Source organism: Myotis nattereri (genome assembly GCF_964212035.1).
Source record: "Myotis nattereri genome assembly, chromosome: 19".
NCBI classification, from domain to species: domain Eukaryota; kingdom Metazoa; phylum Chordata; class Mammalia; order Chiroptera; family Vespertilionidae; genus Myotis; species Myotis nattereri.
The window spans coordinates 15,518,565-15,622,755 of NC_138095.1; the positions used below are offsets into that span (position 1 = coordinate 15,518,565).

The following is a 104,191-nucleotide window of genomic DNA, read 5'->3' on the forward strand; positions in this document are numbered from 1 at the left end:
AAAGCATCCTGCCCACCCTGATGTCAAAGCAAGAGGCCAGGTGGAAGGCTGCTATTACAGCCCACACCCCAGGAGCAGCTGTGGTCCATCCACGAAGCTACAGTAGCAACAAGAAAGTGGGTCAAGTAAGGCTCCCTTCTCTGCACTGGACAGCTGGGTGGGTGTCATGCCTTTCATGGAGATGAGGAAGGCCAGGGAGGAGTTGCAAGGGGCAAAAATTTAGGGGCCCATAGGGCACCCGTAGAGATGTCCGTCAGGGTTGAATGTATTGTGGCCTCAGATGGTCTGGGCTGAGGTAGAGATGTGGACCCCATGGGAGAGGATGGTATCAGCACAGGATGTGAGAAAAGTAGGGGACCAAGGGTTGAGCCACAGAAGAGGCCGCTGAGGAGGTGGCCAGAGGCAGAAGAAAAGCCAGGAGGGTGAGGGGTCCAGCAGAGGAGGGATGGTCAACGGTGTAAATGCAGGTGGGGGCTGGATGCAGCCCAAGTAGTAGGTCAGGGGACCTTGGAGAGCCGTTGAGGAGGAGGTGCACCTCGGGGTCTGAGGTGTGGGCCGCTGTTCAGAAGGGAGAAGTGAGTGGGAGTAGTGACAGCTAGTACAGTGCCCTCACCCCCAGTGTCCTTTGGAGAGAAGAATGAAGCAAATGATGGCGGTGGGTCTCACGGATCACCTGGGTGAGGGAGGGAGGAGAGGACAGATGTGCTGCCAGTGAGGAACATGAGAAGCGCCTGTGGGTGAGGGGTCAAGAGCCAGGAAGAGGAAGGGCCACCCAAGTTAGGACAAGAAGGAAATTGCCGGGGGCGTGGGGCCAAGGAGGAACTTGCCAGGGGCATGGGGACAAGGAGGAACTTGCCAGGGGTGTGGGGATAGGGGCCATCAGGTCAAATCCGACACCCCTGTTAACCCCGGGAGGTAGGGTCCCTAGGTGTCCAGTGGGCACTCGCCCTTCAGGACAGACCCCCATCTATGGGTCAGAGGAAAAAGGCTCCGCACCAGCAGCTACTTCCTTGGAGAGGACAAATGAGCTTATTAAGGTTAGAGAACCCTCCGTCCTCCCGCCAGGCTGTGTTCAGGTGGCTGGGGGAGGACTGAGCTCATCACTGCGTCGGTCGGTCGGTCGGTGTCACTAGTAAACTGTGCGTGGGGTAGGGACTAAACCTTCCCCTCCGCGGGGCACCGAGCTATGGAGATGCCGGCGCAGTACTTGGCTCGGTGTTCACCTGGGTGCCTCTGGGCTCCCTTTGGAGCCCGAAGACGGTCCCCGGCCTCGGGGAATCCTCAGTCTGACGCGAGGGCTGCGCCGTGGGCGCACAAGCTCCGAATGGCACCGGTGCAGCGGGAATTGGGGGAGGGAGGGGGCGGGGAGGGGGAAGAAGGGCTTCCCTGCAAAAGCTACCCAGGTGCCTCTGCCCAGCAGCCGGGGCGCCGCCGGGCAGAGCTGGGGGGAGGAGGGCGGGCGCCGAGCGGCCCTCCTCCCCGAGGCCGCGGGGTCTCCCTGGTGGGCCCAGGGCTCATCGGCCAGCTGCTGCCCAAGTGGTGACCCCGTGGGCGCCCGCGAGCCCACCTGCCTCGGACCGCGGGGGCCCAGGGCGGGGCGCAGCCTGGCACTTCCGGGGGCGGGGCAGTGCCCTGGCCGCGCCTCACTTCCCCTCGGCCCAGCGGGCGGGCGCCGGGGCTCACACTGCACCGTCCATCGCGCGCACCGCCTGCACCGCAGCCCGCCCCGCGCAGGTGAGCGCCCGGAGCAGGTGCGGGGGACGGTGGGGAGGCCGCGGAGCAGGGCGGGGTCCAGGGAGGGAGGCGGCGTGGGTGGGCAGGACCCGCGTCCCGCCCTCTGCCCCGCGCGACCCAGCCCCGGGCAGGGCACACCTGCCGATCCAGCGCCTCCCTCCTTCCAGCCCCTCTACCCGCTGCCTCCGCACCCCGAGCGGGAGCGGCCGCGGCATGAAAAGGGCCTCCGGGCGGCTGTCACTCACCATCCGGTCGCCCAGAGGCTGGTCCAGGGAGCCCGCCCTGCTGGAGCCGGGGAGGCTGGCCTGGCCGGGCGGTGGCTTCTCCCTCTGGCCCCGCAGCCTCCCCCTCTGCTCTCCCCACGGCCTGTATGGCCGCGCTCCCGCAGGAACGTGGCTTAGGGCAGCGACCTGTCGGGCATTCCCTCCAGAGTCATTCAACCAAGGTCTGCCGTGGGCGGGGCACCGTGGAAAGTGCTAGCGACACCATTGCCCCTGACAGATTCCGCCCTCCTCCTGGAAATTAGAAACCAAAGCCCACCCTTAGGGAGGGGGAGCTCTGCAGCTCATCCAGGGGGCACCCAGGGTCCGGAATCACCCCCCCGTCCCAGGAAGTCGCGTCTAGTTGTTTTCCAAGCTTTTGAAAAATTGCCCAAGTCGTTAGCGTCCGTCTTACCCAGTTTCCACACTGAACTTTTCCTGTGCAACCTGCATCCAGAACAAATAAATAGTGCTCGCTCTCCAGAGGCCTCCCACACCCGCTTCCAGTCTCTGCTTCCGCCTGGCACCACCACTGACCTGCCTGCCAACCCCAGAAAGTAGTTTCACTTGCTTTTGAACTTTCGGTAACTGGAATCCCATGTCATGTCCTTTTTGTGCATGGCATGTGAGAGTCACCCACGCTTCCTGTGGCAGGGATCCGTGGCTTCTCACTGATGTGTAATGCTGCACCGTGCAGACAGACCGCAGTTTATTTCTACATGCCACCCGACGCTTGGATTGATGGACATGGGTTTTGGTTTTGGGGTCCCCCCCCCCGTTTGGGGTTATTGTAAATAGCGCTGCGAAGAATTCTTGTGTTTGTCTTTCGGTGTAAGCACTTACGCTGGGCTTGTTCCTAGAAGGAAGGTGCTGGGTGTGTGGTGTCAGCTTTCTCTATGGTGCCAAACAGTTTTTCAGTCTGCTCCCTCCAATTTACATGTCTCCCTGCATCGTGTGAGTTCCTCTTCCTCCACATCCCTGCCAGTACTTGCTATTGTCTCTCTTCCATAGAAGCCATTTTGCTCAGTGTGTGGGCAGTGGGGTTGCTTTGAGAGTGTTTTCGTTTTCTTAATATATTTTTATTGATTTCAAAGAGGAAGGGAGACTGGGAGAGAGAGCTAGAAACATCAATGAGGAGAGAGAATCATGGGTCGGCTGCCTCCTGCACGCCCCACACTGGGAATCGTGCCCCCCAACCCTGGCATGCGCTCTGACTGGGAATCGAACCGTGACCTGGTTCCTAGGTTGAGGCTCAACCACTGAGCTGCACCTGCCGGGCTGCACTGAGGTTTGAATTTGCATTTTACTGATGACTAATGCCTTCTGCATATTTTCATATGTCTGTTGGCCATTTGGAGGTCCATTTTGTGAAGTGTCTGTTCAATTCTTCCACCCATTTTTCTAATAGATTTTCTCTCTTTTTCTTACTAGTTTGTAAGAGTTCTTAAGTATTCTGAATGTGAGATATTTATTGGCTATGTAATTTTAAAATATCTTTTTTCTCTCAAAAGATTGCCTTTTCACTCTCGTAATAATGTCTTTTGATGAACAGAAGTTTTTCATTTTAATGCTGTCCAATTTATTGTTTTTCCCTATGGTATTATTTAAGTACAATTTGAAAAGATATTTTGCTTCTGGGGTAGGGGTGGAGCATGAAATGGGTGAAGGGGGTCAAAAGGTACAAACTTCTAATTATAAACTAAATAAATCATGAGGCTATAATGTATAGCTTGAGGATATAATGTACAATATAGTTAACAATACTGTATTATATATTTGAAAGTTGCTAAGAGAATAGACCTTAAAAGTTCTAATCACAAGAAAGCAAAATTGTAACTATGGTGATATAAGTAGACTTACTGTGACAGTCATTTCACAATATATGGATACATAAAGGGTATGTCAGAAAAAATATTGTTAAGAAAAACATCATAGATTTTACTGCCTATGTTTTCTTCTGGGAGTTTTATGTTTTCAAATCTTACAGATAAGTCTTTAATTCATTTTGAGTTTATTCTTGTGTATGGTGTAAGAATGTGGTTTAGTTTTATTTATTTTTTAAAATATATTTTATTGATTTTTACAGAGAGGAAGAGAGAGGAATAGAGAGTTAGAAACATCTATGAGAGAGAAACATCGATCAGCTGCCTCCTGCACACCTCCCACTGGGGATGTGCCCACAACCAAGGTACATGCCCTTGACTGGAATCGAACTTGGGACCTTTCAGTCCGCAGGCCGATGCTCTATCCACTGAGCCAAACTGGTTAAGGCTTAGTTTTATTTTTTATTTTTTTTAAAATATATTTTATTGATTTTTTTTTTTTTTTTTTTTACAGGGAGGAATGGAGAGAGATAGAGAGCTAGAAACATCGATGAGAGAGAAACATCGATCAGTTGCCTCCTGCACATCTCCTACTGGGCATATGCCCGCAACCCAGGTACATGCCCTTGACCGGAATCGAACCTGGGACCTTTCATTCCGCAGGCTGATGCTCTATCCACTGAGCCAAACCGGTTTTGGCTAGTTTTATTTTTTAAATGTATCTGTCCAATTTTCCCAGCACCATTTATTGAATAGACTGTCTTTACCCCATTGTATGTTCTTGCCTCTGTTGTCATATATTAATTGACCATATATGACATATTGACCATATATGACCATATAGGCATGGGGCTCTCTGTTCTGTTCCACTGATCTATGTGTCTGTTTGTATGCCAGTACCATGCTGTTTTCATTATTATACCTTGAAGTATAGTTTGGTATTAGACAGCATAATGCCTCCAACTTTGTTCTTCTTTCTCAAGATTGCTATTTGGAGTCTTTTGTGGTTCAATATAAGTTTTTTAGATTATTTATTATAGTTCTGTGAAAAATGCTATTGGTATTCTCATTGGAGTTGCATTGAATCTATTGATTGCTTTGGGTAGTATGGACATTTTGATGATGTTAATTCTCCCTATTCATGAACATGGTATATGCTTCTATTTATTTGTATCATCTTCAGTTTCTTTCTTTAGTGTCTTATAAGTTTTTGAGTAAAAGATTTTTACTGCCTTGATTAGACTTATTCCTAGGTATTGTATTTTATTTTATTTTTGATGGGAATGTTTTCTTAGTTTCTCTTTCTGTTAGTTCATTGTTGGTGTATAAAAATGCAACCAAATTCTGAGTATTTTGTATCCTGCTACTTTACTGAATCAGTTTATCAATACTAGTAGTTGTGGCATCTTAGGAGTTCTCTCTATCTAGTATCCTGTCACCTGCAAATAAAGGCCGTTTCATTTCTTCTTTTCCAATTTGGATACGTTTTATTTCTTTTTCTTATCTCATTGCTATGGCTAGGATGTCCAGTACTATGTTGAGTAAGAGTGGTAAAGGTGGACATCCCTGTGTACTTCCTAACCTTAAGTGAAACGCTTTTAGTTTTCCCCCATTGAGTATGCTGTTAGCTGTGGGTGTGTCATAGATGGCCTTTATTATGTTCAGGTATGTTCCGTTCCCACTTGGTTGAGAGTTTTTATCATACGTAGGTGCTGGATCTTGTGAAATTCTTCTTCTTCATCTATTGACATGATCATATGAATTTTATCCTTCATTTTGTTAATGTAGTGTAATATATTAATTGATATGCATCCCAAGAATGAATCCACTTGATCATGGTGTATGATATAAAAAATTGGGTTTATTGATTTTAGAGAGAAAGAGGAATGAGGAGGGAGAGAGAAACATCAACTTGTGGTATGATCTTTTTAATATATCGCTGAATTCAGTTTGCTAATATTTTGTTGAGGATTTCTGCGTCTGGAATATTGGCCTATAATTTTCTTTCTTGGCAGTGTCTTTATCTGGTTTTAGAATCAGGATAATGCTGGCCTCATAAAATGAAATTGGGAATCTTCCCTCCTCTTGAATTTTTTGGGATAGTTTAAAGAGGATAGGTGTTAATTCTTCTTTGAATGTTTGGTAAAATTCACCTGTGAAGCCATCCAGTCCAGGATTTTTTTTTTTGTGGGGGGGGGGAGGCGGGAGTTTACGACAACTGTTTAAATTTCATTGGTTGAAATCAGTCTGTTCAGATTTCCTGTTTCTTCTTGATTCAGTCTTTGAAGATTGTATGTTTCTGAGAATTTGTCCATTTCTCCCATATTATCCAGTTGTTGACATATAATATAATCCTTTGTATTTCTGGGGTGTCATTTCTGATTTTATTTGAGCGCTCGCTCTCTCTCTCTCTCTCTCTCTCTCTCTCTCCCCCCGTTAAAGATTTATTAATCTTGTTATCATGTTTATCTCTCCAACGAACCAACACTTGGTTTCATTTATCTTTTTTTGTTGTTGTTTCATTGAGCTTTTGTAATTTTTAATTTAGACTCGATTTCATTTGTTTCCACTCTGATCTTTATTATTTTCTTCCTTCTACTCACTTTGAAATTTGTTTTTGTTGTTTTTTTAAGTTCCTGTAGGTGTAAGGTTAGATTGTTTATTTGAAAATTTTCTTGTTTCTTGAGGTAGGCCTGTATTGCTATGAATTTCCCTCTTAGGACTGCTTTTGCAGTGTCCCATAGATTTTGGGTTGTTGTGTTATTTTCATTTGTCTCAAGGTGTCTTTTGATTTCTTTCTTGATCTCGTTGTTAACCAGTTCATTGTTTAGTAGCATGTTATTTAGCCTCAATGTTTCTGTGTTTCAGGTTTTTTCTTGTAATTAACTTGTGGTTTCATACTATTCTTGTTGGAGAAGATGCCTGATATGATTTCAGTCTTTTTAGATTTATTGAGACTTGTTTTGTCTCCTAACATCTGGTCTGTCCTGGAAAATGTTCCATGTGCACTTGGAAAGAGTGTATATTCTGCTTCTTCGTGGTGAAATGTTCTGAAAATATCAATTAAACTCATCTGGTGTAATGTGTCATTTAAGGTCTCAGTGTCCTTGTTGATTTTCTGTCTGGAAGATCTACCCATTGATGTCGATGTGGTGTTGAAATCCCCTACTGTGACTCTATTACTGTCAATCTCTCCCTTTAAGTCTATCAAGATTTGCTTTGTATATTTAGATGCTCCTATGTTGGGTACATAAAATATCTTCTTCTCTGCTTAGAAACTATATCTCCCAAATCTCAATATGTGACTATTACTAAATCTTGTAAAGATTAAAGCATATTTGAGAGTAATAAATAGCTCCACAGCCTCAGCTGTGCAAGAACTGAAAAGTAACAAGGAAGATGTGGGGTTTTAGGCTCCAGGAAGTAGCCAGTGTGTATGGCTAATGGGACTTAACCTGCTGTCTTGCCCAATTATCCTCTGTCAACGATGGTATTGTTTCCTGTGTTTAAACTTTTCCATAATGTTAGTCACCAGGGCTTCTACCAACCCACTTCCAGTGGCCTGTGCTGTTGGGCAACTGGATTTTCCTTTTTCTTTTTTTAAAAATATATTTTATTCATTTTTTTTACAGAGAGGAAGGGAGAGGGAGAGAGATAGAGAGAAACATTGGTGAGAGAGAAACATCAATCTGCTGCCTCCTGCACACCTCCTACTGGGGATGTGCCCACAATCAAGGTACATGCCCTTGATCAGAATCGAACCTGGGACCCTTCGGTCCACAGGCTGACGCTCTATCCACTGAGCCAAACCAGCTAGGGCTGGACTTTTTCTTAACCAAGCAATAAAAAAAGGCAATTACTCCAAATCAGCACGTATAGCTGGAAGGGCAAGTCATTTTATAAAACGGAAAACTGAAACTTTTAACTCTACATCTATAGAGTAGATTAGAGTATTCAATTAATTTTTAATCTTTAGGCTATCATTAAAATATCAAACGATTCTCCAGTTTAAGTATTTGACGGCCAAATAACACATTTAAAAATCAAACAACATTGAAAAATACTCGAATACTATAAAAACCAAGTGACAACCGTTTACTACTAGGGGAAAAGGGATATACTGGATGGTTGAACTGAAGATGTCGACACACAGTAATCCCTAAGCAGGAAAAGGATTTCAAAACCTGACTGTGGCTATCAGGCGTCAGCCCAGCACAAGGCTGTCTGAAACCCAGAGAATGTTAGCAGGGGAAGGAACACAGAAAGATGTTCACCTGCCCGTGTCGTTTTTGCCAGGCTTAGCAGCTAACTGCTTTTCTCTTTCAAGTATATCTCTGACTCCTGCACCCATGCCACCTTCTCCTCCTGCCCCCTTGTTCCTGCAGTTTAAGTTCTTTTTTTTTTTTAATATATTTTATTGATTTTTTTACGGAGAGGAAGGGAGAGGGATAGAGAGTCAGAAACATCGATGAGAGAGAAACATCGATCAGCTGCCTCCTGCACACCTCCCAGGGTTGGGGATATGCCTGCAACCAAGGTACATGCCCTTGACCGGAATCGAACCTGGGACCCTTCAGTCCGCAGGCCGATGCTCTATCCACTGAGCCAAACCGGTTAGGGCAAGCCCTTTTTTTTTTTTTTTTTTTTTTTAACGTTGGTATATTTTCATGAATCAACAATCCACTCTCTTATCTTACAGTCATCAGCTTCACGTAGGGGTGTTTAGCATTTAACAGTGGAAAAGCATTATTGTCCAATGTGGGATGCCGCCCTTTGCATTTTGAAACCCCTTCTTTCAGTGTGTCTAATCCAAGTTTCTTCTATGAAAGTTCCCAGAGTTTGTTTTGACTTTGCAGATTCAGCAAAGAGTGAGGTGAGGAAGCAGCCTCTTCCTGTTGCTCCATAGCTGGAGAGCCAAGCGCTCCACCAGCCCTCCATCTCTGGCTCTGGCTCGGACCCGGGCAGGCTCTGCCCCACAGGGAATCACCGCCAGAAACCTAGGCTGACAAAACCTCTGCCATCAGGGACATCCTGGGCATTGCGGTGGGAAGAGAACATGGGAAATCCTTTGCATTTCCATGTACATTTAGAAGCAGTTTGACAATCCAGCCGCCACCCCACCCCCCAAACCACAACCCTTCTGGAATGAGGGACAGCATCGATCTAAATATTAGTTTGGCAAAAACTCGCCCTAGCTGGTTTGGCTCAGTGGATAGAGCGTCGGCCTGAGGACTGAAGGGTCCAGGTTCGATTCCAGTCAAGGGCATGTACCTTGGCTGCGGGCACATCCCCAGTGGGAGTGTGCAGGAGGCAGCTGATTGATGTTTCTCTCTCATCGATGTTTCTAACTCTCTATCCCTCTCCCTTCCTCTCTGTAAAAAATCAATAAAATATATTAAAAAAAAAACAAAAACAAAAAACTGATGGCACTATTGAGTCTTCTAAACCATGAACATAGTATATCCCTCCAGTATCTAGATGCTTTTAAATACGTACTGTCCCACTGTTTCCTGAGCACCGTGTGCCATATACCATTAGTCCTTTACATAAATTATCCCATAATCTTCACAACAAGGCTGAGAAGCAGGTTCTGGTATAATTGCCAAAGGCCACAGGTAATGAGAGGGGAGAACCCAGGCACAGAGACAAGCTGCAGTCTCTTCTCCACTGCGGCCTTGCTTCCCTGAGCTGACAGCTGAGGGCGGGAGGAGGGGCTGGTGAGAAGGAGGGAGAGAGGGAGTGGTGGTGGGCGGAGGGAAGAAGTTATCCAAGGGAAGGCCGACGTAGAGGGAAAGTTTCTCGAGGCTTCTTACGTGTGTTCCCTTTCTTCTGCTCAGCATCTGCCTACCTGGATACAAAATGATTTGTCCACATAGCAATCGTGCTTCTCCCATTTCAGCATTTACACCGGACGTCCCTGTAAAGAGCTGCCTGCCGGCTGCCCTTCCCCAGCTGCCGGATGCCCTCCAGGCCAGGTGGAGCGGAGAGCCGACCCTGCTGGTCATGCCGAACCCATCTGTGAGTCTCACCACACCACATAGACTTGGGTTTATCTCCTCAGTCCCAATCACAGTGGCATCTCTCCCATGTGGGTTGAGGGGCCGACACTGAAACTCTGTCAGGCATCAGGAGAGAGAGAGACCATCAGAGCCCACCCCCTGGGGCCGAGAGTAAGGTAAGTGACTCTCTCTCTCTGTCTCTTGCAGGATGGCTGTCCTATGAGGTCAAGACTGGGTCTCCTCCCTTCTCCCACGTTACCAATGCCTGGTCTCATGGGGTTAGTTTTGAACCTAACACGATGGCCTCATCCACCCCCTTCCCGGCTTCTGGCTCCAGGTCTAAGAAGCCTTTGGCCAAGATGGCTGGTGAGTGAAAGCAGACTCCTAATGCTGTTCTCGCTCCTGTGAGTGGTCCTCAGTATCCCTAGTGGTGAGGCAGGGGCCTGCCTGGCCCAACCCAGGGGAGAGGTGCAGGGAGGCTGACGATGGGGGCTCCTGCCTTGGTTTTGGTGCCTGAGCAGAGGAGGCGTGCATCCCTGGGACCTTCAGTCCTTCTGGCTCAGCTAACTCTCCTAGCTCGAAAACCATGGTGCTGAGTGCCTCACCTTGTGTGTCGCTTGTCATCTAAATCTTCCAGAATCATTCAGAGGAAGGGGCCAAGCAGAGAGAGAAAACACATCCATCTCCGGAACACCAGACTTTCTGTCCCTACCAGAAGCTGGGGAGCTGAGCTGAAATCATTATGGAGTACTGACAATATACCAGACACTGCATGGTCCCAGTTAATCTTCAGCAACTAAAACGAACCCATTTTACAGATGAGGAAGTGGAGACGTAGTCTGACTTGCTTAAGACCATGCAGAAAGCCAGGAGGTCCATTCAGATCTCTGTTTGACTCTAGAGTGTAGGTCTCCAATCACCAAGCTCTGTGCTCCCTGGGGCTCTGAGCAGTGGCATTCTTCCATACTTTCCTTTTCCTTTTAGCAACTACCTAGGGTTGCTCAGGGCCAAACAGATGCTAGTCCCTCCCCCTCTTTCTCTTCCATAATGGCTGGCCCACCTTCCTCCAGATCTGATCCCCCTTCAGTGCTAAAAATGAGTTTGGGGGCTTGCTGATCCTTCTAACTTCACGTAGCTCTACTCACAGACTCGCAGATGGTCCACTGGTCAAGTCTAGAAGTTCTGGGTAGGGTAGGCCCACCCAAGGGCCTGGAGCAGGGCACGGCCATCTTTCACAGTCAGGCTGGTAACACTGCCAGGGTTCTTTCCCCCCACCCCCCTCATATTGTTATACCAAGGATTTTTTTAAAATTTAGGTATAATTGATATACAACATTATATTTGTTTCAGATGTATAAATGATATAGTATTTATATATTGCCAAATGGTCAGCACAGATTTAGTTAAGATCTGTTACCATACAGACAGAATTTTTTTTTCTATTGTAGACACTTTTAAAATCTATTCTCTCAGCAACTTTCAAATATGCAATGCAATATAATTAACTACAGTCACTTGCTGTAGGACTTATAAAACAGTCAGAGTTCTTATGTCTTCCCAAAAACTTTTTTTAAAAAGTATCTTTTTATTGATCTCAGAGAGGAAGGGAGAGATAGGGAGGGATAGAAACATCAATGATGAGAAAGCATCATTAATCAGGTGCCTCCTGCACACCCCCTATTAGGGATTGAGCTTGCAATCTGGGCATGAGCCCTGACCGGGAATCAAGGTGGGACCTCCTGGTTCATTAGGTCCAGGCGCAACCACTGAGCCACACCAGCTGGGTGGAAAACTTGTAGGATCGTGGGAACTTCGGGCAGGTCCTGAGGATGTGCAGAATAGCCAGGCAGTAGGTCTGAGAGTTGGGCGGTACTGGCCAGTGCAGGAAGGTGGGCAGGTGCAGGAAGGCCGGGGGGATTCCTGGCCTCATCTCCCCTCTATGGGTGGGAGGAGGCGGCCTGGTGAGAATTAGGCCTGAGCAGAGTTTCTCCCGCAGGCTGGCTCAGGCAGGCGCTGTCCAAGAAGCCCAAGGAGATGCCTGTGTCCCAGGAAACGGCCTCCAGTCATGCTCCACCCCGGCGCTCGGATGATCCCCCATCCCCCGGCCTCAGCTCCACTGCATCGGCCGAGTCTCCCGCTGCCCTGCCACCTGCACTGGAGAGCGCCTCCTGCAGCAGCAGTGGTGGGGGCGCAACCAGCAGCAGCAGTGATGGGGGTGCCTCCTGCAGCAGCAGTGGCCGCTGGAGCAGGGACTACGACGTGTGCGTGTGCCACAGTGAGGAGGACCTGGCGGCTGTGCAGGAGTTGGTGGCCTACCTGGAGGACAGCCCTGCCAGCCTGCGCTGCTTCCTGCAGCTGCGGGACTCCGCCCCGGGCGGCGCCATCGTGTCCGAGCTGTGCCGGGCGCTGGACAGCAGCCACTGCCGCGTGCTGTTCATCACTCCCGGCTTCCTGAGTGACCCGTGGTGCAGGTACCAGATGCTGCAGGCCCTGAGCCAGGCCCCGGGGGCCGAGGGCCGCACCATCCCCCTGCTCGTCGCCGGCCTGGCCAGGGCCGCCTACCCGGCCGAGCTCCGCTTCATGTACTTCGTGGACGGCCGGGGGCCCGACCAAGGCTTCCGCCAAGTCAAGGAGGCCATCCTGCGCTGTAAGCTCTGTGAGGAGGGGATGGGGAGGGGAAGGGTCAGCGTCGATCTGCTAGGGTCAGCGTCGATCTGCTTGGGCCTTCAGGAGACGGCCCTGAAGCCCAGGAGTTCAACACGTAGGCTCTGAAAGCAGTGTGCTTCTTGGGCAGTTACCTAACCCCTCGGTCCCTGGGTGTCCTCTTTGGGACATGAGAATGATACCGTGTACCGCAATCAGTATATACACTAAGTATGTGTTCAGAGCAGGGCCTGGCACATGGAAAGTGCTCATAACAGGCACCTATCACGGCCTCAGTAAGTCTTAGCCATTGTTAGCATTCCTTCTGTGAGTTTCTCTCACGCAGGCCAGGTTGGAGGAACATCTATTTATGTATATAAAAGCCTAAGTGACCATTATGACCAGTCGACCGCTTGACCGGTTGCTATGACCCATACTGACCACCAGGGGGCAGAGGCTCAAGGCAGGAGCTGCCCCCTGGTGTTCAGAGCACTCCCACAGCCAACCTCCCACAGCTGAACAACTTCTGGCGGTCCCTCCCCCTGGCCAGCCGGCCCTGATCGGCCCGATTGCAGGCCAGGCCCAGGGACTCCACCTGTGCACAAATTCGTGCACCGGGCCTCTAGTGGTTTAATAAGGCAAGAAGAAGTGTAAAATAATGGGAAAGAATTGCCTCTGATAGGGGGAGGACATTATATTACAGGGGGAAGTAAAACAGTAAAAAGTTAGAAGAGCCCTTGCCGGTGTGGCTCAGTTGGGTGAGCGTCCTCCCGGGCACCAGAAGGTTGTGGGTGTGATTCCCTGTCAAGGCAGGCACACACCTAGGTTGCAGGTTCAGTCCTGGTCAGGGTGCATACAGGAGACAACCAATCCGTTTCTCTCTCACATCGACATTCCTCTCTCTTTTAAAAAATAAAGCCAATAAAGACAGATTTTTTTTAAAAAAAGAAGAGGTGGAGACATGTTGGGGGGAGGGTGACAAGCCCTGTGATTCTGTTTGGTCTCTTTCAGATCTGCAGCACATCAGCTGACACTCTGCCATCACCGAGGGACCCAGGAAGCTGGCACAAGCTGGAAATGAAGTGAGAGAGCACAGGGCCTGGACCCCACAGTGTGACAGGGTCCAAGGAGCCAGAGTTGGTAGTGTTTTGTATGTGATGCCGGGATCAGATTGCCCAGCGGGCTTCCATTATTGTGGGCTCCTCAAGAAGGCCCTGGAGAAGCTGGGGACTCCCCTGGAAGGCGCTGGGGAAGCTGGGGACTCCCCCAGGAAGGCCACGAGGAAGCTGGGGACTCCCCCAGGAAGGCCATGGGGAAGCCAGAAAGAGTTGGTAGAAGATGCTGATACCAAGATGACCACCCGTGTTTTGCCTCCTCCTTATGGGACGTGAGTCTGACACATCCCTATGTCTTCCTCCCCTGGGATCGGGCTCTGGTGTAGAGACGCCTTCCTCCTGAACAGGTGGCTCACCTGGTGAATCAGCTAGAAGCCTAGGGGGCATGTTTGTTTATTCCTGTTGCCGGGGAAACCCTGGGACAGCTGTCAGGAGGAAGGCACAGGTGTCGGGTCTCTCACCCTCACACTGCTGCCTTCTCTTCCCCTTCACTCACTTTAGAAAGCTACATGGACCTGCAGCAGCACCGTGCTGTATTTATTTTACTGCGTGCAGGTCATGAAAGACTCAACTCTAGAAACCATTCTGAATTAGACTAGAGAGGATGGGGGCGGGCGGGGGGTAAAGAGAAGGAAAGCTCGGACCTTTGAAGTGGGATCAAAAGCCCGCCCACGCTTTGACATGTGGGGCCGCATTAGGGGTCTGGCTGGAGCCCATGCTTTGCAGTAACTTCGTCAACTCTGCACCGAGAGAAACCAGCATTTTTCTCCTGCCAGAGGACTGTGTGCCTTGTAGGCCAGGCAAGGTTCCTTCATCAGTTCTCAGTAAAAGTTGACTGTTGAACCGAAATCAATCTCATTCCCCCAATGTGTACTATTGTGCCTCTTCTCTCACTTCCCCCTCCTTTTACTGAAAAATATTTATACATATATTATATATATTTGTAATTGAGATACGATTGGCATATAACATTATGTTTCAGGTATATGAGTCGATATTTGTATATATTGTGAAAATTTTTTATATTGTTAACTATGAATTATTTTATTATACACAAAAGGGCTAAAGCATACTGTCATGTACACTCACGTACCTTCCACCCAGCTGAAGAAGTAAAACGTTACCACCCCTAGGGTATTCCCTCTGTGCCCAAATTTTCTTCCAAATTAGTTGTGTTAATTTATGTCCTTACCACTTGTGTATGAGTTCCCACTGTTTGATGTTCATGCTAACACTTAGAATGATCAGATTTGAAAATGTTTGCTAATCTGATGGGTGAAACCTGGTATCCTATTATCATAATATTCTTATTTTCCTTCTTATCTTTTTTATGAAGATTTGGTGAATCCCCATATGTCCAATGCCCAGCTTCAACAATTACCAACCCAGAGCTAAGCTTATATCAACACTAGAGGCCCGGTGCACAAAATTCGTGCACTGGGGCGGGGGGGTCCCCTCAGCCCAGCCTGCCCCCTCTCACAGACTGGGAGCCCTCAGGGGATGTCCTACTGATGGCTTAGGCCCGCTCCTTACTATGGTTTTTAATAACCTTGATAACTTATAGGTCAGTCCTTTCTACTCTGCTTTTTCATCAAAACCACTTTGACATTCCTTTCTTCTTTTATAGAAATTATTTAATTTGTCAAGTTTTAGGAAAATGCCTGGTTTTTGTTTGTTTTGTTTCTCTACTGGGCTGACATAGAGTTGAGAGATTCATTTTGGAAGAATAGATTTTTTTATGATATGTGTCCCTTTTTTGATGCTTTAAATGTATTTCAATAAAGCTTTATAATCATTCTCCATGTCAGTCAGTCGCATCTTTTATTCAGTTTATTCCTTAGTACTTCATATTTTCTGTTGCTAGTGTAAATATTTTTAAATTATATGTTTTTTATCTATTACTGGTAGAAAGTATTGCAATTCATTTTGCACACTGATCTGATCTTAAGCAGACCACTGAATTGTTTATTCTCTAAGACCACAGACTTTATTGTTTCTATAAAGATGACCATAAAGTTTGAAAACAGAAACTTCCTTGTTTTCTGGGCTGCTGCGGACCTCCAGTAAAATGCTGAAAGTGGCCATAGCAGCCATCTTTGTCTCCATGATTTTAAAGGGAATACTTCAAACATTTCTTCATGAAATGTGATATTCGATGTAGGTTTTTGGTTCAGTACTTATTTTTTAACAAGTTGTAACTATCCTGCTGTTTCTAGTTACTTACCTTGAATAGGCTTTACATTTAATCTAAAATGTCCACATTTGATTTCAGAGAGGAAGGAAGAGGGAAAGAGAGAGAAACATCAGTGATGAGAGAGAATCATTAATTGGCTGCCTCCTGCACGCCCCCTACTGGGGAGCAATCCTGTAACCCAGGCATGTGCCCTTGACTGGAATCGAACCCAGGACCCTTCAGTCCATAGGCTGACTGACGCTCTATCCTCTGAGACAAACTGGCTAGGCGCCCCCCCCCCACCTGCCCCCGCACTGATTTTTAGAGGGTAGGTGGAGAGACAGCAAGAGAGAAACATTGATGTGAGAAAGACTTATTGATTGGCTGCCTCCTACACAGGCCCTGACCAGGGCCTGGGGTCAAGCCTGAAACCCAGATATGTGTCCTTGACTGCAGTCAAACCTGTGACCCTTCAGTCCATGGGGCCATGCTCTAACCACTGAGAAAACTGGCTAGGGTGGATATTTTATATATTTTTTTAATTGATTTTTTACAGAGAGGAAGGGAGAGGGATAGAGTTAGAAACATCGATGAGAGAGAGACATCGATCAGCTGCTTCCTGCACACCCCCTACTGAGGATGTGCCCACAACCAAGGTACATGCCCTTGACCAGAATCGAACCTGGGACCTTTCAGTCTGCAGGCCGACGCTCTATCCACTGAGCCAAACCAGGTAAGGCTATGGATATTTTAATCAGAACTATAACTGCGCTGATGAATTTGCCACTAATGAATAAATTTCTCCACACTATCTCGCCTGTGCTCACCCTAAGGGCCACTCCTGTTTCTAAATACTGTCAAGCTCATTACTGCTTTAGGGTCTTTAGCATCTGATACCTTCTCCCCCTGAAATACATTTTCCTGGCTGTTTCCTTCTTATCATTCAAGTCTTAGCTCAATGTCACCTCCTGAGAGGGCAGCCACCTGTGACTGACCACCTTATCTAAAGTCCTCCCTGTACCCAGAGTCTATCGCATTGCTCTGTTTATTCTATAAATAACACATTAATCGTTACCTAAAAACGATCGTATTTGTTTACCTCATCTCTATTCGAATATGAACTCTATGAAAGTAGAGGTCTTTCCTGTCTTATTCAGGATGGACAGTGTCTGGCAAACAGAAATGGAGGCCCAGAGAGAGTAAGTGACTTCCCCAAAGTTGCACAGCTAGTCAGTGTTGGAGCCAGACTTCGTGGCTCCGAATTCAGAGCTTTTTGTTAAAACATAGCTACTCTTTCCAGGTTCAAGAAAAGAAACAAACAAACAAAAAAACCTGGGTGGAGGGAGGAGACAGAAAGACAAAAAAGAGAAAGGAAGCAAGAAAGGGGGAGGAAGGAAAAGAATGAGCGTGCACACCTAGACATTTTCAGATCTGGGCCTTATCGTTATTTTAAGCAGGTTTTGCTATTGTCACTTACTCTCGGGGCATTTTATTCTAGTGTTGCATACAGTTTATAACCTCCTACTGAATGGCCCCAGACGGTGAGGGATGAACCCAGGAGACTGAACAAGCAGCAAATGTTTCTGGTTGAAGATAACTCCTCCGGAGCCTAAGCTTCCCCTACTAACTGCTCTGCTTCAGGAAACAATTAGCCTTTTATCCAACTCGATATAGGGTGTCCTAAAAAATGCATACACACTGCCCCGCGGGCATGGCTCTGAGGTGGAGTGTCCGCTATGAACCAGGAGGTCACGGTTGGATTCCCAGTCAGGGCACGGGTTTCAGGCCCCAGTTGTGGGGTGTACAGGAGGCAGCCCATCAGTGATTCTCTCTCATCATTGACATTTCTCTCTCTCTCCCCCTCTCTGAAATCAATAAAAACATATTTTTTTAAAATGTGGACCAATTAATAAGATCGGCTCAACTGATTGGTTTTGTTTATTTTTTTAATATATATTTTTATTGATTTCAGAGAGGAAGGGGGAGAGAGAGAGAGAGAGAGAGAGAGAGAGAAACATCAATGATGAGGAAGAATCACCCATGGGCCGCCTCCTGCACTCCCCCCAGTGGGGACCGAGCCCACAACCCGGGCATGTGCCCTTGACCTGAATCGAACCTGGGACCCTTCAGTCCCTAGGCCGATGTTCTATCCGCTGAGCCGAAACAGCCAGGGCTCAACTGATTGGTTTTAGAAGGACTTGCTTCCATGTTAACTACTCAGAGTTGGTATAATTTTTGTTAAAGCGCCGGTATTCTAAGATCAAGGTGTCAAAGCCTTCAGAGTCCGGCCCGGATGGCCCGGGTGCCCTCCCCAGCGCAGCACTGCTATGGCGCCCATCTAAGGGCTCGCTGCCTCCGCTCCTCTTCCCTCTGCGCCCCGTCATCTCAGTCCCTTGGCTGAAATCGGTCCAGCGGAAGGTCGCCGGGGTCAGCGCCCGGAGCATGCCGGGAGTTGTAGTAGCGGCCACTCGCGCAGGGGGGCGGGGCGGGGCGCGTCGGGGTCTGCGCAGGCGCGCTCTCCCGTGGGCAGGATGGCGGACGCGGCCCCTCCGCCGAGCAAGAGGAAGCGCGAAGTGACCGCCGCAGGGGAAGCCGCGCCCGGCACAGAGGACAAGGAAGCCAGAATAGCCGGCGTTGGGAATGGCACCGCTGCCCCTGCCCACCTCCCCTTCTCCGGCTTCAGAGTGCAGAAAGTGCTGCGGGAGTCCGCGCGGGACAAGATCCTCTTCCTGCACGGCAAGGTAGCGGCGGCGGCCCTGGGCGGGGGACCGGGTCCCGCCGCCGGGGGTGGGGCGGATCTCGTGGGCCTCTCGGCCGGGAAGCACCAATCGCATGACTCGGGGGTGAGGGAGGAAGCGCAGGTCTGCAGTGCTTTGGGGAGGGGTGGGGTGGGGGATGGAGAAGACGCGGTCACCCGTGGAGGTGGGGTCTTGAACACGTGCGGCTCATTTTCCTAGCCCCTCCCTTTGCAAAAGGAACCGCTGGCACTGGTAGGGTGTCTGGCAGGTGAATCATCCCGTGTTAAATGCTCCAAGTCACTCATCCTGTGTCCATCCGCTCTGTAAAGGTGCTGGGAACCCAGCCGATGTGGCCGGGCCGCCTTGCTCCCTCCGGGCCCCCGGGGCCGGCAGGAGACGGACGGTAGGACACCCGAGCCCTGCCGTGCAGGACTCCAGCCCCCACAGAGGAGCGGGTTATGAAATGGGTAATTCAGGGCCACCTGCCATGCGCCGGCAGGCCAGCCCTGAGCTGGGTCCTGGGGGTGTAGAGATGGAGGTTCCCAGCCCTGATCTTCAGGGGTGCAGAGGAGCTTGGGGGAGACACCTTCCCACCGCCGCCGGCCGGAATACACGTGCTCAGCTCCCCAGGAGGGACTGGGGAGAGACCGGAGGCCAGCCTGTGACTCGGGAGGAGGCCCAGCCAAGGGCAGGTCCTGGGGTTCCCCAGAACTCCTAGCGGGAGCTCTCACTTTGGGAGGATCAGGGGGGACCTGGTCCTCGGCATCCATGCTTCTCTCTGTGCGTCTCTGGTGTTTTCACCAGGTTCTGTCTGGGTCTCTCAGCCTGCAGCACCGCTTCAGACAGCGATGGCGAACCTTTGGAGCTCGGCGTGTCAGCATTTTGAAAAACCCTTACTTAACTCTGGTGCCGTGTCACAGGTAGACATTTTTTGATATTTGCAACCATCGTAAAACAAAGACTTATATTTTTGATATTTATTTTATATATTTAAATGCCATTTAACAGAAAAATCAACCAAAAAAATGAGTTCGAGTGTCAGCTCTGACACGCGTGTCCTAGGTTCGCCATCGCTGGCTTAAGAGTTCAGCCCTGAACCGAAACCGGTTTGGCTCAGTGGATAGAGCGTCGGCCTGTGGACTGAAAGGTCCCAGGTTCGATTCCGGTCAAGGGCATGTACCTTGGTTGCGGGCATATCCCCAGTGGGAGATGTGCAGGAGGCAGCTGATCGATGTTTCTCTCTCATCGATGTTTCTAACTCTCTATCTCTCTCCCTTCCTCTCTGTAAAAAATCAATAAAATATATTTAAAAAAAAAAAAAAAGAGTTCAGCCCTGAGAACGTTTGCGTGTCAAGGGGTTTGTTGGGATGCCCAGATTCCAGTTTCCTTTTCAGTCCTGACTGTTCAGGGACCTGGGGCGATCGCAGACCTCTCTAGACCTCCGTGTCTTCGTCTGTAAAATGGGGAGAATTTAACAGAGGCCCCTTGTGAGCTTAAAATTGAAAGCCCAGAAGCTTCCCATCTTGGAGAGCAGGGGTGGGGAACCTTTTTCTCTGCCCAGGGCCATTTGGATATTTATCAACATCATTCGCCGGCCGTACAATATTACCAACCTAAAAAGTCGCCTGTTTTAAAAAAACAACAACAACTAGCCTGCTATATTTGGTCAGGCATTTAATGAACTCACCCGTAAGCCGTGGCAGAGCCAGACCAAATGATTTAGTGGGCCTCCTGGGTGGGACGTTCCCCACCCCTGTTTTAGAAGGAAGGATTGCCGAAACCGGTTTGGCTCAGTGGATAGAGCGTCGGCCTGCGGACTGAAAGGTCCCAGGTTCGATTCCGGTCAAGGGCATGTACCTGGGTTGCGGGCACATCCCCAGTAGGAGATGTGCGGGAGGCGGCTGATCGATGGTTCTCTTTCATCGATGTTTCTGACTATCTCTCTCCTTTCCTCTCTGTAAAAAAATCAATAAAATATATTAAAAAAAAAAAAAAGAAGGAAGGATTTAGGTCAGTGATGGCGAACCTATGACACGTGTGTCAGAGGTGACACGCGAACTCATTTTTTTGGTTGATTTTTCTTGGTTAAATGGCATTTAAATATATAAAATAAATACCAAAATATAAGTCTTTGTTTTACTGTGGTTGCAAATATCAAAAAATTTCTATATGTGACACGGCGCCAGAGTTAAGTTAGGGTTTTTCAAAATGCTGACACGCCGAGCTCAAAAGGTTCGCCATCACTGATTTAGGTTAATGATTTCTCCCCTGGGAGGAGAAACAGTGCCATTGGCTAGACTTGCGGGGAGAGAAACTGCAGGGAAAGGAAATCCCAAATGTTGGGAATTCAGAGGCCCTGGGAGGGGGGGAGGGGGGAAGGGGGGTAGGGGGGTTTCTGCTTCTGTTCTCCAGGCCTCATGGGTGTCCCCCCCCACAGGTGAATGAGGCCTCTGGGGATGGAGAGGATGCCATTGTGATCCTGGAGAAGACACCATTCCAGGTGGAACAGGTGGCCCAGCTCCTGACGGGCAGCCCCGAGCTCCAGTTGCAGTTCTCCAATGATATTTACAGCACGTATCACCTGTTTCCTCCGAGGCAGCTGAGTGGTGAGCCAGTGGCGGCCGAGGTGGCTGCCTGTGGGGAGAGCAGGGTGGTGGGACCTTAGGGAGGAGTGGCTACTCCCCATGACTGATTTGCATATTCTAGTGCAATAGTTCTCAATGGAAGGAAGAGGGCATTTTGGCCCCCCCCCCGGGAGACATTTGACAATCTCAGAATGACAATTTTTGGTTGTCAGAATTGGGGAGGTGGGGGTTGCTGCTGGCACCTGGAGGGTAGAGGCCAGGGATGCTGCTAAATGTCCTAGAAAACACAGGATGGGCCCCCACAACCAGAAATGGCAGTAGTGTCGAGGTTGAGAAACTGTGCTCTGGTGTAGTCTGTTTTGAGGAGGAAGTGTGATTCATGGGAGAGAACAGGTTCATCTGCTAACTGAATAATAATGAATGTCGGCACTTACTAAATCCTTACCTTGAGCTAGCCACCATTCTCAGTGCTCTTCATCTGTCATCATATTTCATCCTCAGAATAGCCTTGTGGTGACAGGGGAGGGAACTGAGGTTTTGGAAGGTTGAGCAACTCGGCCAACATCGCACAGCCAACAGGCACCCGAAACACTGAGATCTCCCAGTAGCTGAGGACTTGCTCGCCACACTTGGTGAAATGAGCAGTGTGCTGGGTCACTTCCCTAAAGGAACTCGCTTTCTAGTAGCGGAGACATGAGTGTGATCGAGGGGGATGGACTTGAGAAGGACAGGAATTCAAGGGTTAAAAGACAGAGATTTGTGGGGGAGTTTTGTTTGTTTGTTTGTGTTTACTTTTTTTTAGAGAGAGAAACATTGATGTGCAGTTGCCTTTCATAGGAGCCCTGACCCAGGATTGAACCTGCGACCTGGGTATGTGTCCTGACTGGGAATCGAACCCGCCGCCTTTGGGTGTAGGGGACAGTGCTTCAACCAACTGAGCCACACCGGCCAGGGCCAGAGATTTGTTTTTGATGCAAGTATTTTTATTTTTATTTTCTTTCATCTTCACTCAAGGATATGCTTTTCATTGATTCTAGAGAGAGGAAGGGAGAGCGGGGTAGAGAGAGAACTATCGATTGGTTGCCTCCGACATGCATCCTGACTGGGCATTGGACCCGCAAGCTGGGTACATGCCCTGATGGGAATTGAACCTGAGACCCTTTGGTGCACAGGACGATGCTCCAACCACTGAGCACACCAGCCAGGACACAAGTATAATTTATTGAAAAGAGGGAAAAAGAAGAATATTCCATGCCAAAAGCCAGGCATGAGGTGAACTTCTTCTTTCAGTGGTTAGATTGAGTAGGCCGCTTTGTCGGAAGCGTGGGGGAGACTGGTTGACCTTGAAGTACCTCTTGACCAGGAAATGCTGGGATCTGCTTTGCAGCACATACCCATCTGCCTTTTTATTTGCCTTCTGGCATTTAAGAACAGTTTGGCTTTACGGATATCCTGCCACAGCCTCTCTGATAGATTTAGTCTTTTCCGCACCCCACGAAAGGGTGCTGTTGTTGGCCTTTGGAGATATATGTGAATACTTGATGTGAGACAAGCAAAGCTTCACAACTGCCAGCAAAACAGCCTGGTCCTCCATTGAGGGGAAGCCAGATTGATTGGCTCAACTCGACAGAAAGGGACAGCTGTATTTACTTTCTCGGGCATGGACCTTTAAGCAAATAGATCCTTCAACTCGGAGAGGCAGAAGCATGACAGAAGGCACTGTCGCCAGACAGCACCTGGGGTTCTGGGTGTTTATTCTGCTGTCACCCCTTCCCCTGGCCTCCCTGCGGCCCTGCATCTACCCTCCCCAACCCTCAGCCAAAATGAAGGTCTCCACAGAGCAGCTCTGTAGAATTCACAGCTTTTTCTTATTTTATTTTTCCAGTGCTTCTCTGGTATTGCACAAAGTGATGATGGCCCCTCCTTATCTTTGTCGTTTTTTCCCTTAAATTAAGTAGGGAAAGGGACAGTCAGTTATCCGTTCACCACAGGCCCTCTTCCCCATTCGGAGCCCCAGGGTCTCTGCCTTTTCCCCAGCACAGCCCGCTCCCACCGGGCGCCTCAGATGTTAGCTCATTGCCAGCGCTGCCTTCTGAGCATAAGTGCTCGCATGCATGCGGTGTGGTCCACTTTGTTCTCCCTGCCCAGATGAAGTCATAACAGTTTGTTCCGAGCTGTCCTCTCTCTCTTCTTGTTTAGCTATGCATCCTGTCCCTGGATGCGCTTCTTGGCAAACTGTGGACGGGCCAGAGAATAAGTGTTTTAAGCATTATGAGCCACAAATAGCCTCTGTCACATACTCCCTTTCTTAATTGATTTTTAGAGAGAGAAAGAGAAACATCAACTTATTGTTCCATTTATTCATGCGTTCGTTAGTTGTTTCCTGTACGTGCCCTGACTGGTCATTGACCCCAAAACCTTGGCATATCAGGACAACGCTCAACCCAGCTGAGCTACCACCCAGGGCTCTCCTTTTTCTTTTTCTCAACGCCTTTAAAAATGAAAATACTGCTCTCAGCTGGGCCAGGTTCGACCTTCTGGCCAGTTTGTCAACCCCTGGTTCAGATTTTTCCCGCTCAGAGTGTGATCTGTGGACCACAGTGTCGGTATCCCCTGGGAGCTGTCAGGCACACGGAATCTCGGTCCCCACTGCAGACCTCAGAACCTGCATATGAGCAAACCCCAGGGGACTCATGCACGTTAAAATGTGAGGGCACTGGCCTCTACTCATCACCTGTGTGCGGGCGATGCCCATGTTACTTCTCTACCCCTGACCTTTCCAAGAACCCCAGGCTCACACCGGAATGAACGCCTCCTGGGCGTCTCCAGTGGGAAGTCTCAGGCACCAGACGGGCAGGAGGTGAGGCTCCGGTGCGCTCTGCATGTCAGAGACTTCGCACGTGCTGAGTAGTAGCTGCCGTCCTTACTCTGACGCGCTGGGCCCTCTGCTGGGCACTGGAGCTTCAGAGATGAGTGAGACACGGCTTAGTCCTCACAGTCTTGCTATGAAAAGAGGGAAGTAAGCTCAACAGGGCTTGGTCATTGCCTGGCCGTAGGGAACCACGGTTGTTGAGAGTTGGGGCTTGTCAGACCGGTTTCCGGTCCTCGGCAGCCAGACCCGCGTTAGGTGCTCAGTACATGGCTGCTGAAGAGTAAAGCCACAAGCTGACCGCTATTCTTTCCTGAGGACCAAGCACTCCATAGCCACGAGGGGGCAGCATTGCCAAAGCATTCCGTAGCCGGCTCCTGGGCTCCTTGGGCCTCCGTGCCAGAGCCTTTCGTCCTGCCTCTCCCATCTCATTCTGAGTCACCAGCTCTTCCCGCTGCCAGGGGGGCCTTAAAGTGCCCTCCACAGCCTCAGCCCTCTGAACCCCTGCACAGTTGCCCCTTGAATTTCCCGGCTTTCCCAGAACAGGTGTCTGGGGGAGCTCCCCCACCCCCATTTCTGAGCTGGTCGCTCTCCTTGTTTCTTCTGGTATTTCTCTGGTCACTGGCACATTTCTCCTCTAGCTTGGAGGTTTTGCAGTCTTCTCCTTTATCCCCTCCGATCTCAGCTGGCCACGAGCGGCTACTCCCCCCTCCATTGACATAGGAGAGCACGGGCATCCGAGCAGACATGCGGGGTCCTGTCCCAGCGCTAACACGGACCAGCAGTGGGAGCCGAGGCAGCGCGCTGTTCGGGTTTCAGCGTCCGGCAGGGGCTCCGCAAGCCTCGGGGCAGACATGGCTGGGCTGGGGTTCTGCTCTGCCCTTTACTAGCGGTGAGGAGTTGGGAAGTTTCTGTGCTCGTGTAGCGGACGAGCGCCTGGTGCTGCGCTGGATGCCACGTGCGTTGGGAGTCCATCAGGTAGCATCGCTGACTGGAGCCTGTGGAGAGGCAGACGGCCAACCAGGAAACAGGTCACCGTGGCCCTGAACGGGAGAGGGCTGCGTGGGCTGGACGTCCAGGAGCCTCCCTGGAGCTGACTCCCAGGCTGAGACCTGGAGGATGGGGAGGGGCCAGCTGTGCAGAGAGCTGGTGAGGGGGCGCGGAGAATGTCCTGGGCCGAGGGAATGGCCCGTGTTCTGGGGGAGGAAAGAGAAGTAGAAAGGAGGCCGTTGTGTTGGCAGCCTGGAGGGGCAGCTGGTGTCCATGGTGTGGGGTGCAGATGAGTTTGGGGAAGTACTTGTTAAACTTGTTTAGCAACTGAGCATACCTCAGGATGATTACGGCAAAAATAAGAAAGAACAGTTTTTTTGGTGTAGCCTCTGCCCACAGTGAGAAATACATTTTACATCGTCACCCAGTACCTGTGAGTGAATACACAGGTTTGCAAAAACAACCCTACCCTTACTTTGTGGGATGCCCTCTAGTTTTCTAACTTAACTCCAGCCTTGTGTGTTTCCCTTTTTAAAAAATTCTAGTCGTAGCCTTCTAAACGAGTTTCATCGCCGCTGTCATGAGTTATGACCGTTGGGAGAAGACGTAGAAGGCACTTAGCACAGCGGCTGGCATGCGGGGTATTGGACGTGTTAGTCATTTTCTGTTACTGTTACGCCTTTAAAATTCTATGAGCCTTAAGTGGAGCAACATGTGCAGCATATGGAAATGCCAGCCCTGACCATGGGCAGGTGTCCTTTCTTCCCCCTGTGGCCATATGGCAAATGTGAGGACCGGGTGGGCCGGACGGCTGGCATCTTAGTGCTGCTTCTGGCCAGCAGGCAGGGCAGAGCCTGGCTCACCTCCTGCGGCTTCCGCTCTCACGCTGTCAGGCCCATGCCTATCAATGGAGCCCTTTCACTGAGACCTCTGTTCCCTCTTACCGGGGAAGAAGGGGGAGACGCTAGGGAGAGCGGTGTGACTCAGAAACCCAGGCTGCGTCTAAAAAGGCCAATTGTTTTCCCGATGGAGAGCAGGGTGTGGGATCTCAGGTTCAGAGGAGCAGAAGGCATCTGTGTGAGCGAGGCCAGACGGGCAGGGCAAGCCTGGGAACCGCTCCTCTCGGTCGCAGGGCACTCCCAGGACCTGAGCGACAGGCAGGGCTTTCCTCCTCTGCTCTTGGCAGAGGTGAAACCCGGACCTGAGTTTAGAGCCCGGACTTGTTTGGGAGGCGATTTTAAAGACTAACTATTCCCATAGGAGTTTTCCTGGCAGCCTTGGTCATGATTAAAAACAAAACTAGAAACAACCTGGATATCAACTCACAGTAGAATAGATAACGAAATTGAGTTGTTTTCCTACACTGGGCTGCTGCTCTGTTGCAGTGAAAATGAATGAACTACAAGAAAAGGAAGACCCAGAACACACACAGTGTGATTCCTGATAAAGCTGAAAAGCAAGCAGATCTAAACAATATACCGCTTACGGTGCATGCGCACATAAGAAAACTAGGAAGACAAAAAAGGATAAGATTTCTTGTCCTAACTGGTTTGGCTCAATGGATAGAGTGTCGGCCTGCAGACCGAAAGGTCCCGGGTTCGATTCCAGTCAAGGGCATGTACCTTGGTTGCGGGCACATCCCCAGTGGGAGATGTGCAAGAGGCAGCTGATCGATGTTTCTCTCTCATCGATGTTTCTAACTCTCTATCTCTCTCCCTTCCTCTCTGTAAAAAATCAATAAAATATATTTTTTTAAAAAAAGATTTCTTAACACCTGATTCAGCAACATGATCATCTCTGGTGGGGGTGGGGCAGAAAGGACATGGAAGTCCTGGTAATGTTCTGTTTCTTGGACAGTGTGCACCATGCGTGTGTAGTTTAAATTTTTATTTTAGGTCTTTAAACTGGCATATTTTATATTTAAATACACAGGCACTATACATATATACAAGTGTGTATCTATGTGAATACACACATGTTTTATATGTACAACATAATTCCCAGGGAGAATGGGCACGTCCTTAGAGAACTAAGATTATTTCCCCACTAAATTGTAGGTTCTGCTCACTCTCAAGTTTGGCTTCTAGTCACTGTTGTTGAGAGTAAGAGTGTTGATGCAGGCCTTGCTCTTGGTTTTGGGCATTAGGCGACCTGCTTCTGCACACCGCCTTTTCTCTGGGGCCCGGAGGCGGGGCCTGGCCCTTTTCCCTCCGGGGCCACGGGAGCGGTGCTGTGCCGAGTGTCCTCCAGGACAGTGCCAGCCCTGGCACGATGTGCAGTGTGGGAGGCCCTCCAGCAACTGCGGGAGGCCCGGTACCAGGCTCTGCGGGCCCCACTCCAGCACAGACTGGCACAGGCCTCGCCCCACCCCTGAGGGTGTCCTCGGCAGGCCTCCCATGGCAGCTGAGCCGAAGAACAAGAGTCCTCTGAGCTGTGACCAGCAAGGAAAGCCTTGCCAAGCAGGTCAACGGCCGAGCGAGTGAGGAAGAGCACCATTGTCGTCTAGCGTGAGAAACTCCCCAGATGTGGCCGGTTCGTGACACCAGGGCAAGTCATGGACTTGCTCAGAGAGTCCATTGCTCTGAGCGGAAAGCGAGGAATCCAATGGCTGGCTAGCCTGCCTCGGGGCATCCGGGTCCTGTGAGATGAGAGTAGCTCAGGTTTGAGTGGAGCCTAGAGGCTCTGCTTACCTAGAACCACTCATCAGAATTGCTAAGGAGCTTTCTCGAACACAGAATCTGTACCCACTGAATTATGTGCCCAGGAGCATTTATCAAAGTGACACCAATCTGTGCACTGAAAGGCTGCGAGTTCGATTCCCGGTCAGGGCACATACCTGGATTTCAGGTTCCTGGATTTCAGTCGGTTGTCTATCGGTCTGTCTTTCCCCTGTCCCCTCTCTCCCTCTACTCTTCCTCTCTCTAATCATGTCCTCGGATGCGGATTAAAAAACAAGAGGCCACACCATCACATGGTCAAATCATCAAGTAGCACCGGAAGCCTATATGGACGAGACAGGCTCGGGAGCCCTCTGCCTCACCCGGTCGGCTCTCCAGGAGCAGGTGCTGTTAAAATCCCCGGGCTAATGCTCTGGTCGTTTCCTCCAGACGCTGAATCATATGCCTCTGCAGCTCTTTCTTGATTTATCAGACTTGGACATCAAGTCCCCACTGTGGAAGTGGAAAGGTTCAGCTCCTTTATTCCTCATTTTATTGTGCTTTGCAGATAACTGCCTGTTTTACACACTGAAGGTAAGACCCTCCACCAGCAAAAAGATTACAGTTTGCTGAGGGGTCAGGTGGTTAGCGTTCTTTAGCAATAAAGTATTTTTTAATTATAGTATGTACACTGTTTTTAAGACAGTGCTGTTGCACGCGTAGTACACTACAGTTAGTGTAAACAGATTACATGCACTGGGACACCAGAAAGTTCTTGTGACTCGCTTCATTGTGATACTCGCTTTATTGCGGTGGCTGGAACCGAACCTGCAGTATCTCCCAGGTGTGCCCGTGCCTTTCTCACCCTCCCTCCCTGCTCCTCCCAGGTTTTGATGTTTATGTTACTATTTTTAGAATTGCCTCTGGAGTCCTAAATCTACTGCGACCTACTGTCGTTTCGTTTTATCACTTGTCAGGTGAGAATCCCAGAGCCTCCAGCCTTTTCTTCCCACCACCTCCTCTTCCTTTGCTGTTTCCCAACTTACCTGTGGGCGGCACTTGGACTTCACACTGTCAGGGCCTGTTCTGTTGCATAACTGAAGTGTTGTGTGCTGTGCCTGCCGGTTGACCCTGAGTTGACACCAGTAAGCAGTGCTCTTGTTGTTGTGACCACGGTGGGTGTGCTGCTGCCTCGGGCCGAGGCGAGGATCTCAGTGCCACGTACCTGCCCAGCGTGTAATCAGTCCTGGGCCACGTGGAGGAGAAGGCTGATGTCCTTTCCTTACATTCCAATGGTTCCTCCTGGTCATGCTGCTTTTCAGTTTTTCATATGTGAACCAGGACTTTACCCACTTTTTCAGTTTCTAGTTGTTGTGGTTAAAAGAATAACTGCTTTTACTGTGTGAAGCTGTCCAGACACTTGGTTGGGTAATTCATTACACGGTGGCTGCTTCCTTCCTGAGACGTGTGCAGACGCTGCCTCCCGCGCCCCAGCCTGGGCAGCTGGTCCAGGCATCTCTCTACCCGGGCTCCCTTCACCGCTCCCCAGGTGCCATCCACTGCGTTCTGGAGTCCGTGCCTTCCTTTCCTGCTCTCTTCTCCTGTTTAGCTGAAGTGCACCTGTAAGCACTTCTTCAGAAGGAAAAGGGGGGGGTGAACTTTAAAATCCTTTTCTTTACCCTCACTTTTGATTGATGGTTTGACTGAATACAAAATTTACTTTTTATTTTCCTTTTCAACATTGAAGGAATTGATCTAACTCCAGGCATTCGTTATTGCTAATAAGATATCTAATGCCAATGTGATTCTCGCTCTCTCTTTTTTTTTTTCCAAATGTTTTTATTGAGTTTTACACAGAGACAGAAACATCGATGAGAGAGGAACATCATCAGTCGGCTGCCTCCTGCGCAAACTGGGGATCGAGCCGTTGACCCAGGCATGTGCCCTGACTGGGAATCCAACCCGTGACCTCTTGGTTCCTGAGTCAATGCTCGACCGCCGAGACCTGCCAGCCAGGTTGATTTTCATTTATTTATAGCTAACTTGGTTTTGGTTTTGTTTTTTTTTTGTTTTTTTTTAAATATTTTATTGATTTCTTACAGAGAGGAAGGGAGAGGGACAGAGAGTTAGAAACATCGATGAGAGAGAAACATCGATCAGCTGCCTCCTGCACACCCCCTACTGGGGATGTGCCTGCAACCGAGGTACATGCCCCTGACCGGAATCGAACCTGGGACCCTTCAGTCCGCAAGCCGATGCTCCATCCACTGAGCCAAACCGGCTAGGGCTTTGGTTTTTTTTTTTTTTTTTTTTTTTATTGCTTTATTAGTTTCCTTTTCTAGAAGCTGATAGTATCTTCTCTTCATCCTTCGTGTGCTGAAATCTTATAAGGTGCCCGGTTGGATTTTTTTCGTTGTGCTGAGTACTTTTGGACCCTTTTGATTTAAAGTCTTACGTTGCTTTTCTGCTCTGTACATTTTTTCTATTATTTCTTTGATGCTTCGCTTTATTTTCTCCGACTGGAAATCCTATTAGTTGTCAGATGTCCTAGGTTGATCCTGTGTGTGCCTGCTGTTCTCACTGTTTCCATCTCTGCCTTTTCTGTCTGTGGTGGGTAGAGCGCCTTAACTTTGTCTTGCAGACCTTGTCGTGAAGGCTGTAATTTGGCAGTTGTATTTTTAATTTTCTTCCCTCTGGGTCTCTGATGATAGGATTTTCATAGCCTCTTGCTCTTGCTTTGCAGAGGCCAGATTGGGTTTCCTTGCTCTGACACACTAATTAGAATGGTTTTAAAAGTTATCTCCTGACCCTCCGTGATCTCATTTCCTCTGGGCTCTGGTTTTCGTGTTTATTCTGGTCATTCTTTTTCTGGCTGCTGGTTTTCCCCGAATGTCTGGTGGATGCTCTCTCATTTGTACTTAGTGCTTCGTTCCTTCAGCGTTGTCTTCGATCACGTACTGCCTTCCGCTTCCTCACTTTGGGAAGTTAATCGCACCCTCGTTCTCTGCAGCCTCCCACTCATTCCCGTCATTCTTGGGCGTTTGTTCCCTTTTGTGTTTCCTTACTGCTTTTGCAATGGGTTTTTTAAATGGTCTGAGGGCCACCATTAAGTTGGAGTTGGTGGCCTTCCATTTATGTCTAGATGTGCTGGGTGGGGTCTCTGTAGGTGTAGGCAGCTTAGACCATAGAGAAGTGACCCCCTTGAGGCCACCCCCAGACAGAGCTGGTGCTGGTGCTGAGACAGACAGACCCTGTTTCTCCCAGGTGCTCATGCACAGCGGGTGGGGTGTGCATTGGATATGGCCAGGTCCGTGAGATTGTAAACCTTGTCTCCCTTTGACCTAGCATGTCTGCTCTCAGGTATCTGACCGAGACAATCACTCACACATGTGCAAAGAGGTGCAAGAGTATTCATTGCAGCATCATTTGTGACAGAAAAAATTCAAACCTCAGCAACCCCTGTTGACAGCAGGGGTTGGGGGGGCCAGTTAAGGCACAGTGAGTGCATAGTGTGGGCTACTATGCAGATAACCCATAAAGGATTATCCCACTTGTGCCTAAAAAGAAAAAAAGACTTTTATAAAGCTACTAGAGGCCCGGTGCACAAAATTCACGCAGGGGGTGGGGCAGGGTGTGTGTTCCTCAGCCCGGCCTGCACCCTCTCCAATCTTGGACCCCTTGAGGGATGTCCGACTGCCCGTTTAGGCCCAATCCCACTGGGATTGGGCCCTCTCACAGTCCAGGACTGCTGGCACCCAACCCGTCACCTGCCTGCCTGATTGCCCCTGACCGCTTCTGCCTGCCAGCCTGATCACCCCCTAACCGCTCTCCTGCCAGCCTGATCGATGCTCCCCTGCCGGTCCGATTGCCCCTAACTGCCCTCCCCTGCTGGCCTGGTCTCCCCCAACTGCCCTCTCCTGCTGGCCTGGTCACCCCTAACTGCCCTCTCCTGCAGGCCTGGTTGCCCCCAACTGCCCTCCCCTGCCGACCATCTTGTGTCCACATGGGGATGGCCATCTTATGTGTTGGAGTGATGGTCAATTTGCATATTACCCCTTTATTAGATAGGGTGGTTATATTTATGGAAACTCATTAAAGAAAAGACTAGAATAACGAACACCCAACTATTATCTGTCTTTATGTCAATGATTAGAATTATTTGAGAATATATTCATGTGACACGTGGATAGATAGATATTTTTTAGAATGTTAACCTCAGAAAACAAACAGAGAAGCAGATCAAACGATTAGCCTGGATTAGGGCCCCTGGCTGCTTCCTTCCTTCACAGCCTGAATGATCCTCATTGCTCAGGGCCTGTCAGTTTATCGTCAAGTACTACATACTCCCAAGACACTTGGACCCCAGAGCCTGGTGATTTCCGCCCTCCTCCCTGCGGAGACACGCCTGCAATATGCTAATGAAGAGCACTTGGCCCTCCTGGGGTGCACACAGGCTGGCGGGTTGGCGTGTGTGCAGGTGACTGCCCCACACCTGGAGACCTGGTGGCCTCCTGTGATGGGCGGGACTTGGTGACGGCGGGGTGGGAGGTGGAAGGGTGGTGCCTGGGAGGGCCACCGTGTAGACAAAGCCGTTGAGCAGGCATTGAGCATGAGCTGAGCTTTGGCAATGGGCCGGGAAAGGGGAGAGCCCACAGGAGTCTTTCCTTACCGCTCCGGTTTCATTAGTGGATGGCCCATAAGTGACAGGGTTCTGTCGGCTTTTCTCCCTGGTGCTTCAGAGCTCCTGATGCCCGTGCCAGGGCTCCCTCTGGACGTGGAAGGGCAGTGGGACAAGGACACGCAGAAGTCCCACAGTGGAGCGGGTCCTACCCCCTTAGTAGAGCTCTTCACTCAGCTGGGCTCTGCCTCTGGCTGGCTGACTGACTGGCCCCCCCCCCTCTTTTCCCTGCCGCCTCGGCTCAGAGCCCTGAGTGCCGCCTCCTCTGTGCCCCGAGAGCAGAGGCCTCTGTTCACCTCTCCGTTTGGACTCCATGAGGCCCGGAGAAGCCTTTGCATTCAGAGCCTATTTAGAAGTGAATGAATCCCGAGTTGCTGCGTTGTGCCTCCACTACAAACCTTGCGTTCTCCCTCCCTCTCTGCCCCCACCCCCCTCGCCCTTCTCTCTCTCCGACGGGGCAAGGTCCCAAGACTCTGTGGCAGTCTTAAGGCTCGAGTCAGCGGAAAAGCCGGCCTGCCTGGGACCGGTGGGCAGAGGCGGACTACCCGCAGGATAGCTGGATCCGTTTCTCTGCTGGCTGGGCTGTGGCAGCTGGTCTTGCTGTCACTCCTGGCCCGTGCTTCCTGGTGAGCGCCAACCAGGATTCCCGTCGTCCTGGGCTCCTCGGTGGGGTGTGTCCTGCCCCTTGGCCTTCTCCCTTCCCACCATACGCAGTGTGGCGGTTCCGTTGAAGAGCACAGGACCGGGTGCTGTGCTCCTCGGGGCGGATTAAAGGCAGCCCCTGTAGACGGGAAGGTGAGAGAGACCACATTTTGGAATTCCTGAGTGTTCAGCCTGATAGCTCTGCAGCCTGGTCAGCTGAGCTCGGAACCATTTCTTCCGGTAGCTCTAAGGCCAGGATTGTCGGCCGGCAGCTCCCTTATCTCCTTAGAGAGCCTGGATCCTTCTGTCGAAATGAACTTGGGGAGCCCTAAGCCCACAGCCTGCCCCCGACAGCATTTCCTCTTCCTAAAGGACCACCCCCACCCCAGCCAGCTCTGGGGCTGCGTGCAGTTATCACATACGCTGGCGGGCCGTCAGGCCCTGTCCTCCCCTCCTCCCTCTGCTGGGCCTCAGTGCTGGGGAGGGGAAGGAGCCTTCAGACCCAGGTCTTGCTGAAATCAGCATCTGCCTCCTGCCTCTGAGAGCATCTCTGCTTTCCTGGAGACAGGTAATTAGCGGTTTGAGGTTTGCTGTGGAGTGGTGGAAGCTTCCAGTAGAATCCGACCACACCCTGCTCTCAGGCCTTGAGTTCTCCCAGCGTCCCTGCAGTGGGGGACCAGGAATACTCTGCCCTGGCCTTCTACTGGAGCACGGTCTCCTCTCCAGCCTCTGGCTTGTCCTCTCTGGTCACAGAGGTCAGGGCGAGGAGCGGGTGGCCTAGCGAGGGGGGAGCCCCAGGAGGAGGAGGGTTAGGCAGCTCCGAGACCCTCCAGCGGCCTCCCCGCCAGCCTTGCTGCAGTTCTGGGGTGGCGTGCCTTGCGGGTCTGAGTCACCCAGCCTGTCACCTGGCGGCTCTGCTCGGCTCGGTGGAGGGGGTGCGGGTGGGCTCCACACTCGGATCGTGCTTTGCTGTTGCCTCTGCCCTGCTTTCCTGGGCCTGCACATCTGGGTCAAATAAGTTGAAACTGGCTCACGATGGTGAAGGGAGAGCAAAGCCACAGGCAGAGCCATGGAAATGACCTCATCGTGTGGAAGCCATCAGCGAGCGCTGGAAAGCAGTCGTGTTTGAACATGTGTATGGGAAGGAGAGCAGACTGTCTGTGGTTTGCATGTTCATGTTTCATGTGCAGCAGCGTTTTCCTGGGGATTTGGCTAAGCCAGCTTTGGCAGCGAGCGCGGGAGGCAGCTGCTCTTTTCTCTCCATAGCCCTGCCTCCCTCCTCGGGAAGCAGTTGTGCTTTGGTGTTCGGGTGCTGGGGAGGGGCTGGTTTTCCACTGGAGAAGGCCTTTTGGGAGACCCTCGATGGGCAGGCCAGAGTTGTCTTAGCTGGGGCACACCAGTCTGCTCAGCTGAGCTGCAGAGAAAGGAGCCTGTGTGTGCAGGCCCCTTGTTATCGGAGATGCATTATGTGGCCATTCCCACTGCCCAGACATCCTGTGGATGAAGAGCTGCACCCCAAGCCCCGCAGGGGCTGCCACACCACCACCAGGCCCCTCTTCTGGAGACGGCGCCCCCTCCCCAGGCCTTCTTTCTCACCATCCAGCACTGTCATATGGGGGAGGGGGTACCACACACAAGTTGCAACAGCATTGTTCCCTGTTGTGAGCAGGGCTGTCTTTAGTCCCTCTGTGTGCCCACCAGAGCCTGTTCCAGCCCATTGTCTGGCAGCCGTGCCCCCGTGACACCGCTCCTCAGACAGCCCTCCAGAGATGAGGGAGCGGCCTCTGCTTCGCTGCACTTCCCAGGAGGCTGGCAGCGAGCACTGGGCATCGCTGCTGCTGCCGGCCTCTGGCTCTCGTGCTCCCAGACCTCCCAGAGTGCAGCCTCAGTCCCTCTGGCACCTCATTACGCCTTTGGTTTTGCCGACTGGTGTACGTGTCTCGAAGGGGTTGGGACTCATTGTGTCTCCTGTCTGAGAGGCTGCTGCTTGGAGAACATGGCTGCGGGGTGGTGTCTTAGGAAAGGGCCTGAAGGAGGGTGGCCCTGTGGCATCGGGAAGGCGATGTTGCATAGAGGAGCCAGTCTGCTTGGGTTCAAATCTCAGCTCTACCACTGTGACCTTGGGCTTATTTTTCTATTTTTAGTATATTTGTTTTAGAAAATATAACAAATGCTGCTCAAGGCCCTGGCCGGGAAGCCCAGTTAGTTAGAGCATCATCCTGATACACCAGGGTTACAGGTTCGATCTCTGGTCAGGGCACATAGAAGTATCAACCAATGAATGCATAAATAAGTGAGACAACAACTTGATGCCCCCCCCCCCTTTCATACACCCTCTCACCTCTCTCTACCTCTCCTCCCGTTCCTCTCTCTTTCTAAAATCAGTCTTAAAAATTAGATATTGAAGGTTGAGATGACCCCATACCCTCCTCCTCCACGTACAGAGCTGTCAGCCAATCCTTTATGCCTCTGTCTGTGGAACTGGAAGAGTGGCCTGTGCTGAACCTGACCAGCCCAAGAGGAAGGATTCAAATTACTGGAGGTTCTGTCACCTAAGCAACCAAATGACTGCTCGACTGGTTGCTATGATGCGCACTGACCACTAGGGGGCAGATGCTCAATGCAGGAGCTGGGGTCCCTCCCACGGGTGGCCGGCGGCCAACCTCCCGCGCCCTCCCCACCCCACCATCAGCCCCAATTGCCAGCCAGGCCGAGGGACCCCACCCGTGCACGAATTTGTGCACTGGGGCTCTAGTCCTAAAATAAGCTCCAGGTGAACTCATCTATGTCCATCAGCTCATCAGCCTTTTTTTTCTTTTTAATTTCAGAGAGAGGGGGAGAGAGACACTTCAGTGATGAGAATCATTGATTGGCCACACACTGGGGATTGAGCCTGCAACCCAGGCATGGGCCCAGACCACGAATGGAACTGTGACCTCCTGGTTCGTAGGTCAACGCTCAACCACTGAGCCACACCAGCCAGGCTGCCTTTCCTAACTGGCACTTAGGAAGAGTTGTAAAGCTGCTCGTCTGTGGAATGTCCCTGGATCTGGGTTTGCTGATATTTCCTCACGATTGGATTCCGACTGTTCTTGGCAGAACAGCACGGCACATCCCTCATGAGGCACGAGGTGTCAGTTTTCCCCTAGGAGCGCTGTTAACTTTGATCACTTGGTATTTTCCCTTTGTAATTAGTAGGTAATCCGTGGGGAGATATTTTGAGGCTGTGCATGGGTATCTTGCTCTCAGTGTATTTATTCCCACCCAGTGGTTTGACATTTATTGATCCAGCACATGAGGGCCCGGGCTTCCGGTGGGGGTCTTGCCAAACTCCTTGGGAAGTTCAGTTGCAGTCAACACCTTGATTGGCATTTAGGTAAACAGCAGAGTTCGCCATTGGAAAACTTACATTGATTCTTAGGTTTTATTCCATTTGGGACAAAAATGCTCTTCCTGGGTTTAAAGTCTGAAAAGGCCAGTTTCATTTATTCATTTGGTCAGTAAGTATTTGTTGAGTGCTTACTGTGGGCCAGTGCTATCCCAGGTGCTGGGGATAAAATGATAAAAAATGGAAAGTTAGACAAAATGAAATTTTTGTCTCCTGGAAGGTGCATTATAATGGGCAATCAGACAGTCTGCCTCTCTTATCAGGTGGTGATGAGTGAGGGAGACAGTGATGAGCTAAGGGTGCTGCTCTAGCCAGGGCTGTGCAAGCTCTCTGACCCCTGGGCAGAGACCCCGGTGATGAGGCCTAGAAATGCGCACACGCTTGATGTGATTTAGTGGAAGTGGAAGGAGATCGGTTTGGCTGGAGCAGAGATCAGGGACGGGGGTACGTGAGTTTGGGAGAGGTCCTGGCACGGTGATGGAGGGCTGTGTTGACCATGATAGGGAGCCAGTAGACAGTCCAGGTCTGAGGGAGTCAGGCCCTCAGGAGGATACGCACTCAGCTAGCCCCCGCCCACCATGTGCTTGGCATAGCACTGTGGACGCTTCCCTGAGCTGTTGGCCAGCATGTGAGGGCCAGGCTTCTGGTGGTCTGTGTGAGGCCGGCCCCCCGTGACTGGCTCTGAGGTCCTTGATACACGGTGGGTTTCTGCATCCCGGCAGGAGTTCCTGCATCCAGGGAAGGAAGGACAGCAGGAGGCTAGCGGGGGCTGGCCCCGTGAGGTGCCCGTTTCCCCAGCACCCTGGGTGGCGGGGCGGTCTTTGACAAGCCTTGGCAGACAGGGGCATGCTTGGGGGCCCAGCACTTTCTGATCTGGAGCAGCCAGGGAGCCCCAGACTGTGAGCACAGGCTGCGTGTCCATTGCCAAGAGGCTAGGCTGTTCTCCAACATCAGTCTTTGTCTCCGTCCACCTCCCCCACGCAGAGGGAGCACCATGCCTCGTGGTTTTCCTCCCCAGGCTCAGCCCAGGAAACTGGAATAACTACGAACCCAAGAGAGAGGGCTGGCACTGGGGCCCTTTCCTGTTGGGGGAGGGGCTCTCTCTGAATGCTCCCATCTCCTGCTCATTGAGTCTCACAACAGCCCAAGGTTACTCAGCTACCAAGTGCAGTCAGGATTTGAACCCAGGCCAATTGCTGCCGGAATCTGTTTTCTCCCAGAGCCCACTGCCGGGGGCCCCGTGGTGCCATCCCACCTATTTCAGGCAGTCCCTGCCTCTTTAGCTCCGGGCGTGTTGACCTCTGGCTATGACCCTGGGCTGGTAGAGCGGTGGGAGTGAGAAGCACTGAACAGCCTTTGCTGCCGCCTCCCTCCAGGGTCCAGTGCAAATTCCCAGGACGCAGGCTGGTCTTCACTGAGCATCCCAGCGGTCCAGACGGCACATGCTCTTTAGTGTGAGCAACGCTGTGGGGCAGGTTTTATGAGCACCTTTAACAGGTGAGGAAACGGAGCCTGGGAGGTTAAGCAACACACCCAGCCAGTGGCATGGCCAGTAAGCGGAGCGCCACGAGCCAGCTCGGGTCCCGTGTGTCTGTGCCTGCCTTCTCCAGCGTCAAGCTGGCGCAGTAGGGCCTTTGGTCCTCACCAGAGGCCATGTGCTTGGTGGAGCGCTGCGGACACCCCCTGGGCGGTTGGAAGACAGTAGTAGGCTTTCAGCAGGTTTCAGACAGTACAGGCTACAGCACTGACTGTAGGGAGGGAAGGCCAGGCTCCAGCCTGCTCTGCCACACCTCCCCGTGTGACGGGGGGTTCGTCTGGGATCCCATCAGCGCTTCCACTCCCCTGTGAGATGGGGGTCAAAATCACCACCCTCCTCGGACCAAGTGCGAGTGGAAGCTGGGTGCTAGGTGTGCAGGCGAGTGAGTTTGCTGGAGTGTTCCGTGCGCCTGCACGGCTCCGCCCTGCGTCCTTGGACGGGCACCTCTGGACCTAGAGTAAGGGTCAGGGAGGCCGCAGGCCTTTTGAGAAACAGCCACGGAAGTTAAGCCCCGTTTCCTTTCCTGCCCCTAGCATCTTTGTTGAAGCGCCATATACAGGGGCGGGCGAAGGTAGGTTTACAGCTGTCTGTATGGAAAAAGACAAATAATACAAATAAGTAACAATAATTCATAAATAATATAAGAATCCACTATACACCTACGTTTGCCCACCCCTGTGTATATGTTAGAGTAGTGACAACAGTTGTAGCAGACGTTATTAGAGATAAAGGGATTTCACCCAAACCAGGTGATCCTGGACCAGGACCCTAGGCTAGAGTCTGCTCAGGAAAACGACACCCTTCCTTCCGGGGGAAACCGTGGTTCTCAACTGGGGCAGTTCTATCTGGGGACATTTGGCAACGCCTGGAGACGTGTTTGGTTGTCACAAGTGGAGAGAGTTTTCGTTTGACTAGCTAACCACCCTGCAGTGCACAGAGAGCCACAGCAGAGAATCAGAGAGGCCAGAGTGGTGGTGGCATCCAGGTCGAGAAACCAGGATTAAAGACAGCCAGCATGCCCTGGCCGGCGGGGCTCCGCTGTGGGAGCGTCTCCCTGTGCGCTGGAAGGTCGAGGGTTTTATTCCCAGTCAGGGCACATATGGGAGGTAGCCATTCACTGTAACTCTCATCTCTCTCTCTCTCTCTCTCTCTCTCTCTCTCTCTCTCTTCCTCCCTCTGTCCCTCTGTCCCTCTCCCTCCCCTCTCTAAAAAAAGAAAATAAATAAAGTAGCCAGAGTAAATATTGACTGTGTGTCAGACATTGTTCTAAGTGCTTCACTGGTATTAACTTGCTTAATCATCCCAATCCTAGGACATAGGAGCTATTGTTCTCAGGTGGCAGATGGGGACGTAGGGGCATGGGAGAGGTTAAGTAACCGGACTGGCATCCGGGTCCCAAGGAAGGAGCAGGACAGCGAGGACTTGACTTCAGTCAGCTTCTGGGCCGTGCCTTTGACCACTGTGCTGGCCCACACTGCTGGGCGTTAAGAGGACTGCTTGGCTTTAAATCCGATTTTCAGCTCCGGGTCCAGAAACCCACATACCTAGGAATTGGTATGTGAGCAGAGGGGAAGGCTGAGGAGTGGGTGATGAGTTTCCCAGATTCTGAGTGTGGCCCAGCTTATGAATTCAGTGGCACAAGGCCCTGTGGGAGTGGATCACAGGTGACGAGAGCCTCAGAGGCGGCAGAAGTCGTCTCCTTGCTGTGGTGGGGACCAGAGTGGCCACAGCTGTGCAATCCGGGCTGTGTTGTGTCATTGCAGATGTAAAGACAACCGTGGTTTACCCCGCCACAGAGAAGCACCTGCAGAAGTACCTGCGCCAGGACCTCCACCTGGTTCGAGAGACAGGAGGTGATTACAAGAACGTCACCTTACCCCACCTGGAGTCCCAGAGCCTCAGCATCCAGGTGACTTGGACTGGCCCAGGGGGTCAGACATGGAGTGCTGTCCCAGGGGCTAGTGCATCTTTCTCAGGCATTTGCCGAGGTCTTACCAGGAGCCGGCACTGGTCCACAACACAGGCTGTGGGCTCCCTGCCTCCCTGAGCTTATGTCCTCGCGCAGGAGACAGCACGCAGGGATGGAAATGACCACAGGAGGTGCACAGTCACCAGTGCTGTGGAGACGAGTCAGCAGGAAAGTGGCATAGGCCCGGCCAGTGTGGCTCAGTGATTGAGCGTTGACCTATGAACCAGGAGGTCAGGGTTCGATTCCGGGTCGGGGCACATGCCCGGGTTTCTGGCTCGATCCCCAGTAGGGGGCGTTGAGGCAGGTGGTCAGTGATTCTCTCTCATTATTGATGTTTCTCTCTCTCCCTTTCCCTTCCTCTCTAAAATCAATAAAAATATATTTGCCCAAAAATAAATAAAGTCTTGAAAAAAAAAAAAAAGAAATGGCATAAAAAGTCCTACCGTGAGGTGGCCACTGTTTTCCGGATGATAGTCATTGATAGGGGAATTGAGCCTGGTCCCGGCATGCCCCTCAGGCTCCCTGGGGGTCCCAGCCTGGTCCATTGGAGAATCTGTGCCTCCTCGGCAGCAGCCCTGATGCAGTCTGAGTGGCTGCGCCCTCCCCAGGTATCCGTGAATGGGCAAAGACCGATGCCTCCTTGGGCCCACCCCAGTCCAGACTTTTATTCCTGGTTTTGAGCAAACCAGCCTCCAAAAGCCGAATCTCAGAGTAAAGAACTTCCCCGTGGCCAGTTCTTCCTCGTGTTCATTCCGCAGAGGGCAAGACCCGCTCTCCCTGGGCGCTTCGTGCAGGCCTTTCGCCCTGGGGCTGGCGGCGTTTTCTGAGTGTCTTAGGCGACTGGACCAGATGCAAGGCCATTTAGCTGAGAGATCCCGATTTCTCCTTGGCGTGGACCCAACGCCAACCGGCACGTCTGCCTGGAATTGGCCCCGAGTGAATGCTCTGCGTTGAGTATGACGGATGAGTTGTTTTCCTGCTCACTCACTGCCTGTCTCCATGTCTTCATCACTCACCCTTGTTCTCTCCCACTCTCCAAGGTTCAGGTTACAGAGCTGGAGGGTGTTCCAATATGGGAAACTCACAGCCATTTCTCCCAGGGCCAGCGACGTGGTGTCCTGGCTGTAGGGGCCGTGCAGGGGGATGGACGGCCGGCAGGCGGGGCGGGAGGCCCTGTGCCCTGTGTGCCCACAGCCCTCTCCCAGCCTGGCTGTCAGCCGCGGTTCCCTGAGCTGTGTTCGCACCAGGTTCCTCGGGCTCACGCTGGCTTGACGTTTTAATTTTAAGTCCCAGCACTTGCTCTGCCTTCTGAGTGGAAAAGAGATGCTCCAGCTTCCTGGGTAGCTTCTGCTGTCAGGATCCTAGAGGGATCTCCTGGGATATATGTTCTATGTGCTGGTTGCACACCCCTGGGATTCAAGAGAGGAAACCCTTAATATAGTCGTGTGAGTCATATGTACCTTATGCACCATTATTCACATCCTTTTGGAGAATAATACAACAGAATTCCACTGCTCTACCGACTTCGTTTGACACGAGCACTTGTGTATCGTTTCTTGGCTGTTTCTAGCGAGTTCACCAGCACTAAGCTCAGCTGGCGACAGTCATCGTGTTTCTTGAGCATCTGCCTGTGCCAGGCCCTGTGCTTGGCTCGGGAGGGTCACCAAGGTGGACACTACAAGGCCCCTGTGTCTGATGGGAAGAGGGACATGTGGTCTGACAATATGATGACCAGCACTTTGGTGGTTTATATGTGAGGTGCAGCGGTGACACGGGGAGTGATCAGCTCAGACAGTGGGGGCTTCACAAAGGGACCCTCCAGCTGGGTCCTAGGGGATAACACAAGAAGGCCAGCAGGGGCCGGGGGGAGGCACTCTTTCCAGGAGTTCCCACACCTTGCTCATCATCAGGGCGGCCTGGTGAGATTTTTAAAAATACAGAACCTAGACCATATCTGCTGAACCAGAACGTTCAGGGCACAGAGCTGGGAAATCTGTGTTTTAAAAGATCTGTTTCTGCTGCTCATCAGATTTGAGAACGCTTGCCATAGCCAGGGAGGGTCCCCTGAGCAGTTTAATCACGGGTGAGGTGAGTGTGGTGAGAGGGGGAGCAGGAGGACCAGAGGCCAGCATGGGTCAGACGAGGCCGAGGCCGCGGGGAAGGCTGCGGTAGCGACTGGAGAGGGAAGGCGTAGCAACTGGGTGATGTGGAGACCTGGGCAGAGCCTGGGGTGGCTCCAGGTCCCACCTGAGCGATGAGGGGACAGATAGTAGGACTGTTAACCAGGATGGGGGACGTGGACAGCAGAGAGGGTTAATGTGGACGACAGTGTGTTCAGTCCTCACATGCTGCCCGAACTGTTCTGAGCACCTTACGTGCATCACCGCAAAAAATCTCCACAACAGCCCTTCGGAGACGGGCGCCCTAAGCCAGGTGGCCTGGCCCCAGCCTCGGTGCTCTTAGCCGACTACCCTGTTAGGCTCCTCACATTTGGTGCCTGGAACTTCTAGTGAAAATGCCCGGGAAAAAGGCAGTGGGGGTGTGACTCAGCGCAGGAGAGATGCTCAGGCTGAAGCCGATAATGAGTCCCTGAGCGAGGCTTCATCAGCATCGGCTGGGTCTTCGGAAGCCCTGTTTCCTGTCGGAACATGACCCAGTCCCGGTGGAAATGGAGAGAGGTGCCACCTATCACGGGCCTGCTGCTGTTCCCAGCACAGAAAGGGCGCCAGAGTGGCAGCTGCCATTATGCACGCACGGGACAGTTCTGGGGAACAGGACGGAACAGTGCAGAGCTGAGATGCCTGCAGGTGCGGGCAGGTGAAGCGGGGCCAGAGGAGGGGGCCAGCAGGCGCTGAGCAGAGGAGCAGGAGCTTGAAGAGGAAGCAGGATGCCCCAAGGGAGGAGAGGGTCCGGGCAGGGTGGCCAGTGTCACTGCTGGGCCATGCCAGGTGCATTCCGTGCTGCTCATAGGTCCTCATCGTCGGGTGGCCGTCTCCCTGCCTTGCTTTCAGAGGGTGGCTACTCCCCATACATAGCCCCTCGGGATGTGGGAATCCTGTTCCCTGGCTCACCCTTTCTCATCTCGGGTCCTGGCTGAGACGCGTGGATTGAGGTCCCTCCTGCTCCCCCAGAGGCCTTTCCCATGCAGCCTGGAGCGCGGGCTCTGAGACCAGGCTCTGGCTTAGAATTGTGTGAACTTCCGTTCCCTGCCTTTCCCTTTCCTGCAAAGTGGGGTGCTCACAGCCCCACATTTCCAGGATTGCTGCAAGGACAGCCCCGGGAGGCACTGGAGCAGGGCCCGGCTCGGCGTAAGACTGCGCTCCTCACCGCCCGCCTGGTGTCGCCGCTCCATCCTCGCACCCACGACAGTCTTGCCCGGAGGTCAGCGCCATCTCTGTTCTCATCCTCCTTCCCTTTCCCCCCCATTAGGCTGGTCGCCTCCACCTACCAAACCCAGTTCAAATCAGGCTGCTAAGGTGAACATCCCGAGACTCCAGCCCTGGACTAGGTGCCACTCTGCATCTCTTAGGCAGGAAAGGCGGGAGGGTCAAAGTTTCTTTCTGAGACTTGTTTCTTAATTCACAGGTTAAAAGTCAGTTCCCCAAAGGCAGAAGTTCGGTCCTCGTCACCCTCCAGACCTCTCCCAGGGAGTGGGCGGCCAGGCTCTTCTCGGGGAGTGCGGCCTTTTTTCTCTGTAGTGGGTGGCCTACCTGTGACCTGGTGTGGGTCCTACCAGGAGCCTGGGAGGCCCAGCTAGTCCCTGCAGGCCCCTCTGCTCCTAGCTCTCCAGCCCAGAAAGCTGCACTTGACCTTGGCCGTGCTGGCCAGGAGCTGACAGCCAAGGATGCAGACTCCTGGGATGAGGTGTGCAGACCCTAAACTGCTGTGTCCGCACTTCCGGAAGTGGGCAGAGGAGCCCTCCACGGGTGTTGGTGTCAGTGCCCTGGCGCCCCGTTTCACCCCTGTGTGAGCGTGGAGGCCATGGTGACAGGCGCAGGGGCAGCAGTGTGAGCCCAGCGCTGCCTCTGTCTGGCTTTCCAGCAGGGTTCTCTAGGCTTTCTGGCATGGAGTTCACAGTCCTGGGAGGAAGTCTCTTTTGCAAAGAGTGCTCAGAGCTGGGGGAAGTGGAGAAATGCTGAGGTCTGTGGTCTGGGGGTGAGCCCTGGAGAACAGGGGCCTTATCTTAACCTCCTTGCAGGAGGCTTCTTCAGAGAGGCCATCAGGACCTTGATTATAAACTGATGTCCTTGGGATCCACACTACCCAAGGAAGGGCTCCCTAAGACTCGGCAGCAGCAGATCTAAGGGGTGTGGGAGGCCAGAACCCTGGGTAGACAAGAGAATCATTGATCAGCTGCCTCCTGCACGCCCCCCACTGGGGATTGAGCTCGAAACCCGGGCATGTGCCCCCACCGGGAATCGTACCGTGACCTCCTAGTTCATAGGTCAGTACTCAACCACGGAGCCACACTGGCTGGGGCAGGTCTGCTTTGTTACACAGGCGCCATGTCAGCGGAGACTGCTGTGGCGCCAGGTAGGCAGCCACTGTGCGAATCCCAGTGGGGCAGCCTCTCCGAGGATCCCACACTTTATCTAGAATCTGCCCTGGCATGGAGCCAGCTTCCTGTGCAGAGGGAACCCCAACCTGATCATTTGCTGTGTCCCGAGTAATGTGGGAGGGGCCCGTGGAGACGCTCTCCCCTGGATCTGTGGGCAGTGGAGGGTGGATGAGGACTGGGCCTGTGTGGCCGCAGCAGAGTGTATGCACACTGCTGACCAGCAGGAGCCTAAAGAGCCAGTGACCTCTGCACGGCCGGGGCCTTGTGGGGATGGCTGGTGACGGAGTGTCAGCAGTGGGACAGGGCAGCCTGAGGTGGATGCCCTGAGCTCAGTGGCTGTTCTTCCTGGAGGGGCCAGAGAGCTTCCCTAGCCCAGCCTGGGGTGGTGACGGGATAGGAACCCTCTCTCTTTCTGCCACCAGTGGGTGTACAACATTCTCGACAAGAAGGCGGAAGCCGACCGGATTGTTTTTGAGAACCCAGATCCCACTGACGGCTTTGTCCTCATCCCCGACCTCAAGTGGAACCAACAGCAGGTAAGAGATTTCCTGCTGGGTTCTCTGCTCTCCATGTCCTGCTCCGGGTCGGGTCAATGACCCACCATAATCCTACCTTAAGCCACCGTCTTTCCCCCGTTGGTCTCGCACTCTCTAAGCAGATTGTCCTTAACCAGCGGGGAGAGGTCTGAGCTCTGCACGCGAATGCATACCTGTCATACGGAGTGTTTATGCTTCAGCGGGCACTTTAACGCCCTTTCTGTCTCCTCCAGCCCCCACCCCCACTGGGTCTGTGTGCGGTTGGGGAAAGGGGAGGCGGGGATGAGGCGATGTTTGTATAACCACCCGGGCTGCTCCTTAGCCAGCCACGTGGCTTGGGTGGCCACTCTCACTCTCTGGAGCCTGTGCTGGGCTGTTTGCTTTCCTTCCTCTCCCTAGACACCAGCAGACCCGGGCCAGCCCATGGTCTGAACTAGTGACAGGCAGCAGTCACGGCGAACAGCCTGTGGCTTCCCCTGCACTGCCCCAGTTACAGAGGAGGCCCGGCAGCTCCTCCTCCCTGAGCCTCTCCACCGTGTTTCCTGGTCTCCATGTGCCTGCTGCCGCTCCACCCACTAAGGAGCGGGCTTCCGGGGGAGCCACCTTCTCTCTGTCCCTCCCAGTTCTCTGTAGCCTCTCTGTCTCTCCACCTTCTCTCCTCCCACCCTCATTCCCCTGCACCTGCCCGCTGCAGTCACAGTGTACCATCCCCCCTGGGTGGGCCTGCATGCCCTGCTGAAGAACAGCAGACAGCGGCCTGCAGGGGGTACGCTTCCCGCCACCGCCTGCATGGGGCCGGATGCAGCCTGCAGCAGGTCGGGCCAGGAGAAGGCCATGGAGGCCAGAGGCGGAATCACCGAGTAGGAAGTGGGGAGTAGATAGATGCCCCCCTCCTCTAACTGGACTCTGAGATTCCAGCTTGGGTTTCCGTTCTGCTTTTGGGTGGGCCCTTCTGGTTTCTGCGCTGCTCTGGCAGTCATGGGACCTGCAGAGGCATCCTCCGGAGGGTGGGCCCTTCTGGTTTCTGCGCTGCTCTGGCAGTCATGGGACCTGCAGAGGCATCCTCCGGAGGGTGGGCCCTTCTGGTTTCTGCGCTGCTCTGGCAGTCATGGGACCTGCAGAGGCATCCTCCGGGTGGGTGGGCCCTGCCCGCCTCGCCCGGGACGCCTCCCCCTTCTTTCTCAGCCCCGGCCTGCTCAGCCGGCTCTTGGGGCCTTTAGGTCCTTACTGGGCTCACCGGCAGTCTGCTTGGCTTTGATTGGGTGATTTCCGTACCTGCCGTGCCCCCTTCAATGCCAGATATGGGGGCTGGGAGCCCATGGCTGGGCACCGGGCCAGCCTCTCGGCTCAGGCGCATAGGCTCGTGAGCACCAGCTGTCTTTCCAGCGCTGTGGGGCTTCCTGAACGTGGCTCGGGGTGGTAGGAAATGAAGGGAGTTTCCAGGAGTTGGAGAGCTAGGCGAGATGTGGGGTGCAGCCAAACCGGTTTGGCTCAGTGGATAGAGCGTCGGCCTGCGGACTCAAGGGTCCCAGGTTCGATTACGGTCAAGGGCATGTACCTTGATTGTGGGCACATCCCCAGTGGGGGGTGTGCAGGAGGCAGCTGATCGATCTCTCTCATCGATGTTTCTAACTCTCTATCCCTCTCCCTTCCTCTCTGTAAAAAATCAATAAAATATGTTTTTTAAAAAAAGATGTGGGGTGCAGTAGTGAGAGAGGCGGCCCCCAACCTCCCCTCCCCTGCAGCTGAGCCCCACTTCAAGCCTCCACAGAGGAAGCCAGGACTGGCCCTGGAGATGTTGGGGGAGCTGGGACAGGCCCTGGGGATGCTGGTGGCAGCAGTGGGCCATGCCTTGTGCAAACCCTGTCTGCCCCCAGCAGCCCTGTGCCTGGAGGTCCTGGATTGCAGCCTGGTCACGGGAGGTGGGGGTGGGGTGGGAGGGACTCCAGACTCACAAGATCCGAGCTTGTGATTGCAGTGGGGGTGGCCTGAGGGACAGCAGGAGACCGACTTGTGCGTCTCCATTCTAGAAGCCCACGGCACTGAGAAGGCATATCGGGGTCCTCTGACCTGGTGCCGGCAGGCGTCCTGCCTCTGTTCCTTTAAGACAGAGAGGCTTCAGGAGCGGCACTGGCATCCAGCGCAGGTCTGGACTGGTCCTCAGCGATCGAGGATGGGCAGGCTGAATGTCAGGCTTTTGCCCTGACCCGTGGGGCTCAGTTGGGTGAGCGTCATCCCGTGCACCAAAAGGTCACTGGTTCAAGGTCATGGCAAATACCCAGATTTTGGTCTCTGGTTGGGGTGCATGTGGGAGGCAACTGAGCTTTCTCTCTCTCTTTCTCCCTTCCTCCCCCTTCCCCTCCCTCCCTCTGCCTTCCTCTCTTTAAATTTTTTTTTAAGTCAGACTTTCCTTGATGGTTATATAGGTGCCATTGTTCTTAACCTTTGCTTAATTAGCACGGTCTCTTGGTAATGCCATATGTCACTGTCTCAGATCCTTGCCCTGCGACAGAACCTGACAATTAGGCAGTGTCTCCAGCAGGGAGACGGCAGGCTGGACGTCACCTCCTCCTCCCCAGGCAGGGGTGGAGGAGAGCAGTACACCTGCGTTTTCTTCGGGGAGGCTCTCTGCTCACCTGGCACCTCCTGCTGCTCTTTCTCCCAGGAGGATGTCTTTACATACAGGGTGTCCCCAAAAATGTGTACGCACTTCAAATAATTATGAAGCCTGTGTTTATTACATTGCACTAAGTGTATTAAAATACATTTCATTCTCAAAATGTAATAGGACTCAGCAGTGTGTACATTTTGGGGGGGATACCCTGTATTTATGTAGCCCCCAGCTGATGACTCGGGATTAATTAGCAAGACTCTTCGTCCGTATGTCCATTGTCCATCCATCCGTCCGTGCCACGAATACCTGCCATGCCCCTAATGTGTGCCAGACCTCTGCCTTTCTGGAGGTTACATATCCCTTCCTCAGTTCTCTTAAGGCAGCGGTTCTCAACCTTCTGGCCCTTTAAATACAGTTCCTCATGTTGTGACCCAACCATCAAATTATTTTCGTTGCTACTTCATCACTGTCATGTTGCTACTGTTATGCATCGTCATGTAAATATCTGACATGCAGGATGGTCTTAGGCGACCCCTGTGAAAGGGTCGTTCGACCGCCAAAGTGGTCGCGACCCACAGGTTGAGAACCGCTGTCTTAAGGGCTCGCCTGCGTATTTTGTTTGTTTGTTTTTCTGTAGGTCTGGTTCATACATGCACAGGGTGAAGGTGCACATACCAGGGTGTGCAGGGAGAGTAAGGTCGTCACCCTACACGCCTCCACTTCCCTTCCCCAGAAGAGAGCATTTCTTTGTCCTTCCAGAGAGCCTTTCCCTGTTGTATGTATGAGCATGTGTGTGTGCTTATGGAGGCACACGTGCCCTTTCAGGTCATGGGACTCGGATTCTCAGCACCGACATGGGTCTAAGGATCTCAGCAGCGGACACTGCCCTTCTGGGTCACCCAGGGGCGGAGGGAGGACTCTCCCTCCGAAGCTCCGGCCAATCGCCTTCTCCCCCTCAGCCCGAGCCAGGAAGCTGCTGCTCCGAGTCCGCTGTCCTCCCTTGTAAAACGAGATTGATGGTGTGAAGACTGACTTCTGGGCCACCTTCTGGGGTGCCAATCTGAGACCCTTGCCGGCCCCTTGTCTAGCTTTTTCAGAGAATTTCTCTGAGCCAGAGGCCCTTTGGCTGCAGAAAATCTGAAGTAATGTCTGATATCAGAGAATGGCTTTTTTCCCCTTCCACACCCAGCCGTGAGCTGACACCCAGCACCAGGCTGCATGCCTCAGTCCACCTCAGGGAGCAGCGGGTGCGACTGAAGGTCGTGTTTGGACGGCCAGCAGACGGCATCTAAAACAAAGGCTACTGCTATTTGGAAGTCCTGTGATAGTGACACATGGAACAACTGAAGACACCCACAGACACACACCCACGCCCCGAGTCCAAGCAGTTTTTCCCCTGGCTTCTCCTGGGCCTCTACCTCGTGAGAGAGTAAATGTCCTGGGCGCATGTCGTGAAAAGGGGGAGCACCGAAGGGACTTGTGGGCCAGGGAGGCCTGTTGGCACAGCTCTGTCATCTGCCAGAGGCTCCCACGGCCCGTGTGTAGCAGGCCTGGGGCAGGGAGCCCAGCTCTGGGAGCCCTGGCAGAGGAGAGCGACTGGGGCAGGAAGGGACTGCTGGCAGGAAGAGGCACCGCTGGCCATCAGGTGCCGTCTGGAAAGTCTCATTCTCACTTTTGAACTCGGGGCCCTTCAGGGTTTGGTCGGGTCCCCAGACTGTCTCATCTCGTTGAGGAATCTGGCATCTTAGAGGCAGGGCTGAGTGCTGCTGGAGCTGCCCCAGGCCTCCCCCCACGCCCTGGAGTCTGGGCCTGCCTCACACACACGCACGGGACGCGACCGCCAGCCAAGGCCAGGGTTTGGGCGAGCGGGGTGTGGTGGGGACGGATTCTGGGCCAGAGGAGTTCATTTCTGTCCTGGGCACCATCTTGTCAACGTTGGGTCTTTGCAGTGTTGTGACCTCCAGGTTGTGGCCAGGTGCTGTTTTCAGGAAGGACAGTGGGAAGGGCTGCCGGGCCGGGAGGCAGGGGAAGGGAGGAGAAGGTTAGTGCGGCTCTGGTGGTGCCCGTGCCGAGCTGGTCCTGGCTCCCTTTCCACCCTCACATGCCTTCACCCGCCTTTGAGTCCCGACAGATTGGGCTGCTTACTCTGCCCATAGCACTGTGCTCTCCTGCCTCCGAGCCTTTGCTCTCACTGTCCCCTCTCCCTGACTGCCCCTCCTGTAAACCTACCTCTTCAAGACCCAGATCCCCGCCGCCTCCTCCAGGAAGCCTCTCCGGATGGCCCTCGCCGGTCTTCCTTCTTCCTGCACTTCTCTCACCTCATGTCTGAGCAGTTACTTGTGCCCATGCGATTAGACCCTGACCTCCTGCAGCGAAGCGTTGTCCTTGGCACTTGAGCCCCGTCAGCTCTGAGTTTAGGGTATTCCTTTGAGGAGGAATGGGCAGTTCCGTTCCTTAGACCATCCACTCACGGGGCACCTGGACTCCCACATTGCTGGGGGTCAGTCCTGCTTTGGGGTCCCTGGGGCGGGCTGTGGCTGGCACTGCAGGCGTGGGGGTGGGCGCTGCTGGCCTCGCTGGGGGCTTCCAGGATTGGCGCCTCCCCAGCTCTGTCGCCCGCTGAGCCTGCTGTACCCCTGCTCTCTGCAGCTGGATGACCTGTACCTGATCGCCATCTGCCACCGCCGGGGCATCAGGTCGCTTCGGGACCTCACTGCGGAGCACCTGCCGCTGCTCAGGAACATCCTCCGGGAGGGGCAGGTGAGTTGCCCTGGCAACACATCGAAGCCCAGAGGAATTACCCTCTGCTTCCAGTGTGTTCCCTGTATCTCCTCGCCCTTCCCAGAAGGGTGTCTGCGACGGGGGCTGCTTTCTCAGAGTCAGTGTGGGCTACACACAGGCTCTTTCCAGGCCCTGCCCCTGTCCTGCCCCACCCTCCTCTTAAGTTCCCACTGCAGCGCCCTGCCTTCCCCAGCAGGTCCCGTCTGGGCGCCCGCCCCGCCCGGGATTGCCAGTCTGGCTGTGACAGCCACACCATGCAGCCATGTTTCTTGTAGCTGGATCGATGGCTCTGACGTGTGAATGCAGGAACCGCCTCTACTCTAGCCTGTGGGCCGAGTCTGTGTTCTCTCACTCCTGAGATTTGGGATGCCGTCTATGTGGGGGACTATTGAGGGTGCTGAAAGGAGCCCCGAGGGGAGGGAAGATGGGGGAAGAGAGACTAGAATCCAGGGATGTGGCCCTGGTTCTGACCCAAGCCAGCTGCCTGACCCTGGGCCTCACCTCCCTGGGTCTCACTATCTGGGTAGGATCCTTCTGAAGCCTCTATTCTGGGGGCTTGTTCTCGGCCTTTTTTCCACTTGGAACATTTGAAGGTCCCCTACACACACACACACACACACACACACATATACACACACACATACACACACACACTCACACATACACACACATACACACACACACATACACACACTCTCACACATACACACACACTCACACACACAGTCTCTCACACACACACACACTCACACACACATACACACACTCTCTCACACACACACACATACACACATTCATACACACGCACTCACACACACACACACACTCACACACACATACACACTCACATTCATACACACGCACACACACACACTCACAATGCACACACACACACTCTCACACGCACTCACACACACATACACACTCACATTCACACACACACACACTCACATTCACACTCACGCACACACGCACTCACACTCACACACTCACATTCACACACACACTCACATTCACACTCACGCACACACGCACTCACACTCACACACACATACACACACACACACATATACACTTACACACACCCCCCCCAGTGCCCAGGCCTGCAGTCCTGGTGCTCCTTCCACAGCGTTGCTGCCAGGCTTGGATCACTTGGAGGAAGGGCTCTGCTGGGTCCGCTCTCTGTTGACCTCTGACCCCAGCTCCCTGTCACACCTCTCTGGCTGCCTGTCTGGCTGGAGTGGCTCGTTTCTCCTGTAACAGCCTCTGGGTGGCAGAGAGTGCGTCTTCCTTCTGGGGAGATGCTAGGCCAGCACTTCAGCTGCGCTGGCAGCTCTGGCCGTCCCCGCTTAGCCCGCAAAGCCTTTGGGGGTCGGCCTGGCCCGAGCGCCATATACAGACGCCGCTCTGGGGTGCATCCCGAGCCCTCGGGGGCCTAGTTCTTTCCTCTTCACCTCTGACCTCCTGAAGGGTTTGCCCACAGTGGAAACCAGAATCTCCTCTTAACTCTAAGCCTTGGGGACTCCGGGAAAGGGGTTTGATACAAAAGGTCCTACCTCTGCCCTGGCCAGTGTGGCTCAGTTGGTTGGAGCATCGTCCCTTACACTGAAAGGTTGTGGGTTCAGTTCCTGGTCAGGGCACATACCTAGGTTGCAGGTTCGATCCCCAGCCGGAGTTGGGATGCATGTGGGAGGCAACCTATAGAGGTTTCTCACGTCAATGTTTCTCTCTCTCCCTGCCCCCTCTTCCTCCTTCCCTCCCCCCTCCTTCCCCTCCCACTGAAAATCAGTGAACATGTCCTCAGGTAACGATCTTTTTTTAAAGACCTATTATGAAAATAAAATAATTTTTTAAAAAAGGAAAGAAGCCCTACCCATGCACAAGGTGGGGGCCGAGGGAGCAGGGGCCAAAGTCAGGCTCCCCTCCTGCCAGGCGTCCGGCCCATCCTTGTTCTCTCACTAAGGCCCTCTCTCAGCCATGCCCATTGCCCGAGCCTCACTCTGCTGCAGGCTGAGGGGGCGAGGCTTCCTCCACCCACCTGGTGCTTTTTGTGTTGACGGACCGTCCCAGCCTGGGTCTGTGGGGCCGTTCTTAGGCCCTGGACTGTCTAGATTTCCAGCAGGAGCCGCGTGAGGAAACAAATGTTTATCCAAGTGGGGTGGGGAGCCCTGATCCTGCCACTGTCCCTTCATGTGGGGGCCCTTGCTAGTTTGCTCAGTGGATAGAGCGTCGGCCTGCGGACTGAAGGGTCCCTGGTTCGATTCCGGTCAAGGGCACTGCCCAGGTTGTGGGCTCGATCCCCAGTAGGGAGTATGCAAGAGGCAGCCAATCAATGATTCTCTCTTATCGTTGATGTTTCTATATCCCTCTCCTCCCTTCCTCTCTGAAATCAATAAAAATATTGTTTTTTAATATTTTTTTATTGTTTTTTTACAGAGAAGACGGGAGAGGGATAGAGAGTTAGAAACATCAATGAGAGAGAAACATAGATCAGCTGCCCCCTGCACACCCCCTACTAGGGATGTGCCCGCAACAAAGGTACATGCCCTTGCCTGGAATCGAACCCGGGACCCTTTAGTCTGCAGGCTGACGCTCTATCCACTGAGCCAAACCGGTTAGGGCCTCTTCTTTTTTTAAAAAAAGAAAGAGCCTCAGCTTGGCTGTCACCTGCCTGCTCTGAATCCACGGCGGGAAGGCAGGGACCTGCAGCGCGCAGTGGGCAGAGGGCCGTGTGTGGGTTTTGTTAGGTGCCCGGAGGCGAGTCTGGGGTTAGGGCAGGAGGAGGGGCTGGTGCTGCTTCGTGGGCAGCGCAGTGACCCCTTCCCGCCACTCCCTTCTCCCCAGGAAGCCATCCTACAGCGGTACCAGGTGAAGGGGGACCGCCTCCGCGTGTACCTGCACTACCTGCCCTCCTACTACCACCTGCACGTGCACTTCACCGCCCTGGGCTTCGAGGCCCCCGGCTCGGGGGTGGAGCGGGCCCACCTGCTGGCAGAGGTGATCGAGAACCTGGAGCGCGACCCGGAGCACTACCAGCGGCGCACCCTCACCTTTGCCCTCAGGGCGGATGACCCCCTGCTCAGGCTCCTGCAGGAGGCCCAGAAAAGCTGAGGCTCCTGGATGGTCCAGAGAACAGATATGTGGGACTGGGGTGGGGTTTTTTTAGCACCAAATTAATTTTTTTAACTGTGGTTTGTACTGGCTTATTTCTAGCGTGCGAATAAAGTATTGGTCGCATTTGGTGTGGACTGGTGGTGCCGCCCAGGAGGCAGGAGCTCAGGAAGGTGGGGTGGGCAGAACCCCAGAAGGAGGTCTTGAGACGAGAGGCCATGAAGAGGGGGGACCGGGTTGGGGGGGTGGCTTCAGCTGACCTGGATGGCTGCCAGGCCCGTCTCCAAATCCTGCACACCCCCCTCGCCCGTCTCCAAATCCTGCACACCCCCCCTCGCCCGTCTCCAAATCCTGCACACCCCTCCTTGCCGGTTTCCGAGTCCTGAATCTGCCTGCCTCTCCCTGTCCTCACTCCCCATTCTGCTGCCACGTCCTCTCCTTCCTGCCTGATGGTGTTCCAGGTCCACATGTCTGGGAGTGCCCCCAAAGAGGCAAATATGCAAACTTTCTGGAAATAATCTATAGCAATTTTTGATGGCGCTTCCTCTGTTCATTCCCAGCATTGAGGTCACCCTCTAGGGGTGAGTCACGCCTGCTGATAAGCTTGTTGACAAGGATGAAGGATCTCGGCCTGGAAGTGGGAGGGTTTTAAAAAGAATCGGGTGATGCAAGCCCAGAACGCCTGCCTTTGTCTCTGTTATTTGGTCAGCGAGTCCTGGCCTTGAGTTTATTATCTAGGCAGGAAGACAAAACAAACTCGCAGAAGCAGCCAGAAGATCAAGTACGAAACAGTACAGCAGGGTAAAGCGATACGGGTGCGGTGGCCCCAGGGGCCCCCATGGGCTCGGGTCCAAGGAGTGGCCAGCACCAGAGTCCTGGTCATGGAATCTTGAGGCCAGGAAGGGACTTCAGAAGGGACTCCAGGCTGATGGCCTGTAAGGAGCCAGCAGAGACTGCCCAATGCAGGGTGGCCCCTGCCACTGCCCCAGCCGAGCAGGGACCGGCATGCACGACGGAGGTGCATGATTAAACGCACGTGGCACTCTTCACAGAAGACAGGTGCATCAGGGCCAGAGGGGCCGTACGTGTTAGTTTCGAGGTGTGGCTGACAGATCCTGGGTCTTGCTCGGAAAGCATTTGGGAGACGGAATGCTGGGCTTTGCTGAGTGATAAGAGGGAAGCATAAGGCAGAGGAGTGGGTGGCTCTTACTCTGCATCCCCTGGACTGAGGACCAGGAGACCTGGATGCAGAGCCGAGCTCCATTCATTCATTCATCATTCATTCATTCATCTGAGGTTTATTGAACACGTGCTATGGTTGCACTGCCTAGATGCTGGCAATGGTGAGCAAATGGTCAGAAGTCTCTCTGGAGCCAACATTGACCCCTGACATAGGGCAAGACCCACGGCCTTCTGAGCCTGCGTTGTGTGGAGGGGAGGAGGAAGGAGGATCCGCGATGTAATCAGCTGTGTCAGGTGTGATAATGAAGCTTTATCATAAACCGCAGCTTGCTGATTGGCTCTTTAGCCAGACAGTGTCCTAGGGTTGGGAACACAAAAGTGACTAAGGCACAGCTCCTCCCCTCCGGCTAGTGGGGCAGACAGGTGAACACAAGGGTAGACACAGACACCTCATGGAAACTGAAGGCAGGTATGTGGGCGAGTCAGGTGTGGATCCTCACAGTACCCCGGGCACCTCCAGCAGGACAGTCAATGGGATAAGGCATTGAGGGTGGGGAGGCCGTGGGGGCTGCGTTAGAGGGGAGGTGTGATGGGGTGGGCACCTGCGTTCCCCACCAGGTGGAGATGACAGCAGTGGGACCAGCCGGCTTGGAAGGGAACCTGGCTTGTCTTTTCTCACGTGTAAGAAAAAGACACGTGGGGAGGTCTGGAGAGGAGGAGTGGAGGGGACGCCAGCCCTGAGGCCCCTCCTTGCAGAGTGCAAGCAGTGTTTTCTTGAAAGAACAAGTCCTCTCAGCGAGGGTCTCATCTGGCTTCACACGGAGGTTGTCTGCTTGGAAAAGGCTGCTGGGCAACTCATCCTGAATCGGAGGAAGACAGCCAGGGCTTCCCAGGGGTCGGGCCTTCCTCTCCCTGGATGGGCGCCCTGCGAAGGCATCCCGCCCCTCCAGGCTCGACTCCCTGCCCGATCTGTCCATCTCTCCTTCACAGGTTTACTCCGCCACCCGTCACACCTGCACCAAGTCTTACCCGGGCTAAAGCTTCAAATGTATCCGCGTTAAATCTCAGGGCGACAATGGGAACAGGGAGATCCCCCAGAAGGATGGCTCAGGAGGTGGGACAGCCCAGGACAAGACTGGGTAAGGGCTGTTCCAGAGGGAGGCCTGGCTCTGCCCCCGTCATGCTGGGAGACAGGGCTTGTCTTACGTGTCAGGACCATGCCTGCTGTCACCGAGGGCCAGGCTCACCCCCCACTCCCTCCAACTCCCCCCCCCCCAACCCCCCGCTCCCGCAATGGGAGTAACCTGGAGCCAAGGGCAGAGCAGCCTGCAAGCTGGACACTGTACCAAACAAGACAGGAGTCCAGCCTCCTGCCTCAGGACCCCACCTGTGGCCAGGGCCACTGCCCACAAGAAGACTCGCTTTTACTCCATTGAACGCGGCTCAGGTGTGTGGCGGGCCGTGGAATGGATCCTACAGACTCTCTGTCTGAGATTACAGCTACTTGCCCAGGTCACCACCCGAAACCGCTCCTTTGCTGCAATGCCACTCAGCAAAACCCAGCATCCTGCCCCCACTGAGAGCTTCCCGAGCAAGACCCCGGATTCCTGAGCCCCACCCCGGCTCACCAGCCTACCAGCCCCTCCGGCCGCGTGCTGTGTCTGTCCTCCGTGCTGGAAAGAGGGCCCTGCGTGTTAGATTGCGTGATTCCGACGTGCGTGCCTGCGTCCCTGCCCTCTGGAGCAGTGGCAGATGCCACGCTCCCCGGATGAGGCCCGAGGCCTCCGCGCTGGCCGTCAGCCCCCGGTCCTGGGCGCACTTGCCGCTGGCTCGGTTGGAGAAGGAAGGGAGCCATTGTTCCTCGGCTCCTCTCAGTTTGCCCAAAAGTTTCCTCACAGAGGAAAATTGCTGAGCGTTCTGTATTCGTCAGCATTCCTTCATGGAACAGGAAAATAACATTTTGAAATGAGCTGGACACTTCAGCTCCACTTGGCCTGTCTCTGTGGAATACAGATCCCCACGCGGAGAAATCAAGAAACAATGACACACAGAAAAATGTTTGAAAATGTTGCTCTTGTAATACTTCCATGTCCAAACATTGCAATATATCTGTTTTGTGTCTGAAGAGGTTGATGTAGGTCTGCTAACCCTTCCTTCTCAGGAAGGACTAAGTCTTTTCTTCAAGTGTACTTTTAAACAATTATTATTGATTTCAGAGAGGGGAAGGGAGAGGGAGAGAACGGGAGAGAAACATCGGTCAGTTGCCTCCCGCATGTGCCCCCACTGGGGTTCACACCCGCAACCTGGGTATTGAATCCAACCAGCACCTTCTGGTATATGGGACGACGTGTCAACCAACTGAGCCACACCTGCCAAGGCAGGAAGGACTAAATGTTGATTCCAAACATGTATATATAAGGTTAAAATGTCTGTTTCAAAATAAGAACATGGTGATAATTAAGGGCTGTTGTGTTTTAAATATCCTCACCCAACCCTGTGTTTGTTCTATTATTTTTTAACTTAAATTTTCAAATTTATTGGCATAAAATCTTGGTAATATCTTCTTTACTTTTTTAAAAATATATTTTATTGATTTTTTACAGAGAGGAAGGGAGAGAGATAGAGAGTTAGAAACATAGATTAGAGAGAAACATTGATCAGCTGCCTCCTGCACACCCCCCACTGGGGATGTGCCCGCAACCAAGGTACATGCCCTTGACCGGAATCGAACCGGGGACCCTTCAGTCCGCAGGCCGATGCTCTATCCACTGAGCCAAACCAGTTAGGGTTCTTTTTACTTTTTTTTTTTTTTAAATCTTTATTGTTGAAAGTATTACAGATGTCTCCTATTTTCCCCCACTGACCCCTTCATCCCACTCCAGTCCACTCCTTAGGCCTTCACCACATTATTGTCTGTGTCCAAGGGTTATGCATACGCGCATATAAGTTTTTTGGTTACATTAGATTTTGAAATCTATGTAAACTTGAAGCTACCAAGTTTAGTTTTTAAAATTTTTATTTATTGATTCTAGGGGGCGGGGGAAGGAAATGTAATTTGTTGTTCCACTTATTTATACATTCATTGGTTGATTCTTGTATGTGCCCTGACTGGCGATTGTGCCTACAACCTTGGTGTATCAGGACAATGCTCTAGTCTAACCAATTGAACTACCAGGCCAGGGCTAAAGCTATTGACTTTTAACCACTGTTCAAAACTAAACATGGCCCAGCTGGCATGGCTCAGTGGTTGAGCGTTGACCTATGAACCTAGAGGTCATGGTTTGATTCCTGGTCAGGGTACATGCCCCACTTTCGGGCTCGATCCCCAGTGTGGGGTGTGCAGGAGGCAGCCAATCAATGATTCTCTCTCATCATTGATGTTTCTATCTCTCCCTCTCCCTTCCTCTCTGAAATCAATAAAAATAAATTTTAAAAAACAAAAAACGAAAAAGCTATGCACGGGCTGAATCTGTTTAAAGTGTTTTAATTCAATAAATAGGTTTGAACATCCACCCATTTTTAAAAAATATATATTTTATTGACTTTCTACAGAGGAAGGGAGAGGGACAGAGAACCAGAAACATCGATGAGAGAGAAACATCGATCAGCTGCCTCCTGCACACTCCCCACTGGGGATGTGCCCGCAACCAAGGCACATGCCCTTGACCGGAATCGAACCCGGGACCCTTAAGTCCGCAGGCTGACGCTCTATCCATTGAGCAAAACTGGCTAGGGCCACCCATTTTTTTTTTTTTTTTCAAAGCAAGAATCTGGAGATAGAATTCACATGGAGCTTACAGTTTAGTGAGACATTCATTACAAAGTAATTACAAGAGTGGTGGGTGCCTTGAAGAAAGCAGAGGGGGCTGTGGGAGCTTCTGAGAGAAACCGAACTTCTAGGCTGAAACTTGACAGCCAAATGGCCAGCAGGTAGAGGCCTTGGGCTCAGCATGGCTGGGACCAGAATTTAGCCTCTAGCCTCTAGAGTGTGGCACACAAGGACAGTTAAAACACTGGCCAGTTTTTCCTTCCAGATCACGATGAAGCAATGAAAGTCAAGGCTAATGGGGTATATATGTACTTTCCTTCCCACCTGCTAAATTCTTCTAGCTGGGCGAATAATCAAATTAGACAGATTAACAGGAGAAAATCACATTTCAATACATGCACCTCGGGAACTCCCGTAAGCATGAAAATTCCAAAGATAGTGAGGCGTCACTGGGTTATGACTACTTTGGACAAAGGAGAAAAGCCCCCTTTTGAGGTCTTAGATATCAGAAGTGAGAATGGGTGATTGACAGGCTGACAGGTTGTTGAGGAAGAGCTGAATGCACGCAGGCACAAGGGCACTGGGCTGGCAAACTCTCCTAGCAAGTCAGAAACAATGGGACACAGCCCCCCCCCCCCCCCCCCCAGCCCCCAAGCCTTCCCATTTATCACACTTAGATCAAATGAGTCTCAGAGGAACATCCTAAGACTTCCTTCCCGACTGCAGGATTTTCTGATCTGAATCTCTTGGGCAGGAAAGCCGGGAGGATCAAAGAGGTTCTTTCTGAGTCTTTTGTTCCTTAATTACCAGCTTAAAGTCAATATCCCAAAAGGCAAAACTTTCTCTGTCCCCCTTCACTAACCAATTCCTTAACGTCCCCTTCCCGCTCTGCTTGAGAGCCTGTGTGGGCTGATGGTCCCGGCCTAGGATCTGCACCGCACCCAAGTATGAACCTGGTCGCGTTACGTAACGGCTCCTAACCAGGAGTGGTGGCCGTGCTGCTCCCCAAGGCTCTGTGGGGTTTAGATGTGAGGGCCTTGTGGACATAGTCATGGCACGGTAGGTGTCGGTTGCTGTTTTCCTGCCGTGACAAAAGGCCAGAAGGGCTGCCACCATTTGATATCTGGGCTAGACATTAAAAAGCACTTCCTGGCTAGAAGGCTGTGTGATCCTAGATGATGCTGTGGAGTCATGGCAACCAAGAGACGTTAAGGCGAAAAGCAAGCCACGAGCTCACTCGCTGTGGTGAATGGATCGCGGCCCTGAACAGAGACGCGGGCTGGGTGCCGTGACTTCTGGGATCGCTCCCAGCCTAAAGCTTCCTGGAATGCATTGTGGCCCCGGCCAGCGGGCAGGTTTCTAAGACGACAACAGCGATGTCCCTGCCATTGAGAACCCTGGGAACCGCGCGGCTCCACGGTCCGGCCATACAAATCTGATAAAAATAGGAGCTGAAATACCACCCCGAGTTGCTATTTTTAAAAGCGTCTGAGATGCTGGATTGGGTTTATTTTTTCCTCCAACAGCATCTTGCCGTTCCCTCCTGCTGGTGGGCAGGATGCTAACGTGGCACATGGGAGGGACGGGAGCCAACAGCCTGCCAGGCACCCTTGTCAAAGGGCTCCAGGCCTCCTACCCAAACCCACTGCCTGCCCCGGGCAGGGCCAGGGTTTCCTGGGGCTAGAGGCACCCGCCCTCCCCATGCACCTTGCAACTTTGTCTCCTCCTCCGCTCCCACCCCCAGCAGGGAGGTGTCCGCCACTTCCTCCACAGCAGAGACAGACTGGGAGGGAGGTAAACAGGGGCAGAGGAAATGGCAATGGAGGCAGCGTGGCTCATGGAGGACCATGGCAGCTGCTGCTCAGGTTGTCTTGACCCGGCCCTGGCACAGCTGGCACGGAGAGCAACAGCCCTCAGGAGCCAAAGCCCTGCTGGCCCATCACAGTGCTTCTTGCTGAGGAGCTGACGGTGTCGTGCAAATGGGCCACAGGGATGCAACGGGGCTGGGTGGGGCTCCAGAACCCGGTGCCTGCGATGGAGCAGCCCCAGAATTCCTGCCTCCTGCACCGCAGATGATACGGACTCTAGGCAGCTCGCTCAGTGTCTGGCTGTGCCATGAAGAAACTGGAGGGGAAGATCATGAGTAAGCACGCTGTGGCTAAGGGGAGGAGTCGGCATTACAGTTAGCTTCTGGGCACCCACTAACCAGGCTTGGGATAACCTCTGTGTGGGGGGAGGGGGTGGAGAGCAGGGAGAGACCTACATACAGCGCATTGGCTAGGGGAGGGGCCCACCTTCGTAATAACAGCTCCCACTTCTGCAACGCGTTATACTTTCCTGGCAAATTCATAACTATTGCCTAATTTAATACCAACAGTATCCCTGCGAATAGCAGTTCTTTCCCTTTGTTTCCTCTAGTAAAACTAAAGCCATTTCGTGACAGAGGCAGAGTTGTGCGTCAGGTCTCCAGGAGCGAAAGTTGGCCCTTCAGCCCTACTTCCTGGCCGCGTGTGTGGCTCATGGCAAGAACGGCAAACTGTTCAGATCTAGTTCATCCCCGCGTTGGCAGCCTTGAGAAGCGGGCCGTCCCTCCGTTCAGCTCGGGCCAGTTTTCCCACCTGTGAAGCAGGGAGGACCTTCCTCTTCCTCTGGACCTGCCAAGGGCAAGAGCTGTCATCACTGTGTTCCTTCTACTTCGCTTCCTGCCAGGCCCCCTGGAGCTGACAGGCAATAAATGCTTGTTGAACGAACGCTTGACTGACAATGCCAAAGGCACCACTCAAACATAATGAAGACATGGTGAAATGAAAAAACAACAACACACCATGTAACCTATGACTTGGGACGGAACAGTCATAGGCACCATCTATATATATAAAAGTCTAAGCGACTGTTACGACCGAACAACTGGAATGACCTGTCGCTATGACACACACTGACCACCAGGGGGCAGACACTCAACACAGGAGCTGCCCCCCTGGTGGTCAGTTGGCTCTCACAGCCAACCTCCCGTGACTGGCCAACCTCCCCCCAGTCCCTCCCCGCGGCCAGCCAGCCCCAATTGGCCCAGATGAGGTGGGGCCGGTGGCCAACCTCCCATGTTCCCTCCCCACAGCCGGCCAGCCCCCGCAGTTGGATCGGCCGATCGGGGAGCCGGTCGGCTGGCCAACCTCCCATGGCCCATCCCCCCTCTCTCCACCAGCCTGGCCCAAATGGGCCCCAATCACAGGTCAGGCCAAGGGACCCCCCCACACACCTGTGCACAAATTCGTGCACCGGGCCTCTAGTTTAAACATAACTAAGACATTGGTGAACAGGAGAAAAAAAAACCCTGTAAGCTATGACTTGGGACAGAACAGTCCCGTGGAAGAGCCGGAGGCCCACTCTTCACGCACCTTCTGCTCTTTGCTCCTGAGCAGTTAGTTCTAAGAGCTTCCTGAGTTACGTTCTCAACAGACAAGCCCTCCAGTATCAGCTGCAGCGAGTCTTGAGCTGGTACGTCTCTGAACCCCTTCACTGTCACCACTCTTTACACTTAGTCACATCCTGCCCTGCCTGCAGGGGGGGCCTGCTCTGCGGCTGGATGACAAGCTTCCGGGGGGCAGGGGCTGGGTCTTACACCTGCCTCTGAGGCTGCAGCACCCACAGGGCTGTTCACACTGTTCACCTATGCAAGCGTCTTGGGGGCTGGGGGATGGGAGGATTGTCCTGGAGGTGATTCCAGGCTTTCAGCCTGGGGAGTTCCCAGGCTTGATTGGGGGGTGTCTGGGCCCAGTGAACTAGGGTCAGGGGCCTGATGTGGTTTTCCCTGGAGACAGGATGCCTGACGCCTTCCCCTTCCCCAAGGAACAGAAACTGAGAAGCCGTCTCCAGGCCAAGACAGGGTGTGCAAAAGAGGGGTACGGAGGGAACCGTCTGGGGGCGGCCGGTGCAGGCTAGGGCCAGGGCGCTCGGCCCCTGCGCACTGGGCGTGGGCCTCCCTCTCCCTGCCTCACTTTCCCGAGTGAGCAGCGAGGAGGGCAGGCTCACGGCGTGGAGAGGGCCGAGAACCCTTTGTTGGGGCTCATTGTTCCCGGGAGGGTGTGCGGAGGCCGCGCGCGCGGCACATCCATCCAGGCGCCTTTCTCAGGCCGCTCCGTGGCTCTCCCACCGCCCCTCCTCGGCCTGAGTGGCCCGACCACATCCCCACCCCACCCGCGCCATCGCCCAGCCCTTCCTCCTCCTCCTCCTCCTCCGCCCGCCCGCCCTTCCTCCCGGGCCCGCCCGCCCTCGGTCCGCGCCCGGCGCTGTGCGCACGCGTGTCCGGCCCGTCCCCGCCCCGCGGGGCTCGGCCCGGCCCCCGCCTCCCGCCGGCTGGCCCCCTCGCTGCCCGGCCCCGCGCCCGGGACTGGGACCCGCCGAGCGCAGCGCCAGCCCGTGCGCCCGCCGCGCGCCTAGCGGATCGGAGTCGCGGAGCCGCCCGCCCGCCCCGCCCCACCCGCCCGGGTGAGTACGCGCCACCGGGCCCGCGCGAACGGGAAGCGCCGGGCCCGCTGCTGCCCCCAGCCCCGCGCGCCCGGGAGGGAGTCGGGCCGGCACGTGGGCGCCGCAGGATCGGGACCCGGGGGGCGGCCGAAGCCTGGAATCCCTTCCCTCGTTTTCGCGGGAAGCCGTTTCTCCGGCTCTTGGAGGGCGCAAACGGGACGGTCCTCTGCCCCGGAAAGTTTCCAGCCCTCACCCTGCGCCCAGGCAGGGGCGCCCCGCCCTCAGCATCCTTGAGCCGCGATTCCTCTCACCACCGCCCCACCTACCCAGGAGACCCGGGGTCTGGCTTTGCCGGAGGTGACAGGCTTTGCTGGGTCCGGCCCCCGCGCACCATAGCAAGGTCGCCAAGCAGAATCAGTCCAGAGGTGGAGGGTGCTCGCTGCAGGCTGGCTGTGCCCAGGACCCTGAGTCCACGTTGTGGGGGTCTTTGGGCCAAGGTCGCTGTGCTCAGAGCTCCCTGGGTGGTGGGCAGTGGGGAGGGTTGGCGCTGGGGAAAGGTGGGGGACTGCTGGCAGACCCCCGGGGCCCAGCTGTCTGCTCTGAGTGCCCCCCTGGGGGCCCCTGCCCTTAGGGACCTCCAGCCTGGAGCTGCCAACATGTCTGCCAGGACGAGTGCTGCTCCTCCATCCCCAGTCTTGGGGGAGGCTCCTCTGGGCCATTAAGGCCTCATCGGCTGCTTCCTCTGTTTCACAGACCGGGTCCCGAAGGCCTGGCTTTGGGGGCTCCTTCCTGAAGGCTGAGGTGTTAGGCAGTGTTGGGGTGCTCACTGTGCATGTCTGACCTCCCGGCCACCCGCAGGCTGGCACCCCCACAGCCTCTCTGGGAAGCCTGAGCTCTCCACCGCCCGCCAGAGGGAGGCACAGTGTGTGAGCCAAGTTCAGGCGGACTTATTCTTTCAGAGCCTTGGGAACGGGTCTGGCATGGGCTGGGCTGTCACAAGAGGCACAGACCAGTGCTGCCCTCCTTGGAGCTGTGCTCGGCCACCTGCCTCCTCCAGACCCGGCCCTGGCATATGCCAGGGTGGGAGGGTGGGGGGGTCTTCAATGGGTCGCTCTGCGTTAAGTGCTTTGAAAGGTGCCTGCACCGAGGAAGAGGTCTGTGTGTGCGATTAGATGTGTTTCTCCCACACCTTCCCTCAGGGTTGCCCCCTGATTCTAGAGAGGTGCTGGGGGAGGGGGGGCGGGTGCCAGCCGTTCGGTGCCTAGAAATGAACTTCTGGGGCTTTTTCTCTTTGCTGGGAGCTGGTCTGGACCCTCCCCCACCCCCCAAACCGAGGTGGCCCAGGTCGCTCTGACCTGCTCCCGCTCTGCGCCTGTTCCTGCGCCCAGTGCTCCCTCCGCATTGGTGCGCTGTGTGGGAGAGCTTAGGTGCGGTGGGCCCTGCGTCCACTGAGGAGAGCCACAGCTGGGCCGGACCCCCAGAGTCCAAATGGACAGGAGCTGGGAGGGGAGTTTAGATGGAAGGAGAACTCAGGAGAGGGAGGGGAGAGTTGCCTGCTTGGGCTGTGGGCTGAGAGGCGGCTGTGGCTGGGGAGTGGGCTGCTGCTCCGGACAGCAGGGCGTCTCCCCGAGCGTGGAGGCCCAGGCCCAGGAGCCGGTGATGCCTTCAGGGCTGCCTCCCCGCCTCCCCACTCCTCAGAAACAGTCCTGGCCCCTCCACCTTCCCACCCTGTTTAGACTCGTAGGATCCAGTGTTCTGGGTGGAACCGAACCTCTGCTCCTTTCTGGAGTTGTAACACTTCCTGAAAGTGACACCCCGTCACCGGCAGGGACGGAGAGGCCAGACCATTGTGTGCTCCAGCTAAACCTGGCCATTCCGCAGCGAGCCACACGGCCAGCAGCCGCCCTGCGGTGGGTGCCCCCCGGGCCCTATCCAGGCTCCGTCTCGGGGTCGCCTCTCAGAGTGGCTCCGCGGTTCGCACCCTCCGTCCAGGGGAGGGGGCCCTCGACCTCAGAATGATCCCGAAGCTGGGTTCCAGCCCACAAGTGTCCTGAAAGGGACCCTGGAGGTCATCAGTACCGGAGTGTCCCAGGGCCAGGTCACAGATTGTGACCGAGGCCGCCGCCGGAGCCTGGCCAAACTCCCAGACTCTGAGACGGAGGGAGGGCACTGGAGAGCAGGGCTGTGCAGCGAGGGGTGGGACCCCCAGAAACCTTACAGGGCCTGTTCTGTCTCTCCTGACCCCGCAGTGACCTTCTGGTGAGATTTCTCTGCAGTGCTTGCTGGCCACAGGGTCCTCCTTCCTTCTCAGGACTCAGGGCCTTGACCTAAAGCTTCCCGTGGCCCGAGGAACTGGCCAGTGGAGGCAGGTGTTGGTGACTGTAGCCGTTAGTCCCCCTCTCCTGCAGGAGTTTTTCCCAGTGCCCCCGAAGGAAGCCACCCCTGGCCTCGGAATCATGCCCTACCTCTACCCCCTTCCCAGTGTGTGTGTGTGTGTGTGTGTGTGAGAGAGAGAGAGAGAGAGAGAGAGAGAGAGAGAGAGAGAGAGAGAGGCTCTTGATCCTACAGATGGAGGAAGTGGTCAAGTGCAGCAGCAAGTGAAAGCGGCTGGGCCACAGGCAGCTGTGGGGCCTCCAGCTCGGTGCCCTGAGCCCAGCAGGGGCACAACTCTGCCACGGGGAGTTGGCTGGGTTGGTTGCCTTTCGGGTTGAGGAGGGACACAGGTGTCCAGAGCTGCAGGTTGCCTTCTCGTCCCGGCCCCTCGCCTGGGACCAGGAGATCTGCAGCCCTGTCTCTGCCCACGCCACCCTCCGCGCTGCCCTGCGGAGAGGTGATGTGCTTGCTCCACCTCTGAAGCGCTGGCTGCACCCCCAGCCCAGCGGGGTGGAGGGTGCTGCTGCCCCGGCTGAGGCAGGCTCAGGCTGGCGAGGCCCTCAGTGGCCGCCGGGGCCTCCAGTGGCCGCAGCTTCACGCCAAAGCCCAGGTGGGGCAGGGCTCCGGGCTCTGCTTCCCCGGAGTGGGGAGTGGGGGGATGGACGGCGGTGGCCAGGAAGAGGACAGGAGCCAGTGTGCATGGCGCTGGGCCAGTACACCGTCGTTTCTGCTGCGCCTGTGCCCGCGGTCTGTCCTGTGTCCCCTGCCCTTGCATCCTCCCTCGACACCTGTCCTTGTCGTAAAAAGGGGCTTAGCAAATGCCAAAGGCCTTAATCATGCATCAGCCCAGCGCTAATGAAAAGCCTGGCCCAATCAACCAAGTCACACCGACACTTCCTTGCGTCACTCCGTGTCGGCCTCACACGGCCCCTGCATGAAGCCCGTTTATAAATGAACAGATGAGGCTCGGGGAGATGAGGCTGCATGGCCAGGCCTGCTTCCAAACCCCGCACGCTCAGCCCGGGTCTCCGTCGCTCCCCGAGCTTGTCTCGCCCTGTCCTGTGACCCACGAGGAGCCGGGGCTCGGAGGTGTGAAGGGGTTTGCTCGAGGTCACTGGGTCTTAGTGACCCAGGGGGCCCCCATGCCCTCCTGATTCCCAGCCTGGAGCTCTGTGTGGTGCCCTGCACCCTGCACCTCTGCCTGGGCATCCGGGAACCCCATCCCTGGAGGCCAGCCCTCTCAGCTGGGCTCCCCTCCCGCATCCCCCCTCCCAGCCGCCGGCCCCGCCCAGCCCCCACTCTCCACTGTCCCAATGGTAATTGCTTCCATCTGGTCTGCCCTCCTGCTCCCCTGCCTGTGGAAAGGCAGCTAGGCTGCCACCCACAGGGCTGCAGGGCCTCATCCGGCCACCAGGGCAACACGTTGGGCCAGGGGGTGCCCTGTGGGGTCTGAGCACCCACTGGCCAGGCGGCTCCTGGGGCCCGGCGTTCCCAGGTCCCTGCCAGGCCCGAGCACCTTTGCTCCCACGGCTCAAGGCCCCAGAGGCTCCTGGGAGGCTGTTCAGGTCAGGGAGGCCCCGCTGGAAGGGCCAGCAGGAGAGAAGTGGAGCCCAAGGCTTGTGCTGGGGACCCTCTGCTTCGGGGGCCACGGGAGGGAAGTGAAGCGGGGTGCTCCTGGCGGCAGAGGCTGCTGGACCGAGAGCTGGGACGGGTGAGGATGGAGCCCGCTTGGGATCGTTGGTCCCCAGCAGCTGACAGCACGAGCAGAAACGTCCCACTGAGTCTGATGTAACTGCATCACGTGCGCCCTGCCTCCCTGGCCTCCGGATCCGTCCGGGTGAGGTGAGCTGGGCAGGGGCACCTGGACGGTCAGGAGCCTGCTTCTGCCCGAGGAAGGGCAGGCTCCCGATCGCTGCAGAAGGTCAAGCGCAGGCCGGTGACCTTGACGGGGACGCTCCGGAGGCGTGTGTGGTGTGGACCGGCTTGGGGATGTCTGCGTTTTCCTCCCCGCGAGCTTGGCGTGTTAGCCTGCGCTCTGGGAACCTGTCGTGTTCACTGCCATCCTCTCCACGCCTGGAAGGGTGTCTGGCCAGTAATCGCTCAATCAGTATTTGTTGATGAATAGATGGAAGACGGAGCTCCGGTTCCTGACTTGTTTTCCCTGTGTCCCTGCTTTGCCTCCCCTTTCCCTGGGGCAAAGGAACAGAGTGTCCCTCTGGACAGGTGAGCTGTTTGTCAGAGAAGGCCCCGCCCACTCCCCTAAACACACTGGACGGCCGAACCGGTTTGGCTCAGTGGATAGAGCGTCGGCCTGCGGACCGAAGGGTCCCAGGTTCGATTCCGGTCAAGGGCATGTGCCTTGGTTGCGGGCACATCCCTACTGGGGGGCGTGCAGGAGGCAGCTGATCGATCTCTCTCATCGATGTTTCTCTCTATCCCTCTCCCTTCTTCTCTGTAAAAATTCAATAAAAAAAAAAGACACTGGAGGGGCTGGCAGGAGGCCCAGGTGGGGCTGGGCGGGAGTCTACCCCCAGGGGGGCACGCCCCTCCCACCCACGTTGTGGTCAGCTGGTCACATCTGTGCGCCGTCACCCTCCTCAGCCCACCCTTCAGGCCCTATCTCGGATATCAGTCCTCTCCTCCTCATTTTGGGCCAAGAAAGGCGCCCTGGGGGTAGAGCCCTCTCCCAGGAGCCCTCTCAGGAGTGAGGGCTGGGGAAGGGGGTTCACTCTGTTCTTGCTTCAACCCAGACAGCCCCACTGGTATTCCTTACACGCTGGATTTCCACCTGAATTCCGGACGAAGCTGGGACAGAGGATTTCTTGGCTTTATTATTATTATTGTAAATATATTTTTATTGATTTCAGAGAGGAAGGGAGAGGGAGAGAGAGAGAAACATCAATGATGAGAGAGAATCATGGATCGGCTGCCTCCTGCACGCCCCACACTGGGGATGGAGCCCACAACCCCGGGCCTGTGCCCTGACCGGGAATCTAACCATGACCTCCTGGTTCATAGGTCGATGCTCAACCGGCCAGGCCGTTTCCTGGCTTTAAGGCTTGTGTGTGAAAGCCTGCATCTGTCCCAGCAGTACATTGCGCCTCCTCACCTCTGCACCCACTGTCCCCCCAGGGGTGCCCTCAGCATCCGGCCCCTGTTGTTTGAACGCTCCCTGACGACCCAGCACACTGTCCCTTCCTCCTGCACACCCCACTCCTGTGACATGAGCCCCCAGCTGAGCCCAGAGGAGCCATGGAGGCCGGGGCAGAACCATTGGCCAACCACAGACGGGGGGGGGGGGGGCAGTGCTGGGGGCAGCGACCGCCTTCCCAGAGACAGGGTGCGTCCCCTCCCTGGTGGCAGCCTCTACCTCTGAACGAGAGCGTGACCCCTCCGTGCCCTGACCCCGTGCTCCACAAAGGCTGGCCGTGTGTGTGATGGGGCCCGGGATGGAGTGTCCACCCGCTGGCCCTGGAGGAGAGGGCAGGTGTGTGAGCCCAGGCAGGTCTCCCAGGTCACTGGTTTCTGTAAGCACATCTGCGCGTTGGGTTCTTACAGCCGCCCCCGCCTCACGAGACCACGGTGCACAAATGAAATAGACGTTCAGAGCTGGCGGAGGCCTCAGACCCGCAGGGCAGGACCCGAACGCTCCCCGTGCGGCCTGGCACCTGGCGCCCTGCTGGCACTCGGCACCCGCTCAGTCGCTTTCTGTGGAACTCACTGTTCAAGGTCACAGGGTAGCTCTTCCACCAGGCAGGGCCCTGCCTCAGGAGTGGCCAGGCCTCTGCCGCTGCATCCCACCGCCTGTCCCCATCTCCGTGCTTTCTCTGAGGTCCTGGTGTCATTTACCTGTCCCTTCTCCAGCCCCCGGGGGCGTGGCTGACTGGGGACAGTGCCCAGCTGTCCTGCTGCTCCTGGGCTGGCTTTGTGGGGCTGAGAGTGAGCTCGGGGCTGGTCGGGGGGGCGGGTGTTTGTAAGGTGGCGGCCGACCCCACAGAGATGGGCTGGGCTGTCGAGTCCCTTCTCCTCTTGTCCCGTCTGTGTTGCTTTTCCACCCCCCCCCCCCCCCCCCCCGCACCCCCCGGCCTCCCAATCTTTTCCTGTCTCCCTTCCCTTTTCCTCCTTTGATTCAGTCGTCTCTCTTCCTCGGTGTCTGCCTCCTTCATTCCCTTGTCCTCCCCCCTCCCACCCCCCCAGCCCCCCCAGCCCTTCGCATCCAAGTTGTCCTGACAGTGGCAGCTGGACTTGGTGGGCTCCATGCAGGGCTCGGGGCTCAGGGCACTCCTATTGTGAGCAGCCCCAGAAGTTTCTAGTGAGATGGCTCTTCCAGCAGCTGGGTGTTGGGAAGGGGCACTGCCCACAGCCTAGGAAGCCGTGTTGCCTGCAGCGTGGCGCCTGGGCCTACCCCCCCCCCCCTCGGACACCTTCCTGGGCAGGAATTGGGGAGCTTGTCCTGCAGCCTGAGGGTCGCCAGGAGAGCTGGCCGGTGGGGCTTTGCTGGCCTCTGCCCTCTGCCCTCCCCCTCCTCTCTCCAGAGCTCAGCTCTTGCCCAGAGGTTCCTGCTGGGATGGAGGAGGTGTCTGCTCAGACGCCTCCCAGGTGAGCACACACAGCGTGTCGTGCTTGGGCCGATGGGTCCATGTGTATGCGTGTGCGCGCGTTGCGAGTGTGCGCGTGGGTCGCGTGTGAGCGGACACAGCATGCGTCTCTGTGTGGACAAGAGCACGGTGCGCTGGTGGGTCTGCGCCCCCTTAGGCCTGTCCCCGGGGCAGCCCTGCTCCAGCCCAGAGCTCTCTGGTGTCTGTGACGCTGGCTTTGCTCTGTCCCGGACCGGCTGGCCTCCTGCTGGGATCCCACCCAAAGGCTGACTGATCCCTGGCCACCCATTAGGCTGCCTGGGGGCTCTGGGGCCAGCATTTGCCCCCCCCCCCACCCCACTTGGAGGCGTGTGGGGCTTCCTGCCTGGCGTCTCAGCCCTGCCAAGGCAGAGGGAATGGGGAACAGCTGCGCTGGCTCGACCCGGCGCTGTATGGATGTGGTTTGACAACAAAGCTCCCTCTGTGTGTTCTCAGGCCCCTTACGTAACGGGCGGGAGACCAGACCGGCGGGAGGAGGTGGAGATGGGGACGGAGACACCCGGACGGGTGGCTGGAGGGGACAGGGGCTGGGAGGAGGGGGAGGGGAATGAGAGAGAGAGAGAGAGAGAGAGAGAGAGAGAGAGAGAGAGACCAGGAGAGGAAGAGCGGGAAGAGGAGAAAAAGTTTCTCTTGACCCTCCAATTCGACTTCCAGCCTCCAGGTCTGGATCCAGTCCAGACCGTCCAACCTTATCTATCGATGCCTTCTTTCCCCTCCCTGTGCTACTCCTACCAGCCTGCTCACGTGGCGCAGGGTCCAAGGACCGGACCCCGGGACCTGGCGGGGAGTGAGGCCAGATGGGGCTGGGACCGGGCCTGAGAGCCCATCCTTAGCCCCACCCTGTAACCAACACATTCTATCAAGATGGGAATTGTTCCTGAAAAATCAGACAGAGGGCGAAAGGAGGACTACAGGCTTTCTTAGAGGAGAAGGACCTGCCGGGCTGTCTCGCAAGGGGAGGACAGCAGCACGTGCAGGGGTGAGCACGCCTTTTGAGGGGCGGAATGGGAAGGGGTGGGGGGCTTAGTGTACTCGGCGCACACTCATTGGTGGTTTACTGCATTGTCCATATAGGACAAGGGCTTAGGGTGTTTGGCAGGGGTGGATGGGTGGTCCAATGTATAGTCCATATAAGGTACCTGGTTAGTCACTCAGGTATTTCTGGGCTGCAGGTTACGTCATACTCCGCCCACCAGTTGGGGGAAGGGAGGATCTATCAGTTCTTCTCCTTTACTGTTTATTCTTTAATTTATTGATTTTAATTTATTTAGAGAAAGAGAGAAAGGGACAGACAGACATGGATTTGTCGTTCCATTTGCTTATGTGTTCATTGGTGGATTCTTGTATGCACCTTGCCGGGGGATCGAACCTGCAACCTTGGCGTACGGGCACGATGCTCTCGTCAGCTGAGCAGGGTCCTCCTTTCTTCTTGGTTGTCTGTTCCCTCTTCCCAGGCCCCGGGCCTGGCTCCAGAAGCCCCTCTGGCTACCCCTTCGTAGTGCTGCTGAGAGACCCGCTGCCCCCTCCCCGCACCCTGTTGGGCGGCCGAGGGCCCCTCCTGCTCGCTCACTCATTCTCCGGCTCCAGACCCTCGCCCACCCCCTTCAGAGGCCCCTGGGTCCTGGGTCCTGTACCCTCTCCTCCCTCAGCAATCGGACTTTCTCACCATGACTCTCTCTCCCGAACAGCTGGACTGGCAGGCCCGGAGGGCCAGGTGAGCCGGCAGGGCTGCGGCGTGTTCGTGGGGGTGGGCGGTGCCCTGGGCTGGGTCCCGGCCCCCTCAGCTCCTGGGTGGGAGAACACACACCCGGAGGAGGCCAGGAGGATGGAGGGGCCTCCAGGTGGGGCCAGGGCCCGGTGGTGGCTGGGTCTCCTGCGCTTTCTCAGGGACTGCTCTTCTCTCTGCCTCAGTTTCTCTGCGCCTCTTCCTTGGAAAGGATTTGATTCGACGCTCAGGGTGGTCCTTGTCCTCAGGCTGCCGTGGATGGACAGGGCGTATCCCTGGGAACTAGGATGGTCCTGAAAGGGCAGTGGGGGGGGGGCTGCTGGCGACCCCAGGTTCTGGCATGTGGCTTGCCCCCTGGCATGTCCTCGGTTAGATTTATGGTGTCTTCCCAGGGGGTATGCTGTCCACCCAGGCACTGCTCTCTGGAGAGGTCGGGTGGGCGAACCCGGATCTGCCGAACAAGCCCGGGCTGGACTGCTCGGCTCCCAGGCCCCGCCCCACCCCGCCCCATCTTGCCCTTCCAACCACCTCCCTGGGTCTGGGTCCTGGGAGGATCTGAAATTGCTAAGGCCTCAAGGCTTGAGACCGGAAGGTCTGGGCTGAGGCAGGTGGCTGGGGGAGGGCCTAGGGGTTTCCTGGATTTGTGTGAGGTGGGCCAGGGAGACAGACCCTGTTACCTGGCTCAGGATCAGGTGCCGGACAGGCTATTCGGATGGTGAGTGAGCCTGCGAGGGTGCTGGGCAGGGGTGCCCTGCACTGGGGCAGCCCCCTCTGCCTGCCCACAGCTACAGGCTGCCCCAGAACACTCCCCTGCCCCCCTGGGGACACCCCTGAGAGGTGGTGTCTCCACGCCTCTGCTTCCTCTCCCCCACAGCCCACCACCCCAGGTGCTCTTCCTGGAAGCTGGGCGGGGCGGGGCTGGGCAGAGGGCTTCCCGTTACCCACCTTGGCGAGGAGATCCCCGCTGGGCTGGTTTAGCCACTCCCAGCGCCTCTGGACGCTCCGGGCTCCTGGCTGGTAGCTCCAGGGACCTGCAGCTTCATAAACAAAGTCTGCTGGAGCCCGAGCTGATGGTTGAGGAGCCCGGTGGGCAGTGCCCTGCGCCGAGGGATGGGGGAAGAGAGCGCCCCGGCCGAGGGGGTCCAGCAGCCCCCAGAAGCCGTATGTTGGAGGCAGGGGTGGGAGGCATGTGTGTGCAGCGGTTACCACGTTCCTGGGTTTTCCGTGTTTGTTTTGGGGTGCACGCCTGTGCTGGAGCGAGGGTCGGTGTGTTTGTGCAGAGCTGGTAGGTTCTGGACGCTGGGAGGGTCTGAGGGGCCCTCAGCCGGGGCTGCCTGAGAAGGGGCTGTGGGTGGGTGGGGCTCCTCATGGCGACGTAGGGGCTGGGTGCGCCCTGGACAGACGGGGCCTGCATCAGTTCTCATAACCTGAGCCTCAGCCAGCTCCGGCCAGCCTTCCCCCTGCCCTGCCCCGGGCCCTGGGCGCAGCCCAGAGGGTGTGCAGGTCCCTGGCAGGACGCAGCCACCCTCCCTCCCCTGGTCCTAAGCTTTACTTGGAAGAGAGTTCAGATGCCGCCGGCTCGCTGGAAAGCCTCCCTGATGTGACACCAGCTCAGAAGGGCCTCTTTCAGCGGCTCCTCTGTTCCCAGGGACCGGCTGCTGCAGGAAACGGAGGTCTTGATTCCCCTTTCTGATGGTTTCGTTTCTCTTCTGGGTACCCCACCCACCCCGCGCCCCCACCCACATGCACAGCACCCCCTTTTCCTGTTCTCGCCCTCAGCAGTCCTCACCCATTGGGCCCCTCCCAGGCATTCGGGAGTGGACCCTCCGCTGCTGCTGCCCGAGGCCTCTGTTCCAGAATCACCACTGCAGGCAGTGGTCCCGCGGGGCTGGGCCCAGGTCCGGGTGGAAGCGGGAGGTTTCTGTCTGCAGAAGTGAGGGTCCCTGTGGGAGCGAGGGGCCAGGGGAGGGGTTTCTGTGTGGTAGCCAGCTCTGCTCTGGAGGGAGAACCTCGCTAGCAGAGGGGACCTCGCTCTGGGAAGGAGGCACTGCTCAGACGAAGAGGGGCTGCCCCTGGAGCCCAGGGGGGCAGTGCCCTGCGCCCCCGGAGCTGGGAGAGGGGTGCTGCTCAGCGGAGGGGCACAGCTCTGCCCTGGCTGAGGATCTGTGCCAAGCCCTGTGGGTTGTCTCCAGTGTGGCTTCCCCTGGCCCTCCCCCCGCATGCTCCTCCCTCTCCAGCGTGTTCCCCGAGCCTGGCTGGGCAGTGGGACCTGGGCTTCATGCAGGGGCTGGGAGTGCCCCTCCTCTCCCTGGGCAGCTGCGTGTGTCCCGTGTGGTATGTGGCGTGTGGATGGCCCCAGGGTGCCAGGAGGAGAGGTGAGTGTGGTTGCGGTTGTGGGAGCCAGTGGGAGCGGTGGTGGCAGACCCCTCCTTGGCTGGGACGGGCAGAACGTGAGGGGACAGGGGCTGCCACGCATGGGGGAGGCCTTGGCCAGCACCCCTCTCCTTCAGGGCCCGGGCCGAGTGCGGGCTCTGGACTGAGGCTGTGCCCTGTCAATCCGGGGATGTGTTTCGAGGCTCACATACCTCCCAGAAGTCCCTCCTTCCCCCTGCGTTTCTCAGACCAGGGATCTGTGTGGCCAAGAGGCCGACAAGCTTGCCAGGTCACCCAGCCCGGCACCAGCGCCCTGATGGAGCCCAGACCGTGCACCCTGGACCCCTGGGTGGCAGAGTGCAGAGGTGCCGAGCCGAGCGGGCCGCTGGGCTCCTTCACCCCCGGCCCCACCACTCCCCTGCTGTCCGACCTGGGGGCCCTTAGTTTCATCTCTCCGTCCTCCTCTTTCCTCTTCTGTAAATCAGAATAAAACGGGCGGCCCCACCGTGTTTTACAAATGGATGAGCTCATGCACGGTGGCTGCAGACCAGCCCTGGGGTCTTAAACGTGAGCGCACAGAGCCGCTCCTCTTTGGAGCCCCCCCCCCCCCGATTTCTCCTGGGACCTTGGTGACGTCCAGCCTCCATCCAGGGCTGCCTGTGATGCCCTCCATCACCTGGCCCTAGTGGCCTCCCTGGCGCCACTGAGCAACCCAGCCAGGGCAGGTGTGGTTTCCGTGGAATTGACTCTGACCCTTTGGCGTTCAGTCTGATCGGCCTTCTTTTTTTTTAAAATTGTTTTATTGCTTAAAGTATTACAAAGAGTATTACATATGTTTCCCCTTTTTTTTCCCGCCCTTGACAATCCCCTGGCCTCCCCTACCCCCCAGTGTCTTATGTCCATTGGTCATGCTTCTCTGCACCGATCGGCCTTCTTTCTGTTCCTCACACCCAGCAAAGCCTCAGGGTCTTCGCTCTCCTCTGTGTGGGGAACCTTCTTCCCCACCCGCCCGCCCCCCAGCCCCCCAGCATCTTTGCTTCGCCTCCTTTCCCCCAGGCCTGACAGAACCGGCGGAGCCCGCTGCCCAGCAAACCCTGCTCCACTGTGTATCGACCTCATCACAAAGACCATTGTCACATGAAATTACTTATTTGCTTGCCGCTGCTCCCTCCCCGCCCCGGTACACATGGCAGGAAGGCGGCCTGCTTCTGTGTTTACCCCTGTGGCGCAGGGCCTGGGAGAGCGCCCTGCGTGCAGCAGGCCCACAGTCCCCGCCTGCTCCGCTCTCTGCTCACTGCCCCATGAGGCCCGGGAGCCCCGGCCCACCACCCTGGGGCAGGGCTGCTCTTCAAAATGAGGAGCAGGTGGAGGAGGAGGGGGCTGCCCCTGTGGCTGTCCTGGACCCACACAGGTTAGTGCCTGGGGTGACTTCACGTAGTTGACTCGCTGCCCTAGATTTGGTACGTAGATAAGGATGAGCCAAGGGGTCAGAGTCAATTCCTCAGAAGCCACACCTGCCCTTGCTGGTTTGCCTAGTGATTAGATCGTTGGCCCACACAGACTGAAGGGTCACGGGTTCAATTTCCAGTCAGGGCACGTACCTTGGTTGCAGGTTCCATCTCCGGCCCGAGTTGGGGTTTGTGCAGGAGGCAACCAGTCCATGTGATGTGTCTCTTTTACATCAATTCCTCTTCTCTCTCTCTCTCTCTCTCTTTCCTCCTCCACCTCCTCCTCCTCCTCCTCCTTCTCCTCCTCCTCTCTCCCTCCCTCCCTCCCTTCCACTGTCGGGGGCAGGGGGCGGGGGGAGGTATCTTTGTGAGTTTCCCCAGGCTGCTTCTAGAATGCCCTATCCCCACCCCTCCTTCTCCCCTCCCCTTGGCCTCCCCCTCCCCCCCATCTGCGTACACCTAGATTTTTGCACTGGGCTGTTTTTGTTTCTTTAAGCTTTTAAAAAATGTATTTGTATCAATTTCAGAGAAGAAGGGAGAGGAAAAGAGAGAGAGAAACATCGATGAGAGAGAATTATTGATCAGCTGCCTCCTGCACGTCCCTACTGGGGATGGAGCCTGAAACCCAGGCATGTGCCCTGACTGGTAATGGAACTGTGACCTCCTGGTTCATAGATCGATGCTCAACCACTGAGCCGCACAGGCCGGGCCGGGCCAGGCTGCACTGGGCTGTTTTTAACTTGGCGAGAGGAGGGTGGATTAGACTGCTCTGCTCCAAGATGTGTTGCCAGTAGCTCCGACAGAGCTTTCCTATAAAGCAGAATTGGTGACCCTGTGGTGGGGCAGGCAAAATCGGTGTGCTCAACTGTGTGCAACTGTGCCAGGCGGCTCCCCTGCCCCCGTCCTCTGCCTGTGGATCGCGACACGAAGCGACCAGCCCGTGCCACCTGGATCTGAGGGGCAGTTGATCCTTCCACTTCCCCCTGATCACCATCCTCGGAGCTCCTCTTACCCGCATGCCCAACAGTTGTATCCCCATTGGACCCCACAGAAAACCCCAGACCTGACAGGTGAGGGTCTGACACTGGCACAGCGAGCGAGGGCTTGCTCAGAACTGAAGTCCCCGGTGTATTCCTCTTCCTTCTTCTTCTTCTCTTTTTAGCGCGTTTTTAGTTGAAAGTGTGCCACACCCCCCAGTTTAAAAAGTTAAACACACAAAAGGGCGTATGATAACAAGAGATGGTCTCTTCCATTCCAGACCCCTGTCCCCAGGGCTTCCTTTGGGAGAGGTAACCCCCTTGGCTTTTTTCTGCATCCTCCCAGATAACCTACTGATGGACAGACTATCCACGTATGCATGTCAGTCTCTCCTTAAGGGCACACGGGGAGCCCAGCTGCTGGGGCTTGAGCCCCAGCGTGGGGCGTGCAGGAGGCAGCTGATCAATGATTCTCTCTCATCCCTGATGTCTCTCTCTCTCTCCCTTCCTCTCTGAAATCAGTAAAAATGTATTTTTAAAAATCTTAAAAAAGAGCACATGTGGAGGTACACAGAGCATTGCTCTCCACCTGCCTTTTAGAAATGAAGAGTGTGCTTTGGAGACCATGTGAGCGCAGCCTGCCTGCGTTTGCATCCCCTTCGTCACATTTGCATCAGGGCCCGTGCCTGGGCCTTGATGGCCTAAGCAGGTCTCTGCACGTATTTCCAAGTTGTGTCCGCCTTTCGCTGTTACACATAGGGCTGCTGTCAAGATCTTGATAGAGAGATCTGTGCACGTGTAAGGAAACGCTTCTGTGGGATCCACTTCCAGCCACGGAATTCCCAGGCCAGAGGGGGTTTGGGGGAGATAATGTCAAATAGCCCCCCGAAAGGTTGCCGGGTTTCACTTCCGCCAGGCCTGGCGCCCCAGCTCCAGGGGCAGCGTGGGGTCTGGCCTCTGGGACATGGCGGTTAAGGGTGAACAATGGTATCTCTACCCCTCGGGATAGAGACATCCAGTGTAGATGAATATCTTCTATGTCCTGTGACATTTACCATAAGTTGTATATTCGTGTCCTTGGCCAGTTTTTAAGTCTCTTTTTTTTTTTCCCCTTATTGATTTGTACATTATAAGTGAAGGGAATGAACTAGTCTGTTACATACACATTGGGGATATTTCCCCCCTTTTCCATTTGTCTTTGAACCGTTCCCTCTCCCTTTCCCTGGTGTGTATTTTTATGTGGCCGAAGATGTCAATTTTTTCTTTTCTAGCCTCTGAATTTTTGTCTGAAAAGTAATCTAACAGGCGCCCCATCCTCATCAGCCCCATTTAACAGATGTGCGCATTTCCCCATATGAAATTCTCCCAAGTATGTGCTAGTATATATAGAACTAAAGCCTTGCCTCTCTAGCCTGTCCTGTTCTCAGTCTCCCCAGGATGTACTGCTTCAATTTGGAAGCGCCCTATTTTTTTAAAAAAATATATTTTATTGGTTTTTTACAGAGAGGAAGGGAGAGGGATAGAGAGCCAGAAACATTGATGAGAGAGAAAGATCCATCAGCTGCCTCCTGCACGCGCTCCCCACCGGGGATGCCCCTGCAACCAAGACACATGCCCTTGACCGGAATCGAACCCGGGACCCTTCAGTCCGCAGGCCGACGCTCTACCCACTGAGCCAAACCGGTTTGGCATGCCCTGTGTTTTATTATCTTAAACACACACAGTGTTTACACATGTACACAGACACACAAAGCAGTGTTGCCTCGCTGCACACACACTCGGAATTATTTGGTAGGTGTTTAACTTTTAAGTACAGCCGTGTGCTGCTTAACGACAGGGAGTGTTCGGAGAAAGGCATCGTTAGGCCGTTTTGTCGTGTGAGCCACACAGTGCACTTGCCACGCACCTGGGACATATGGCGTTTGCTCCTCGGCTGCAAACTGTACGGCAGTGGCTCCCAGCGTGGGGCACATGCCCCACGGGGGCGGGGGGGGGGGCATTTGATTTTTAAGGGGGTGCAATTCGAGAGTGAGTTATTAACAGTGAATTGCTTGCATTTCTTATGGTTCTAGGGGCCTCACATACAGTCTATACATATACATTGTGACATATTTATACATTTCAGTTCTCATATGTTTTGAAACCTTATTTGCCATTTTTTCATATCACTTCTTATTATTATTTTAAACAATTTCTTAGTGATTTCTTCCTCAGGACTTGAACTGTTCTTTGGTCCTTTTATTTTTCTCTTTCATGGATGCTGTGTTCTTTGGAAGCTTGTTTAGACCAAGTTAATGCCCTTTTAGGCTTCCTCCACGTGAATAGGAGCTCACTTTTTCACTAATAAGAATTGTGTGTCATGGGGGGAGGTGGGCATCAGGATCTTAGAGATGGGGCATGGCCAAAAAAAGGTTGGGAACCACTGCTGTACAGCATATTACTGTACAGAACAACAGGAGATTAAATCAAGCACATGAGACAATGATGCAATCCCAAGACGCCGGAACCACCAGATGACTGAGGCTGCTGCCCAGAAAATGCAGCACACTGTTCTCCAGCAAACTTTTTTTTTTTAATATAAACAGACAAAAAGTATACTATAGTAAATAGTCATTTAAAAATATTTTTTAAATTGATTTCAGAGAGGAAGGGAGAGGGAAAGAGAGATAGAAACATCAATGATGAGAGAGAATCATTGATTGGCTGCCTCCTACACGCCCCACACTGGAGTTCAAGCCTGCACCCCGGCATGTGCCCTGACTGGGAATCGAACCCTGACCTCCTGACACTCAGCCACTGAACCACACATAATTGCACGTGCAGTACTTTTATATGACTGGCAGTACAATAGATCTGTTTACACCAGCATCACCTCACATATGTGAGTAACGTGTTGTGCTGGGCTGGTAGATAGCTGTGATGTCACTAGGTGATAGGAACTCTTCAGCGCCATTATAATCTGATGATGGGACCACGGTTGTATGTGTTGTCCAAAAGGTCAAAAAGTCGTAATGGCCAAAACTGGTTTGGCTCAGTGGATAGAGCATCGGCCTGCGGACTGAAAGGTCCCAGGTTCGATTCCGGTCAAGGGCATGTACCTGGGTTGCGGGCACATCCCCAGTAGGAGATGTGCTGGAGGCAGCTGATCGATGTTTCTCTCTCATCGATGTTTCTAACTCTCTATCTCTCTCCCTTCCTCTCTGTAAAAAATCAATAAAATATATTTTAAAAAAAAAAAAGTCGTAATGGATCCATGGCTGTAATGGATCCATGCTCATGTGTCTGTTTGCAACACTTTGGAAGATGGACATCTTGTTTCGGGCTGACCCAACTTGATACATATGGAGTGATTTCTTCCCTTTAAATGGCTGTATAAGAGTCAGTTGTGTAAAGGTTCCACAGTTTATTTAGCCATCCCTCCCGGACACGTAAGACATGTCCATTCTGTCCTGGGCCCCAGTGCTGTGACAGGCATCCTGAACGGGGGCACACATACAGGGGTGTGTACTCTGGGCTGTGCCTGCATGTGGAATTGCTGGATGGTAAAGTGTGCAAACTTCGGCTCTACGAGGCATTGTGAAGTGCCGTTCCAAGCCTTTAACCAGCGGTTCTCAACCTGTGGGTCGCGATCCCTTTGGCGGTCGAACGACCCTTTCACAGGGGTCACCTGAGACCATCCTGCATATCAGAGATTTACATTATGAGTCATAACAGTAGGAACATTACAGTTATGAAGTAGCAACGAAAATAATTTTATGGTTGGGGGTCACCACATAAGGAACTGTATTTAAAGGACTAGAAAGTTGAGAACCACTGCTAAATCCATGAACTCCTGCCAGCAACATGCAAGAAATGACACATCTGGTTTCATCTGCCTTCCCTGGTTGCGAGTGAATTTGAACAACTTTTTGCAGTTCCCAGATTTTATTTAATTAAAAAAAAAATCCATTCAGACATGTCTAGCAAAGAACATGTTAGTAATCAGAGTCATTTTAAAATCATGTACACATCCCTGGTTCATGAGAAAATGTTGAACATGGTAGTACCCTGATTGGAAAACTAGATACACTGAGAAGGATATATCAAACGATTACTGATGAGTTAGCTTCGTTACAGCTGGGAAAGTGAGAAGATAAATTTTGCTTGGGGTATAAATGAAAATATTAAACTTAAGATAATGCAGTAGTCTCCATACATTCACCATTCCTCTGTATTTTTCTTGAGTTCATGTTTTATGATATTGATTTTTAAGATCCTGTTTTTCCGTTACAGTTTCCATTCAGTATTATTTTGTATTAGTTTCAGGTGTACCGCCTAGTGGTTAGAGTCTATCTTATCCTTTAGACTTAACCGTTGGACTATCTTATCCTTTACAAATCCCCACCTGGCCCCATTCATAGCTGTTACAATATTATTGGTTGTATTCCTTGCGCTATACTTCACATCCTGTGACTATTTTGTAACAGCCGGTCTGTACTTCTTCATGCCTGCACTCCCCGCACCCCTGTGGACATCTTTTCATATTCCTTTGGTGTTTGAGTTTAATCTGTGAATGACCTTTTCCTGTCCTTTATGTTCGTTGGTTCCTTGGTCTTTTATGGATTGGAAGGAGTTCTGGTTTATCCAAGTATTTGATGAGTATACGCCTGGTGTCAGACTTCCAAGGCAGACCTCTTACCCACCGCCCCACGGTCCCTGCCTGTGGCTGACCAGCTTTGAGGTTATCTCTTCTGCTGACGGGAAACTGCCCAGGAGAGGGGTCCCGATCGGGGGCCTGGGCACGGTCTCTAGGAGATGCTGCCCTGGGAAAGAGAGGAAGTGACTTCTCCAGGGTGGCCTCCTCCCTCTCCCCACGACAGCATGCACCCTGAGTCTGGCCCGTCCTCGGGGTCCGCCTTAGTGCCCGCCTCTCTCCCTGGGCAGCCGTGTGCGTCTTGTGTAGTGTGTGCATTGGTCCCAGCTGCCAGGAGAGGAGGGGAGTGCCGGTCAGCCAGTGTCATGGCTGGACTTGCCCTTGTGGTTCTTACTACGATTATAAGGTTCTTCAGCAATATTTACTTGAAAAAATAAATAAAGGTTTATTCTTTATAGGACCTGCAACTAACACTGCACAGCTGGGGCCACGCAGTGAGGCTGTGGGGTTGGGGTGGGGAGACCCGGCCTGGGGGTTCTGCTTTAATTGGGGTTGAAGGTTGTCAACATAAGAAACATCTGCACCTGCACCTTATTTTATGCATTGCGATCAAAGGAGGAGGCGTAAGGGAATTACATGAAATCCATTGGTGATAGATTAGGGAGGCGGGAGAAACGGAAGCAGGGAAGTCTCTGGGGTGGGATATAGACGAAGGCAAGCCCTCGTGGGTTTATCTTAGTGGATAGAGCGTCAACCTGTGGACTGAAGGGTCTCGGGTTCGATTCCGGTCAAGGGCACATGCCCCGGTTGCAGGCTCGATCCCCAGTGGGGGGCGTGCAGGAGGCGGCCGATCCATGGTTCTCTCTCATCGTTGATGTTTCTATCTCTCTCTCCCTCTCCCTTCCTCTCTGAAATCAATACAAATATATTTTTAAAAAAGAAGAGTAAGGCGAGAGACACATGCTTCTTTTACGTTGGTGGGTACAGGATAGTTAGCAGGCGACGCGAACAGTGAGGGTTTTGTGATCTCTGCTCCGGCGCAGTAAGGGGTCCGGTAAAGGTTTCCTGTTGATCGTATCTCTGCAGGAGTATTAGTGGGGGCTGGGAGTTTTCAGCCCTGGAGGCACTATTTCCCATAGTAATGTTAGTTCTTTTTGGGTTCTGCAGAGTCCGAACAAGTTTTTAGGAATATTGTGTAGTGGGTTAAAGTGCACGGCTTATGGATTGAGCTCCAAGGGGCTGTCATCTCCAGAGTCCCATCAAACCCTTTTTCTGTTGTTGTTGTTGTTAATCCTCATCCCCTTGAGGATATTTTTCCATTGTTTTTGTTTTTTTTTAGAGAGAGTGGAGAGGGAGAGAAAGAGAGAGAGAGAAACATCGATGTGAGAGAGACACTTCGATTGGTTGCCTCCCACACAGGGATTGAGCCTGCCATTGAGATACGAGCCTTTAACCAGAACCGAACCCGGGACCCTTTAGTCCTCGGGCTGACGACGCTTTATCCACTGAGCCATACCGGCTAGGGCTCATCCAACCCTGTTACACGCCTCCGTTTCTCTCCCCAGCTGTCTAATAGAGCCGAGAGGACTCAGAGCTCCCGGTAACTAACCTTTATATGCACATCCCCAGAGGAGTCGATCATGTAACTACAGTTGAGTTGGAATCCCCTCTGGGCTCCTGCACATCTTGAGGAATATCCTCTGACGCCCCCCCCAGAGAGCCTCAGTCGCCTGATAATACCCGAGATTCGAGTTGGAGGGAGGAGGTGCCCCTTATCTCCGTAGCCGAGTGAGGTCAGGCTCTTTCTTATTTACTCACCAAAAGGTTTTGCTCAGACTCTCAGCAAGCAGTTCCGACTGAAAGCCAACGTTAAAAACCAGCCGCTCATTTTCCTCCTGGCCTGGGTTCTCTCAACCCTTCACCGTGAACTCCACCTCAAGGATTTTTCTTTTTTAACAGCTTCAATAAAGTTGGGCCTCTTACCTTCAAAGAAGGAGATTTGGGATTCTGAGAAAAATTCACCCAAGCTCACCCGAAGCAAAGCGGAGAGCGGGTGGGGCACGGTGGGCCCCTGCGGGCACCTCGCAGGGTCTGGGTCTGCCAGGTGGGCCTGGGTGGGCGTCTCTGGAATCTTGCCCCGTGACACCAAGTAAACGTCAATGTCAGAAACCTTTGCGCCTGTAAAGAATTTTTATGAGTTCGTGTGAGCCAAACGGGTAACCATGGCCTGGACGTAAAATCTCCAGGAACTGCTGCCGAGATTGGCAGTTTTGCACCTTCTCTGATGGTTACCATCAAAGGAAGAGGCAGAGGGGGTTCTTTGAGATTCGTTGGTGATAAATGAGGGAGGCGGGGGGGGGGGGGGCAGAGCCAGGTGAGGACACCTCCGGGGTTGGGTAAGAAGTAAACTGGATATAAGGGGGGGCACTTCACTTGCAGGGGTGGTTATAGGAGAGTTAAGACAGTTAACAATTAACACCACAGCAATCGCCATGAGGGGTTTTGTGGTCTCTGCTCTGGTGCGGTTGGTGCCCTGAAGGTTCTGGGAAAAGGAAATTACCCAGCATTCCAAAGGCATGTTATCTTAGATGCAGAAAGGCTACAGACAGGCTCCTTGAAGGTAGAGATGCACCTTTGTCAGGGAAGAGACTGCCCTTAGTCGGGAATTTTTATGTTCAGACCATCTACATGGTTACTTTCCGTCTCTGAGTTTGTCGGGCTGCCATGCAGGCCTCCCCTGAGCTTGTCAGGTTTAGTACGTATGTGGCTCCTTTCTCGTCCACAAGGGTTTCAAGGACTTACTCTTTTTGTTTCTTTTTTTAAACCAGAACATGAATTGCGCAACCAATTGTTGAAATCCTTAGGATGCACTGTGACAGCTGCCCCTGGCTCTTGGCGGCTCTTCTCCACGCCCCCCCCCCCCCACCCGCCCCGCCGGCCCCTTGCATGCCCAGGGCTTTGCAACTAAGGGTCTCGGATGTTGGAACTTGATGAAACGTCTGTTCACATGTATTCTGCTCATTGGCTCATTTGTTTATTCATTTAAATCTTCGTTGGTGACCTGCCATGTGTTTGGCATGGAATTTGGTGCTGGAGGCACTGGGGGGGCCACAGGAGGTCCCTGCTTTTCTCGGTATGGGAGGCAGCGTGGTGTGACTGCTTCGAGGGAAATTGAACAGGGGGACGTGGGGGACAGACCCTGGGGGCAAGGAGGCTCCTGGGTTGGGGTCTGGGGCCCTGTGCCGGGAGGCAGCATGGGAAGGAGAGTGGCCAGGACCAGGGAAGCTGGGGAGGGAAGTCTGGGCTTGGATTCCAGACACACACACACACACACACCCCCGCCCGACGTTTACACTGCTGTCAGATTCTGATGTGAAACTTGGCGCTGGCCCCCGCCTTGGTCCCGCCTCCATTCTCAGATGGGGTCAGTGTGCGAGGGGGGCGTGCAGGCTAACAGTCCCACCTTTAGGAGGGAAGGTGTGTGGGAGGTGCTGGCGAGGCCGCGGGTCTCCCCATCGTCTCGGGTCAGTGGCCAGTTGTGCGTAGGGTATGGTTCTTAGTCCCTGTGCTGTTGGTTGCAGAACAGGCTGATGGAAAGCCAGGGTGGTGGTCTTTTTTTAAAAAAATACATTTTTATTGATTTCAGAGAGGAAAGGAGAGGGAGAGGGAGAGATAGAAACATCAGTGATGAGAGAGAATCATTGATTGGCTGCCTCCTGCACCCCCCCGCCCCCCACTAGGGATCAAGCCCGCAACCCAAGCATGTGCCCTGACCGGGAATCGAACCGTGACCTCCTGGCTCATAGGTCGATGCTTAACCACTGAGCCTCACCAGCCGGGCCAAGGGTTTGTAAAAATGTTGTAATTCCCCCTGTATTTTTCATGGTTGTAGCTTGTGGATCTTACTTAGCACCGAAAGGGGTGCTGCTAACAGTTACCATTCGCCCAGCACTTCCTGTGGGCCTTGCCTACTCTGCGTCGTTAGCCCCACAGCCAGACCGCGGGGGGGCTGGGGGGGGGCGGGGGGCGGAGCCTTTACCTCCGGGTCACAGGCTGGGAGGTGGAGGCTTAGGGATGCCAAGTAGCTGCCCAAGGTCACACATCTGGCAGGTGGCAGAGACAGGGTTCAGGCCCAAGTGGCCCGTCCCCTGGCACAGCTCCTGGCCAGCGGAGGAGAGAAGGCTCAGGAGAGGAATTTCTCCGTGACCAGCTGGCCAGCCCAGACCTGGCGTCTGTGTGGGCCTGGGCAGGTGTGGTGTGCCAGGCATGGTCAAGGGCCAGCACTGGGCCAGACGCCAGGGTCAGGAAGAGGTTGGGGCTGGGCCAGGCGGCCGTGTGCCTCCACACCCAGAGCCCCTGCTGGGGAGCAGGATGGAGGGAAGAGGGGGGGCTTCCAGACTGACATGGGGAGCCCTCGGGACCACGGCCCTTCCTCGGGCACGTCAGCCCCTGACAGCCCGTCTGATGCAGAGCCTGGGAAGCAGTCGGGTGCTCCGGAGGGACCTCGGATCCCCCCTTGCCCGCCGCCGCCCAATAGAAATGGAGTGGGAACCACACATGCAAGCCACACGTGTCATTTTACATTTTAAAAAATGCTAACTTAGCCCCAGCCGGTTTGGCTCCGTGGGTAGAGCGCCGGCCTGGGGACTGAAGGGCCCCGGGTTTGATTCCAGTCAAGGACACGTACCTCGGTGGCAGGCTCCTGGCCCTGGCCCGGGGATGGGGGAGGCAGCCAATCGATGTGTCTCTCTCACATTGATGTTTCTCGCTGTCTCTCCCTCTCCCTTCCACTCTCTCTAAAAATCAATGGGGGAAAAAATCCACGGGTGAGAATTAAAAAAAAAAAAAAAAGAAGCTAATTGAGTCATATTTGTAAAAAGTAACAATGAGGTGAAGTTCATTTTAATCCTTTAAGCCATTCCGGCCAAAATATCATTCCCATGTGTGATCCGTGTAAATAACGCAAAGGTGATAGGTGACGCTTTTGGTCTAACTCTGAGATCTGGTGTCTCTTTTTCACTTAGACACACCACTTCGGGCCCAGCCACCCTGCCGCACTCCACAGTCTCACGTGGCAGGGACCACCGCGTGGCAGGGACCACCGTGCACACCACTCTCAGGACAGGCCAGAGGAGGGAGGGGACCGGCCACACCGTGGGGAGCTGGGTTCAAGCCCCCCGCCCCAGGAGCGCCTTCATCTTTCAGTCCTTGGGGCCAAACGTGTCGGCTGCTGGGTGGGAGGTCCCAGGAGAGTAACAGGCAGGAGCCCCTGCCTGGTAACCCGGGGCAGGTCCCGGCCACACAGGTTTGTCCTTTATTTACCCTGGGCACGGCCCGGACCCTTTGCCTCTCAGCCTTGCCACGCCGCCCGGCTTCCTCACCCAGAGAAAGGAATTCGAAGCGTCCGCCCCTCCCTCGCAGACACCAGAAGTATGATGTGCGAGTGGCTCCCTGCGGAATCTTGTGACGGGCAGCTGACCGACTGGGTGATACCGTGTTTCCATGCGGGAGGTCGCAGTGCTGGGCTGTGTGGGGTGCTGAGCGGGGAGGAGCCGGTGGCCCCCGAGGGTGGGGAACAGAGAGCCTTGTGACCTGCGGTGAGAAGCCTGTCCTCCCTTTTCCTCCGCACTTGGGTGTCTGGAGAGACGCCCCATCTGCTCACTGTAGGCCTCGGGGCAGTTGGTCAGTTACTCTGCCCTCTGCTGCCTGGAATGAGCCTGGGGCCAAGGAAGCCCGGCGCCCCCCTCCCGGGCACCCCGTGACCACGTTGTGCAGGTCAGTGGAGGGGAGAGGATGCAGGCTGCGGGCTGTGACCAGCCAGGGCTGCACCTGCCACAGCCTCTTCCCCTCTTGCTCCGATAGATCCACCGGTTCATTCGACAGATCTGTCCTGAGAGCCTACTGTGTGCCAGGCACTGCTCCAGACACGGGTGATGGGGCAGCACACACAACCACGGGAAGAATCTTTACAAGCAGGGAGGGGGTCTGAGCTACTGGGGATGTGCTGGGACGTGGAGGTGAGTAAGAGCTGAGTGTCCAGGGGAGAAGCATGGCTGGCTGAGCCCATGACAAATGGCCTCGCCCAGTCAGGAAAGGGTGGGGCCAGGCTGACTGGGTGGAGGGGGGCGTTGCTGGCCAATAGGTCATGGGCATCCTGGTAGGTCAGCCGCAAGGTCGTGGGCTTTCTAAGTGCTGCGGAGCCCATGGAGGGTTTCGAGCAGAGGCGAAGTGACAGGTGGCCAGTCCATTCTCCAGAACTGACCGTCATGCCCATGAGCCATCGATTAACGTGGGTTAGAACCCCCGGAGAGCTCCCACGGCCAGACCCGGCAGTTGTGTTCGTTACGTTAAGCTCCCAGCCCAGCGCGAGTCCCCTCCGGGATATCGGGGCCGGACACTAAGCCACAGGACTTGCTGTGGGTTGGCTGACACCGTCGAGGCTCACACACCGTGACAGATGGACGCGTGGCCCCGCTTCCTGAGGTGAAAGGTGTGTGCGCAGGTGTCGTCCCCGTCCTGCTGTCAGCCACACCATTTCAGGGCCCGGAGACCTGGCCCCCCGGCTGAGGGTCTCGGCCCGTCCCACATCCGTGCAGGGACGCGACTGCGTGAGTGTGAGTGCCGTCGCTGCCAGGACTCCCGGACGTCTGGTGTCCAGATGGAGGGCAAAAGCCGACCTGCAGGCGCAGCTGCGGGCCCGAGGACGCGCTGGTCAGCTTCCCGCGCAGCCCGGGCTGGGGGCAGCAGGCGCGCACTCCAGGGCCCGGGGTGTCTGGGGAGCGATTCCGTCCAGGATGGTGTGGGAGGCAGCAGGGGTGGGGGTCCGGGCTGGGCTGTGCGCTATGCCCGGGTTCCAGCCCCCTCCTCACCCTCTGGGGGACCCTGAGCACGTTGCCGGCTCTTGGCACCTCGGTTCCCTATCTGCACACGGGAGGTAATAATAGTGTTTAGCTCACAGGGTTGAGATCATACTTGGACAGCCCCTGAGAGCGTCTAGCAGGGCAGTTCTCAACATTCCGTGATCTCTGGAGACTTTTTTTTTTCCCCTACAGCGGTGGGGGGAGTTGGGGGGGACCTACTGACATCTAGGGGTCCAGGTCCCCATCCTGTGGCACATAGGACGGCCCCCAAAACAATGACTATCTGGCCCCCGACGTCACGGAGAGAAGGGTGAGACTCCCTGGGGTCGCACCTCGAAAGCGCACCATACACTTCCGTTATGCATAAGGGATGTGATCCACTTGTAGTCTCCCTTTATTCCTTGTGTGGCCAGCATGTATGACACATCTGCTACATTCTAGGCACCGTCACGGAGTCTGCAGACATCGAGAACTCCCGACCACAGAGGCAAGATAACAACATAATATAATTATACTATGAAGTTACGTTCTGCGATGAGGCATCGCCTCTGACTCAGGGACTCTGATAGACGCTTGGAAAACAACAAGCGTTGGAGTTCAGAGGTCAGGGGAGAGCAGGCGAGGCAGGAAAAACAGTGATTACATGACAGGAGGTTATTGTACCTGGAAGGGCTAAAATCAGGAGGTAAACAATGTTTTGTGGGGAGAGAGACATCCGTTGCTCAGACAGGTCAGAAAAGACGTCAAGGACGAGGTGTCCTTGAGCCGGTGCTCAGAAGGAGGGGGGCTGCCAGGCCGCCGGGGTGAGGAGGGGTGGCGGCGGCCAGGGTGGGAGGAAGAGGCGGCTCTGGCCCCGGGGCCTGGGATCGGGTGGCAGGTGCATCTGCAGGGCTGTGGCCTGACTTGGAAGGGCCCCCATGGCCTCTGAGGAGATTCGGATTTCCGTTTAAGGAACAGGGAGCAACAGGAGCTGGAAGGTGGTTCCACCTGAATGGTTTCTTAGGAAGATTCCAAGGATGGGGCTTGAGGGAGGCAGGGCTTGTGGTAAAGAGATCAGCCAGGCCTTAGCTGGTTTGGCTCGGCGGATAGAACGTCGGCCTATGGACTGAAGGGTCCCGGGTTTGATTCCTGTCAAGGGCATGTGCTCGGGGTTCGGGCTCGATCCCCGATAGAGGGTGTGCAGGAGGCACCCGATCAGTGATTCTCTCTCCTCATTGATCTTTCTATCTCTCTCGTCCTCTCCCTTCCTCGCTGTCATCAATAAAAATAAAAAAGAGGCCAGTTAGGAAGCATGTGATGGGGGGTGGGATCCAGACTCCGCCTCCGGCTTGCGAGGAGAAGGAGGGCTGCACCCTGAATATTCCCGAGGCTCCCGGCGGGGCGGCCTTGAACCCGGACCGAGTCCTATAAAGCGTTCTGCCCCCCGCGCCTCCCACAATGCCAAGCGCTCAGTGGGAGTTCAGCAAACATTGGCTAGAATTGGGAAACGGGGCAGAATCGATAATACTTAGTAACTGTTTAGTAGGGATGGCGTGGAGAGGAGGGAGGTGTTGGAGACTTGAGTTGAAAATCTGGGGGCGGTTGGGAGAGATGGGTCCAGTTTGGCACGTGTTCAGTGGGAAGAATTTAAGGTCATGCAGGTAGGATGTGCCATAGCAAGTCAGAAGAATTTGGATGGGGCCTGGGAGAGAGATTCAAGGGCTAAAAACCGAGAGCTCAAACCATCAGCGTATGAATGGTAGCTAAAGGTCTGCAAACGAACAAACAGGTCCCGTGGAAAGACACGGGGGAGCGGAGGTTCAAGGTCAGGGGTCTGGGGTTGCCAGCACGTGGAGAAGTGGAGCCCGCACAGGCCAAGGTAGCGGAGAACCTGCTGCGAGTCAGGTCAGGGAGGGGCCCTGGTGCCAGTATCGGAGCCTCAGCGTGAAAGTGAGGGTGGGAGGCAGGGCTGGGGCGGGGCGAGGGGTGAGTGGGAAGGAGGATGGGACACAGACAAGGACGTGTGGCCCTTGGAGACCAGGACGCAGATGCAGGGGCAGCTTGAGGTGGAGACGGAGGCCCGAGGGGTGTTTGTTTTAGGTAGAGGGAGGCCTGAGTACCTGTCTGAGTCAGAGGCAGTGGAGAAGGAGGGAGAGCTGGAAGGATCAGGGCAACAGGAGGTCTGCGAGGGGGGCAATGATGGGAAGGTGAGTGGGGCCCGGTGTCCAGGCACAGGGCTCAGGAGGGAGCAGGCATGGGAGTGAGCCTAGCGGCGGCAGGCAGTCAGCTCCTGCCACTGATCAAGGTCACGGAGCCTGTGCCCCTGCCCACAGCCTTCTGAGGGACGTGAAGCCACATCCCTTGATGGGCCCCGGGCTCTGCAGGGCCTGGCATCCTGCTGTGCCCCTTGGGGGAACACGGTCCTGTTCCTCTGGGTACAGCGGGTGCCTGTGGAGTACGCGTTGTGTGTGAGCTGGAGTGCGGAGCGTGCCTCACGGTCGCTGGTTGCTGCATCCGCGGGGCCTGTTTCCCAGCCCTGGGCCCCCCGGTCTGCCCTTCGGCGAGTTCCGTGGCCGGGCTCGGCAGCCTCACCTCTGCCCGGGCCACTGGTTCCTGGCAGAACACCAAGAGAGCACACAGCCTTCCCGGCCAGTCGGCTCTGCTAGCGGTTGGGTGCGCTGGGCACCCTGGCAGCCAGAGCCTGCTGCCCCTTGGACATGAGTGGACCGGACGCCTGCTCTCCTGCCCAGGTACCGACGTTGAGTTTTCTTCTGCCCTTTGATACCGAGGGGCTCCGTCAGTAATGTGGGGAGCAGCTGGGAGAAGGTCACCCGTGGTCCGGAGGTAGCAGCCAGCCCAAGACTCCCCTGTCGGAAGGTTGGGGGGAGGCGGGGGGGGGGGGCTTCAGAGTCACCGTCTTGGCTTGGCCCAGCGAGGGGAGGGGTGGGCTCATGAAATCCCAGCTGGGGTGTCTTAGAGAAGCCCCAAGACTAGCCAATCTGCTGAGCATCAACCAGCACAGGGTGAGGACAGAGACACGAGTGCAGAACTTTCTTGTTCAAAGCAGGGCTAGTGGTCTTGTTGCTCTGGACCGGTCAGTGCTGGTCACTGCGCTGGCTCCAGTCTCCTCCATCCAGGGCGGCCTGCCGGCGGCTGAGTGTTTGCCTTTCAGTTACTGCGGACACACTGTGTGTAGTGTTTTCATCTTGGCTGCATGTTTGTCGTGTTTTTTTTAACTTACCAATGCCTGGGCTCTGCCCCTAACCAATTAAATGAGAATCTTGGGCCCCGCTGGCGTGATCCAAGTGGTCGAGTGTTGACCTATGAACCAGAAGGTCATGGTTTAATTCCCAGTCAGGGCACATGCCTGGGTTTGGGGTTCCATCCCCGGTGTGGGCATGCAGGAGGCAGCTGATCAATGATTCTCTCTCTTCATTGATGTTTCTATCTCCCTCTCCATCTCCCTTCTTCTCTGAAATCTATAAAAATATATTAAAAAAAAATAAATGGGAATCTTGGGGAGCAGGGCCTGGACACCTGCATTTTTTTTTCTTTTTACTTCTCAGGTGATCGGCTGCCTTGTGCAATCAGTGTTGTGGGCTACAGATAGCAAGGGGTGACTCCTGGTCATGAAAGGAAGATGGGGAGAGGATGGGGAGATGCTAGAGCTGGAAGGATCCTAGTCGCAGCCTAGCAGAGGGCACCCACCCCTCTGGGAGCCGGTTAGGATCGGGCCCACCCACACCCACTAAGTCAGAACGGGCAGGCCAAGGTTTGAGGAACCTCCTGTTGCCACCTGTCGGACCAGCGCTGCTCAACCTCATGGGATCTTAGTCAAATGCCGATTCTGATTCTGCCGGTCTGGAGGGGCCTGAGGGGATGGATTTCTAGTAAGTTTCCTAGGGAGGCCCATGCTGCTGATCAGGTATATTTTGACCTGCAAGCATCTCAGACCAAACTTCCCAGCTTCCCAGCCAAAGAAACCGAGGGTCATCACGGGAGAAGGGACTCCCCCAAAGGAGCCCACCAGGCTGCTCACTCAGTGTGGTCCGAGGGCTGGCTCCGTGCGGGGCAGCGAGCTGGCAGCCGGCTGGGTGGGGACAGGCAGACCTGACTCCTTCCCTCACCGAGCTTGCATTCCAGTGGGCGAATCAGCCGGCAAACAAATGAGTCACCGAACCACGTCCAGGCCAGAACGGCCGAGAAGGCCGTAAAGGGGTGAGGTGGGGGGTGGCGGCAGTGGCTGTGGGTAGGTAGGGGAGGTGTGCACTTTCGGGAAAGCAAGCATGGAAGTTACTAGAACCACACCTTTCCCTGGGGTCTCCTGGTTACAGATTACAGACCTAGAACTGGACTGGACAGGGCCACCTGCCATCCCCACTGCGGTCAGAAGATGGGTGTTGCTGACCCTACTGGGACCCCTGACACTGGTCGCCTCATGACTCTTCCCCCCGCCCCCCCCCCCGCCCCCCTTCCTCAAGACTCATTCTTCAGGGCTCAGGGCCTCCGAATGGAGCCGGGAATCCCCCCGCGGGGCGGGGCGGGGCAGATACGACAGAGTTCGGATCATTGATTTGTGATTTGTAAGAAAACCCAGGCCGTGTCCAGACGAGGAGAAATGTTGGAGATTTTTTCGCTTATTCTGGAGAGTGCAGGCTCTCGGGCTCCCCACTCCTGGTCCCTCAAAACCGGCTGCTGTGGGCCCAGCCGGCCTGGCTCAGTGGTGGAGCGTCGACCTATGAACCAGGAGGTCATGGTTCGATTCCCGGTCAGGGCACATGCCCGGGTTGCGGGCGTGTGGGGTGCTGATCAATGATTCTCTCTCATCATTGATGTTTCTATCTCTCTCTCCCTCTCTGAGGTCCATAATAATATATTAAAAAAGAAAAGAAAACCCAAACCAGCTGCAATGGACTAGCCTTCCCGGGTCCTCCCCGTTACTGAGCAGCCCAGGGAGGACCCTGGAGTCTGGGGTTGTAGGAAGTGGCCGGGTGATTCCTGGGATCCAGGTTCCTGGGGAACCCGGCGTGGAGAGAAGAAACCGCGCAGGCCCTGGCTGGGAGCTCAGTGGTTAGAGCGTCGTCCCGGGATGCCAAGGTTGCGGGTTTGAGCCTCGAGCCCATGTAAGAATCAACCAATGAATGCGTAAATAAGTGCAACAACAAATCAATGCTTCTCTCAAATCAATAAATTAAAAAAAACCCCAATATATATATATATTTTAAAGAAAGAACCGGGTCTTCGTGTGGCTGTGGACGCTGCAGAAGTTTCTCCCTGGTGACCCCAAAACATGGCCCCGGCTGAGTTTTGGGGTTTAGCAACCTCTCTGTTAACGCGCCCGTGGCAGCTCCCCCTTCCACTGCCTGGCCTTTGCCTTTACCTGAGCGGGTCTCCCATCTCCTCCTCTGACCCAACAGACCCTCTGCTCCCCAAACTCCCCGTTCAAACACCCCGTCTTCTCTGTTTCCCACGCGCCCGGGGGGTGAGGGCTCGGGCACTGTCTGCGTTTAATCAGAGTCCAGAAGGGCTGGAGAGGCCTCGTGGGCCAGCTCATAGCGGCGCCCTCACCCCACTGTCTGGCCTGGGCAGGCCGCTTGGTGGGAGTCCTGGGAGACTGGTGATGGGGAGGCTGCCAGTGGCCAGAACCAAGGGGAGGCCTCGGAAGGTGGTGAGCAGATCAAGTTCAGTTACATAAATTTTGAGTCACACCCTCATTCAGTTGGCTGTTAATTTCCTGTAAAAAAGTGGGTGGAGGTGCCATTTGCCGCCCGGAGCTGGCCCTCCCAAGATCAAAATGAGGAAGAGGACAGCGAGGGGAACCCCACCAGGGAAGCGGGGGCCAGCCAGTTTGGCATGGACCCTAACCCTTGAGAGTTGGATTTGGTTTCCCTTCCTGTCGCCCAGGACCTCTGGAACCCCTGATGCTGCCCTCCAGGGGCTGGGGGTGTCCGGGGCGAGCAGGGCCCCCATGGATGGCCGCCCTGAAGCAGCTCTGTGCCAGCGGCGGGCGGGGGGGAGGCGGGTGGCAGAAGGAGGCCGGCCGTGGGCGTGTCCCGCTCCAATACCTGGCAGGTGTGAGTGGCGCTGACCAGACACCTGTGACTCTTACTTCCTAGGTGGCTCGAGGCAGCCGGGATGTCAGCTCTTCCCAAGAACCCTGCTTCCCGCTGAGAAACATGATCAGCAAGTCCCGTGAGTGTTGTCCCAGAGCTCCCCACTCTGAAACGCGGGCCCCCACCCCCAGAAGCAGTCTTGGGTAGCATCCTGGGACCCCGGGGGTCGGGAGGGACAGACAGGGAGCTAGGGGCCCCTCTCTTCTTCTTGAAGGACTTGGGAAACGCTCAGGTCCAATGCTTCCCGGGCTGGAAAGCAAGGGCCAGGCTCGGGTCGGCTGGCGTTGGGGGTGGCAGGGGCCCCAAATGGGGCAGGTGAGAGGGTGGACTAGGACGGTTCCCGCCCGTTTCTGCCTCCAGCCCCTCTGTGCCTGTGCCCCGCAGGCTGCAAGCTCCTGGCCATGCTGGCACTGGTCCTGGTCATCATGGTGTTGTACTCCATCTCCCGGGAAGACAGGTACATTGAGCTGTGAGTCCAGCTTCCCTGGCCTTCCGCTGGTTCATCTCAGGAGCAGGGCTCGGGACGGAGCGTCATAGGGAGCGGACAGAGTGGGCAGGAGGGCTCAGGGCCTGAGTGTGACCTCTCCCTCGAACTCAGTATGAAATTCTTAGGGGGTGGGTTTGGGGGGGTCGGGTCTGGGATGACTCCCCCAGGCCCTCGGCCAGGGTTTCCAGGACAAGGAAGAGCTGCATCCTCAATGGTTTGTTTTCAAAATGGAACTTGGGTTGAGATGCTCCCCACCCTGTAAGCCGCTGTCCAGGGCCTGGGACCAGATGCGTGGGAGATGGTGGAGGCTGGGCCCCTGGTCTGACCGGAGCACCTGCCTCTTCTCCTTTCCATCCCCAGTTTTTATTTTCCAATCCCTGAGAAGGAGGAGCCGTGCCTGCAGGGTGAGGCAGAGAGGAAGGTCTCTAAGCTCTTTGGCAAGTGAGTACTTGAGGGTGCAGTGGGTGGGGCAGGGCCTGGTTGGGCTGGGATTGAGTGTCTCCAAGTGGGGAGCCCTCCCTGAGAGCCGGGCGGAGGGACTGTGTTGGTGGACACGGGTTAGGGGAAATCCGTGATGACGGAGAGCCCTTGGACATGCATGTGGACTCTCAGCCAGGGGCCTGACCCCGATTCTGGCGCCAATATTAATCCCTTCCGCATTCCCGCCCTGTGCTCACCTCCGTGCAGCTACTCTCGGGATCAGCCCATCTTCCTGCGGCTAAAGGATTATTTCTGGGTGAAGACGCCCTCTGCCTACGAGCTGCCCTACGGGACCAAGGGGAGTGGTAAGTTCTGCCCGGTGTTGTCGAAACAGCGGGCTTGCCTCGGCCACACTCTTCTTTAAAAAAAAATAAAAAATTTATATATATATATATATATATATATACACACACACACACACACACACACACACACACACATACTAGAGGGCCAGCGTGCGAAATCACGCATCCCCGCCCACCTGCCTGCCCGCTGGCCACCAGCTTTGCTGCGATCGGAGCTTGTGGGCCGTGGGGGAGGGACCGAGAGGTGCTCCGTACACTTCATGGTGACTGGTCATTTGGTCATTTAGGTTGTGATGCCTCTGGCCTTTTATTATTATGATACATACATATATATATATTAGAGGCCTGTTGCATGAAGAGATTCGTGCAATAGGCCTTCCCTTCCCTTGGCTGCTGGCACCAATTTTCCTCTGGCACCTGGGACCCAGGCCTTCACTTTGGCTGGGCTCTGACCAGGCCCCCCCCCCCCCCGCCCCCCAGCCATCAGGCCTCACAGCTCTGTTGATCCCGGGGCCGTGAGGCCTCGAGGCTCAGCCGGCTTCGGGGCTGTTTGGCTTTGCTGCACCGTTTGGAACCTACCTATGCAAATTAACCACCATCTTTGTTGATGGTTAATTTGCATATTGCCCTGATTAGCCAATGGGAAGCGTAGCGAAGGTATGGTCAATTACCCTTTTTGTCTTTTATTAGATAGGATTCTATTGATTTTAGAGAGGAAGGGAGCGGGAGAGAGAGATAGAAACATCAATGATGAGAGAGAGAAGCATTGATTGGCTGCCTCCGGCACGCCCCGTACTGGGGATGGAGCCCGCAACCCGGGCATGTGCCCTGACTGGGAATCGAACCGTGACCTCCTGGTTCATAGGTCAACGCTCAACCACTGCAGTCCCAGGGGCAGGGGCCGAGCAGGCAGGCAAAGCTCTGAGGGGTGGAGGGGGGAGAACGCAGCCTTCGAGAGGCTGGCTCCTGTCCTCAGCCCCTTCCATTGGTTCCTTTTGCAGAAGACCTGCTCCTCCGGGTCCTAGCCATCACCAGCTACTCCATTCCGGAGAACCTCCAGAGGTAAGGGGACTGCCCCCTGTTACTCGGATCCGAGTGCCTCTCCTTCCCTCCCCCCTCCATGAAACAGCCAGGCCCAGCACCTCCCATTGAGCCTTCCTGCCTCTGGTCCCCGGTGGCCAATTTGACCCGTCTTCCCAGCCTGCCCGTCTCCAGGGAGGCAGGGACATCGGTCCCCACAGCAACTGAGCCTGGGCACCTGGTGCAGGCAGAGGCTGTTACCTTGGCAACCGGCAGGCCCGGGCAGCAGGCGAGGGGCCTCTGAAATGGGGTTTCTTGTTGGTACTCCTCAGTCGTCTTCGCGTCTCCCCTCCTCTCTCTTCCATCCTCTGCTCAGTTTCCTCTTTGGTAATAGAACCCGGGGCTCAGAGTCAGCAGGGCCATAGGCCAGGACTCCGTGCAGGTGGCTGGTCCATGGGGACCCGGGCGGAGGGGGCCCGGGGAAGGGTTCTGGGCCAGGCCAGGCAGACCCAGGGCGGGAGCAAGTGCCTGCTTCTGTGTCTGAGCCCCTTCTGCCCCCCGCAGCCTCAAGTGCTGCCGCTGCGTGGTGGTGGGCAACGGGCACCGGCTGCGCAACAGCTCGCTGGGAGAGGCCATCGACAAGTACGACATGGTCATCAGGTCTGTGCGCCCTCGCCGCCTTCTCGTGTTCGGGGGCGGCTGTGGACGGGCCCCGCGGGGCCCTGGGTGATGGCGTCCTCTCCCCCCGCCCCCCCCCCCAGGTTAAACAACGCCCCCGTGGCTGGCTACGAGGGCGACGTGGGCTCCAAGACCACCATGCGTCTCTTCTACCCGGAGTCCGCCCACTTCAACCCCAAGGTGGAGAACAACCCCGACACACTCCTCGTCCTGGTCGCTTTCAAGGCGATGGACTTCCACTGGATTGAGACCATCCTGAGTGACAAGAAGCGGGTAGGTGGGGCGGCGTGGGGGTGGGGACACGGAGCCAGGCCCTCCCGTTGTGCGGCGTCTGCTCCGCACGGTCCTGGAGCTGGGGAGGGAGGGAAGGAGTTCGGGAACTCGGTCTCCGCAGCTTCTGATGGCCCTCTGGGCAGCCCGAGCCCACATGCCCATAGGAGCCAGGTGGCAGCCAAGGACCCCCCGAGCTCGAGGCTGCAGGAGCTGGTCAGGACTCATCTCCAGGCAGGGGCAGGTTAGGACAGTCGAGATCTGGCCCTTCCAGGAGAAACTTCCAGAAGGTCCACTGTGTCCCTTTGCCATCCAGTCACACACCCAGCTGTCCAGCCTGGCGTTTTTGCGAAGTGTTTACACAACCCCCAACTCGAACCCATCCACCTATGGGAGATCCTTGGAAGCGGGAATGGCTGGACCTTGTACTCGACACACAGTGTCCCCTGGCCTCCCCTGGGGGTGTCCCCCCGTCTCCCTGCCCCGCTGGTCTCCCTTCCTGTCTGTGGTGTGGGCCGGCACCTCCCTCTCCTCACCCTGGGGGTCTCTCCATCACATGGACCCCACCCCCTGGCTGAGGACACCAGGCTGGACTTGCAAACAGGTCTTCGCTCGCCCCCATCTCTTCCTTCCAACCTCATTCCCCCCTGCCCTCCCCCCCCAGGTGCGGAAGGGCTTCTGGAAACAGCCTCCCCTCATCTGGGACGTGAACCCCAAACAGATTCGGATTCTCAACCCCTTCTTCATGGAGATCGCAGCTGACAAACTGCTAAGCCTACCAATGCAGCAGCCACGCAAGATTAAGCAGGTGAGGATGTGGCTGGGCACCCTGGGGGTGGGGGACACGGGTGGGAAGGAGAGGGGAGCGTATTAGCAGAGATCACAACTCCCATCGGAATAGCACCTGTGGCAGCCGAACCCAGCCTTGGGGCGCCCACCTGTAGTCGGGTTTATTAACTCACCTGATGCAGCCAGGGAGCGCACAAGCTTGAGAACCGCGGGGCATCTCCAAGGTGGAGAGGTGTGGGAGGGTATTTACAAGCCCAGGGGCTGGAGTTGGAGGATGGTTTTGGCAGGCACTGGCCAGAATCTGTGAACTGGTGCGTTGCTGGGACAGTCATCGTCTTCTCTTTAGAGCAGTGGTTCTCAACCTTCCTAATGCCGCGACCCTTTAATACAGTTCCTCATGTTGTGGTGACCCCCAACCATAAAATTATTTTCGTTGCTACTTCATAACTGTAATGTTGCTACTGTTATGAATCGTCATGTAAATATCTGATATGCAGGATGTATTTTCATTGTTACAAGTTGAACATAATTAAAGCATAGTGATGAATCACAAAAAACAATATGTGATTATATATGTGTTTTCCGATGGTCTTAGGCGACCCCTGTGAAAGGGTCGTTCGACCCCCAAAGGGGTCGCGACCCACAGGTTGAGAACCGCTGCTTTAGAGCAAGTCAAGCCTGTGCAGTTGCTGTTACATCATCTTACCTGTGACCTCACACTTAGGTCTGAGTGAGTTCGGAATTGGAGCGTCCCGTTCGCCTTGCATATCATAGTCAAGTTTTGCCGTCATGATGCAGTTTTGCAAGGGCTGGTTGTAGCTCTCAGGGTCCTTAGTGGCCTTCGGCTGGTGGGCTTTAGCTTGTAGCTCCCCGAGTCTCACACACGTGTCTTCTGAGCCCCCGAGAGGCTGCGTGGGCACGGGGACAGAGGTAGCCAGCAGACACAGGCGGGACTCGCTGTGCCGCTTCCTGGGTGGCCGCGGGCAAGGCCACCCCTCGGAGCCTCTGTTTCCTTATCTGTCTGGTGGGGGTAAAATCAGTGCCGACCTCCGAAGGCCATTGCAGGATCTGAAAAGATCATCTTGTCGCAGGCCCAGCACGGAGACGGGTACACAGTGGATGCTCAATGAGTATTTGCCACATTTTGAATGGATGGTGTTATTATTTACTGAGTATCGACCGTGATTCAGCTTCAGAAGTTGAATGCCCGCTTTCGTGCTTGCTGAGTGCCGGGCCCCAAGTCCGCACGTGGGGAGTAAGACACACTCCTCGCCCCGAGGATGCTCGGGTCAGCAGAGTACACATAGGTAGCAATGGGAGGAGCCAATGCCCTAGCTGAGTTGTTCTAAGTGCTGCGGGACCTCGGAGAAGGGGCAGGCCCGCCCTCGCCCCCCCCCCCCCCCCAGGAGGTGGTGCTGGATTGGCCCTTGAGGGCCCATCAGGCAGAGACCGGGGGAGAGGTAGGTCATTTGACAATCAAACACTCCCTGGCCCTGGGTTCTGTTGCAAGTAGAGGGGAGAGGTTTTATGCCCCTTATGGGGCACGGAGCAGAAGTGAAGGCAAGAGAAAGGAAGGACCCAAACCAGCTCCTGTCATATGTAGGAAGAGGCGCAGAAGGGAAGGTCTTGATGGATATTCGTTTCCTGTCACTGCCTAACAAATGTCCACCGTTTAGCGGCTTAAAATAGCACCACGTATCCGCTCCTAGTCCCGGAGGTCAGAAGTCCAGCTCAGGGAGGCTGGGTTCTCTGCCTAGGGTAGGTATGTGGGTGCCCCCCGCCCCCCCCCCCCCCCGTGTCCGAGAGTAGAGTGCTCCCATTGATGTCTATGTCTTTATTTCTTTCACGATAATCAAAATACTAACGAGGTCCAATTTTACGCGAAGCTTAGCACCCTTACGAGCTCTCTTAGGCTGCGCGGATGCCAGAGGCCACATCTTGCTCACGATGCACAGAGCGGACCTAGCTAGAGCCCAGATGCTCAGAGGCGGTTCAAAGCTCTGGCAGCTGGACGCTGGGTGTGGTTCTGGGGGAAGGAGCTTGGCGGGGCCACTCGCTGCAAAACAAATGCTGAAGGCCGGGTTTGCCCTTCGCCGTTTTTCATTAAAGCGAGAATCCGCTTCGAATGGCTCTTGGTTCGCGACCCCAGGTGCTGTGGTGGGTCTTTTGTAAAAGCAAAGCGGCATCACATGACCTTTCGGAGAGCGGGGAATAGCCGTACAAGCCTGGGACCAAGTTGGCAGCCGGACTGAGTTCCTTCCTGTCTGGAGGCTGGAGGGTGAGGGAGGGTTTTTTTTTTTAAGTATATTTTTGTTAATTTCAGAGAGGAAGGGAGAGGGAGAGAGGGATAGAAACATCAATGATGAGAGAGAATCATTGATCGGCTGCCTCCTGTACACCCTACACTGGGGGATCAAGTCCACAACCTGGGCACATGCCTTGACCAGGAATCGAACCCTGATCTCCTGGTTCATAGGTCGATGCTAAACCACTGAGCCACACCAGCTGGGCCCAAGCTCATTCTCGTGGGAGGAATTCAGTTCCTGTAGTTGCAGGACCAACGTCCCATTCTCTTGCTGGCTCTCACCCAGGGCAGCGGGGAGCACCCTCAGCTCTTGGAGGCTGCCCGTATTCCTTGCCTTGCACCTCCCTCCATCTTCAGACCACCCCCAGCATGATAATTCTTCTTGTGCTTCCCATCGCTGACTCCCTGCCCTGCTCAGCTCTAGACCTGGATATACAAGCTCATGAAATGCGGTCAAGCCCACCAGGATTGTTGCTCTAATGGTCCACTGTGCCATCTAAAGCCAGAGACCAGTGATGGCGAACCTTTTGAGCTCGGCGTGTCAGCGTTTTGAAAAACCCTAACTTAACTCTGGTGCCGTGACACATATAGTAATTTTTTGATCTTTGCAACCATAGTAAAACAAAGACTTATATTTTTGATATTTATTTTAGATATTTAAATGCCATTTAACAAAGAAAAATCAACCAGAAAAATGAGTTCGCGTGTCATAGGTTCGCCATCACTGCCAGAGACCATACTGTCATAGATCTCATCCTAGCCATAGTTTCCACACACGCCCACGGGCGAGGGTCCCTGGGGGTGGTCTTCAAATTCTCCTGCGACAACATGCATTTTTCAGGTGAAATGGAGAGATCTGTGACAGTTCTAGGTTTCCAGCTTGGACAACGGGGTGGGCAGTCATAGGTGTAACTTATCCAGGGGACACAGCGGGGGAGGGAGCTTGGTGCGTTCAGGAGCCCTGTCCAGGCAGAGCTGGCCAGCAGGCGATGGGAATGTGGTTCGGCCAAGTTCTGCAGAGGAGGAGATAACAGTGGTGGTTAAGGCGCGGGGGGGAACGGGAGGCCCAGGCAGGAAGTGGCAGATGACATGACCGCCGAGCTCCGAAAGACTCTGGAAACCCCCGCTTCACAAGGCCTGGCCGGCTGACGTGGTCTGGAGGCCGAGCGAGGAAGGGAGATGGGTGAGGTTCGGACACAGGCCGTCCCTCTCTGTGGAAGAACTGGGGATGGAGAACGGGGGGTCGTTAGAGCAGCCCTTAGGGTGGACGGGAAAGTCTGGCATCCCCATTTCACAGAGGGGTGAGCCCACCTCATGAGGGCGCACGGTCCATGAACACGGGGCCCCAGGTCTCCCGAAAGAGGTGCGGCCCTCCAAGGCCCAAAGCAGAACCTTCCTTTCCACTCCTTCAGGAGTCGTAAGCCTCGGTTTCCCCATCTGTACTAGGCAGTGTGGTAGCTATGAGCCACATATGGCCATTTCAGTTTCAGTTAAATGAAATGAAAAATTCAGCCCTGGCTGGTTTGGCTCAGTGGATAGAGGGTCGGCCTGCGGACTGAAGGGTCCCGGGTTCGATTCCAGTCTGGCACATGCCCTGGTTGTGGGCTCGATCTCCCATGGGGGAGCATGCAGGAGCCAAGCAGCTGGGGGTGTGGTGGGAAGGCGGAAAGGTGGCCCGCGAAGGCAGTACTGGCAGCCAGGGGAAGGAAGGCCCATTCTTGCACAAATCTTTATGCATTGGGCCTCTAGTATTATACATATTTTTTAAAAAGAAAAATGAACAATTCAGTCCCTCGGTGCCATGAGCCCTGTCCAGTCACTCACTTGCCAGCTGTGCTGGTGGCACAGTTCTGTTGCAGAGGCCGCCCTAACGGTGCCCAAAGGGGCGGACCCCTCTAACACCCTCCCACCCCTGCTCCTCAGAAGCCCACCACAGGCCTGCTGGCCATCACCCTGGCCCTCCACCTCTGCGACATGGTGCACATCGCCGGCTTTGGCTACCCAGACGCCCACAACAGGAAGCAGACCATTCACTACTATGAGCAGATTACGCTCAAGTCCATGGCGGTAAGTGGCCCCCGCCTGCCAGCTGGGAGGGGCAGACCAGCCTGGGACCCTGGGTGAGTGACTGGTGCCCGGGGCCCAGAGGTGGCTCCTGGTGGCGAGGTCCTTCAGAGTCAGAACTGGCACTGGACTCCCAGGCCAGCGTCCCCTGGATTCGGCCACCAGATTGCCTTGCTTCTCAGAGGCGGTGCGGGGAAGGGAGCTCCCGGGGTGCGGGGCTGTGGGAGGGCCAGGAATGTCACCATCATCCCTCAGTTTGCTTCCTTGGCTGCCTTCGCAGGGCTCAGGTCACAACGTCTCCCAGGAGGCCCTGGCCATCAAACGGATGCTGGAAATCGGAGCAGTCAAGAACCTCACTTACTTCTGACTTGGGCAGGAGCTGCACCCATCGGTCTGCCCACTCTGCTACCTGAGCAGCCCCCAGCCATAGCTGTGGGGGTGCCTGTGCTAGCATGGCCAGCTTGGACTCCCCCTCGCCTGTGTGTGTGGGGGGTCCCGGGACTGGCCAGGACCAAGAGGGGGCCATGCCCGGCTGCTCTGTGGAGGCCAGCTCGCCAGGATGGAGGCCGGGGGCGGTGGGAGCCCAGCGGAGGAATGGGGCCCGTGGCTGCCTGTCCGCACCGGGAGATTATTTAATGGGCTATTTAATTAACGGGAAGGAAGTGCTGTGGGCTGGTCCCGTGGCATCCAGAAAAGGGGGCATATACAGTGTCCGGACCATTTTTTATAAAAACACAAACAAGATGGGCCCACGGAGGCCTAGACCCAGAGCAGGCCTCCCCGGAGGGGGGTTGTCTGGAGCGGGTGGGGGTCCCCCTGAGAGGGGCTGCTCCTCCCAGCGGGCATGGGAAGAGCAGTGGTGGGGTGTTCCCTGGAGAAGGAGCCTCATCTAGAAAAGAGGTACCAAACAAATTAAACTATTTTTCCTAAAACAAAGCAGCTGTGCTACCCGGTGTCCTTTCAGATGAGGGGCGGGGTGCGTGGGTGGGTGGGGGGCTGCAGCAGTGGGTCGCTCTCTGGCAGTGGGCAGGCTCGTTAAAGACCCGTGGGACCCAGAGCAGGCCACGGTCACTCAGGAAATTCACTTTTGAGGCCAGTGCTTGGAGCCAAGCCATACATTGTCACAGTGGCGTAGGAGGCAAGCAGGTGGTGCCCAGAGCAGCCCTACCTGCCAGCCATCCAGCTGGCATCCTGCATCCTGGTTTACTTCCTAGCGGCAGGGAGGGGCAGGAGGATGCCCAATAGGAGGGGCAGGACCCTCTCCCACCTTCCTTCCTTTCCTCACCAGCGTGTACTTTCAAAAGCCCCATGCAGGGCGATGTCTGAGGACAGGGGTGGAGTCAGAGGAAGCCAAGTTTTCCTTCTCAGATTAACTGGGAATCATAAAACGGAGTTGACAGAAGGTCCTGCCAAGATCAGGATGGGCAGGGCCTGGGTAGCAGCTAAGGGATTTGGCAAGGCCTGCCAGCCAGTTGCCAGGCTGGGGGTGGGGTGGGGTGGGGGTGCGGTGTGAAATGCTCCCTCCCTCCCCCTCCAGGTCCCTAGAATCATGATAGTCTTGCCATTTGTCCGTCTCTCCCTTCTGTGTTCTCCATCTTTCCAAGCCCTGCTGAGCTGCCAGCTGGGCTTCCTGCCACCCACAGCTGTTTCTTTACATCTGGAGCCAGGAGGGAGCGCTTGGACCCCCCCCCCCCCCCCGCCCCAGGGAATGGAGCTCACAGCTGTGTGCCTGGCTTTCTCGGAAAGAGTTGCAGCCTTGAGGCTTTGAGGCTGGGCTGGGACAGGACAGATAGAACAGGGCAGAGATTGGGAGGATCAGAGGAAAGTGACACTTCTTGACAGGGTTGGCGTGGCCTGGG

The 104,191-nt window shown here is 55.0% G+C and overlaps 3 protein-coding genes across 16 annotated transcripts; all 3 read left to right on the plus strand.

Annotated features, from left to right (window-relative positions):
- Positions 1–10,115: 10,115 nt before the first annotated feature.
- On the plus strand, positions 10,116–13,490 carry TIRAP (TIR domain containing adaptor protein; the record flags this gene model as incomplete). Its single annotated transcript, XM_081113735.1, has 3 exons — positions 10,116–10,182; positions 11,813–12,472; positions 13,471–13,490. 3 exons carry the CDS (start codon positions 10,116–10,118, stop codon positions 13,488–13,490), a joined length of 747 nt encoding a protein of 248 aa, XP_080969861.1.
- Positions 13,491–18,003: 4,513 nt separating this feature from the next.
- Positions 18,004–53,526, plus strand: DCPS (decapping enzyme, scavenger). The gene is made up of 6 exons (XM_081114220.1): positions 18,004–18,488; positions 20,923–21,091; positions 39,595–39,740; positions 44,781–44,894; positions 50,158–50,268; positions 53,134–53,526. Exons 1-6 carry the CDS (start codon positions 18,279–18,281, stop codon positions 53,398–53,400), a joined length of 1,017 nt encoding a protein of 338 aa, XP_080970346.1. The 5' UTR covers positions 18,004–18,278; the 3' UTR covers positions 53,401–53,526.
- A 9,204-nt stretch (positions 53,527–62,730) lies between these two features.
- ST3GAL4 (ST3 beta-galactoside alpha-2,3-sialyltransferase 4) lies at positions 62,731–103,263 on the plus strand. Of its 14 annotated transcripts, none has more exons than XM_081114221.1 (12): positions 86,007–86,757; positions 86,845–86,999; positions 93,938–94,013; positions 94,319–94,403; positions 94,782–94,862; positions 95,109–95,206; positions 96,208–96,268; positions 96,791–96,886; positions 96,988–97,177; positions 97,839–97,982; positions 102,192–102,335; positions 102,613–103,263. In XM_081114221.1, exons 2-12 carry the CDS (start codon positions 86,916–86,918, stop codon positions 102,697–102,699), a joined length of 1,146 nt encoding a protein of 381 aa, XP_080970347.1. In that variant the 5' UTR covers positions 86,007–86,757; positions 86,845–86,915; the 3' UTR covers positions 102,700–103,263. The 14 variants fall into 14 exon arrangements, with proteins under 14 accessions (XP_080970358.1, XP_080970359.1, XP_080970349.1 ...); XM_081114229.1 differs by having other exon boundaries at positions 86,207–86,757; positions 94,295–94,391; XM_081114231.1 differs by having other exon boundaries at positions 86,436–86,757; positions 94,319–94,391.
- The last annotated feature ends 928 nt before the right edge of the window (positions 103,264–104,191 follow it).

Coding starts and splice junctions, on each gene's coding strand:
- DCPS (XM_081114220.1), top strand. CDS start 18,279: ATGGCGGACGCGGCCCCTCCGCCGAGCAAGAGGAAGCGCGAAGTGACC. Junction 44,895..50,157: donor TCAAGTGGAACCAACAGCAG/GTAAGAGATTTC, acceptor TGCTCTCTGCAG/CTGGATGACCTGTACCTGAT. Junction 50,269..53,133: donor ACATCCTCCGGGAGGGGCAG/GTGAGTTGCCCT, acceptor CCTTCTCCCCAG/GAAGCCATCCTACAGCGGTA.
- ST3GAL4 (XM_081114229.1), top strand. CDS start 86,916: ATGGGGCAGCACACACAACCACGGGAAGAATCTTTACAAGCAGGGAGG. Junction 94,863..95,108: donor GTCTCTAAGCTCTTTGGCAA/GTGAGTACTTGA, acceptor ACCTCCGTGCAG/CTACTCTCGGGATCAGCCCA. Junction 96,887..96,987: donor AAGTACGACATGGTCATCAG/GTCTGTGCGCCC, acceptor CCCCCCCCCCAG/GTTAAACAACGCCCCCGTGG.